Source organism: Mytilus californianus, unplaced genomic scaffold, assembly GCF_021869535.1.
Source record: "Mytilus californianus isolate M0D057914Y unplaced genomic scaffold, xbMytCali1.0.p SCAF_36, whole genome shotgun sequence".
Taxonomy (NCBI): Eukaryota; Metazoa; Mollusca; class Bivalvia; order Mytilida; family Mytilidae; genus Mytilus; species Mytilus californianus.
Window position 1 is genome coordinate 28,563 of NW_026262686.1, and position 144,179 is coordinate 172,741.

Consider the following 144,179-nt stretch of genomic DNA (forward strand, 5'->3'; position numbering starts at 1 on the left):
TACGCTCATCAATGATCACACTATACGGACTTCGTTAACTGGGTTGTGCTCCTAAAAAAACTGCTCCAAATGGTCATGAGTATCGGTCAACATCACGAATTGGCTGATCGATACGATGTGTCTGTGTCTCAACTCACGCGACATGTCTTTGCGGTCTAAGAATTTAAGATACCAGTATAATAGTCTGGTATCTAATTTTTTCGATTGTTTTATTCGCGATTGTGACATTTTTACTGAATGCGGATTCACATGGCGGTTGGTGCATGCATAGCATGAGACGCTAACCGTGACGACGTATCCGGTCTGGCTCTTTCGGGGGTTCCTGCGATTCCATAAGTCTTTGTTTGTTACCTTGATTTGAATCTGTATTCATAAGAACTTCAATTTGACCCTTAACTGGAGATGGGTTAAGCACGCCATAAACGTGTTTAGTTATTTTTAAGATAAGAATGTCAAAATTGAAAAGTGAAACAAAGCAGCCACCGGGATCCAGCCCACAAAAATCATTCTTAAACAGGCGAAACGATAATTTACATTTTTTTTTAATCTATAACATGAAATCAAACAGACCTAAAAAAAATCGTCATTATGCGGTTGCATGCTTGTGCTTGTTTGTGCATGTATTTATATCTATGTTTGTGTTGACGTCAGGTATTCATGACCATCGGAAGTCTTTGGAGATAATCTCGATGGTTAGAATTAGATGGGTCCAGCCTAAAATACACACGAAATGCTGATACATTATGAATAGCGAGTCCATGAATTGTTAATTGTTTCTTTACACAAGTGGTCTTTGTGTGACCTACCGAATTAGACTTATCACCGAGTTTGTACTAATATGAGCAACACGACGGGTGCCACATATGGAGCAGGATCTTACCCTCCCGGAGCACCTGAGATCACCCCCTGTTTTTGGTGGGGTTCGTGTTGCTCAGTCTTTAGTTTTCTGATCTTTTCTAAATTGTGTTTTTTGTACTGTTGTTTGTCTGTTTGTCTTTTTCTTTTTTAGCCATGGCGTTGTCAGTTTATTTTCGACTATGAGTTTGAATGTCCCTTTGGTATCTTTCGCCTCTCTTTTAGGACTTATTGTGATTTGGATAGACGTTTTTGTATATTATAAATAAAATATGAGAATTTGTAGGTGCATTGCAGGTCACTTTCGGGGAAAAGAGGACGGGGTTGTAGTTACGACAATTGGAACATATCCGTCGTCATCTGTGAAACAGATATTCCTTAATGGTCAACCAACTCATGATGGTGTCGGTAAAATTTTCGAAGGCATGATTTCAACTTCACCACTTGGAACTCTTGGTTTAATAGCTTCCAGATGTGTCAATAACTTAAATACAACTTATATCGTGACACTGGAACAAACAAACCGAAGAGAGATATCTGTTGATTAAGCTCTAGGTTAAAGTCGGGGGCCACTGTGACCTACCTAGGCCCCAAAAGTAGTAAAAACTATAATATGATGCTCACATTTACCCACGAAATTCACGAAATTAGTGTCAAACGAATAATAACAAATACCCAGATCTTATTGACCTCCGATTGTTTTTGCGTTGGTTTGCTGTCTCGTTGACACATACCCCATCTTCTTTTATTTATTATAATTGTTCCTACACTTCAGACTAATGAGATTAGGACAACCCAATTTTTTTTTTATTAATTTTACATTTCATTTAACTTATTTGATCATAGTATGACATTAACAAAAATGTTATAGTTGTCAAACATTGCCCAGCGGAGTGATTGTTAGAATATCAATATCTGATACACAAAGGGGCTATGGCAGTGACACGGTCTGTGTAGGTAGAAGACAAAGGGGCTATGGCAGTGACACGGTCTGTGTAGGTAGAAGACAAAGGGGCTATGGCAGTGACACGGTCTGTGTAGGTAGAAGACAAAGGGGCTATGGCAGTGACACGGTCTGTGTAGGTAGAAGACAAAGGGGCTATGGCAGTGACATGGTCTGTGTGGGTAGAAGACAAAGGGGCTATGGCAGTGACATGGTATATGTCATCATAGCCCCTTTGTCTGCTACCTACATAGACCATGCTGACCCTATAGCTCCTTTGTCTACTACCTACACAGACCATGTCACAGCCATAGCCCCTTTCTATACTACCTGCACAGACCATACCGCCACCTTAGACCCTTTCTATACTACCTAAACAGACCATGCCACCGCCATAGCCCCTTTCTATACTACCTGCACAGACCATGCCACCACAATAGACCCTTTGTCAGACCAGGCTGACACCATAGCCCCGTTGTCTACTACCTACACAGACCATACCGACACCATAACCCATTTGTCTACCACCTACACAGAACATGCTGTCCCCGTAGCCCATGATCTACTATCTACAAAGACCATGCTGACACCATATCCCCTTTGCCTTCTTCCTTCAGATCATACTGATACCATAGCCCCTTTTGTCTACTATTTAGTAATAACAGACCATGCTGACACCATAGCCCCTTTGTCTACTACCTACATAGACCATGCTGTCACCATAACACCTTTGTCTACTACCTACATAGACCATGCTGTCACCGTAGCCCATGGTCTACTACCTACATAGACCATGCTGACACCATAACCCCTTTGTCTACCACCTACACAGAACATGCTGTCCCCGTAGCCCATGATCTACTATCTACAAAGACCATGCTGACACCATATCCCCTTTGTCTTCTTCCTTCAGATCATACTGATACCATAGCCCCTTTTGTCTACTATTTAGTAATAACAGACCATGCTGACACCATAGCCCCTTTGCCTACTACATACATAGACCATGCTGACACCATAACCCCTTTGTCTACTACCTACACAGACCATGATGTCATCATAACCCCTTTGTCTACTACCTATATAGACCATGCTGTCATCATAGCCCCTTTGTCTACTACCTACATAGACCATGCTGTCACCATAGCCCCTTTGTCTACTACCTACATAGACCATGCTGACACCATAGCCCCTGTGTCTACAACCTACATAGACCATGCTGACACCATAGCCCCTTTGTCTACAACCTACATAGACCATGCTGACACCAAAGCCCCTGTGTCTACAACCTACATAGACCATGCTGACACCATAACCCCTTTGTCTTCTACCTACATAGACCATGCTGACACCATAGCCCCTTTGTCTACTACCTACATAGACCATGCTGACACCATAGCCCCTTTGTCTACTACCTACATAGACCATGCTGACACCATAGCCCCTTTGTCTACAACCTACATAGACCATGCTGACACCATAGCCCCTTTGTCTACAACCTACATAGACCATACTGACACCATAGCCCCTTTGTCTTCTACCTACATAGACCATGCTGACACCACCCCCTTTGTCTACTACCTACATAGACCATGCTGACACCATAGCCCCTTTGTCTACTACCTACATAGACCATGCTGACACCATAGCCCCTTTGTCTACTACCTACATAGACCATGCTGACACCATAGCCCCTTTGTCTACAACCTACATAGACCATGCTGTCATCATAGCCCCTTTGTCTACTACCTACATAGACCATGCTGACACCATAGCCCCTTTGTCTACAACCTACATAGACCATGCTGTCATCATAGCCCCTTTGTCTACAACCTACATAGACCATACTGACACCATAACCCCTTTGTATACAAGCTACGGAGACCATGATGCCATCATACCACCTTTGTCTACAACCTACATAGACCATGCTGTCATCATAGCCCCTTTGTCTACTACCTACATAGACCATGCTGTCATCATAGCCCCTTTGTCTACAACCTACATAGACCATGCTGTCATCATAGCCCCTTTGTCTACAACCTACATAGACCATGCTGACACCATAGCCCCTTTGTCTACAACCTACATAGACCATACTGACACCATAGCCCCTTTGTCTACTACCTACATAGACCATGCTGTCATCATAGCCCCTTTGTCTACAACCTACATAGACCATGCTGACACCATAGCCCCTTTGTCTACAACCTACATAGACCATACTGACACCATATCCCCTTTGTCTACAAGCTACGGGGACCATGATGCCATCATACCACCTTTGTCTACAACCTACATAGACCATGCTGTCATCATAGCCCCTTTGTCTACTACCTACATAGACCATGCTGTCATCATAGCCCCTTTGTCTACAACCTACATAGACCATGCTGACACCATAGCCCCTTTGTCTACTACCTACATAGACCATGCTGTCATCATAGCCCTTTGTCTACAACCTACATAGACCATGCTGTCACCATAGCCCCTTTGTCTACAACCTACATAGACCATGCTGACACCATACCACCTTTGTCTACAACCTACATAGACCATACTGACACCATAGCCCCTTTGTCTACTACCTACATAGACCATGCTGTCATCATAGCCCCTTTGTCTACAACCTACATAGACCATGCTGTCATCATAGCCCCTTTGTCTACTACCTACATAGACCACACTGACACCATAGCCCCTTTGTCTACAACCTACATAGACCACACTGACACCATAACCCCTTTGTCTACAACCTACATAGACCATGCTGACACCATAGCCCCTTTGTCTATAACCTACATAGACCATGCTGTCATCATAGCCCCTTTGTCTACTACCTACATAGACCATACTGACACCATAACCCCTTTGTCTACAACCTACATAGACCATGCTGACACCATAGCCCCTTTGTCTACAAGCTACGGAGACCATGATGCCATCATACCACCTTTGTCTACAACCTACATAGACCATGCTGACACCATAGCCCCTTTGTCTACAACCTACATAGACCATACTGACACCATAGCCCCTTTGTCTACAAGCTACGGAGACCATGCTGACACCATAGCCCCTTTGTTTACTACCTACATAGACCATGCTGTCATCATAGCCCCTTTGTCTACAACCTACATAGACCATACTGACACCATAGCCCCTTTGTCTACAAGCTACTGAGACCATGCTGACACCATAGCCCCTTTGTCTACTACCTACATAGACCATGCTGTCATCATAGCCTTTTTGTCTACTACCTACATAGACCATGCTGTCATCATAGCCCTTTTGTCTACAACCTACATAGACCATGCTGTCATCATAGCCCCTTTGTCTACAACCTACATAGACCATGCTGACACCATAGCCCCTTTGTCTACAACCTACATAGACCATGCTGTCATCATAGCCCCTTTGTCTACAACCTACATAGACCATGCTGACACCATAGCCCCTTTGTCTACAACCTACATAGACCATACTGACACCATAGCCCCTTTGTCTACAACCTACATAGACCATGCTGACACCATAGCCCCTTTGTCTACTACCTACATAGACCATGCTGTCATCATAGCCCCTTTGTCTACAACCTACATAGACCATGCTGTCATCATAGCCCCTTTGTCTACAACCTACATAGACCATGCTGACACCATAGCCCCTTTGTCTACAACCTACATAGACCATGCTGTCATCATAGCCCCTTTGTCTACAACCTACATAGACCATGCTGTCATCATAGCCTCTTTGTCTACTACCTACATAGACCATACTGACACCATAGCCCCTTTGTCTACAAGCTACGGGGACCATGATGCCATCATACCACCTTTGTCTACAACCTACATAGACCATGCTGTCATCATAGCCCCTTTGTCTACTACCTACATAGACCATGCTGTCATCATAGCCCCTTTGTCTACAACCTACATAGACCATGCTGACACCATAGCCCCTTTGTCTACTACCTACATAGACCATGCTGTCATCATAGCCCCTTTGTCTACAACCTACATAGACCATGCTGTCACCATAGCCCCTTTGTCTACAACCTACATAGACCATGCTGACACCATACCACCTTTGTCTACAACCTACATAGACCATACTGACACCATAGCCCCTTTGTCTACTACCTACATAGACCATGCTGTCATCATAGCCCCTTTGTCTACAACCTACATAGACCATGCTGTCATCATAGCCCCTTTGTCTACTACCTACATAGACCATACTGACACCATAGCCCCTTTGTCTACAACCTACATAGACCACACTGACACCATAACCCCTTTGTCTACAACCTACATAGACCATGCTGACACCATAGCCCCTTTGTCTACAACCTACATAGACCATGCTGTCATCATAGCCCCTTTGTCTACTACCTACATAGACCATACTGACACCATAACCCCTTTGTCTACAACCTACATAGACCATGCTGACACCATAGCCCCTTTGTCTACAAGCTACGGAGACCATGATGCCATCATACCACCTTTGTCTACAACCTACATAGACCATGCTGTCACCATAGCCCCTTTGTCTACAACCTACATAGACCATGCTGACACCATAGCCCCTTTGTCTACAACCTACATAGACCATACTGACACCATAGCCCCTTTGTCTACAAGCTACGGAGACCATGCTGACACCATAGCCCCTTTGTTCACTACCTACATAGACCATGCTGTCATCATAGCCCCTTTGTCTACAACCTACATAGACCATACTGACACCATAGCCCCTTTGTCTACAAGCTACTGAGACCATGCTGACACCATAGCCCCTTTGTCTACTACCTACATAGACCATGCTGTCATCATAGCCCCTTTGTCTACTACCTACATAGACCATGCTGTCATCATAGCCCCTTTGTCTACAACCTACATAGACCATGCTGTCATCATAGCCCCTTTGTCTACAACCTACATAGACCATACTGACACCATAGCCCCTTTGTCTACAACCTACATAGACCATACTGACACCATAGCCCCTTTGTCTACAATCTACATAGACCATGCTGACACCATAGCCCCTTTGTCTACTACCTACATAGACCATGCTGTCATCATAGCCCCTTTGTCTACAACCTACATAGACCATGCTGACACCATAGCCCCTTTGTCTACAACCTACATAGACCATGCTGTCATCATAGCCCCTTTGTCTACAACCTACATAGACCATGCTGTCATCATAGCCCCTGTGTCTACTACCTACATAGACCATACTGACACCATAGCCCCTTTGTCTACAACCTACATAGACCATGCTGACACCATAGCCCCTTTGTCTACTACCTACATAGACCATGCTGACACCATAGCCCCTTTGTCTACAACCTACATAGACCATGCTGACACCATAGCCCCTTTGTCTACAACCTACATAGACCATGCTGTCACCATAGCCCCTTTGTCTACTACCTACATAGACCATACTGACACCATAGCCCCTTTGTCTACAACCTACATAGACCATGCTGTCATCATAGCCCCTTTGTCTACAACCTACATAGACCATGCTGTCATCATAGCCCCTTTGTCTACAACCTACATAGACCATGATGTCATCATAGCCCCTTTGTCTACAACCTACATAGACCATGCTGTCATCATAGCCCCTTTGTCTACAACCTACATAGACCATACTGACATCATAGCCCCTTTGTCTACAACCAACATAGACCATGCTGTCATCATAGCCCCTTTGTCTACTACCTACATAGACCATGCTGTCATCATAGCCCCTTTGTCTACAACCTACATAGACCATGCTGACACCATAGCCCCTTTGTCTACAACCTACATAGACCATGCTGACACCATAACCTCTTTGTCTACAAGCTACATAGACCATGCTGTCATCATAGCCCCTTAGTCTACTACCTACATAGACCATGCTGACACCATAGCCCCTTTGTCTACAACCTACATAGACCATGCTGACACCATAGCCCCTTTGTCTACAACCTACATAGACCATGCTGTCATCATAGCCCCTTTGTCTACAACCTACATAGACCATGCTGACACCATAGCCCCTTTGTCTACAACCTACATAGACCATGCTGACACCATAGTCCCTTTGTCTACAACCTACATAGACCATGCTGTCATCATAGCCCCTTTGTCTACTACCTACATAGACCATGCTGACACCATAGCCCCTTTGTCTACAACCTACATAGACCATGCTGTCATCATAGCCCCTTTGTCTTCTACCTACATAGACCATGCTGACACCATAGCCCCTTTGTCTACAACCTACATAGACCATACTGTCACCATAGCCCCTTTGTCTACAACCTACATAGACCATGCTGACACCATAGCCCCTTTGTCTACAACCTACGGAGACCATGATGCCATCATACCACCTTTGTCTACTACATACACAGACCATGCCAGTACCATACCATGCTACCAATGTAATCCCCTAGTCTACTACCAGAACAACATGTGCTGCCTATGAAGCTGATGTCTATTACCTAACCAGACCATGCAGCCAATGTAACTCCTTTGTCTACTACCCAACTAGACCATTGTAAAAGATTACATTACGATTACTTGTAATCAGAAAATGCATTATTACTGATTACATGTGATTTCATTGAAAAATGTAATCAATTACAGCTGATTAAGATTACCCCATGCCTGACAGCACCATAGTACACACAAGTACATATACAAAACATTCACAAATATTTACAGAGGTCAGTCACTATAGTTTATGGAATCACTCGCGGTATGAAACAAGTCCTGAAAGATCACTAATGAAGGTCGTCTGCTTTGCATTCAAACATTGTAAGTTTGTAATAATTGTCTTAATCCTTTTGATTATTGTACTTAAGGTGGTACCAAACACCTTGACTAAAATTAATTTGGCTAGTTTAATTTTCATAAAATTTTGACCAAATATTTACTTTGACTCTTTGACAAAAATATAAAAATTTCAAAAAACTTGAACCACACACTTTATAGAAAAAATTTCATTGGATATATAGCAGTTTGACAAACACTAATTTTGATCATTGAGAAGCTTAATATGTCCCTAACAATAGAATGTGATTAAAACGTTCAGCTGATTTTTACAGACTTATCTCCCTGTAGTGTTATGTACCACCTTAATGAATTCTAATTCAAATAATTCATTTAATCTCGGCTTGGGTCAATTCAATTCATTTCGTTTTTATATCAGGTGAAATATGTCCATCACACTATAGTTCTGCTTGGACGATCAACAAAGGTGTTAATTACCGATCACCATAAACATGTCCTTTTAACTGTTATACAAACAAGTTTGATTACACAGCCTTAATCACTTTTATTAAAAATTATCAAATTATTAGGTTACATAAGAAATACATCAGATTTGAAGTTTTATCTTTAAGTCTGCATTTTTCGACACTTCTTAACTTTCAAACTTCCAGACATTGGGTCAATTTACATTAATTTTCCATCAACAGGTCTATAAAATTTATTCATTTTAACCATGAATTTGAAACAGCTGAGTTCAACTCATCAAAGGTTAAAATGCATTGATTAAACGGAAATTTTGCTGGGACCAAGCAATTACTTCAACACAACCACGTTTGAATGTTTCTTTCTTATTAATGTATACCCCACATCTTATTAATGTATACCCAACATCTCATTAATGTATACCCCACATCTCATTTGATTTATACATAAAACTAAACCAATTAGTGAAACAGAATTTTATTCTATATACATTGTACATACAGAAAATATCTATTTCAAAAACATGATACGATTAGGGTTAGGAATCCAAAATATGACAATTTATATGAATGACAAAATGTTAATGAATTAAATTAAAAAAATTCGTAAGGGTTCCGCGGAACCTAGTGTCTCGCCTACTTCTGCTGTTTATCACAGGCTCAACAGAAAGGAGGAAAAAAATTAATAAAAATATTCCTCTCTATACTATCTTTTGATTGTAAGTAGCTTCTGTCCAAGTTAGGTAAAAATCCAGGATAGTTTATGAATCTAATAAAATTAAATGTTTTAAATAAAAACTTAAACTGTTATGTAATGTTAACTGGAAGAAAAACTAAGTCCATTTATAAGTAAAATACGGAAAAAATGGAAAAATATTTTAACAAAATTTCCTTTTAGATACTAGCTTTTAATCATAAACAAGCTTCTGTCCAAGTTTGGTACAAATCCAGGATAGTTTAAGAAAGTTGTTAAAATTTTAAAAACTTTAACCACAGAGTGAATGTAATGTTAACTGGCAGAAAAACTAAGTCCATTTATAAGTAAAATACGGAAAAAATGGATTTTTTTTTTTACAAAATTTACTTCTGGATACTATCTTATGATCACAAACAAGCTTCTGTCCAAGTTTGGTACAAATCCAGGATAGTTTAAGAAAGTTATTAAAATTTCAAAAACTTTAACCACAGAGTGAATGTAATGTTTCCTGGCAGAAAAACTAAGTCCATTTATAAGTAAAATACTGAAAAAATGGAATTTTTTTTTTACAAAATTTACTTTTGAATATTATCTTATGATCATAAACAAGCTTCTGTCCAAGTTTGGTAGAAATCCAGGATAGTTTAAGAAAGTTATTAAAATTTCAAAAACTTTAACCACAGAGTGAATATTTGTGGACGCCGCCGACGACGACGCCGCCGACGGAATGTAGGATCGCTATGTCTCGCTTTTTCGACAAAAGTCGAAGGCTCGACAAAAATCATGTATTAACAATATAAACCAGTATTTAATATTCAACATGATAAAACTGTACTGATCTCTCATTACTATATGTTAGTCGTTTCAAAAAGTATAAATATATGTTCTTCATAAAATTCATAAATTTACAATCTTTTTGAAAAATGCCTTCATTTCAACAGAATCAGTGACTTACGACACAAAATCAGTGATGTTTTAATCATAACCATTCCTAATTAACATATTTAATGATTATTTCTGTCGTGTTTGATAAAGGTCAAGGATGAAAAGACAGCAGTCTTAAATGATTTTAATCAGAAAATATAACATCATCACATAGTCCAGCAAACTTTGATAGATTTATGTAAATGCCAACTTTAAAAGAAATTATGCAAATCAAAATGAAGATAAAAAATCCACTTATATTTCTAATCAAGGTAAACATGGTAAACAAAGAAATAAGGATTTTTTCAGAGGACATTTTGTCATTTGTGATTCTTCCACCTTTTCCACAGACAATTTGTCCAGCTACCTGACAAACACTTTATGTATTTAATACAAGAATTGTTCAACAAAATACTTTCAAATATTCTTTATATATTTTCATACATTTCCAATGGAGGCAATATTTTCCTGCCAAACATTTTTTTTCTTAAATTTTCCATAAAATCAAGCTCATGGACCTATTTTTCTTTACCATTATTTAAATTTATTATCTGTTATCTATTTTAAAGTATATATTTTTTAAATTGTTGTTATTTTACAGTAGCAAACAGCTCTAATACAGAGATAAATTGTTAATGCATCAGTACAACATACACAAATTAAGACTTTTTTAAATAAAGCTTTCTTTATAAAGTCAAATAACAATAAGCATGGGAGCATAAAATCTGCCATGAAAAACTGATAGACCTAGATGTACAATGTACTGTGTCATTCTCAAAGTCTGCATTGAACATTATAGTTCTTATTTTATAGGGGATAGCCTTTTCACGAGCTTTAGAAAAGATTTTATGTTAAGAAAAATCATGTTTGAAAGTTTACAGTTAAACACAGTTAACACATTTAAATTAAATATTTACAATGTGTATTTCTATTAATATTCATCAAATATCATTAAATACATTTAAAAATAAATCATTACTATTCACACTTGTTTCTTCTTTATCATATTTTACATCTGATATCTTATTTTTCAAAAGCACTAAAATGATAATGATCAAGTTATTTTCTTTTCACATTACTCCCTACATTCAGCAGTCCAGATCTCCTAAAAAAAATCAGCAAGTCTATTTAGACTCATGTTTTTAAGATCATTCATGTCTGCACCAATCCATTTAATATGATGGTCCTTGTTAAAAAAATGTACATCTAATTAAACATGTCTTCTCTATCTGCCCCGATCAATTCCGACTCCTCCATTGAACTGAAGTTAAGGAAATGAGATGGTCGATGTATTTCATGGTAGAATTCCTTGGGGTTTGCCAGCTGTAATTCATACTTCATGTTAGCGTCATGACGAACACCTGAAAAGGATAAAAGAATGATTTTTTACACAATATCATAAAATGAACTCAATATTAAGATATTTTATCTTTATTTACCTGTGAGCTTTCCCAAGAAGACATGTTTTGCCTGCTGTCTCAAAAAAATAAATAAAGCAGAAATGGTTAATTAAGTCCATGTTTTGGCATGGGAAACCCTAAAAAATCAGCTCAATCAAATATCAAAATAACAAAGTGTGGCATGGATGATGATGCAAGAAAAGATTCTTGTGTGTTATATATAGACACAGTCTGGTAACACTAATTTTGTCTCATACCAATTCTCCTCATTTTATATAATCATATCCTGTGATCAACTCTGTTATCAGTAATACATACCCATAAAGTTGTAATTCCAGGACCACTGAGCAGGAGTCATGAAGAATCCAAGGAAACGATCTGACAATAACATCTGTACACGTTCATAATGTGAGGGGAGATAACCTTTAGGATTGTTACCAGTGTCCGTGTTCTGTCTGCCCCATTCGTATCCCGTAGGGGTCAACTTGTAGGCTGTCAGTGAGCAGGATCCTGGTGTAAAACTAGAAAAGAAAAATAAAATCACATTAATATATAACTTTGTTGTAATTCTCCAGTGGCTAAAACTCTCAAAGGGGCATTAGCTGTCAAATTTATGTTTACTGAATTCATTCAAATTCTCGAATTTCATTTAATGCATACTAAAACGAAATTCAGAACTACAAAAGTTCCATAGAAATACAAAAAAAGATTCTGGAATCAATATAAAGTATCAACATTTCATCTGTATCCCTGATTGCATGACATCTAATTAACTATCGACATGACCCACAAAAACTCTCAATGGGCACGTTACCCCATTGTTATCAATATAAACATAAACAGACAGGTAAACATAAATAACAGAAATACAGGTAGGCACCTGCAACAGCATCAGGTTGATTTTCTTGGTTCAGTTTGATCATTTACTAATAACCTGTACAAGACTGATTTTGTTTGCAGTTTCAATCAATCAATGAAATTCTGGGGAGACATAAACACACTGTCAAGATCTTACCTGCATGTAATTACGACAGTCTTTTCTCCATCCCAGGAAGGATTGTCAGCCATGACTTTAGCGTGAGTAGTAATGTCCTGAGGAGACAGCTGTGGTAATTCATTAGGTTGTGTATGAATCCATCCCAATGGCTCCATCTCCTACAAAAAAACCATCACAAATCACATCATTATACCAGATTTAAATTTAAAGCTTTTACTTCTTTTGAGTTATACAAATAATTCTTCTACTTAAATACAGCAGGATGCTTATTGTTTACTTTTCATAAATAAAAATACAATCTCAGGCAAATAAGACAAACAGTAAATTTATTCTTTTTTCAGATCATGTTTTGAGAAGTGTTTATATTGCTCAAGTTGAAAAAGGGCACACATCTAAACTTATGTAAAAGTGTGTTTTCTAAACCAAGTATTCTATAAAAAAAGTTTTTTTTCTCCACAAAACAAGAGGATTCCCATCTGAAAGTTTTATCAAGGGAAATAACTACACACTTTATTTTAGTATAATTTTCATGCTCCAATTGACATTTTTAATTTTTTGTTAAAAAATTTAGTTTTTCACCAAAATGTGGGATTTTCCTGATCTTTTCTGAGGATTATTATTATCCATACTTACTTTAAGACATTCATGTTCAGGGAGAATGTTTGGTAGATGGACGGTCTGATGAGTTCCCCACTGTGGTGGTAAGACTATACATCTGATCTCCTTGACCTGTGGGTTATCGGGGGGGCTAACTCCATATAAAAATCCAGCAATCTAAAAAGCAGAAGATACATTCTTTTTAAACACACATATAATTCATATTCTAAAATACTCGGAATTGAATATTAAAAGGAGGATTAAATTCATGAAAAATCAAACCAGAAGGCCAAAAAAATGTGTATTAAAGAAATCATCATTGAAAACTCCAGACCTTCCTGTCATACTCAGACTCAGAATTCAACCAATCAAAATACTGGATTTGGTGTTTTGAGCACAAATGTTGTACTCAAGAGTAATGAGTAAAGTTTTATGACCAATAGCCAGATTTACAATAGTGGAAATATGCTTGAATGCTGAATAGAATCATCATTGTACTATTCAAAGGTGCTTTTTATTTGCTGTTTTGGAATAAACAGCATATTATACACAAGGTGTTGAAAAGACAGTACAAAACCTGAACCCACTGATTCATATGAATGCTTTTATTGGTGAAAGTGCAAAATGTACCAAAATTTACATATCATATGAAGGATTATACAAGACAAAACATGTCAAAATCCACAAATCTGGCAAATTCTTAAAAACATTCATGCAAGAAATTTATTAAGCCCAATTAATTAGTTAAAGATTGATTGATTGTTGGTTGCTTAATGTCCAGTTGCATATTATTAGTTAAAGAAGATGTTAATTTAGATGTCTCACCTGTGCTCTTAGATCAGAGATAATAATAAACTTCTTTAGAACATTCTTTGGTAAAATATAAGTATATCCTGTCTCTTTGATATCGTCTGAGGAGACATAAATATGATTAGTTCTCAGATGGAGGTTGGTTGCAGAGATTGCCCTAACACGCCACTCAGTTTTAGACGAGAATGTTGATGTCTCGTAGTTACTGGTTGTGGACGTAATAATTTCATCTCCATGTTTGTTAACAGTTCGTGTTGTTGTTGCTGTAAGTTGTGATTGTTCCTTTGTCTGTTTTTCAATTTCGGCAATTTGTACACGCTGAGCTGATGGTGCTGATATCTCCATACCAAGGATAATGTCCCTTATTTCTGATTGGGTCAAAGAAACCACGTTCACACTGAAAAAAGAATTAATTTATGTCATCTCTCCATCTTAGAATCTAAAGGACTGTATGTTATTTTGATAGAATTTTCAATGTTTTGAACAATGTTAACCAATCGAATGTTTTCTTTATAAATTACCCAGAATTCTTCTGATTCTGAAATGTTAAATGGCAAAATTGCATTTTTTTACAACCTGTTAATATTTGAATTTTTGTAGAAACCATTTATTTAAACTGTATTTTGAGAAGTTTTCATGTAAACTTTTGTTCGCATTTTGCTCAACGAAAGGTAAAGTTAAATTTCCACTTGGTCTAATTTTTGCTGTTTTTAAGTATTTTCATGATTCTTATTATATAAGACATATTTTTGCAGTGAGAAACTGTATTCATTTATTGCATAATAAACATCTTCTATATTTTAAACTTATGAGTTTGACTGTCCCTTTGGTATCTTTTGCCTCTCGTTTGTACAATATACGTTTTAATTCAAACTCCCTCATGGCAAGTTGACCTTTGATAAATTTGGCTTTTCTTTATAGGTTCCTTCTAGCTCCTTACATATTTGGGTATTTATATATCCTTGGCTTACAAGTTTTGGGTTTTGAGTGTTCCTGATGTAGGTTGTTAACAAAGTGTTATTTTCATACTTTAAGGGAACCGTTCTTACTTGTTTTTCTTTCCATAATCAGCCAGAATGAGGTCTTTAAGCTGCATTTCAATCTTCATCCATTCCTCGTCAGACAGAGTGGGCCAGATGTGATGTTGTTCAGTAATCGTCGTCTTGTCTGGCTTCAATACTATCTTGGTGCGGTCATTGTTGACGTGTAAGGCTCGGAGAATTAGAATTAATCGGGAGAAAGCCTACAAATTAAAGAGTAAGAGTAAATTTGTTAGGTCAGATTAAGGAAATAGCCGAAGGATTCAAACAGTCTTGAGTGTGATGCTTGGTAGTTGAAAACATTTTTAAATCAGAAATTCAATAAAACATTCAGAAGCTTAGTTTTAATTCTACTCACTGTGATTAAGTATTGAAATTTTATTGAAAATTGATCTTGGTTGATTTTGACTTGTCTACCTAGATCAATTTTAAGATTCACGTTTAGTCGAAACTTTTGACCTGAAGCTGTGAAGGTTAATGATTGCAAATCATGTTACAAATTTACAAATACTTACCGTATAAGATGAAATAGTTTTCAGCCAATCATCATACAGATTAAATAGTACCATCTGTGGTTCTTTAGCTTCTAGAATCAGATCACCAAACTTTTCTACCTGTAAAAACATAAAAATTTCAAACATTATAATATAAGAAGAATATTTCTTTTGTTCCTCTTCCATCATTCTGACTTTATTTTGTAATTCCGTTCAAAAACTCATAATTGATTGTCTCTAGTCTATGTAGAAATTTTGTTATTTGGAAATTTTAATATAATATATTTATAATATACCTTTGATTGTCTCAGTTATTTCTTCAAAATTTTTTAAATCTCAGTGCAATTTAGAGATAGGCATATTGTTGACTCTCGTTTACTCCTGCAAACTGTTTGTTGACCTTGAGATGTGTTTTTGTTTGTTTAAATGGATTGATGTCTCATTGATGTATACCCAATATCTACTTTTACTCGTATCTAATGATTGCATAGTTATCATTATGCCTTTAACATTTATGAAAACAAGAATTGACATAGAGTAATAAAATGTTGAATCACCAGACTGGTACTAAATAACTTACCTTGAGACAGGCTTGGAAAGGAAGTTGGAGTTCACTCCCCTTGATGACAATATTAGGGAAATCTAACAAATGTACTTCTAATGGATCCAACATGCCTTTCCTTGTGACAATGATCTGTTTAGGTTGTTCCTCTACAGGAAGAGATCTAATTAAGGCAGCTACTTCTTCTGCAGTCTTCCATTTGGCCAACTACAATAGGAAATGGACAGGGATAAAATCATTGTAGATAATGATGGACAGAAATACTTTGAAATATAGATCTTTTTAATACTATAAAATAAAAACAGTAATTTCAGAAGTTTTGCAAGCATGACTTATTGTGGTTGTTTAACGAGGGACCACAAATGTAAAGATTTATTATGGAATTTCATAAAATGAAACATACAAATAATGCTATTAAAATTTCAGATGTGAATTCTTATTTTTTGCAAATCCTATGTTATCGCATTTTCATATTATTAAAATGCCACAAAAATTTCTGAATATACAGCACATTAATCGACATAGAATTCTAGGTATGAGCCCTTTTTTCTAGACTCTGGACTATTTAGAGATTTGTTAAACTATGAAGACAGTATGTGGACTTCTAAATGTCCCAATTTTTTATCTTACCTGTCCGAGACGTTTCTGTCCAGCCCATACTGATGTATGAATGATCTTTAAGAACAACTGTCCTGTTCGTGGATTGAATATAAAAATAGCTCCATTAATTGGCTTGGTCGTTAAATTGCCTTCAAATGTCTGAAAAGAAAAAAAAAGAGTACATCATAAAATGTTAAATAAAACTGAATAAAAAATGTTATTAACGGTCATTAAAACCTTACAGTATAATTGTCCTAATGGACTCAAAAATCAACCAATCACATACTGGATTTGGTGTTTCGAGCACATTTTTTTTTACTCCAAGTACTGAGATCAGTTTATGAATGAAAGGCCTGGCAATGCAGAAATAATAAAATGCTCCGCAGGGCGCAGCTTGATACGACCCCAGAGGTCGAACCCTGAACAGTTGGGGCAAGTATGGACACAACATTCAAGCTTGATACAGCTCTGAATTTGGATTGTGATTAAATATTTGACACAGCATAGGTTTCTGACAAAGAATGAATGTGGTCTAAGAACTTAAAAATTTTAAATTGGACATTCACCTATTATGGTCCAATATCCAAAATCTAAATACATGGTTAGATTCAGCATATCAAAGAACCCCAAGAATTCAATTTTTGATGAAATCATACAAAGTTTAATTTTGGACCCTTTTGACTTCAATGTGGACAAAGTTGATAACGGGGCCCAAAAATCTAAATACATGGTTAGATTCAGCATATCAAAGAACCCCATATATTCAATTTTTGTTGAAATCAAACAAAGTTTAATTTTGGACCCCGATTTGGACCAACTTGAAAACTGGGCCCATAATAAAAAATCTAAATACATGTTTAGATTCAGCATATCAAAGAACACTAAAAAATTCAATTTTTGTTAAAATCAAACTAAGTTTAATTTTGGACCCTTTGGACCTTAATGTAGACCAATTTGAAAACGGAACCAAAAAATAAGAATCTAAATACACGGTTAGATTCGGCATATCAAAGAACCCCAATAATTCAATTTTTGATGAAATCAAACAAAGTTAAATTTTGGACCCTTTGGACCTCAATGTGGACCAATTTGAAAACAGGGCCAAAAATCCAAAAACTTAATACACGGTTATATTCAGCATATTAAAGAACCCCAAGAATTCAAGAATTGAAATTGATCAAGAAATAAGCAATTTATAAGAAGTATCTTCTTTTGCACAATACTGTGCAATTGAATATTTCTTGCTATTGCACAATACTGTACAATTGACAATTTCTTGCTATTGCGCAATATTGTGCTATTGGATATTTCTTGCTATTGCGCAATACTGTGCAATTGAAGATTTCTTGCTATTGCGCAATACTGTGCAATTGAAGATTTCTTGCTATTGTGCAATACTGTGCAATTGAAAATTTCTTGCTATTGCACAATACTTATTATATAAAAATTTACACATCCTGTTTGGTGTGTATCTCCTACCATATCATTATTATTTGCTTTTAAATATAAATCAGAAATAACCAACTTAAAATGGAAAATTTTAAAAGAAAAAAAAAGGAAAAAAAAAAAAAAATCACCCCCCCCCAAAATTTTTTGAACCCCCTTATGATTCATCACCCCCAAACTCAATTCCAGCCTTCCCTTTGTGGTATGGTACCTTGCAGTATAATTTCAGAGAGATCCATACACTTGAACACAAGTTATTGTCTGGAAACTAGAAAAATGCTTATTTTTGGCCCCTTATTCCTAAACGTTTTGGGCAATTACCCCCAAACTCAATTCCAGCTTTCCCTTTGTGATATGGAACCTTGTAGTACAATTTCAGAAAGATCCATACACTTACACACAAGTTATTATCATGAAACTAGAAAAATGCTTGTTTTTTGCCCCTTTTTTTGCCCCTAATTCCTAATATTTTGAGGCAATTACCCCCAAAATCTATCCCAGCATTCCCTGTGTGATATGGAACCTTGTGGTACAATTTCAGAGAGATCCATACACTTGAACACAAGTTATTGTCTGGAAACTAGAAAAATGCTTATTTTTGGCCCCTTTTTGGCCCCTTATTCCTAAAAGTTTTGGACAATTACCATCAAACTCAATTCCAGCTTTCCCTTTGTGATATGGAACGTTGTAGTACAATTTCAGAAAGATCTATACACTTACACACAAGTTATTGTCATGAAACTAGAAAAATGCTTGTTTTTTGCCCCTTTTTTGGCCCCTAATTCCTAATATTTTGAGGCAATTACCCCCAAAATCAATCCCAGCATTCCCTGTGTGATATGAAACCTTGTGGTACAATGTCAGAGAGATCCATACACTAACACACAAGTTATATCTGGAAGTTACAAAAATGCTTATTTTTGGCCCCTTTTTGGCCCCTAATTCCTTAACTGTTGGTACCATAACCCCCAAAATCAATCCCAACCTTCCTTTTGTGGTATTGAACCTTATGGTAAAATTTCATAGAGATCCATTCACTTAAACTAAAGTTAGAGTGCGAAAACCAATGTGTCTTCTGACGACGCCGACGCCAACGTCATACCAATATACGACCGCAAAAATTTTTTGCGGTCGTATAAAAATAGTATTCATGATGAGTAAAACATAAAATAACTGTAAAATTACAAATATCTATTAGACTGATACTGAAAAAGCTTTTTTTTCATACAACCTTCAAAATGAATTTCTTTATATTTCATGTATAAAATAGAAAGGAGGTGAAAGTACATGGAAAAACAAATTTGGGTCATGAATTTAAAGTAGAAGTAGTGACTTAATTCAGTTAAAATTAATATGTCAGAGGCTGCCAAACTGAACTATAGACTGTCGATATATTTTAAGATAAAGCTGGTAGACTTTTCTATAATTTTGTTACAACTTGTACCAAAATTAGTACACTACTCTGTAAAAATCTTATTGAAAAAGAGCACTTGCAACTTTTTAATTTGTATTTGTCTAAAAGAAATGCACTATGAAATAGCTGTGGTCTAGGGTCATCTGATGCCCTATATATATATATATTTAATACGACATACCTTGTGTATAGTAACTCTGTATACATTAGTATCATCCACAAACCAAATGATCTGGTTGGAGAACAGTTCTCCGTAATTCTGTGATGACAGGTACGGTTCTGTAGGTTCGGATGAGTACAATTGTAGACCTTTACGTATTCTCTCCCTCAGTACATACAGGGCTGGATTAGCCTTCATGATCTTGGCCATAGCCTGCTGGATCAGTGGTTTGGCACCTGGGAACCAGTTACCGTAGGCACTGTGTAAATTGTAGGCTAGGTCAATGGCAACCAGAGCTCCTGTAGGTGAAGGATAGATACTCATGTTGTCTGTGGTGTAGTCGAGGAACTTAGCACGTGCGTAACGTTCCACATCATGAGAGTCGTAATCACCCCATCTTAGTTGTATATCAATCCAGTATTTCTGGGTAGTTGTGTTATCCATTACATCTCTATAAAAGTCAAAATATCAAGTTAGTTTAAATAAACTGCTTCGCTGAGCGCAGCTGGATACGCCCGCAGAGGTCTAAGCCTGAACAGTTGGGGCAAAAATGGACACAATATTCAAGCTTGATACAGGTCTGAATTTGGATTGTAATTAAATATTTGACATACATCTATTATAGGTTTCTGAATAAATGTAGTCAAAGAACTTGAAGTTGGTTATATGAATTGAATTTATATTCAATTAAAGATTTCTTGCTGTTGTGCAATACACTGTGCTGTTGCCCAATACTTAGTAAATCTGTTGTCAGACTAAAAACAAAAAAAATTATAAAATTCTAAAGGGAGCTTACATCAATAGATATAAACAGTTCACCAAAGTTTCATACGAATTGCTGAAAGCATTTTTGAGTTTTTGTCTGAAAACTGGAAAATCCCCCCTTTTTTAATGAATAAACCCCATAATTCGGAAATGTAAAATCTAAAATTTATAAATTTCTAAAGGGAGCTTACATCAATAGATATCAACAATTCATCAAAGTTTCATGAGAACTGCTGAAAGCATTTTTGAGTTATTGTCCGAAAACTGGAAAATCCCCCTTTTTTTCATGAATAAAACCCCATAACTCGGAAACGTAAAATCTAAAATTTATAAAAATCCTAAGGGAGCTCATGTCAATAGATATAAACAATTAACCAAAATTTCTTGCAAGTTGGTGAAAGCATTCTTGAGTTATTGTCCGAAAACTGGAAAATCCCCCTTTTTTTAATGAATAAAACCCCATAACTTGGAAACGTAATATCTAAAATTTATAAAAAACGAAAGGGAGCTCATGTCAATAGATATAAACAATTAACCAAAATTTCTTGCAAGTTGGTGAAAGCATTCTTGAGTTATTGTCCGAAAACTGGAAAATCCCCCTTTTTTTAATGAATAAAACCCCATAACTCGGAAACGTAATATCTAAAATTTATAAAAAACGAAAGGGAGCTCACGTCAATAGATGTAAACAATTCACCAAATTTTTAAGCAAATTGGTTAAAGCATTTTTGAGTTAATGTCCGACATGTTGACGACGGACAGACGGACGTACAACGGTATACCATAATACGTCCCGTAAACGGGCGTATAAAAACAAGTTAAGTTCCTACCTTTACAGACCTCCCCTATAAAAATAAAGGTCAAAACAAATGCTTTTATCATACAAAGTTTCAAACAATATCAACACTACATCTAGTTCTTCTAGTTCTTCTGGGGGGCCTCGGTGGCCAAGTTGTCTAAGTAGTTACTACTGTAATCACTAGCCAGTCAACACTGAGGTTGTGAGTTCGAACCCCGCTCGTGCAGGTGCACTCGACTCCAATTTTAACTGACTAGGATTGTCAGTTTTCCTATCGAAGGTCGGTGGTTTTCTCCGGGCACTCCGGCTTCCTCCACCAATAAAAACTGGCTGCCACGAAATAGCCCAAAAGCGGTGCTTAAAATTGGTGTTAAAACACCAAAAATAAAAAAAAATCAAATCTAGTTCTTCTGATCCATCCCCCCCTCCCCCATTGGGACACCACATTTGTATAGTTTTGTTGATACTTACTTAGAATTGCTAACACTGATGGTTTTGAGACGTTCCACTTTTACATTTATACTTACTTAGAATTGCTAACACTGATGGTTTTGAGATGTTCCACTTTTACATTTATACTTACTTAGAATTGCTAACACTGATGGTTTTGAGATGTTCCACTTTTACATTTATACTTACTTAGAATCTGCTAACAGTGATGGTCTTGAGACGTTCCACTTTTACATTTATACTTACTTAGAATCTGCTAACAGTGAGGGTTTTGAGATGTTCCACCTTTATGTTTATACTTACTTAGAATCTGCTAACAGTGATGGTTTTGAGACGTTCCACTTTTACATTTATACTTACTTAGAATCTGCTAACAGTGATGGTTTTGAGATGTTCCACTTTTACATTTATACTTACTTAGAATCTGCTAACAGTGATGGTTTTGAGACGTTCCACTTTTACATTTATACTTACTTAGAATCTGCTAACAGTGATGGTTTTGAGACGTTCCCCCTTTATGTTTATACTTACTTAGAATCTGCTAACAGTGATGGTTTTGAGACGTTCCACTTTTACATTTATACTTACTTAGAATCTGCTAACACTGATGGTTTTGAGACGTTCCCCCTTTATGTTTATACTTACTTAGAATCTGCTAACAGTGATGGTTTTGAGACATTCCACTTTTACATTTATACTTACTTAGAATCTGCTAACAGTGATGGTTTTGAGACGTTCCACTTTTACATTTATACTTACTTAGAATCTGCTAACAGTGATGGTTTTGAGATGTTCCACTTTTACATTTATACTTACTTAGAATCTGCTAACAGTGATGGTTTTGAGACGTTCAATTTTACATTTCTTACTTACTTAGAATCTGCTAACAGTGATGGTTTTGAGATGTTCCACTTTTACATTTATACTTACTTAGAATCTGCTAACACTGATGGTTTTGAGACGTTCCACTTTTACATTTATACTTACTTAGAATCTGCTAACAGTGATGGTTTTGAGACGTTCCACTTATAAGCAGCAAACAGGAGTATATCAGCACATGAACTGTTCATTTTGTACGACTTCCTGGGATGGATTGTTTCTTTCTGTACTGTTTCTATCTCTAAAGCATCCAATTCTTGATCAAATACCTGTCATAAAACAGAGAGCTAGTGAAACAAAAATAGTCATTTATAAAAACAAGACAAACCACCTCAATACACCTTATCGCTATTTATCCGCCATTACTGGACATCACACAAGTTCCCGTAAAATTTTGACGTCATAATAGAAAATATCTGACGCCACAATGGAAAAGTGATTGTTGTATGACGTCAAAAGTTCGAGCGGGACAGATTCTCGGGTCAAGCGGGAATAGCGATAAGGTGTATAGACAAAAATATGAGGAAAAAAGCCAGGGGTTAAATAAAACCATGATATATCTAGTCAAGCCCGATATAAAGGTCATCCTGGAACAAGAGAAACTAACCTTAATAATTTGAGGTCATCTTTAAATTGAAATTTGACATTTGCATTTTTCAATGATAAAAAAAAATCTACCTTTTATTCATACAGAGGGCATTGCAAACAAATATTTAAACAATCATAATGTTGTGGATACTCAAATTCAATAAAGTGATAACAAACCTGACACAAATCCATGACAACACTTTCATGAATTTTCTGCCACAAATGAGCCCTGAATATTTGGATCAGTGAAATCTTTAGAGTAGGGATTTTACCGTGCATAAAAATACCAGTCAAGTCGAGTTGTACCTGGAAACCTACGTACACCTGAAATCATAATGTTATACACATTTAATAGTGAAATCTTCAGCGTAGGGTTTTTACCATGCTGGAAACCTACGTACACCTGAAATAATGTTATACATCTGTCAATGATCTCCAGTGTAGGCATTTTACAATGCAGAAAAGAACTATGCCTTTTCGTTGTGATATATATATTTCTCAGATAGAAACTATAAAAGAGTGCAATCATTGAGAGAATATTTATTTATTGCCTCACTGTGAGAAAACATAATCAGGGGAAAAGGTTGATATTCATACTTTGAATTTTGACCGATATTTCAATGAATATAAATAATAAACCAGCCTTGTATGAGACACTTAACCCTATATATTTAATTTTTCCTTTTAGTACCTTCATACTCAGTAGAATACATAATAGAGTGTAGTAACCAATAGTAAATTGATTTGGATTACCTCCCTTACACTGCTTTTAAATTGTCTCAATTGTCCTTTAACCAGAAAAACCCTTCTTTTCCCCTTTTTTTGCCCCTAATTACTAATTGGTTTGAGCCATAACCCCCCAAAGACAATCCTAACCATCCCTTTGTAGTACGGAAACTTTTGGTATAATTTCAGAGAGATTCATACACTTTAACACAAGTTATTGTCTGGAAACTACAAAAATGCTTATTTGGGCACCTTTTTGGCCCCTAATTCCTAACATTTATATATATATATATATATTTACATATTTTGTAGTGGTTTGAAATTTGATGAGTTATGTAGCTCATTTTTGGCATCATTATTGACAATAAAAACTTATTGTATTGTATAAGTATAAAAATACTTATTTCAACTTTTCCCCAAAAAAACAAAGTTGTTCCTATCTTGTATAAAATCTTACATTAGCTCTGTTTATCGTTGGTGACCACCACAACGTAAATCGTCGGTTTGGAATTTGATTCAGCCCAGATCTCTGTGCATTTGTCAATTTTTTGTATTTCATAGACTCCTCAAATCCACTGGCTTTCTCCCAGAACAGACCTTCCCACGTAGGAAAGTATGTCCCTTTAAACAGGGTGTGTTCAAGGATTCCCTCGACACCTCCTAACGCTTGGATCATGTCAGTTCTATAGTTGTTTAAGTTCCACAATTTCCCGTCGTGACGCTGGTGAGTCCACCAGAATGGATTCTGTTTCAATACCTGTATCACAAAAAAATGTCAATTTAATATAACATATGATGAAAGCAAGCCTTATAAATCATTAGGTTTTTATTTGTATCAGATATTTTTTTCTTTAATTTACAAAGATGTATTTCTACTGTGCATCATTGGCTAATAACATATCTTTTGGACTCGCTGTGTAATCATGATAATCAAAGGACTTAAGAAATTTTGCATTGTTTTCAATTAAAAGGAAGTTCAATAGTGCATACTCAAATTATGTAAGAAGGAAATCACCAATCAAAATATTTTGCCCAATGTCCTAATCTTGATGAAAAATCAAAATTCCATCTATAATCTAGAAGTCATTGTTTAAAAGGAAAATCTGAGAAATTGTTTTAATACCAGTAATGTATTTTAATAATTATTTTACACGCTCCTAGAAATACTTGCTTCAGGACATAACTATTTCAAACGCAGCACACTTTTCTCACACAAATTTGACCTTATATTAAAGTACCTGGAATGCTTTAAATTCTGTTCGGACTCTCCACCCTTTATCATAGGCCAGTGTATGTCTGTCCTTCTGGAAAAGTGTGTTGATTCTCGGAATACCTCTATCCCAACTGTCCTCTAAATCTTCTAACGTCAGACGCCTACAAAATTAATTGAAAATATTGTTCACACTTCAAATAAAACTGTAACGGAAACACATAAAATACTCTCACTCGCAATTAATTTCATCCATTACGAATTAAAGGATATGTGGGGTATACATCAATGAGAAAACAACCAAATCACACAAGCAACTAATGATTATTTAGTGTTTAACTGCCTTTTTTCCTTGATTACTTTACATGGTTTTCGTATACTATATCTTTACTTTATTTCTGAACAGGATCTAAGATTAATTAAAACACAAGAAGTGATGACAAACTAACCTGTTCTGTGCATTAGCTTCCTGTCTTTTCAATGCATACTCAGCCCATACTCTCTGTGAGTCTATAAACTCACTTTCCCATGGCATTATGTATCTACAATATACAAAGATATAACTTTAATTTCTCTCAATAAATACAAAGTTTGCTATATTTGTTTTTTGAGGGGGAGGGGGGTTCTTACTAAAAAGAAGTTTGCTTGCTTCTCTCTTTCAATGAATATATCTTGGCACTGTTTTTTTTCCTTCAATGATTAATATATAATCATACATTGTACTTTATTGCATTCTATTAAAACACAATCAATATGTTAATCTAAACAATAACTTAAGAAAGGTAGAAATAAGCTGGTTGATAAATACAAACATTAAAGAAATTCTCTTTAAATTACAGGTTTAATAGATATATGCAGGCTGTTGTACCGAAACTTTTGAGAATCTCTCATTCCGATGACAAGGACTAACCTCTTGCATTAAGGGCCCAAACTGCCACAATATAAAAGATTAACGTAAGCACAATGGACATTTTCTTCTAAAATCTAAGGACCTAGCCTACAATTAAGTAGCCTTGGCTTCTAGGCATTTGCTAATGTTTTTCCATGCCATACCTGTATAAGTTAGGAATCAACTGATCTTCGTCATGACTCATTCCTGATCTGAAATGTGTGATCCCCACATCAGTCTGTTTGGACCATCGTAAATCTGACTGTGGTATCAAAACATGACCCATTGACAGCATTCCCAATCCTCCTAACTCTTTAGGTGTGTAAAACACAACTGGGGGAAATCTGCTAGGCATTTTGGAATTAAGTCCAATTTTAATACGAGTTTGGATTTTGTTTTCACATTTGACTAGCAAGTCCAGTAACTCTTGCGTATTGACAACAGCTTCTCGGAAATAGGTCATTAATCCAATCAATGCAGTGTTCCACTTGTTGACAATCTATAATGATGAAAGTAATAATGAATAATAGTCATTACCATACCTTGCAGTCATAAAAGTTTTGAACGAGATTATTGTACTCAAGACTCAGAAATCAACCAATCAAAAGACTGTTTGCTGTTTCAAGCAAGTACTGAGTAAAGTTTTATGACCAAGAGCCAAGAGGTCTGAAAATACTAAGTGACAGAAATGTAAACAAGTAATAAATGTGACAGCAAACCAACACCAAAATGACATAGACAGGTTTATTCAACTGTTACTTGTATTTCTTCATATAAATAAGAAGATGTGGTATTCTATTTCATTGCTTGTTTTTTTATAACAATTCCTTTTAGAATCTGATAATCACGCAAATTTGTGTGTTTCAATTTGAACATATGAGGTTTTGGAATACAGTGGATTAATTTTGACAGGAGTTCCAATTTATGTCTAGTAATGAAAAACTGTTCATTGCATCGATCTTTCTTTATTACGTGATTTTGACAAATTTGGCATATAAGCCTCTTGGAAATTTCTACATGTATTTTGTTGGATATTTAAATTCATGGTTCACAAATACCTTAAAAAACAGAACCAAATGCATAGTAAAGAATATCACAGTATTGTGAAAATCTCCAATGGCGTAGTATTGATTCTTAGGAAAGTCTTAACTTTGAAGTTTGCATATATTTTTGTTGTTTTTTTTTAATTCACACTATTTGGACGTGTAATATATAACACTAGATGTGATGGGAGTCAACTAGGCGGTTAGTTTTATCGTTTGAATTGTTTAACATTTCTCATTTTGGGGCCTTTTATAGCTTACTATGCGGTATGGGCTTTGCTCATTGCTGAAGGCCATATGGTGACCTATAGTTGTTAATTTCTGTGTCATTTGGTCTCTTGTGAAGAGTTTCTCGTTGGCAATCATACCACATCTTCTTTTTTATATTTAAAGCTACATGTGTACATAATCACTAAATTGATAAACGATGTGTAATATATAACACTAGATGTGATAGGAGTCAACTAGGCTGTTAGTTTTCTCATTTGAATTGTTTTACATTTGTCATTTTGGGGCCTTTTATAGCTGACTATGCGGTATGGGCTTTGCTCGTTGTTGAAGGCCGTACGGTGACCTATAGTTGTTAATTTCTGTGTCATTTGGTCTCTTGTGAAGAGTTGTCTTGTTGACAATCATACCACATCTTCTTTTTTATATTTAAAGCTACAAGTGTACATAATCACTAAATTGATAAACAACTGGTAGTTTTTTCTACACATTCTGTAATTTGTTGCCAGATTATGAACATTTGTCTCACCTTCGTAAAAGTAGTAGATCCTGATGCCATGAGAATTTGTCTGACTCTGTTATGGAATCGTGACATGGACTCGTCGTCCACGCGTAGGAAACACTGAGCCGTTCTCTCTTTTGTGACCTCATTCTGTAGATTCCAGATACCATCTTTTTGTTTATTTTCACCAGCTGTTGTACGACATTTGGGCAAGATACGACATTCAAAACCACTCATGTTAAATAATAAATTAGGATTGTCTTTACTGTAAACAGACACAAAGCTTCCATCCCATTGGATGGTTGTCACTGATCTGGGTAACCTGTTCTTAATATCCCAAAACACAGCACGACCCCTGAAACAAAAGAAAGTTGATATGTAGACACAAACAGTATCTTTTCAAATTGCAAAGTTGACAAACTATTCTTCAAAAACACAGCATGTTCCTTGCAATGTATATACTGACCACATTACCAGGAATTAAAATTAAAGACATAAGTGTATTCGAAGAATGTGTGTCGCTTGTCGTCTCCAAATAAAATTAGCAAAAATTAGAATCTGTGAATTGCTACCATGGATTATGGAAACATTGCATTTTTGTGGATGTTTAATTTTGTGGTTTTACCAGATATAATTTGTACTTAGTTGAACGTTCACCTATACCTATGGTCTCAACTAAAATTAGTATCCTAAGAATGATCATAAATTGAAGAATCTGTGAATTTTGTTGGAATCTGCTAATCTGTTTTCAAGGATGGCAAATGATGCTGTCAGGCAACACAAACATCAGATGGAGAAAAAGTTCAAGTGGAGCATTTGAACAATTCTGGTTCAATTCCATTTAGTGACTTCACAGTTATTAACAAACTTTTCACAATTGTCACAATGAAAACAGAAGAAATAAATGCGGAATGTGTCCATGGGACACAGATGATGCCCCCGATTGCATATCATATAAAGTTATAAAGGGACATAACTGAAGAACAGTAAAAGTGATGCTACCCAAATTTGTACTTTATCTGAGTTTTGTGGTAATAAGCATTGTGTATAAGTTTCATAAAATTTGGTTGAGGCAAACTCGAGTTAGAGAACAGAAACAAAAAATTCAGCAATTTTTCCATTTGTAAAGGGGCATAATTCTAGAACGGTTGAAGTGACGCCACCAAAATTCAAACTTGATCTGTATTTTGTGGTAATAAGCATTGTGTATAAGTTTGATAGCATTTGGTTGAGGCAAACTAAAGTTGGAAAACGGAAACAAAAAATTCAGCAATTTTTCCATTTGTAAAGGGGCATAACTCTAGAACCGTTAAAGTGACACCACCAAAATTCAAACTTGATCTGTGTTTTGTGGTATTCAGCATTGTGTACAAGTTTCATAACATTTGATTGAGGCAAACTTAAGTTAGAGAATGGAAACGAAAAATTCAGCAATTTTTCCATTTGTAAAGGAGCATAACTCTAGAACAGTAGAAGTGACCCCACCAAATTTCAAATTTTATCTGTGTATTGTCCAACTTTTGGACGTACGTACAGACGGACAAGGGTAAAATTAAATGACCCCTCCGCTACGGCGGGGGCATAAAAATGTAGATCACAAAAAAAAGAAAGTTATTCTAATATATTAAATAGTTTGCCACTTTAAAGATATCCAAGAGTATTACCAGGTACACTTACAGATTGACATCGTGTTTCATCAGCCTCATTCTGGAATCTCTGGGCCAACATTTCTTGTTGTTATACCCCACAATGTTCTCATTGTTAGGATCAGGATGTTCTGTAAGATATCTCTGGATCAAGTCTCTAGCGTCATCAGCTGAAAATCTATAATGAGAAAGACGTTTATTTAAATCTGAATCATGTTTGAGTACAACTATATATAACTTTTTTTTCATTGAGAATCTTGTAAATATAGTCAAAATCAATTAAAGAGAATTTTGGTATGGGTCAATAAGACAGCAACCCAACAACAAAAACTTTCAAACCATCTAGAGGTCAACATAGTCTTAGTCAATAGACCCAGTTATAATTATATTACAGAGTACAAGGCAGATTATTGAACTTCTTACAACCATGTGACTAACATGTTATATGCATGTAAACGATACTGTACCCCTCTCCCATTTCTTTTTACATTGAATATTCACCTGCAGAAAAGGTTCTTCTTAAATAAGATCCCCCCTTTCTTTTTACATTGAATATTCACATGAACAGATTCATTTAAAATAAGACTAATGCACAGCTCATAGATACTGCCCTTCCCCTTTTATTAATTTAGTATTTACCTGAAGAAGAGATGAATCTTGTCTACATATCTTGAATATAATCTAATTGGATGGCTGCTTTCTGTTCCAACATCCTATAATTACAAAAGTAAATATAACTACATAAATAAATTAATTTCTTTATTTTGTTGTAATAATATTTTCACCCGCCTGGAGTTGATCGGTTTTCATATAAATCTTTCAATTTCAGGCCATTCTTTTCTCAAAGAAAATTCACTGATAAGATTAAAACTGTATGATTCCTCATTCCATGTTGCATTTTGTTTATTAATACAATTTTTATGTTCGTATGTGTATAGCAAAGAAGAGCATAAATGTGTATAAATTCCTTTATCAGAGATGATTTTACAAAAATAAAAGAGGAATGGTTGTACCAGGTGCCATTTACTGTGTATCATAAGAAATTGTAATGAGAAAATCCAGATTAACAACAGGGGAAATGTGTTATAAATTTATAATGATCTCTGATTTCCATTGTATATATATATATATATATACAGAATATTTGTAAAATTTGTTGTAGTAATTGAAATCCCGGTTTTCTTTGTTTATCTACATCACACCAAGAAAGATAATATTTTTTTCTACTTTAAAATATATCCCGTTTCGGTAAAGGTGTCAGGAAAGTGACCATAAACACCAGATTTTTTTCTCATTTTGGTTGATGTTGAAATACAGTCATAGAAAATCAATATGAAGATAAAATATCTGTAACTCAATGTTAGACAGAAATTATTTTTTAATCCAAATTATTTAGGTCAAAATAATTGAACACAAATTTTTAACTTTCTATAAATGTGTAGTTTTACCTGAAATGTTAAAAAGTCATTGGGCATCTGTGGTGGACCAGCCATCTCACTGGCCCTGTGAAGACCAAGTACCAACAGATCTAACACCAGACCATAATACTGGACAATGAAGGAAGCAAACTGTAGACCTCTGATGATACCATAGGAATTGGTATGGTTCATATCCTGTAAAATAAGTCATTATTTGTTCAGCTAGATAATTTATTAAAATAGATAATTTTTAAGCAAGATAATTTTTTTTAGATAAATAACTTCTTTAGAAAGACAATTTGTCAATAGACCAATAGCCACAATAGTCAATGTGCCCCTCCACTATAATGGAATATTCCATATCACTAAACTTTCCAAGGATTAAAGCTCCCCAAAAAATATATGCCCAGATTTTTGGAAGATTTTGCTAATGTATATGTCTGACATACTGTTAATTTAGAAATTATTGCATGGTTTTTATTAATGCGATAATGCAACTTGGTGAGTATTGCAACAATAAGAACTGACATTCTGATATATGATAGATATATCTGCATGCAGCATTTCTAGAAAGCGCAATAATTTCTGAATTAACAGTAATTAAACTCTAATGACAAATGCTGACAATAGAGCACTTACAAAGCAGGTTTTCCAGTAATTTACATTTCAAAGGGGCAAAAGTCCCCAATGCATAAATTATCATGCCTTACTCTACAATATTGCTGAAGTAAGCTTTCCTTTGTGGTGATAGAAATTAAAAGAAATAAGTGGATAGATCAATTTGAAACATAGACAATATTTACCTTATAATTAATGACAACGTTGTTCTTAGCTGTCATGTAATCAGCGATGTTATGATCAACAATTAAACGTAACAATCTGTTGAGTAAAGTCAAATCTATCTTTTCGTACATCTTTTCAAACGATGATTCCATCATAACATTACACTCCCCTTCACCAGTGTCCCACACATCTTGTAGATTGTTAATACCTGTTAAATAAACAAATAATGTTTATTTCTGGTCATTACATACTAATTCTGTAGTTTACATTTTCCCTAAATCTAAAACAAAAAAATTATTGATACTGGTATAGCAGATGGATGGATTGATGGAGAATTAACCCAAAATACCCTGTATAGCAAATGCATTTAGGGTTTTTAATGAAAGATAAAAGTCAATTCTTAATACTGTCAGATCAAAGGTTGAACTGATAAGTCCCTCCTTCAAACTGGTATTTGTATTAAGGTTAGGCAATTTTTTCAAAATTTCCGTTTTATACACCATTTAGTAAGCATGGTAAGAATCACACACTTTTGCACTTGATATGGTGGAAACCTTATTCTAAGTATAATAACAAGGAGATGTGGTATGATTGCCAATGAGACGATTTATCATCATCTAGAAGGATGGGGATGTAAACATCTACCAACCTATCCTCCTCTTCCGCGGTGGGACATAAGCAAACAACTATAGCTGTATTAATCACTTACCTTGACACCATTTATATACTAGTAATGGTGGAGGTTCAGAATCAGCTGGTTTTATCCACGGTGGGAACAAACGTCTTTTGTCAGCCTCGTACCAAAGATATTGATCGAGATAAGCATCAGTGATTTTCTCTAGCGGTTCCACATCGTATACAGGAATCAAATGACTATACAAGTCCATAAACTCTATACCCACTTCCTTGAATGCTCTCTGAGTGAGAAGATGACGTTTAATACGTGACAGAGCTTCGTGAGGATTGTCATAGGCCTGTTCTATAAGTCCTAATTCTTCTCTCTGGGACTGATTCAGTCGACTTTTAACACTGCAAAATAACATATAGTACAAAAGAATCAGTAATGTTACTTCATTTTAAAAGATCTATGAACAATAAATTATTATACAGTACAAACAATATTATATATAAGAATAGTTCTACTGTTCAAAAGTAATGAGGATGGGCCCTGAATGGAAAAGTATATATACAAATGGTTAGGTACAATTTTGCTTTTGCAGCTGTTAGAAAATAACTTCTCTTTTCTTTCAATCAAAAGGAATGGGATCCAAAAACTAGAGGCTCTAAAGAGCCTGTGTCGCTCACCTTGGTCTATGTGCATATTAAACAAAGGACACAGATGGATTCATGACAAAATTGTGTTTTGGTGATGGTGATGTGTTTTGGTGATGGTGATGTGTTTTGGTGATGGTGATGTGTTTGTGGATCTTACTTTACTGAACATTCTTGCTCCTTACTATTATCTCTATCTCTAATGAACTTGGCCCGGTAGATACAGTGGAAAATACTTTGTAAAAATTTACAAAAATTTACAAAATTTATGAAAATTGTAAAAAATTGACTATAAAGGGCAATAACTCCTTAAGGGGTCAATTGACAATTTTGGTCATGTTGCCTTGTTTGTAGATCTAACTTTGCTGTACATTATTGCTGTTTACAGTTTATCTCTATCTATAATAATATTCAAGATAATAACCAAAAGCTGCAAAATTTTCTTAAAATTACCAATTCAGGGGCAGCAACCCAACAATGTGTTGCCTGATTGGTCTGAAAATTTCAGGGCAGATAGATCTTGACCTAATGAACAATTTTACCCCCATGTCAGATTTGCTCTAAATGCTTTGGTTTCAGAGATATGAGCCAAAAACTGCATTTTACCCTATGTACTATTTTTTAGCCATGTCGGCCATCTTGGTTCGCGGGCGGGGTCATCGGACACATTTTTTAAACAAGATACCCTAATGATGATTGTGGACAAGTTTGGTTAAATTTGTCTTAGTAGTTTCAGAGGAGAAGATTTTTGTAAAAGATTACAAAAATTTACGAAAAATGGTTAAAAATTGACTATAAAGGGCAATAACTCCTTAAGGGGTCAACTGACCATTTTGGTCAAGTTGACTTATTTGTAGATCTTACTTTGCTGAACATTATTGCTGTTTACAGTTTATCTCTATCTATAATAATATTCAAGATGATAACCAAAAACGGCAAAATTTCCTTAAAATTACCAATTCAGGGGCAGCAACCCAACAACAGGTTGTCCGATTCATCTGAAAATTTCAGGGCCGATAGATCTTGACCTAATAAACAATTTTACCCCATGTCAGATTTGCTCTAAATGCTTTGGTTTCAGAGATATAACCCAAAATCTACATTTTACCCCTATGTTCTATTTTTAGCCATGGCGGCCATTTTGGTTGGTTGGCCGGGTCACCGGACACATTTTTTAAACTAGATACCCCAATGATGATTGTGGTTAAGTTTGGTCAAATTTGGCCCAGTAGTTTCAGAGGAGAAGATTTTTGTAAAAGTTTACGGACGACGGACGACGGACGCAAAGTGATGAGAAAAGCTCACTTGACCTTTCAGGTCAGGTGAGCTAAAAATATGACACTGGTAATAAGAATTTGACAGAGATGACACATATAGACAGCTGCTAAACTAGCCTTTTTATGAGTAAATCATATAGACCTTACCTGTAAGCCTCTTTTAGTCTCTCCAAAGCAAGAATGAGCAGTTTAGTGTCGTGTTTGTATGACAATGGAGGGAAGGGAATTGGTGAGAATCTCCTAGACTCCAGCCAATGTACAGTTGTAGTGTAGATAGCCACAGCTTCCTCTGCTGTGATGTATGGTCCATCCTTTAGATAGTTGTGTTGTCTCTCCTGCTCAGCCTTCAGATATAGACGTGTCAGTCGACCCAGATTTTTCTTACATACAGTCTTATCAACCTAAAATAACCAATATTTTATAATTAGGGGAAATTGGATTTATGTTAATGAGACAGCTACCAGACACTAAAACTTAAAGTAATTGTCATTTTAATCCTTTGAAGCAACTTATTGATGGTATTGTGAAGTATAGTTTTATATTAAGCTTGTTTTTCTTGTCTGCAATATGGCTTAAACTCTTTGTTTTTCTTGTCTGCTATATGACTTAAACACTTTGTTTTTAAGTTGGTTTATATTATTTGTTCATTCAACTATGAGTTCTATTGATTTCTGACCTGTTCTCAATGATTAAAAAACACTGATTCAAACCTTATAAATATTACATCACTACTAAAGCAATCATTTTTCTTCAATACATAACTTCAAAATCTTTAAATCAAAATGGATTAATGGGCTATTCTATTGCTTTTTTTCTTTATATAATTTTTTTATAAAAAAATAAAATAGAGAATGTGTCCACAGGACACAGATGATGCCCCCACTTGCATATAACGTTTTAATGGGGCATAACTGGAGAACTGTAAAAGTAATGTCATCCAAATTCGAACTTGATCTGTGTTTTGTGGTAATATAAAGCATTGTGTAAAAGTTTCATAACATTTGGTAGAGGCAAACTAAAGTTAGAGAACAGAAACCAATTTAGGGACGTACATACATACGGATGGACATGGGTAACACTTAATGCCCCTTCCGGTGACGGCTGGAGCATAAAAATTAAAGAATCATATTTTTCACCATATTCATTTCAATACTTTTATCTTTTCTACTAATATTAACATGCAATATTCCTTATCACTTATTTTAGGATTTGCGACACTTGAACTATTGATGGTCATACAACAACCAATTTTGCGTTGCTGCATTTGACATTTTCTCTTCTGAAGTCCACAATTGTACTGGGAACATCTGTGATGGCCAGCAGACAAATAGCAATAAGATGTATATCTGAACGTATAAATCATACCCTAAGTATTCTGGTTATTTAATTATTTTTTTTTATGGGGATTTGTTAATCATAATCTTATCTATGGAAGGGAGGTATTTTCAAAGTTTGTGTTTATATAACGTACTGTTGCTCCTCTTCTAATTCTCTCCCTGTTATAATGAGCTGTGTTTGTCCACCAGTCAGCCTTAGCTTTGACATATCTCAATATCATGTTCTCTATAGGGATAGGTAAACCAGGAACCTAAAATAATATGTATAATGTTAAAGATTAGTCCTCCAGTCAGCCTTAGCTTTGATATATCTCAATATCATGTTCTCTATAGGGATAGGTAAACCAGGAACCTAAAATAATATGTATAATGTTAAAGATTAGTCCTCAGTCAATCTTAGCTTTGACATATCTCAATATCATGTTCTCTATAGGGATAGGTAAACCAGGAACCTAAAATAATATGTATAATGTTAAAGATTAGTCCTCCACTCAATCTTAGCTTTGACATATCTCAATATCATGTTCTCTATAGGGATAGGTAAACCAGGAACCTAAAATAATATGTATAATGTTAAAGATTAGTCCTCCAGTCAGCCTTAGCTTTGATATATATCAATATCATGTTCTCTAGGGATAGGTAAACCAGGTACCTAAAATAATATGTATAATGTTAAAGATTAGTCCTCCAGTCAGTCTTAGCTTTGATATATCTCAATATCATATTCTCTATAGGGATAGGTAAACCAGGAACCTAAAATAATATGTATAATGTTAAAGATTAGTCCTCCAGTCAGCCTTAGCTTTGACATATCTCAATATCATGTTCTCTATAGGGATAGGTAAACCAGGAACCTAAAATAATATGTATAATGTTAAAGATTATTCCTCCAGTCAGCCTTAGCTTTGACATATCTCAATATCATATTCTCTATAGGGATAGGTAAACCAGGTACCTAAAATAATATTTATAATGTTAAAGATTAGTCCTCCAGTCAGCCTTAGCTTTGACATATCTCAATATCATGTTTTCTATAGGGATAGGTAAACCAGGTACCTAAAAATAATACATAACACTAAAGATAAATACCAACAGTTTTCAAAAGGTGTAAAAATTAAGTTTTTCACATGTGTAAAAATTGTGTATGCCATCAGTTTAAGGTGTATAGACTCGACAAAGTTTTAACCTTTTATCTAAGACTTTTAAAAAGCATGATCTATAATTAACATTTGTGAATATATATGGAAAAAAAAATACTAAGACTTTATTGACCTACCTTCCATGGAATGTTTGCTTTCCAGCATCTCCATGCCTCACTCAAATGCTGTAAGATAGTTCTTGCCTTGTTCTGTTTAATACCTTCTGGCATCATGTCCAGAATGTCATGCATTACCTAAAAAATATCCAATTTACTATGCAGGTAAAGGCAATATACATTGCATATACTATACAGCCACAAGTATATGTCGGATAGCACTTCTGTTAAAATATTATGGGTTTTAAAGAAAGATAAGCTAAACAACTATAGGAAATAATTGATTAAAATTTTATGCATGGCAGGGTAAAATATTCAAGTGTCAAGGTTACATTGCAGAATGAAAACAAGTCGTTTCTCAGGTAATATACAATCTATTTGTTCTTGCTACCAAAAAAAGAGAAAAGCATGGCGACCTCCTTCCTGTTTATATAAAAGCTCATACAAATAAATTTATATGTCTGTAAAGCTACATTAAACTTTGAATTGTACATTGTATTCAATTTCATGACATCCACTGAAAATATCCTTAATATATACTCACAGCTGCTCTCAACTCCAGATCAAAGTGACTCTCAACTCTCTGTTTTGTGACAGTCTTGGCAACACCTTTGGAGTGACGTCCCTCAAACTGTCTGGATAACAAGTTTCCTAACCATCTCTCCAGGAGAGGGGTAATCCCTCTCATAAAGAACAGCCAAACCCTCCAACCAGCGGCCCAGAACCCACATCCTGGTCCTTTACCAACAGCTCCCTGAAATATAACATCAGGTTACTGACCAAGCCATCATACAAGGGGAGGGGTAATCCCTCTCATAAAGAACAGCCAAACCCTCCAACCAGCGGCCCAGAACCCACATCCTGGTCCTTTACCAACAGCTCCCTGAAATATAACATTAGGTTACTGACCAAGCCATCATACAAGGGGAGGGGTGATCCCTCTCATAAAGAACAGCCAAACCCTCCAACCAGCGGCCCAGAACCCACATCCTGGTCCTTTACCAACAGCTCCCTGAAATATAACATTAGGTTACTGACCAAGCCATCATACAAGGGGAGGGGTGATCCCTCTCATAAAGAACAGCCAAACCCTCCAACCAGCGGCCCAGAACCCACATCCTGGTCCTTTACCAACAGCTCCCTGAAATATAACATCAGGTTACTGACCAAGCCATCATACAAGGAGAGGGGTGATCCCTCTCATAAAGAACAGCCAAACCCTCCAACCAGCGGCCCAGAACCCACATCCTGGTCCTTTACCAACAGCTCCCTGAAATATAACATCAGGTTACTGACAAACCATCATACAAGGGGAGGGGTGATCCCTCTCATAAAGAACAGCCAAACTCTCCAACCAGCGGCCCAGAACCCACATCCTGGTCCTTTACCAACAGCTCCCTGAAATATAACATTAGGTTACTGACCAAGCCATCATACAAGGGGAGGGGTGATCCCTCTCATAAAGAACAGCCAAACTCTCCAACCAGCGGCCCAGAACCCACATCCTGGTCCTTTACCAACAGCTCCCTGAAATATAACATCAGGTTACTGACCAAGCCATCATACAAGGGGAGGGGTGATCCCTCTCATAAAGAACAGCCAAACTCTCCAACCAGCGGCCCAGAACCCACATCCTGGTCCTTTACCAACAGCTCCCTGAAATATAACATCAGGTTACTGACCAAGCCATCATACAAGGGGAGGGGTGATCCCTCTCATAAAGAACAGCCAAACTCTCCAACCAGCGGCCCAGAACCCACATCCTGGTCCTTTACCAACAGCTCCCTGAAATATAACATTAGGTTACTGACCAAGCCATCATACAAGGGGAGGGGTGATCCCTCTCATTAAGAACAGCCAAACTCTCCAACCAGCGGCCCAGAACCCACATCCTGGTCCTTTACCAACAGCCCCCTGAAATATAACATTAGGTTACTGACCAAGCCATCATACAAGGGGAGGGGTGATCCCTCTCATAAAGAACAGCCAAACCCTCCAACCAGCGGCCCAGAACCCACATCCTGGTCCTTTACCAACAGCTCCCTGAAATATAACATTAGGTTACTGACAAACCATCATACAAGGGGAGGGGTGATCCCTCTCATAAAGAACAGCCAAACCCTCCAACCAGCGGCCCAGAACCCACATCCTGGTCCTTTACCAACAGCTCCCTGAAATATAACATTAGGTTACTGACCAAGCCATCATACAAGGGGAGGGGTGATCCCTCTCATAAAGAACAGCCAAACCCTCCAACCAGCGGCCCAGAACCCACATCCTGGTCCTTTACCAACAGCTCCCTGAAATATAACATTAGGTTACTGACCAAGCCATCATACAAGGGGAGGGGTGATCCCTCTCATAAAGAACAGCCAAACCCTCCAACCAGCGGCCCAGAACCCACATCCTGGTCCTTTACCAACAGCTCCCTGAAATATAACATTAGGTTACTGACAAACCATCATACAAGGGGAGGGGTGATCCCTCTCATAAAGAACAGCCAAACCCTCCAACCAGCGGCCCAGAACCCACATCCTGGTCCTTTACCAACAGCTCCCTGAAATATAACATTAGGTTACTGACCAAGCCATCATACAAGGGGAGGGGTGATCCCTCTCATAAAGAACAGCCAAACCCTCCAACCAGCGGCCCAGAACCCACATCCTGGTCCTTTACCAACAGCTCCCTGAAATATAACATTAGGTTACTGACCAAGCCATCATACAAGGGGAGGGGTGATCCCTCTCATAAAGAACAGCCAAACCCTCCAACCAGCGGCCCAGAACCCACATCCTGGTCCTTTACCAACAGCTCCCTGAAATATAACATCAGGTTACTGACCAAGCCATCATACAAGGAGAGGGGTGATCCCTCTCATAAAGAACAGCCAAACCCTCCAACCAGCGGCCCAGAACCCACATCCTGGTCCTTTACCAACAGCTCCCTGAAATATAACATCAGGTTACTGACAAACCATCATACAAGGGGAGGGGTGATCCCTCTCATAAAGAACAGCCAAACTCTCCAACCAGCGGCCCAGAACCCACATCCTGGTCCTTTACCAACAGCTCCCTGAAATATAACATTAGGTTACTGACCAAGCCATCATACAAGGGGAGGGGTGATCCCTCTCATAAAGAACAGCCAAACTCTCCAACCAGCGGCCCAGAACCCACATCCTGGTCCTTTACCAACAGCTCCCTGAAATATAACATCAGGTTACTGACCAAGCCATCATACAAGGGGAGGGGTGATCCCTCTCATAAAGAACAGCCAAACTCTCCAACCAGCGGCCCAGAACCCACATCCTGGTCCTTTACCAACAGCTCCCTGAAATATAACATCAGGTTACTGACCAAGCCATCATACAAGGGGAGGGGTGATCCCTCTCATAAAGAACAGCCAAACTCTCCAACCAGCGGCCCAGAACCCACATCCTGGTCCTTTACCAACAGCTCCCTGAAATATAACATTAGGTTACTGACCAAGCCATCATACAAGGGGAGGGGTGATCCCTCTCATTAAGAACAGCCAAACTCTCCAACCAGCGGCCCAGAACCCACATCCTGGTCCTTTACCAACAGCCCCCTGAAATATAACATTAGGTTACTGACCAAGCCATCATACAAGGGGAGGGGTGATCCCTCTCATAAAGAACAGCCAAACCCTCCAACCAGCGGCCCAGAACCCACATCCTGGTCCTTTACCAACAGCTCCCTGAAATATAACATTAGGTTACTGACAAACCATCATACAAGGGGAGGGGTGATCCCTCTCATAAAGAACAGCCAAACCCTCCAACCAGCGGCCCAGAACCCACATCCTGGTCCTTTACCAACAGCTCCCTGAAATATAACATCAGATTACTGACCAAGCCATCATACAAGGGGAGGGGTGATCCCTCTCATAAAGAACAGCCAAACTCTCCAACCAGCGGCCCAGAACCCACATCCTGGTCCTTTACCAACAGCTCCCTGAAATATAACATTAGGTTACTGACCAAGCCATCATACAAGGGGAGGGGTGATCCCTCTCATAAAGAACAGCCAAACCCTCCAACCAGCGGCCCAGAACCCACATCCTGGTCCTTTACCAACAGCTCCCTGAAATATAACATCAGGTTACTGACAAACCATCATACAAGGGGAGGGGTGATCCCTCTCATAAAGAACAGCCAAACTCTCCAACCAGCGGCCCAGAACCCACATCCTGGTCCTTTACCAACAGCTCCCTGAAATATAACATCAGATTACAGACCAAGCCATCATACAAGGGGAGGGGTAATCCCTCTCATAAAGAACAGCCAAACCCTCCAACCAGCGGCCCAGAACCCACATCCTGGTCCTTTACCAACAGCTCCCTGAAATATAACATCAGGTTACTGACCAAGCCATCATACAAGGGGAGGGGTGATCCCTCTCATAAAGAACAGCCAAACCCTCCAACCAGCGGCCCAGAACCCACATCCTGGTCCTTTACCAACAGCTCCCTGAAATATAACATTAGGTTACTGACCAAGCCATCATACAAGGGGAGGGGTGATCCCTCTCATAAAGAACAGCCAAACCCTCCAACCAGCGGCCCAGAACCCACATCCTGGTCCTTTATCAACAGCTCCCTGAAATATAACATTAGGTTACTGACCAAGCCATCATACAAGGGGAGGGGTGATCCCTCTCATAAAGAACAGCCAAACCCTCCAACCAGCGGCCCAGAACCCACATCCTGGTCCTTTACCAACAGCTCCCTGAAATATAACATTAGGTTACTGACCAAGCCATCATACAAGGGGAGGGGTGATCCCTCTCATAAAGAACAGCCAAACCCTCCAACCAGCGGCCCAGAACCCACATCCTGGTCCTTTACCAACAGCTCCCTGAAATATAACATTAGATTACTGACCAAGCCATCATACAAGGGGAGGGGTAATCCCTCTCATAAAGAACAGCCAAACCCTCCAACCAGCGGCCCAGAACCCACATCCTGGTCCTTTACCAACAGCTCCCTGAAATATAACATCAGATTACTGACAAACCATCCTTCAAGGGGAGAGGTTAATTCATCAATAATGTATATCTTGCTGATATTCATTCAATTAATTCAAATACAATAATAAAATGTCTTAAAGCCAATTCTGAACATTTATATACCTGAAAAGTTTGAAATTCATCTGTTATTTTGTAGTTTAGATTTGTACAAGGTTCACCTTCCTAATTTTTATTTTGTTAAAACAATATTTTATTTTTCAAAAGTGCACAAAATACAATTATACAATTGAAATACAGGGATTTGGAAACAAGAACTTATATAAATCTGTCTCCCTTAAAAAAATAAAGGACAAAATTGGGAACATACTAGTGTGAAGAAACAAGTTTTTATTTCATGGTCAATATGAAACCAGGTATCTTTAGAACCACTAATTTTTAGGCAAGATTTTTTTTCAATGTGTCTATATTGTAACTAAAATGAGTTGTAACATGGACAGAATTGCCAGTATGAAACAAGGTATCTTTAAAACGACTTATTTTTTTAAAAAAGAAAATTATTTGTATTGTGTCTATATTTTTACCTAAATGAGTTGTAACATGGACAGATATCATATGACAAACATTACACAATTTTATTCCAATCATGAAAAGGTACATATATGTGACCCTAATTTTTTCTTTCAAATGACTGCCTGATTTAATAACAACTTTGACCAAATATAACCTTAACTATGATGCTTGGGAAAATCTAATAACAAAATTTGCAAATGAATCATAAACATTGTCAGATTCTAATTAAAGGTAAGTTTAACTACACAGATTTTCATAATTTGCAAAATATCCATGATTTTTTAATGTTTCACGACATTACCTAGTTGCTACATTATCATTATGCTGGATTCTTTTTCTTAAAGGTCTGAGTTCTTCTTCCGACTCGTTTATAGGAGTGTAATTGACCCAGGAATATTATTGACTGGATTTGTTAGAAATACAAATATAATGATACATGTGATGTGATGATAAATCTATGTGGGTCAGATATTTACTGTAACAGCTAGTTTTACACATGTTTTTTTAATTATTACAGCCGATTTCATTGAGTGTGTAGGAATAGGTAAAATCTTTGGTTAGCTTGCTTGTAAGCTGAACCGTGAAGTCATTATTAGGTTAGGTAAACTACCCTCCTTTATGAGTAGACTAGTCCCACAGATAACCAATTCTATCTGTCTGTCGGACTAGTCTACTCATAAAGGAGGGTTGTTTACCTAACCTAATAATGACTTTACGCTTCAGCTAGCAAGCAAGCTAACCAAAGATTTTACCTTTTCCTACACACTCAATGAAATCGGCTGTAAATTGTTACAAATACATTTACTTTGAATTTATTACCATTTGTGGGATACAAATTTCCGTGGAGTTTCTGGGTATAGGGAAACCAATAATTTCAATGTTCGACGAAGCACAATCTTTTTAATAGGCTTGTATGCAGACTTTGGTCAAACCATTAAGTCTAATATCCAGGAAAATACAATATTTTTTTAATTCCACAAAAATTGGTACCCATGAAAGTAAAAGAATCCATATAGTAATTGATACATACTGTGTTAAATCTGTAGTAAATCAAATGTTTGATATCTTTACACATCCTGATCTGTCTCATCAACTTATACTTATATCTGTACATTCCTGTTAACTGTCCTACATGGGCAAAGATGTACTGTATACCATCAGCTAACTGTAAAACAAAATGTATATTAAAATATACTGTTAGCAAACTGTTAAATTAAACAATATTTGCTAATTGTTAATTAAAGATCCTTTGCAAACATGCTCATATACCCCATGCCCCCACTTTGTCACTGGGCAAACAAAATATCACTAGATTTCTAAGTTCAAAGACTCATAACTCCAAAAAATCAATTGATAAAATTTCTTGTGGATATGCACATCTACATGTCATGTCCTTATTATCTGTAAAGTTTCTTGAAATTCTGTTGTGTGGTGACAGAGGAGTTCAGATGACAAACTGTTTCAGTATTAATTTTCAGCCAAAATTCTAAGTTTAAAGGGTATAACTCCTTGAAAAAAAAATTGAATCATAATTTTAGTCGATATGTACATCTACATAGAATGTCTTTATTATCTACAAAGTTTCATTAAATTCGGTTGTGTTGTTTTAGAGGAGTTGAGATAACAAACAGTTGCAGTAGTATATTTAGGGAAAATTGGCATAACTCATTGAAAAAAAATTGAATCATAATTTCCTGTTGATTTGCACATCTGCATAGCATGTCCTTATTATCTACAAAGTTTCGTGAAATTCCGTTGTGCGGTTTCAAAGGAGTTGCAGTGACAAGAACAGGATTTACAGATGGAAGGGTCAAAAACATTATACCCCATGCAACAAATAATTATAAATATTGTCCTAAGACCACCACGTCACAATGAAAACTTTCATGTCCTAATCCTAAAATATAAACATATACTTCTGTTGGCAATGACCGAACAGTCAATGCTGAGAAACACTTACCCTCTCAGTATCTTTTCATGTGACACAATTTTGTAAGGCATAGGTCTCATTTAGACGACATTACACTAACCCCCTCTTAAAATAACTTTGTCCTTACTGTCTTTGACACCACTCTAAATGTTTTAATACAAACCCTGAGGAAGGTATCAAATTTTCTTACACAGAACATTAAACATAAAATAGTTATTTTCCCTCCTTTAAATTTGGTTTGTACCTAATTTCCTTGATATTTCTCTCAATTTATATCAATCTTGGAAGGCATCAACACTTTCTTGTTTATTGATTGGTGTTTAACGTCACTTCAACACTATTGTGCTATATCGTGGCGGTCAGTTTTTATTGGTGGAGGAAGCCGGAATGCCCGGAGAGAACCACCAAAATTGGGTAGGAAAACTTTCTTTATATTGTATATGTCTTATATAAATCAAGGTTACATTCTCCCTCTCCTCAATGTTTTGTCCTCAATCATTTGGCATTTATCTTTAGATTTTAAACAAACCTGAAAAGCATCAACATTTCCCAGTCTATACTGTACGTGACTGTCTATCACTAACTTGGATAATCTCAAGATTTCACGACACAAATGGAAAGCATTACCAAATCTGGATTTTTTTCTTTCCTGAAAAAATTAAAAATAAATAGAGATGAATAAATACAAGATCATGAAATTTACAGATTTTGTTTGTTTGTTCAATATAGAAATATATATATCTATAATTTTTCAATTCAGATTCAATTAAGTAAATTACCTTTGTTGTGAGTGTTTTGACTGGTTTCAAATTGAAGTTGTAATCCAAATGAAGGTAATTCAAGTTCTTTCTGTGAATCAACAGATTCAACATGTTGTAACCTTGACGACAGACTTGTAATCCAACCTCAACCCAATCTAACTGTGTCAACTGGAAAAACTTTGTTGCTTTAAAAGATCTAAAGAGGTATCTGGAAAATAATAATGAAATAATAAACAACTTGAATAGGGTCACATTCAGCATTTTTTCTGATTTTACAATATTTCATATCAGTTCATAATGAAGCAGAAAAACTTCTTAAATTATATTTTTTTTCAAGATGTACAAAGATTTAATTGTAATCCTGATAACTGAAGAAGTATTGAAACACTTTTATTTACATGGCCAATTTTTCACATTATAGCTTTTCCATAAACATCACAAACTTTATATCCTGTCTACATACAGAAGACTTTTAATCTACAGAAACCTCTAATGGTATAATGGACTTTGAACCTACCTTTTCTTCTGAGCTTTTGGTGGTCTACTTTTCAGAGCATTCAGTACATAATACTTTAGAAGCTTCTGATAGGACACTCTGACCTTGACCGGCATGTTGGCTGGACAGTGCTCTCTGTACCTGTATTACAAATGGAAAGAAACACAAAATTGTTATTTCTGCATTGGGTTTTGTTTAGTATTTTTTGGTCTCAGAAAGTGGAGTTTAAGCTTTGTCAAGTTTATTATTTGTACAATGCATCTAAATGAACAGTAAAACCATGGACAAAGTGAAAATAAGACCCATACAAAACTTTCTAGATATACAGTACATTATTGAACTAACAGCAGTTCTGACTGATTAAAAAAGAAAAAAATGGTTAACAGAGATAGGTCCAGTCTTTGTTACCTAATTACAAACTTTTACAATTGTTGATGCTCATGCCACTACATGACACAGCATGCTTGAATCTAGCTTCCTCTTCTTTCCTTACACCCCCTATTTGAACAAGCTATACATTGTCAGATGGTAATATGTCTAAATCAAAACAACATATTACATTAAAGAACAATAAAATGCTCTGCTGGGCGCAGCTTGATACGACCGCAGAGGTCGAACCCTGAACAGTTGGGGCAAGTATGGACACAACATTCAAGCTTGATACAGCACTGAATTTGGATTGTGATTAAATATTTGACACAGCATAGGTTTCTGACACAGAATGAATGTGGTCTCAGAACTTAAAAAATTTAATTTACCTATTCAAACCATATCATTATTATTTGCTTTTATATATAAATCAGAAATAACCAATTTAAAATGAAAAATTATAAAGAAAAAAAAATCCCCCCCCCCCAAATTTTTTGAACCCCCTTATGATTCATCACCCAAAACTCAATCCTAGCCTTCCCTTTGTGGTATGGTACTTTTCAGTTCAATTTCAGAGAGATCCATACACTTGAACACAAGTTATTGTCTGGAAACTAGAAAAATGCTTGTTTTTTTGCCCCTTTTTGGCCCCAAATTACTAAACGTTTAGGGCAATTACCCCCAAACTCAATTCCAGCTTTCCCATTGTGATATGGAACCTTGTAGTACAATTTCATAAAGATCCATACACTTACACACAAGTTATTATCCTGAAACTAGAAAAATGCTTGTGTTTTTTGCCCCTTTTTGGCCCCTAACTACTAAAATTTTGAGGCAATTACCCCCAAAATCAATCCCAGCCTTCCCTTTGTGGTATGGTACCTTTCAGTACAATTTCAGAGAGATCCATACACTTGAACACAAGTTATTGTCTGGAAACTAGAAAAATGCTTATTTTTGGCCCCTTTTTCCTTAACGTTTTGGGCAATTACCCCCAAACTCAATTCCAGCTTTCCCTTTGTGATATGGAACCTTGTAGTACAATTTCATAAAGATCCATACACTTACACACAAGTTATTGTCATGAAACTAGAAAAATGCTTGTTTTTTGCCCCTTTTTTGGCCCCTAATTCCTAAAATTTGGAGGCAATTACCCCCAAAATCAATCCCAGCATTCCCTTTGTGATATGGAACCTTGTGGTACAATGTCAGAGAGATCCATACACTAACACACAAGTTATGTCTGGAAGTTACAAAAATTCTTATTTTTGGCCCCTTTTTGGCCCCCAATCCCTTAACTGTTGGTACCATAACCCCCAACCTTCCTTTTGTGGTATTGAACCTTATGGTAAAATTTCATAGAGATCCATTCACTTAAACTAAAGTTAGAGTGCGAAAACAAATGTGTCTTTGGACGACGACGCCGAAGCTGTCATACCAATATACGACTGCAAAATTTTTTTGGGGTCGTATAAAAAGCACTGTCAAACTGAAACACTTTTTTTAAATCATAACACTTTCTCAGAATTCCAGCCAAGATGGACACATTGAAATTCAGCTTCCTACTAAATACAAATAAAAACTGGAAGATGCAATTCCCGGAAGTACCAACTGAGTTGTTCTCAGAAATTGTAAGGGGGCCCCCAAGTTGAAAGTTAGTTACTAATCTTGACACATGTATGACACAGTAATGTCTAAGGATGTAACATAGTATACAATCAAGATTAAAATCAAAATCAAAATGACTTTTTTTAAAAACTCACCATGTTTTGACTAGTGGAATATCTATGGCTCTGCGAGTGCGTCCTGATCTCATGTTGAATGGACGAGGGGCCCACAGCAGTGCTATACCGTTAGCTGTGTTATCTGTGTAAAGAGGTGTGTCCTTCATAAATGGCTGTACAAATTCTGGTAGCTCAAATTCCTCGTCATCCTCTGGTAATATCTCTCCTCCCTGTATAAAAAACACAGATGTAATAGTTAATGTGACATTCGAATTGCATTCAAATTTGTCCATCAAACTATAAAGGAGTACTGAACACATTATTTATGCTGATGATACAGTTATATAAAGGCTGACAGTGAATGATCAGTTGTCAAACCTTTTAATGAGTTTGCATCAATCCTGTATGCATGATAAGTCTTACTTTGTCTATCTTACCCTTCAGTAAGAGACTATGCTGTATACATGATAGTCCCTGTGTGTGTTTAATTTAATTATCTAGTGTAAAAATATGGGTCTATTTATATACACGGGTCTGCATGAAATCATATGATCAGGTGTGTAAGCGTCATCCACGCTGATTGACCAGGTATGGAACCGAATAAAACTGTATCGACCATGTGTCTTTTCCTATTGTATGTGTATGTATTTCTATTATCACGTCAGTGAGTTTATGGATCAGGTTTCTTTGTCTGTGTAATTGAATTCATCAGTTAAGTATGCCTGTTTTGTCTTGTTCAAGCATCACTATTGATCTCTCCTAGTTTGTGTGACTGTATGTCTTTTGAATGTTCAGGTGTGTGTTATTATCTTACCTTGTTCGTGTGTCTGTGTGAGATTGGATTGATCAGGTGTGTTTGTCATTGTCTTACCTTGTTTGTGTGTCTGTGTGAGATTGGATTGATCAGATGTGTGTTTAATTGTCTTACCTTGTTTGTGTGTCTGTGTGAGATTGGATTGATCAGAGGATCAAAGTAGAAGGCCGGTAGATCAGGATCTTCTGTCTTGATGTAAACCACGTTAGGTGTGTGATACCTAGATGTTAAACAGACAAAATAAATAGATGTAATATGATTACCAGCAAGACAACTCTCCACCAGAGACTAAATGACATAGGAATTAACAACTACATGATGTATGTGTCACTGTAAAGCCTTCAACAACGAGAAAAACCTTTACTGCAGAGAAAGCTACAAAAGGTCCCAGATGACCAATGTAAAACAATCAAACAAGAAAACTAACAGCCTGATGTACAAAACAATACACCAATAAATTTTGATATTCAGCAACAAACAAAGTTTATTTAATTTACTCTTAATCTTTTCCTTTCATTTTAAACACACAAAAACTCAATAAATGTTCACATAATATCCTTGTATTTTAAAAACAATAATCAAAATAATTCAAGGGTAGCTTTTATGTCATGACAGTCTTAAAACAATTAAGATTTATGGAAGAAAACCTTATTAAATTTATATAGGGAGAAGTTTTGGATAAAAACACTGGGTGTCCTCCATCCAGATGGAATCAATAGAAAGAAATAATTAAATTTACAGTCTAATGTTTATATTATGATATTCAGGATTTTGGATTAAAATCAATCGACCAAAACTTACCTGTATTATTACTGATCTATGTTTACACCTTATACATTATATATCAGTATTGTTAAAACTTTTAACACTGAGGAAGACCATTTGTTGAGCCGAAATATTTGCAATTATTGCATAATTTATATCATCTGTTCAGTTTTTCCATCTTTGTGCGATGATATTCAACACTTTTTAGTGTTTTGTTTTCCATCTATTTATCCGTATTGTTACAATCTTTTAGACTCATATAATTTTCCCTGTTTGTGTAGTATTGTCAATTTTGATGATCCAATACCTATTAAGTTTACTGGTTGGTAGATTCTTATAGACTCTATATATATATATGAAATTTCAACTGTAATGAACATGTAAATAAATATATAAACTGTTATCACAGAGATATGTCTCGTCTTTTTGTAATTTTGATAATGCAAATGTTGAAATTAAAATAGCAATACTTTAACATATAAGTTATGCAAATATTCAAAGTCGATGAACCATGACTGAAGGTACATGGCTAAACAATCTCCATGGAATGAGATGTGCCAATGCTAATACAACTGCATACCAAATACCATTAACTTATCATAAGTCGTTCCCTTTAAACAAACCTAAACACAAACATTAACTTGTAAACTATGTTAAAGTTTCAAAGTCAATGAACCATGATCAGGGGTGGGGCTATATAACCTCCATGGAAACGATACTTGCAAATGCCAATAAATTTGCATACCAAATATCATTGACTTAACATGAGCAGTTCATCTTAAACTGATCTAATCACAAACTAATACATGTAAACTAAGCAAAAGTTTCAAAGTAAATAGACCATGACTGAGGGGGCGGGGCCAAATATTCTCCTTGGAAATGAGATGTACTAATGCTTATACAACTGAACACCAATTAACATTGGCCTAACACTAATGGTTCCCCTTGAACTGACCTAATCACAAACTAATACATGTTAACTTAGCAAAATTTTCAAAGTCTATAGACCATGACTAAGGGGGCGGAGCCAAATAATCTCCATGGAAATGAGATATGCCAATGCTAATACAACTGCATACCAAATATCATTAACCTACCACTAGTGGTTCACCATAAACTAGACTTAATCACAAACTAATACATTGTTGACGCCATCGCCGTCGCTGACGCTGGAAACAGCATACCTATGTCTCGCTTTTTGACTCCGTCAAGGTGAGACAAAAATCTGCTTGGTACATTACAGACAATTAAAAACATCCCACATCCCACATAGTAAGTTATTTGCCTCAACTACAGGATGTGGCTTGACTAGCTAAGAAGATGCAAATTTTTTAAATATTTGCTTTGCCGGACCCTGTGATCCAACTTCTTACTTCCAGCGCTCAAGTTGAACATTCATCTACAAGATAACTAAAGCAGTTTTCATAAAGGATAAATCTTACAAAAAAAAAACTAACAAAGACTATATATGTACATACCATGATAACTGAACCTTAAAAGGCATACTGTTATACAAGTATGGGAAGGCAATCCTATACTCTGTTCTGATTGGCTGACGTATAATTATCTTATTGATATCATTAAACTCATTCCAGTCTTCATCCCTGGAAAATAGAAATGGCTCCTGTTACATACTTACAAAACCCTTATAGTTAGCAAGGATTTTGATTTCAAGATTGATTTTTCTTTTCAGCTGTTGAATACACATAAAAATTTAAAGAATATATTGTGAATAAGATCTTCTCACTCCAAGAAGTGTGTATAGCTCATCTGGCTTTTATGCATCACACAGAAATTAAATAAATGTTTCACAGAAATCAGGTTGTCATACAACACACATTGGTTGTGTAAAGTATGGAAATAATTCAAGTCATGGTTGATATCATTCAGTTAACACTTATATTTTGCAACCTTGGTTTGTATGATAGAAAAGAAAATAGCATCACACATTCATCATTGAAAGTTGTAGTTGATCTATTTGTCTTCATGCCATTTACATTTTCACTGTTCCATAATCAGTCGTGTCGCTACCAACTGAAAACTTTTCAAGAAACTTCGACCAATAATTTTTTGGAAATCTATGACAAAAAGTAAATTGTAAGTTTGTATTGTAAAAAAAATATTCATGAGGAAGAAATTGCAAAGATTAATACCCCATAAAACTAATTATTCTGTGACATATGTAATAATTTAATTCCTACTGTAATTCTTTGTCTTTGACAAGTGGTTCAAACTTGGGTCCTCCTGGTATTGCCATATTCAGAGCTTTGGCTGTGAAGAAGGACTTCAAATCAAACAGATAAAAATAGTTTTCATCTACTAAATCTGTAATCAGCTGATTAGCCATTCTGTACAGGACTGACATCATCGGCAAGGAGAGGTTCCATTTCCTGTATGTTTGACCATTAACATATCTATAATGATAAAACACATTTAATGTAATCTGTACAGGACTGACATCATCGGCAGGGAAAGGTTCCATTTCCTGTACGTTTGACCATTAACATATCTACAATGATAATACACATTTATTTTATCTATTCACTAAACATGAGAGTTACAATCGGCAAAGTCAAATTTTATTCTTTAATCCCTGAAAGGTAATTTGTAATCATATACCAAAGTCTATTTTTGCCGCGGAAATGACAAATGCCAAAAGCTAGCTACTATGTAGAAATTGCTGCAATGAACAATTTAGATAATCAATATCTTAAATCTGCTAAAAGCAAAATAAAATAAAATCACCCGTGCAAACAGTTGTATGATTATCAGTATTTCAATTGGTATATTTCTCATTTTGTGCTAACCTTAAATTAACTTCTTTACTTCAAAATCTTATTTCTGTCAGTCAGCAGTTTGTGAGCATCAACCTCCTTCTCTATATACTTTGTGTCAACCATTATTAATTTATCATTTGCTCCTCCCCCTTTTCTACTTACTTTGTGTCAGCCAGTATAAATTTATCATTTGCTCCTCCCCCTTTTTCTACTTATTTTGTGTCAGCCAGTATTAATTTATCATTGGCTCCTCCCCCTTTTCTACTTACTTTGTGTCAGCCAGTATTAATTTATCATTGGCTCCTCCCCCTTTTCTACTTACTTTGTGTCAGCCAATGGTTTGTGATCATACAGCCATCCATAAACAGCTTTGTCTTCTTCAATGTCAACTTCCATCTGTATGGGCTCCAGGGGTTCAACATCTAGGATGTTGTCAGCGTAATCAAGTGGAGGCTCTTCATCATCAAAGGGAGGGAACCTCATTCTCTTGAAGTGACGTCGATCTCTCTTTTCTCTTCTCATCATGATCCACATGGTTCTTTAAAATATAAAAGGGAACATATCAAAAATGATAATCTTTCGCTTGTTTAAACCTTACACTTTTGCTTTTTTTTTTTATTCTATTTAAGGTGCATTTTGTATATTTATAAATGTAACCAGAAGACAAATGAAAAAGCTGCATGATAATAAAGTCAAAGTAAAATGTTCAAGGCTTGAATCAAAGTAAAAGTGATTGACAAACTACATACCCCCACTGTGCTACATATATGGGTTCTACAACCCATGGGATTTCATTAATGAATGTAATGGCTCCTGTGATGTGATACAGTACTTTGACATCTCTGATCTGCTCCCATGGCATTGGCATGTTTTCTAGTAGTTTAAGAACAGCATGAGGCATGTACTTCAAAGCTCTGTAAAATAAAAATATTAGATTATTCTAATGGCATCAACAAACATCAAGCCAGATTAGAGTTCTGCAAGGCAATCCATCATAGCTACAATGGTTAACTAGAAATATTTGACACTTTAATTTTTGCTTCTTTCACAGCAAGGTTTCATCACTGAGACTTGTAACTTGTCATAGTATAATTGTTGTTTTTTTTTACTTCAAACTAAAAAAGACTTTATTTCAAATTACTTCAAAGTCTTTTGGAGTAGACAGGACTTTAGTAACATTGCTCAAAATCAATAATTTAGCTTCAAAATTTTGTATCTAAGCAAATCATGTATAGAAGTCTTTTGGAGTAGATAGGGTTCCAGTTATATTGTTCAGGATCAATAAGATTGATAATTGGGTGTCAGATTTTAGTAATTTAGCAAATCATGTTTCTAAGACTTTTGGAGCAGACTTGGTTCCAGTTACACTGGTAAAGATGGATAAATAAGTCAGATTCAAGTCTATACCATAGGAATTGTGTATCTGAGCAGATGTTTAAGGTAAATGTTTCAAAGAATAAACCACACGAAATTCTACCAGAAAGTAATTAGTACTCCAGAAGATCTTTGAATGGTGTTTTCACTCAATCTATGCATTATTATTCTAGTTTGATTTATTTTGGCGACCCATGTTCTAGATAGAAAAAGGGGACGGTGTATGTGCAAGTAAAACTAGTTTAACCCACCATATTTTGAGCCTGTACCAAGTCAGGTTATATAGACTATGTGTCTTTTGTTGTATGTATTTAGAGGAGTGTTGGATGTTTGTCTATTTAGAGGAGTGTTGTATGTTTGTCTATTTAGAGGAGTGTTGTATGTTTTATCTATTTAGAGGAGTGTTGTATGTTTTATCTATTTAGAGGAGTGTTGGATGTTTGTCTATTTAGAGGAGTGTTGGATGTTTGTCTATTTAGAGGAGTGTTGGATGTTTGTCTATTTAGAGGAGTGTTGGATGTTTGTCTATTTAGAGGAGTGTTGGATGTTTGTCTATTTAGAGGAGTGTTGGATGTTTGTCTATTTAGAGGAGTGTTGGATGTTTGTCTATTTAGAGGAGTGTTGGATGTTTGTCTATTTAGAGGAGTGTTGTATGTTTATCTATTTAGAGGAGTGTTGGATGTTTGTCTATTTAGAGGAGTGTTGGACGTTTATCTATTTAGAGGAGTGTTGGATGTTTATCTATTTAGAGGAGTTGGATGTTTATCTATTTAGAGGAGTGTTGGATGTTTATCTATTTAGAGGAGTGTTGTATGTTTATCTATTTAGAGGAGTGTTGTATGTTTGTCTATTTAGAGGAGTGTTGGATGTTTATCTATTTAGAGGAGCATTGTATGTTTATCTATTTAGAGGAGCGTTGTATGTTTGTCTATCTAGAGGAGCGTTGGATGTTTATCTATTTAGAGGAGTGTTGGATGTTTATCTATTTAGAGGAGTGTTGGATGTTTATCTATTTAGAGGAGTGTTGTTTGTTTATCTATCTAGAGGAGTGTTGTATGTTTATCTATTTAGAGGAGAGGAGTGTTGTATGTTTGTCTATTTAGAGGAGTGTTGGATGTTTATCTATCTAGAGGAGTGTTGTATGTTTGTCTATCTAGAGGAGTGTTGTATGTTTGTCTATTTAGAGGAGTGTTGGATGTTTATCTATCTAGAGGAGTGTTGTATGTTTGTCTATTTAGAGGAGTGTTGTATGTTTATCTATCTAGAGGAGTGTTGGATGTTTATCTATCTAGAGGAGTGTTGTATGTTTATCTATCTAGAGGAGTGTTGGATGTTTATCTATCTAGAGTAGTGCTATTTAGAGGAGTGTTGTATGTTTGTCTATTTAGAGGAGTGTTGGATGTTTATCTATCTAGAGGAGTGTTGGATGTTTATCTATTTAGAGGAGTGTTGGATGTTTATCTATTTAGAGGAGTGTTGTATGTTTATCTATCTAGAGGAGTGTTGTATGTTTATCTATCTAGAGGAGTGTTGGATGTTTATCTATTTAGAGGAGTGTTGGATGTTTATCTATCTAGAGGAGTGTTGGATGTTTATCTATTTAGAGGAGTGTTGTATGTTTATCTATTTAGAGGAGTGTTGGATGTTTATCTATCTAGAGGAGTGTTGGATGTTTATCTATCTAGAGGAGTGTTGGATGTTTATCTATTTAGAGGAGTGTTGTATGTTTATCTATTTAGAGGAGTGTTGTATGTTTATCTATCTAGAGGAGTGTTGTATGTTTATCTATCTAGAGGAGTGTTGGATGTTTATCTATTTAGAGGAGTGTTGTATGTTTATCTATTTAGAGGAGTGGGCTGTTGTATTGTGGTTTTGTATTTTCGGTAATTCAAGTTAGTGATGTTCTTCTTTTTTGGAATTTTTATGGTTTTATTAAACATTCTGTCTCTAATACTTCTATTTCCCTAAACATACCCTAGATAAACTCGCTTGTCATGTCTGAACTTCCTGTTTGTCATATCTCCATGGTCGCGAACAATTTTTCGTACATGACTTGCAGGTGTCTCCTCTTTCTGTGCATCAATAAATCCAAACTTTCTCTTCTCACTATATCTTTTTGACTGTAATTGCTGCCATTTTCTTGCTAAATTCATAAAAAGAGATGTACTAATTAGACAAAATCTATTGCCTTACTCTTGCTACTTTTATCAAGGAAAAATTCCCATACAAATATGTAAATAAAATGTAAATAATTGCCAGCTTGGCAAGATTGTCACAACATCTTATTTCTCTCCCTATATGTGTGTTTGTATAGAAATTTACTTTTGTCTTGCAATAATTTTTTGACATCTTTTCAGGCATGTCAGTTTACTAATGAATTCATAATGCAGCATTCACAGTATGTATGTTTATATAGTTACCCTTATCCTGTACACAGAGTGAGAGATGTACATGTATGTATGTTTATATAGTTACCCTTATCCTGTACACATGGTATACAGAGTGGGAGATGTACATGTATGTATGTGTATAAATAGTTATCCTTATCCTGTACACAGAGTGAGAGATGTACATGTATGTATGTTTATATAGTTACCCAAATCCTGTACACAGAGTGGGAGATGTACATGTATGTATGTTTATATAGTTACCTTTATCCTGTACACAGAGTGGGAGATGTACATGTATGTATGTTTATATAGTTACCCTTATCCTGTACACAGAGTGAGAGATGTACATGTATGTATGTGTATAAATAGTTACCCTTATCCTGTACACAGAGTGAGAGATGTACATGTATGTATGTGTATAAATAGTTACCCTTATCCTGTACACAGAGTGAGAGATGTACATGTATGTATGTTTATATAGTTACCCAAATCCTGTACACAGAGTGGGAGATGTACATGTATGTATGTTTATATAGTTACCTTTATCCTGTACACAGAGTGGGAGATGTACATGTATGTATGTTTATATAGTTACCCTTATCCTGTACACAGAGTGAGAGATGTACATGTATGTATGTTTATATAGTTACCCTTATCCTGTACACAGAGTGGGAGATGTACATGTATGTATGTGTATAAATAGTTACCCTTATCCTGTACACAGAGTGAGAGATGTACATGTATGTATGTTTATATAGTTACCCTTATCCTGTACACAGAGTGGGAGATGTACATGTATGTATGTCTATATAGTTACCTTTATCCTGTACACAGAGTGGGAGATGTACATGTATGTATGTTTATATAGTTACCCTTATCCTGTACACAGACAATGACAGAGTGAGAGATGTACATGTATGTATGTTTATATAGTTACCTTTATCCTGTAATCTTTCTTCAGACATATAATCCGGTAACTTCTGAGGTTGGGCTACTGGAGGCTGCTGCTGCTGTTGTTGTTGTTGTATGGGGACTTGCTGTATCAATGGCTGTGGCATCAACGGGACTTGTTGTATTATAAATGGCTGCCCACCAGGACCTATCATGTATGGGAATGCCATCTTGCCAAACTTTTATCAACAGCACCTGCAAGGAAATGATTGTAAAAAAAATATAATATTTTAATGGTATAACACACAAAAAGTATATGTAGGTCTTCTTTAAAAACTTATATATAACTCATTATAAGCAAAGCATACATATCAAAATTGATATTCTAATAAAAAATATCTCAGTTTTGAAAAATGAAAGTTACTTAATATACTTGTAAGAAAAATATGTCTTTTGTTAAAATACAATATTTAAGAGCCATGACACAGCAGTACTTTATTGTACCAGACTAGATTGTCATTAAAGGTTTGATTGATCCTCAAGTTTCATAAATTCTATAGTCCTTGAATCACGTTTCCACAGTTGCACATAGTTGTCCTTTTCAAAGTGCTCCAATTCCTGTTTATTTCACGTTTTTTTAGGCAACCAAGTGTTGTCTTCCACTTATACTTCTACCATTATCATGATTATTTTGCCACTTTGGATGCGCATGTAAATATTTTATAGAAAAATAATGTGAAGATTTGTGCTATTGCTATACATTCTATATACAATAAAGTTAAATTCCTCCCGGACGGTGGTCTAGATCGTCTCATGTATGAATCTTGAAACATTCAAGACTACCTGTACTGGTGGCGGTAAGTGGTAGTGCTTTCCAGTCCCTTATCGTTCTTGGTACTTGGAAACAGTTGTTTAAGTTACTGGATAGTCTGTCTGATGGAGTGAGAAAAACATGTTCGCTCCCATTCACATTCGCACCCTTTTTATTGGTTTTGTGTTAAATAATTCTTCAACGATTTTTTAGTTAGTGTATTGCTATAAATACTTTTTTTGTTCATTGTTTCAAAATGAAGTGACTTTCTAAAATCGATTTTTATGTTTTTAAAATATTTTTTAATCGTGTTATGTTATTGTATTGCTATAAACATGATAAATAAGGTTTTTTTTCATTGTTTCAAAATAAAGTGACGTTTTTTGTGTTAATAATTTTTTAATCATGTTTTGGTTAGTGTATTGTTATAAATAAGTTTTTTTTCCACTGTTTCAAAATAAAGTGACGTTTTTTGTGTTAATATTTTTTTAATCGTGTTTTCGTTGTGTATTGCTATAAATAAGTTTTTTTCCACTGTTTCAAAATAAAGTGACTTTTTTGTGTTGAATATTTTTCTAATCATGTTTTGGTTAGTGTTGCTACAGGGTTCGACATTAACTTTTATACCTACTTGTCCAGTTGGGCAAGTGCCCTATTACTTTTACTTGTCTGAAAGTGAAATCTACAGGCCCAAACTTTTACATGCCAGGGTTGATTGTTGTGCCATGATGGCAGCAACTAGACTTGACCACTGAGATACTATGAGGCATATATGAGCCGAGGAGGGAGGGAAAAGATCGACGAATATACGGGAATTGGATCATTTACATAGAGATACTTATTTCATAATAATTTATCTAAGAAATGCCATTTCAAAAAACCCTTCTTAATAAACTGACAACAACTGACAAATTTGTTAAAGTTTAATTTCATTTTCTCTTTCAAGCTTTTATGTTTTCCATCTTCATGATCTTAGGGAAATACACATCCGATGTCAAATTCTAAAGTTAGAACAACGAAAATAGACCTCCGCTTTCCATTGATCGGTGGGAATAACACGTGCGTCGGAAACGCCAGAGTGGTGTCCCGATTGATAACGATAATGACGAAGCAAAGCCGCGGCCGCCTGATTGGCCAATATTTTTAAACGTGATCTATTTTTGGTAAAATGGGGAATTCAGTGCAAACAAATGACGAAATATACGCGTTGAAGGGGGATTAAGACCGCTTTACTCTACGGTGAGGTGTTATCACTGAGTAATCTGTGGACAAAACAACAGACACTATTGATTTTGTGAAATTTTAATCATATAACAGTTTTTTTTTCACTTGCCCGATCGGACAACAAAGATGATATTTTTACTTGTCCGAATACGGCATTGCCTTGCCCTGGGCAATCGGACAACTGTAAGTGTCGGACTCTGTGCTATAAAAAAAAAATTTCATTGTTTCAAAATAAAGTGACTTTCTAAAAAGGTTTTTTGTGTTGAATATTATTTTAATGTTAAGATACCAAACCGCTATTAAACTCAACAACAATAACATTTTGAATCTTCATTGTTTTTACTCATACCAAGCTAAATACATGCTAACTACATGCAGAATTCATATCAAAGCTAGTTAAAACAACAATTACGATTTTCAAACACATAACAATAACACCAAGTTTAGCTGTGTAACCCCATATTAACAGTAATCATACATAATTAACATATAATATGATAATTAATCATCAAATCAATATTTTTTTTAAATCCCGAAATTTTATTTATGAAAAATATTTTGATATAATTATCTAAAAAGCATCTAACAATTCATCAGGTTTTTGAATAAAAAAAAAGAAGGTGCGAACGGACCCGATACCTTGAGCGAATACCTTCTGTCATGTCGTTTATGAAATTATGTAGACAATGGTAGAAGAGCAACAAACTGGGTCGAGTACTGAACCTTGTACCAGTTGTGGGATGCACAATACTACCATGATTGTTTCGTATTCCCCCCCTTTTTTAACTACAACTTGTTTCCTGTTAGAAACGAAATTTTGTATCCATTTGTTGGTTTTACCTCTGATGCCAAACGGCCAAAAGTCTGCCATAGACTCGGCATAGTGAACCAGTTTGTGTGTTACTATTAGTAGACTGTGACTTCCATTTTCGAACGTCAATGATTTCATTAAAAATATTTATTTCATTTAGACAGAAAAAAAATCGGAAATAAGACCGGCGAAATAGCAAAACTACATAAATCGCTATTTTGACGGAGCCGGCAAAAATAGCCACTGACAAACCAAATCAACACCAAAGTAATGCTTGCAGTTACAGCTCACAAGCCAGAGGCAGACAACATGGACAAGGTTCTTAATAAGTGCAAATGTAGAATTCGATTTAATAATTCAGCGTTAAAACTTAATGCACATATCTAAACTTTAAGCTTGCAATGAAACGTACCTCAACGTGCTGAATGTTCGGCAAATGGCGGATTTCGTAAATACTGCGTCGGTCACGTGTTTTTACATAAAGGTGACGAAAATGCTTGAGATGTTCCTAATGAAAATAGATGCATTCCTTTTAGTATAAAGCAATATATAAGCACGTTTTAAGGAAAAATAATTTTTGGAAGACATTGATATGAAAAACATTATTTTATTTTGTTAAAAGAATAGACACTAACTGTATTTTAGTATAAAAATTCCAAGTTCGGGAAAAAACCTTACCTATTTTAGACTGTGGAGAGTTGTGTACCTTTGTATGTAATTAGCCAAAAAGCATTAATATAATCATACATATATATGTGAAAAATCAGAGCACACACATCTCAAGACATGTCAATATGGAAAAGGGTTTACACGTGGTGGTCATATAGTAACATAGTCTAGAGCATATTGAACAGGTAAAGTTTATAGGGGAAATATATATGCATACATGGCATGTCAGTAACTGCTAGTAGTCCTTTGTTAATTTATGTATCATTGTCATTTTGCTTAGTTTCATCTGTTACCTATTCTGACATCGGACTCAGACTTCTTTTAAGCTGTGTTTTACTGTGCGTATTGCAGTGTGTTTGTTTATTCTACATTGGCTAGAGGTATAGGGGGAGGGTTGAGATCTCACAAAACATGTTTAACCCAGCTGCATTTTTGCGCCTGTCCCTAGTCAGACTTCTCTGGCCTTTGTTAGTCTTGTATGTTTTTTTAATTTTAGTTCATTTATATTTTTCGGAGTTTAGTGTGACGTCCATTTTCACTGAACTAGTACACATGTTTGTTTAGGGGCCAGCTGAAGCCCGCCTCCGGGTGTGGGATTTTCTCGCTGTGTTGAAGACCCATTGGTGGCCTTGGGCTGTTTTCTGCTCTTTGGTCGGGTTGTTGTCTCTTAGACACATTCCCCATTTCCATTTTTAATTTTATGATATATAGAATAGAATATAGAATATTTTTAGAATAGAATATAATTCACAATATATACCAAAATACACTAGTCAGGCATACAAATAATTCCTGAGGTTCTGCCAACATGCATGAAATTAGGGTAGGAAGAAAGGCAGTTTTGTTTTTCAATAGGATAGGTAGGAAAACAAAAAGTTTCTGTATGGGTTAGTCATGGGGAAACAATCATCATGATCATTAACAAACTAATAGTGCTTGTCTAAAATTTATAAAAAAATCTTAGGGCCAATGCAATTAATATAGAAACTATACCAGGTATGTTTTTAAGTGGGATATCAGCAAGTCTGTTTTTAGTAGATGTGTCAATGAACCTGTCTGTCTTTGAGTGGAGGTGTCAGTAACTTTGTCTTCGATTGAATATGTCATTAAGTCTGTCTTTGAGTGAACATGTCAGTAAGTCAGCCTTTGATTGAATGTGTTAGTCTGTCTTTTATTAAATGTGTCAGTAAGTCTTTCTTTGAGTGAACATGTCAGTAAGTCAGCCTTTGATTGAATGTGTAAGTCTGTCTTTTATTGAATGTGTCAGTAAGTCTGTCTTTGAGTGGATTTATCAGTAAGTAAGTCTTTGGTTAAATTTTCAGTAACCATGTCTTTGTGTAGATGTGTCAGTAAGTCTGTCTTTGAGTGGATTTGTCATTAAGTAAGTCTTTGGTTAAATTTTCAGTGAGCATATCTTTGTGTGGATGTGTTAGTAGGTCAGTATTTGATTGAAAGTGTAAAAAAGTCCATCTTTGAGTGGATATGTCAGTGAGTCTGTCTTTGAGTGGATGTATCAGTAAGTCTGTTCTGTCTGAGTGGATGTGTCAGTAAGTCTGTCTTTGAATGGATGTGTCTGTAAGTCTAAATGATTGAATGTGTCAGAAAGCCAGCCTTTGATTGTATGTATAAGTCTGTCTTTGATTGAATGTGTCAGTAAGTCTGTTTTTGAGTGAATGTGTCAGCAAGTCTGTCATTGACTGTGAAAAAAGTCTCGTCTTTGAGTTGATATATGATAAAGTGTACATGTCATTAAATCTCTGTCTTTGAGTGGATGTGTCAGAAAGTCTCTGTCTTGGAGTGGATGTGTCAGTAAGTCTCTGTCTTTGAGTGGATGTGTCAGTAAGTCTGTTTTTAATTGGATGTGTCAGTAAATCTGTCTTTGAATGGATGTGTCTGTAAGTCTGACATTGATTGAATGTGTCAGTAAGTCTGTTTGAGCTAATGTGTCAATTGGTAAGTATTTGGTTAAATTATCAGTAAGCATATCTTTGATTGAATTTTCAGTAACTATGTTTTTGATTGGATGTGTCAGTAAGTCAGTATTTGAGAAGACATTTCAGTAAGTCTGTTTGTGAGTGAATGTGTCAACAAGTCTGTCATTGAGTGAATGTGTAAAAAGCATGGTCTTTGAGTTGGTATATGATATGTCAGTTAGTCAGTCTTTGAGTGGACATGTCAGTAAGTCTCTGTCTTTGAGTTGATGTGTCAGTGAGTCTGTTTTTAAGTGGATGTGTCAGTAAGTCTGTCTTTGAATGGATGGCTGTAAGTATGACTTAGATTGTATATGTCAGTAAGTCTGCCTTTGTTTGAATGTGTCAGTAAGTATGTATTTGAGTGGATATGTCAGTAAGTCTGTCTTTGAATGAATTAGTAAGTCAGTCTTTGAGTTGATGAATCAATAAGTATATTTAAGTGGATGTGTCAGTAAGTCTGTTTTTGAGTGGATGTGTCAGTAAGTCTGTTTTTAAGTGGATGTGTCAGTAAGTCTGTTATTCATGTTATTCCTTATGGGTTGGCAAATTAACCCGAGGTGTAGTGAAAATCAAATGAACAACTGGTTGACATTGTCATGACAGTTGTAAGTATTTTTTCTATGTTGGCTTTAGCATAAATACAAAAATAGACAAACACTTGCAAGTTTTGGTCTCTGGACTTCAGTGACAAAAATAGACAAACTGGCAACTTGCAGTCTCTGCACTTCAGTTGATACAATAAGATGATGCACTTACTTATATCAATGAAACATTTGCCACTGGTAGTTAAGCAGACAACATTGAATCAATAAACGCAATAAGGTGCCAAAATTTTGATAGTGGTAAACATGGTAAAGGAGGTTAGAAAATAAGTTATAGTGGTCAAGCCCAAAATAACAAAGCTACAATACCTACTATATTTATGCTTCAAAATGCAGCCCTGAAGTTTTGATTGACATATTCTGTAGTGAATCATGACAAAAAAGCACGTCTTAACATATAATCATGGGAAAACATGAGTAAAACAAAAAGAATTCATACCAACCAACTTACCTTTTTATTAAGGTGGTACATTACACTACAGGGAGATAACTATGTAAAAATCAGCTGAACATTTTAATCATGTTCTATTGTTAAGGAAATATTAATCTTCTCAATGATCAAAATTAGTGTTTGTCACACTGCTATATATACCCAATGAAATTTTTATATTTTTGTCAAAGGGTCAAAGTAAGTATTTTGTCAAAATTTTATGAAAATTAAACAAGCCAAAAGTTAAATCACAAAAATACTGAACTCCTAGGAAATTAAAAACGGAAAGTCCCTAATCAAATGGCAAAATCAAAAGCACAAACACATCAAACGAATGGACAACAACTGTCATATTCCTGACTTGGTACAGGCATTTTCTTATGTAGAAAATGGTGGATTGAACCTGGTTTTATTAATTTTAGTCAATGTGTTTAATTTGGTACCACCTTGAGGAGGAAACGTTAAAAAGTTTTAACACATATACTTGTTTTTATTGGTCCTTTTAGAAAAGTTACATTTAGTTTTAAAACAGATTGATTGGTATTTCTATTTATAAGTAAACAATTGATATTTCTTTTTTGAAAGCAAACATCAAAGACCCACATTTCAAAGGCAAATGACACTTAAAGAATTAAAGAATATTTAACTGTGGAAAGATATCTTAAAAATCTGAAAATAAAAATATGTTGCAGCTGTGAAAATATATTTCTGATTAAATCAAAAGATAAAAAAATTACATTTTTTTGGTGTTAAACATTTACATGTTGGAGATTTGATTTTGAAAAATGATGCAGTACATAAGGAGAATCTTGAAACAGATGTATACCTTGCAACCGTTTGGAGCTACAAGGTAAGAGATCTCCCTCTTTCTAAGGACAGAGATTGTGTGTTATTAGATCTATACCTTTCCAAAGTAAAAATCTGGTTATCAATTTGGTGAAGTACAGCAATAACTTATGAACCGTAAAACCAATGCTTTTCAAATTTAAATATGTTGTTACGGATGACAAAATTGAGGTCGAGTTCGATATTAACGATTTTCATCTTTACTGGTCAGGAGTTATGGTCCTTGATAGATTGGAAAATGGCACTTTATGTTGTTTCCATGCAATAATTTAGGAACTGTTCAACATATGCTTTTCAAATTTTAATATGTTGTTACTGATGAAAAAATGGAGGTTTGATATTGACGATTTTTGTCATTACCAATGAGGAGTAATTGTCCTTGATAAATTAGAAAATGGCACCTTTACATTTGTATATAGTTTCTGTGCATTAATTAACTTATAAAATGTTCATCTTATGCATTTCAAATGTTATGATATATATTGTGACTGATGACAAAATGGAGGTTATTTTGATATTGATGATTTTCACTTCTGCTGTTCAGGAGTTATTGTCCTTAATAGATTGGAAAATAGGCAGAGAACGTAGCATGTCAAGCAAACCTAATAGCCCCTTCAAAATACAGAAAAACTGGTTGGCTGTCAATTTCTGAATTTGACAGCTCATTTCTTGTATTTAACTAAGTTAATTTTCTTCGTGACCTAGGATGTCTTGTTTCTATTCAAATAATCATTGGTTATTTTTGCAATACAGTGAAAATAAAACATAGAAAATACTGTTCACAAATCTAATGATGAAAGAGGGTGAAAATACGGTTATTTTTGTTAAAGGATTTTTTTTTTTTATCTCACTCACTGGGGACAGGTCCTAAGGGGGAGAATTAAAGTTTTGTCGAGCCTGCAACATTTAAGTTGCAAAAGCAAGACATAGCGATCCTAGATTCCATTGTCGGCATCATCAGCTTCAACATTTGGGTTCAGCCTGTGGTTAGAGTTTTTTTAGACATCAATAACTTTGTCAAATCTTCATGGAATTTTATGATATTTAGACAGAAGCTTGTTTATGACCAATATACAGTACCCACAGCTAAATTTTGAAAATATTTATTTTCATTTTTCCATATTTTACTGATAAATGGACTTAGTTTTTTTTTCACAGTTAACATTCAGATTTAGTCTGATGTTGAAGTTTTTCAGTTATCAATAACTTTGTCAAACCTTCATTGAATTTTATGAAATTTGGACAGAAGCTTGTTAATGACAGTATCCAGAGCAAAATTTGGAAAAATCTTTATTTTCATTTTTGATTCAGCCATGCTGGATCTATGCGATCACTCTGGTTTTGGAGATGGTGCAGAATACTAAGTTGAAGACATATCATGAAACTAATTATGTGTTTTTATGACTTGCAGAAACTTTCTACACCATTTTAATCATCAACTGCCAACTTTTGACATGTTATTTGCCCTTAAATTAAGAAAAGATTGGTCGAATAACCCTTTTATTTTAGATATACACTTGCATATAGTTCCTTTGTAAATCAAAATTTATTATGATTTACTATTTATGAATTAATTTGACAAAGTATTTTTTACATCAATTGAATCAGTTGATAAGAATTTTGAAAGTATTAGATTAGTATCTTATGCTTGTGTAAGTGATTGTTCAATGAAATTTGGGTCAACATGTGTATTAATATATCTAAGTTGATTCCCACACTTGTTTGAAATGGTATTACTCCAATTCTTTCCATAGGCAAGTAAGAGACAGTACAATTATCAACTGTCAAGATTTTCAAATAATTACACTCAAAGGTGTAAGTATTAATTGGAAACAACCCCAGTCTAAATTCACCAAAGTTAATATCTCATGACCTGTTATATAATTAAATAGACACAATTTATTACACACCTAACTGAATGCACACTTTCTTGACCTCAATAGTATACCTACAAATGTATTATTTATTTTGATCTACACAACATTAAAATATTCTGTTAATTTGCTAGCTAGCTGAATGATTAATCAGATGTGGGTTTTTTTCAATGAAAAGATGAAAAAATTAAAAAATGAAAAAAATATGTATACAAAATGCAAGCAAATTTTATTTCACTTGTAAAACAGTGTCATTATCATCTGTCACATAAGTCAATAATCAATTTCTAATTAATTAGTTACAATTATCAGAAATTTGGTAGAAACAATAAACAAAATTGCATAACTCTTATCTGAGCATTTTCGGCCATAAAATTTATTTGTTTGTTCTACATTCATTTTGACATTTATATCCCATTATATTGCTATTTAACAGTAATTAGAAATATCTCAGCATTAGGTATTTGTTCATTTAATTTGAACACAGGAAATGTATTTTTTCTTATTGAAGAATGAACACCAATTTAGATAAAAAATAGTTATTATTTTTTTTTAATTTTTGTTGTTGAGAAATTGGATTTTTAATGCCTCTTTCTGGAATTTATTAAGCCAGTTATTATTAATGGCATATAAAAAGATATGAGCTGCGTGGGATAGAAATCGACCTTATGCACATTAATATCAATATATCTGTTAACCTATCTCGGGATGAAAAATCTCTACGGAAAGTCTGTTACTGTTTGAAAATTGAGTTGTTATAAGAACCCTACAAAACAGACTGACATTTCTCTTTTATTTCGTATTTAAATGTTACATAATTAATCAAAGTCGTATACATGTACACGTATATGTGTACTTGCATAAGGTCGATTTCTATCCGACGCAGCTCATATATTACTTGTTTGACGATTTCCCTGTGCATTCTTCGTCGTACACAAGCATTGCACAAGTTGGCACTCCGAGGCGGGAGTGGAGCAAGAAGGTGAACTGTGTGGTTTATTTTTATCAATAGTACCGCTTAAGTCGACGCTAGGGGCCGTCTTAACCTTGTTGTAGGGTATGAATGATTCGTTCATTGTTGAAGACCCTACATCAACTGTCAAGATGAAGAACAGGAATAAAAGCCCTGTTCATTGATAATTTTCTATGTTTTCTATGTATTGTGTGCGACTTTGTCTCATGTACATTTACTCCATATCCTTTCATTTTCTATTGATTCTAGAGTTTGTCTCTATTGCTGTTTGGAGGCAGTAGAACGTTTCCCCGTGCTTGAGGTGTATGCTCTTACAATATTTACAGTTATGGTGTGCTTGTTCATGTGAGAATTTCTCATATTAATACACCGTCAAAATTTCATGTTTGGTTAAATTTCTTCAAAATGCTGGTCTGGTCATCTGTTTTGTATATTGCCCTTTCATACTATTTTAAACTGCTAGGTTTTCTTACATATATTTCTATGTGCACCGTGCTGTCTATCATGTTGTTTAGTTTTATATGTATTGTCTATCATTTGTTGTTTCGAAATTATTGGTCTTTTGTTGGGCAAAATATGACAAATATATGTTGAAAAACCTCGCCCATAATTATAAATTATGTAATTCATTGACCGCTCCCGACATGTGTAACTTCAAGGCATATTTTAGCGGTGATCGATGTCTTTCAAAACTACTGCACTTTTCTTGTATTCCTGGTGCTTTCGACTGGAGAACCGTCATACACAAGCATCGCACAAGTTGACACTCTGAGGTGGGTGGGGAGCAAGAAGGTGAACTGTGGTTTATTTTTATCAATAGTACTGCTTAAGTCGACGCTAGGGGCCGTCTTGACCTTGTTGTAGGGTATGAATGATTCGTTCATTGTTGAAGACCCTACATCAACTGTCAAGATGAAGAACAGGAATAAAAGCCCTGTTCATTGATAATTTTCTATGTTTTCTATGTATTGTGTGCGACTTTGTCTCATGTACATTTACTCCATATCCTTTCATTTTCTATTGTCAATACCATTAAATTGCAAATATTTATAAAAACAAAATCTGACAGAGTCTAAAATTGAAATATCAATATTTATACCAATATTTGCATCAATATTGCGAAATTCCCTACCTTTGGACAATAACATAGAAATTTTACAGTAAGATTGGAAATGAAAAGAGAAAAATATTGAAAAAAGTATGGTCAGAAAGAATATCAGACTATAGCTATGAATATGGCTGGATCACAACATCGACGATGCTTTGATTTTGTATTTTACTGATAAATGGAGTTAATATGTGGGCTATTTTTCCATGTCAATATGTAAAACAAAATTTGCAAAAATCTTAAGTTAAGGGCAATAATTCCCTTAAGGAGTTAAATGTCAAAATGGTTCCCAGCACCCATCCTATATGGTGGACTTTTTTACTCTCATTGTCATTTTTATAAGAATACATTTGTGTGTGGAGAAAAAGAATGTTCACAACTTCACAGTAGGCAGGTGTAATGAATATCAGAGCAACAGTGCAGTGATTGTCATGACAGTTGGTAGTGTTTTGTATTGTTGGCTTTCTTCATCGCTAAACAATAGCAACCGGTAATCTCTTGACTTCAGTGTATCCATCTTCTGGATGTTAAAGCTGCACCAATCAATCGGTACATTTAGATGGCAAAGTCTTGATAATTGTATGGGTTGGAAGAACCTCAAAATTCCCCTTTTGTGGCTTAGGCCGAAATAAAATTTTGTTTTGAGGAATTTCCCTACCCATACCATAATTATGCCTCATAATGTCTACCCTTTTTATTGGCTCTTTTCATATTGAAATGTGACAAAATTGCAGGTCTCCTCATAGACTAAAGGGTGAAAAAATGCTACAAAAAATTTTACCTTTTTTTTTTAAAGGAGGAAACCATTAATACGAATACCTATTTTAATTGTCATTTTAAAAAGTTACGTTAAGTTTACAGCAGTGGATTTTTCCATTTAGTACATGTATTAGCAATCAATCGATTTTCCCTTTAAAAAGCAAACATCAAAGAATCAGATTACAAAAGACAACATACATTTAATGAGTTCTAAACAGTGAAAGTTTTCTTTTTGAACTATTGGAAAATTACAATTTGTTGCAGCTGTGAAATATACTTTGATTAAATCAAAAGATAAAAAAAATACATTTACTATGTGTTATACAGTTTGAAGATCTTGGTTTTGAAAATCCTGAGATTTTAAGTGAAATCAATATGTAATAGATGGATTGAATTATTTAACCATATTCAGAAATAAAACATGTTCTAATTATGTAATGAAACCTGAAATATAGTAGTAGTTATTGCCCTTATATAATACAACCCGCCTAAAACTTATGTTAGTAATACCTTTATATAAATAAAAGGAGTTATTGCCCATCAAGATGATTTTTTACCCATTTTCGCAGAAACCATAATAGAAGAAGAAAAACTGTAAATATTAAAAATGTTCAGCACAATAGTATTTTCAAATAATTCAAAATTGCTGAAATTGTCAGTTGACCCCTTATAAGATTATTGCCCTTGAGAGATGTTTTTTTACCCATTTGTGCACTTTTTGGCAGAACCATAATGGCTGGAGTGAAATTTTAGATATCAAAAGTATTCAGCACAATAAGAACTACAAATAAGTCAACATTGCGAAAAATGTCAACTGACTCCTTTTAGGAGTTATTGCCTCTGAATAACTATTTTTTTTTTTTTTTTTGTAGAAACTGAAATAGAGAGCAATAATATAGCAAAAATGTTCTGCAAAATAATATCTACAAACTTGTCAACATATTCAAAATTGTCATTTGACCCCTTAGAGGAGTTATTGCCATTGAAAGATAATTTGACCCATTTTAATACGACCGCAAAAAGTTTTGCGGTCGTATATTGGTATCACGTCTGCGTCGTCCGATGACATTTGGTTTCAGGACAATAACTTTAGTATATGTAAATAGAAATCTATGAAATTTAAACACAAGGTTTATAACCACAAAAGGAAGGTTGGGATTGATTTTGGGGGTTATGGTCCTAACAGTTTAGGAATTAGGGGCCAAAAAGGGGCCTAAATAAGCATTTTTCTAGTTTCCAAACAATAACTTGTGGAAGGTGTATTGATCTCTCTGAAATTAGAACACAAGTTTCCATACCACAAAGGGATGGTTAGGATTGGCTTTGGGGGATTATGGCTCAAACCGTTTAGGAATAAGAGGCAAAAAAGGGGAAAAAAACAAGGGTTTCCTGGTTAATGGACAATTACTTAAAAGTACAATGTTATGTTTGGATTACCTCCCTTACACTGCTTTTAAATTATGTATAAAGAAATGTTGTATTGTCTTGAGGTGATTAGCTATCAATTTATTTTTAGAAGTTACTATTAAAAATGCTGATTAAGAAATATTAATTTTAGCAATGATTATGTATTTTTTCTTTCATTTCAGAGTTCAGAAATTAAAAAGAAAATTTCTTCAATTTTTTTTTTTTTTTTTTTGCAAAAAAAGGGGGGGGTCAATTCGCAACAGCATAGTGTATTGCACAAAAGCTAAAAATTGAATATAAATTCAAATCATCATGATCATATAACCAATTCTAGGTTCTTTGACTACAGTTATTCTGTGTCAGAAACCTATTATGTCATGTATGTGTCAAATATTTAATTACAATCCAAATTCAGACCTGTATCAAGCGGAAAAATTGTGTCCATTTTTGCCACAACTGTTCAGGGTTGGACCTCTGCGGTTGTATCCAGCTGTGCTTGACGAAGCAATTTATTTTAAAAGAGTTATGCTCCTTGGAAATATTAAATTTATGGAAAATGGCCTCGTTAGCGCTCTCAAGGGTACGATTCTTGCCAGATTTTTATAAAACTTATACTATAGATTAATATCAGCAATACCTCAGACAATTTCCATAATGCTGGACGATCGATTTTTTTTAAAAAAGTTATGACCCTTGGAAATATTAAATTTATGGAAAATGGCCTTGTTAGTGCTCTCAAGGGTACGATTCTTGCCAGATTTTTATAAAACTTATACTATAGATTAATATCAGCAATGTCTCAGACAAGTTCTATAATGGTGGACGATCGATTTTTTTTTTAAAGAGTTATGACCCTTGGAAATATTAAATTTATGGAAAATGGCCTCGTTAGCACTCTCACGGGTACAATTTTTTATAAAACTTATAGTATACTATAAGTAATGCCCTTGAAGGTCTGTTTGAAATATTTATAATACAATAAAGAAAAACTTTATTGTCTCCCGTGCACGCTTTTTATTTATAAATTGTTTTAATGAACAACAAAACAAAGTGGGTTTTTTTGGTTATTGCCCCTGGATATATAAAATATGTGCAACGCAGGGGACATTGGAACTCTGTTCTTTTATCAATGTTAAGTTTTCTGCATAAGTTAGTTTGATAGGTTCTACTTGTGATAGATCAATGATATTTTGTTTGATGTTGCATTACTATCTGTAGATATCAGTTTGTTGATTATTTTGAGGCCCTGCCCCCAACATCATGGTCCAGTACCTTTGAATTGATTAGCAATTTTCAATGTTAAGTTTACTGCTTAAGTTAGTTTGATAGGATGTACTTGTGATAGATCAAAGATTTTTCCTATAAAGTTGCATTACTTATCAGTACAAATCAGTTTGACGACTTTTTCGACTCCCTGCCCAAATAGGTCATGGTCCAGTGACTTTCAATTAATTACCCATTTTCAATGTTAAGTTTTCTGCTTAAGTTAGTTTGATAAAAACTACTTACAATAGACAACAATATTTTCTATAAAGTTACATTACTGTCTGTACATCTTAGTTTGTTGACCATTTCGAGGCCCTGCCCACTAATTCATGGTCCAGCAACTTTGAATTAATTAGCAATGTTGCTGTCCATCAGATTGTCTTTTTCTGAATATTATGCGGATAGGCGAGACATATCTCTGTGTCAACAGTTTATTATTCACTACCATAGCTAGGTGTTTTTTGGCTCTGTTTCAATGTAATATAACAGTATCCCAAATTTCCTTAAATCAGAGAGAAAAAAAAACATGTTCAAACAGAGGTTGAAACATTCATGAAGTAAAATGTTTTTTGGTGTTTTAATGAAAGCAATTTGTCAAATTTTTTTGTCTTTAATTATTGAAATTTAATCTTTAACATAAACATTTAAATCAAATGATACACCAGAACTTTTAAAATGGTTATTGTATTGATACAGATTTAGTTCTCTTCCCCTCCTTTATTCTCCATTCTGTAAAACAAATCTGACCCTCATATATTACATGTACATAAAATGTTATATGTAAAATCATTGAATTATTATTAATGGTAATTAGTCTAATTATAACATGTATTATTAATATAGCCTGAAGTTAAGAACTTTTTTTCCCTATTGAATAATTCAATAGCAGTTAAAATTAAAATTCTTAATTCCGGCCAAATTAAAATAAGTTGACTAATTGCCATTGCTACTTATTCAATATTTTTTACATTATTTTTACATTATATTTTACACATTTTATGTACTTGTAATATAATTAATGTGATGGAGGTCAAATTGATATTATAATTAATGTGATGGAGGTCAAATTGATATTATAGAAAAGAGAATAATAGGTTATAAATAAATAAGAAAGGGCAAAAAATGGAGAAAAAAATAGAGAAAAATGGGGTGCATCAATATTAAAATGTATAGAATAGTGTTTATAAACTAAACAAATATCAAACTTTCCTAATCTTACTTTCTGTATATATAGGATTTTATGGCTTCAAATTTAGTGTAAATGATAAAAAGTTGATCACTCAATGTCCCATGCATTAAAATCATTTATAAGATGTGTATAAACTTTGACTTTACATTTCAGGTAAAAAGCATGTGGAAAAAAGTATTGACAGCAATATGAAGTAACAGTAACAGTGTGTTTACAGATATTGATTTGTTCAGCAGTGTCAAATTTGATAGGTATAACAATATCTGTGTGAAACAGTTAGTATTGATTGGATACAGATGATACACTATGTAATAATCTCTGTAAATGATAGATCTATAATCCTAATGGTTGCAATAGTGATGGGATAAGCTGTTATTAACCTTCTATTTCAAAAATGGATATTTATTTGTTTATTTTCTTGTAAGTATAATTTTTTTTCTTATTTTACTTTGGTCATTTAAAATCACTTGTTGTTATCTATTTTCCGTACCTGTACAAGAGTTCTCTCCCATTTGTACATGCTACTTGTTCTCAGAATATTGTAAAGGCTTTGCTTAATCTCCAAGATGAGTTTCAGATTTATTTGTTTTGTCAAAAGATAGACATTTTTCAATAGTGATTTTCTTTTATTCATAAAAATGTTAAAATATCTCGGCTAAGAATTTAGCTTTATGACAAAAGAGATGACTTCATTTCCCTATTGTGAACTGTCCATTGTGATGTAGCAACACTCCATCAGCACTAGCATATGGCTATATCTCCAAGTTTATACAAGATTTTGGGAATTTTGTTTCCTATCACAGCTCTTGACAAAGTATTGCTGCTAACAAGGAATCCCATGTTCTTAAAAAAGAGTTTGGATGTAAGGGAGCTACCATTTGATTTTTATGGGGGGGGCTAGGATGAAAAATTTTGTCCTGCATTTTTTTTTAGTTGTAATCTCTGTCCTGCCTTTTTATTTTTCACTCTATTCGGTCCTGCCTTTTTTTTTTTAGTTTACCCTTACTTTCTTTTTACCTAAATTGTCATCCTGCCTTTTTCTTTTGCAAAGTGTCTCATCCTGCCTTTTTTTTTAATCAGAACTCCTGTCCTGCCTCCCCCCCCCCCCATAAAAATCAAATGGTAGCTCCCTAAATGTATAAACTAGTTTAACCCTGTCATATGTTTGTGTGGTTTTCCCCAGTTGGGAACCACTTTAGACTGTCTTTAGTGTTTGTCTTTTTGTCGTATCTTTTAGATGTTTGCTCCTCAGTTTCAAAATTATAAGCTTTTTCAAAGACTTTTATGAATTGATTGTATATAAATAATGGAACATAACAAATAGAAAAAAAAATGAGTTCCGTGTCCTTGTTTTTTGAGATATAATCAATTAAAAATTTAGCAGGCAATGATTCTCTTTAGATTTTTCTTAAATTTAACATAGGCACCCTTTTTCTTTCAAAAACAATGAAAAAGATAAGGATTTTATCAGATTTTCAAAACTATATGTAATAAATAATGAAAAGAAAAGAAGGGCTTTAAGCGGGCAAAATATTTATTGGCACTTCATGGATAAAACTAGAGTTAAAAAATGTCAAAACAAGAATAGCGAACATCTTTAATGTTTTTGTTATTTGTAGAATTTGAAGTTGATATATTAGGTCTTTGATAGAGTGTTTCAAATTTATTTTTTTACCCATGCCTCAAAGAGGGGGTATATTGTGATGGACATGTCTGTCTTTTCATATGTCCAATCGCCTGTCCTCCATCCAACCATCACACTTTTTGTTTCTGGATGATAATGAAAGTACCGCTTGATGAAATATTTTGAAATTTGAACACAATCTCACTGACCATAAAATAGATCAGTTTTAATTTTGAAAGTTCTGATGTTTTATATAACCCTTTTTTCAGCATATAATTATCTTACTACTTCACAAATGTTTTATTAAGATTTTTAACACATTGTCATAATCAATATAAGTATTATTGATTTTTATACCATTTAAGAGTTATGTCCCTTGCTTATTGATCTTTAAAATTAAGATTTTGTTTTATTCCCAGATGAAACTTAAGTACCACTTGTCAGAATCCCTTCAGATTTAAACACATTTTCATCATCAATAAAATGCAGATCAAGTTTGATCATTGATCATTTTAGAATAGCTATTTAAAAAAAAGGTTTTTTGTTTTTGTTGCTGGATGATAATTGAAACATTTTAAAATAGACAGAATCTTTTAAAACTACAACAAAAATGTATAAAATGATTTCATAAACCACAAAATACAACATTTACAAGGAAACATTGACTGTGACAAACACTACATTACTAATTATGTTTTATGCCTTAATTATCTTTAAAACATATTTTATTATTCAGTTATTATTTTTTTGGTTTCTGGATATATGTAAATATATTCCACTTAATACAAATTTTTTACAAAGTGCACATTTTCTGTTTAATTTTTACATACAGTGACATTGGCCTTTCCCCAACGCACCTTATATCGATTGGTCTCTATTAGGTGTTGTGATATAAAACTTGGTAAGTTTCATCAAAATATATCAAGAAAAGTTGAAATCATGCTTAGAAAGCTATGAGCTGATTGACGAATAAAAAGGGTGTATGGAAACCGAATCTAAGATTTAAGCTGAAGGTGGGGGTATCTGTTGACCACTAGATGTCTTTTTTGTCATTGGGTTACTGTCTGGTTGACATGTACCCAGCCCACATCTACTTTTATCCATATTTATTTTAATTAGTTGTGACATATTACCTACATTAGTTATAAATGAACACTACAACAAAATTAGAGCCATGTAAGTATATCATATTTTTTAACACTTTTGAGAAATATGAGTTTAAAGTTTCAAATTGTGATTAGAAATCAGAGTGTCAACCTAGAACAAAAATGATTATGTTAACATGGTTACACATGTGAAAGATTCTAAGGTCAAACAAACATATATGGCAGTAGGTAAGTCAATGTTTTAATTTTTATGCCCCCTGCACAGCGGAGGGGACATTAAGTGTTACCCTTGTCCGGCTGTACCTCCATCCGTCCGTTCGTACTTCCCAAAATTGGTTTCTGTTTTCTGACTTTAGTTTGCCTCAACCAAATGTTATGAAACTTATACATAATGCTTATTACCACAAAACACAGATCAAGCTCGGATTTGAGTTGCGTCACTTTTACAATTCTTGAGTTATGTCCCTTTATAACGTTATATGTAAGGGGGGGCATCATCAGTGTCCCATGGGCACATTCTCCATTAATTTTTAAATATTTTCCATAGAATTCAAAGGGAACTAATCTGGACATTTTCAAAAAACTTAAAATAAATTTTATAGGAACACAGTGACTCATTTAATATATTCCATTGTACAGTATAAATAAGAAGATGTGGTATGAGTGCCAATGAGACAACTCTCCATCCAAGTCACAATGTATAAAAAGTTAACAATTATAGGTCAAAGTACAGCCTTCAACACAGAGCCTTGGCTCACACCAAAAAGCAAGCTATAAAGGGCCCCAAAATGACTAGTGTTAAACAATTCAAACAGGAAAACCAACGGTCTAATCTATATAAAAAACAAGAAACGAGAAACACCTATGAACCACACCAACAAACAACAACCACTAAACAACAGGCTCCTGACTTATGACAGGTGCATAAAAATGCAGTGGGTTTAAACATTTTAACAGGCGCCAACCTTCACCCTTACCTGAGACAGTAGTGTAACATTACAACATAAAAAGACACACTATAAAATATCAATTGAAATGGCTTAACTCAATCAAAAAGACATTTAAACAAAAACAAGTAAACATACACTGAACGAATAAGTTTGATCTATGACACAATATAAATCAATTAAAACACATCCCAGGGATTTAGTGTTTTAACGCCATGGACAGTCAAAGAAGACATGATTTGTGCAATGCAAAGTTTTTCTCCTCGAGGGTATCACCAGCCCAGTAGTCAGCACTTCTGTGTTGACATGAATTATCATTGATATGGTCATAATTATAAATTAACTGTTTACAAAACTTTGAATTTTTCTAAATACTCTGTAAACAGGAATAGATTACCTTAGCTGTATTTGGCAAAACTTTTAGGAATTTTGGGTTTCAGTGCTCTTCAACTACATATTTTATTTGGCCTTTTAAACTTTTTTGATTTGAGCGTCACTGATGAATCTTTTGTAGACGAAACGCACGTCTGGAGTACAAAATTTCAATCCTGGTATCTATGATTTTTTTTTAATAAATTCCATTGTACACAGGTTCATTTAATAAATTCCATTGTATGCAGGCTCATTTACTTAATTTCATTGTACTGTTTAAAATAAGGAGATGTGGTATGATTGTCAATGAGACAACTATCTACCAAAGTTCAAATTAAGTGGCAGGGGTTTAAATAATGAAAAGTCCAGGACCATTTGAAATTTTAAGTGAAAGGTCTTCCATAAGAAATCAGCGGTCATGTATAAAGCATCAGTGTAAAGAATGGTATGTCCTTGATTTTTATACGACCGCAAAAATTTTTTTTGCGGCCCTATATTGGTATGACGTTGGCGTCGTCGTCGTCCAAAGACACATTAGTTTTCGCACTCTAACTTTAGTTTAAGTGAAATGACCTCAATGAAATTTTACCATAAGGTTCAATACCACAAAAGGAAGGTTGGAATTGATTTTGGGGGTTATGGTACCAACAGTTAAGGAATTAGGGACCAAAAAGGGGCCAAAAATAAGCATTTTTCTAGTTTCCAGACAATAACTTGTGTTCAATTGTATGGATCTCTCTGAAATTGTACTGCAAGGTACCATACCACAAAGGGAAGGCTGGGATTGATTTTGGGGGTAATTGCCTCAAAATTTTAGTAGTTAGGGGCCAAAAAGGGGCAAAAAACAAGCATTTTTATACAACCGTTCTAGTTTCAGGACATTAACTTGTGTGTAAGTGTATGGATCTCTCTGAAATTGTACTACAAGGTTCCATATCACAAAGGGAAAGCTGGGTTTGAGTTTGGGGATAATTGCCCTAAACGTTTAGGAATTTGGGGCCAAAAAGGGGCCTAAAAACAAACATTTTTACAGTTTCCAGACAATAACCTGTGTTCAAGTGTATGGATCTCTCTGAAATTGTACTGCAAGGTACCATACCACAAAAGGGAAGGCTGGGATTGAGTTTGGGGGTGATGAATCATAAGGGGGTTCAAAAAATTTGGGGGAGGGATATTTTTTTCCTTCTTTTCCTTTAAAATTTTCCATTTTAAATTGGTTATTTCTGATTTATATATAAAAGCAAATAATAATGATATGGTTTGAATAGGTAAATTAAAATTTTTTAAGCTCTTAGACCACATTCATTCTGTGTCAGAAACCTATGCTGTGTCAAATATTTAATCACAATCCAAATTCAGTGCTGTATCAAGCTTGTATGTTGTGTCCATACTTGCCTCAACTGTTCAGGGTTCAACCTCTGCGGTCGTATCAAGCTGCGCCCAACGGAGCATTTTATTGTAATTTGAAAATGAAAAGTCCTCTCATAGAAAAGGTACCGGACCTCGTACACACACTAATCTAAACCCCTTAGTGGATGTAAGCAATAAAGGCAACTGTACAGCCTTTAACAATGAGAAAAACTCATACTGTATAGTCAGCTATAAAAGGCCCTTTTTTTTAACTCAACTTCTATAAATATTAAAATATTCTGCTGATTTTGACGAATCACAAAATAATAACAAAAATAAAGGTAGCCGTTAAATTTTGAGACCTTTAACATGTCTAACAAATTGTGATTGGCCAAAAGATATTTTTACAAATCATTGTAAAAATTTAATCAATATGACGCTAGCAATAGCCAAAAACAACTATTTGAAGAATTCCTACCGTAGTGTGATAAAGAATCACTTTTCATAAATTACAGCAGACACTTTTGAGCATTTTTAAAATATGGAGATGATTTGGAGTTATAAAAAGCACATGTTTTGGCATCCTATACAGGTTGCACTTTGTAAATACAGCTGTTTCTCAAACCACGCCTCTTTTGGGGAGATATAGAATATTCATAGATAATTAATTTTGTTTACATACTGGTTCCCAGTTATGATCTCTATGTTTCATCTCATAGAGACATAACTTGGGAATGTTACCAGTAAATATACATATGCATATTGTTTATATTGAAATCTGTGGTAATCCTACAGTTAAGGTAGGGGTAGTTAAGAAATTTAGTGTTAGTTTAAACTCTTAGAAGTTTGGGGCATAAAAAAGTTGAAAATATGCCGCACAGCCCTATATTTTGACCTTTAAAAAAAAAAGTAGTGCATATGAACTTCCCATTCTAGGATATGATTTTTTTCAAAACTTCATAGTAAAAGTGGTACAGTTTTAGCCGTAAAAGGAGTTCCTATGGGAAATTGCATTGTCAATATTTACAGAAATGCAACCTACAAGCTAGACATGTTTTGGCATCCTACACAAGGGAGACATGTTTTGGCGTACAGCGACATCATATAGGCACCTTTTGAGGAGGACACTTTTCAGAGTGTTACATGTTTAATTATTATTTCTATTGCATGTTTGTTAACTAAGTTGTCAATGAAAAACACTTTCTACTATACTGTCAAAATAACAAACATTTACAATAAATTTTTTAATGACATCCCAAATCTCACAGATACTGACAAACTAGTGGCCTTGCTAGATCCCTTAAATCTGCTCTAAGTGATAGAAGAGGTTCCTTTATGAAACAGTCTTGAGAGCTGAGGACAGGGACTATTTTTTCAAATCTGTTTTGTGTTGGTTTTTTTATTTATATTTTTGGCAAGCCTATGTTTGCCTATCATGCTTACTGTGGATTCATTAATTTTCATGGGTACCAATTTTCATAAATACGAAAAAAATGTATTTTTGGTCGAAATTTGATTTCATGGTTTTGCTAAAGTCTGCATACAAACCTATGTAAAAATTGCGCTTCACCTAAACCAATGAAATTTCAGGAAAATTGGTATCATCCCACGAATAATAATAGTTCAACAGTATATTTTTCATAAGCAAATGTTTGCCTTTAATGTTACTATGACAATACTGATTATCTGTGTGCCTTCCTTAAGATCTTCAGTATATATACAATTACATACAATTCCTTAAGATCTTCAGTATATATACAATAACATACAATTCCTTAAGATCTTCAGTATACATACAATTACATACAATTCCTTAAGATCTTCAGTATATATACAATTACATACAATTCCTTAAGATCTTCAGTATACATACAATTACATACAATTCCTTAAGATCTTTAGTATACATACAATTACATACAATTCCTTAAGATCTTCAGTATACATACAATTACATACAATTCCTTAAGATCTTCAGTATACATACAATTACATATAATTCCTTAAGATCTTCAGTATATTTACAATTACATACAATTCCTTAAGATCTTCAGTATACATACAATTACATACAATTCCTTAACATCTTCAGTATACATACAATTACATATAATTCCTTAAGATCTTCAGTATATATACAATTACATACAATTCCTTAAGATCTTCAGTATACATACAATTACATACAATTCCTTAAGATCTTCAGTATATATACAATTACATACAATTCCTTAAGATCTTCAGTATACATACAATTACATACAATTCCTTAAGATCTTCAGTATACATACAATTACATACAATTCCTTAAGATCTTCAGTATATATACAATTACATACAATTCCTTAAGATCTTCAGTATACATACAATTACATACAATTCCTTAAGATCTTCAGTATACATACAATTACATACAATTCCTTAAGATCTTCAGTATATATACAATTACATACAATTCCTTAAGATCTTCAGTATACATACAATTACATACAATTCCTTAAGATCTTCAGTATACATACAATTACATACAATTCCTTAAGATCTTCAGTATACATACAATTACATACAATTCCTGAAGATCTTCAGTATATATACAATTACATACAATTCCTTGCAAAGATCTTCAGTATACATACAATTACATACAATTCCTTAAGATCTTCAGTATACATACAATTACATACAATTCCTTAAGATCTTCAGTATACATACAATTACATACAATTCCTTAAGATCTTCAGTATACATACAATTACATACAATTCCTTAAGATCTTCAGTATACATACAATCACATACAATTCCTTAAGATCTTCAGTATATATACAATTACATACAATTCCTTAACATCTTCAGTATACATACAATTACATACAATTCCTTAAGATCTTCAGTATATATACAATAACATACAATTCCTTAAGATCTTCAGTATACATACAATTACATACAATTCCTTAACATCTTCAGTATACATACAATTACATACAATTCCTTAAGATCTTCAGTATACATACAATTACATATAATTCCTTAAGATCTTCAGTATACAAAATGGTTTACTTTTATAAATTTTGACTTGGATGGAGAGTTGTCTCATTGGCACTCATACCACATCTTCTTATATCTATATACAATAACATACAATTCCTTAAGATCTTCAGTATACATACAATTACATACAATTCCTTAAGATCTTCAATATACATACAATTACATACAATTCCTTAAGATCTTCAGTATATATACAATTACATACAATTCCTTAAGATCTTCAGTATACATACAATTACATACAATTCCTTAAGATCTTCAGTATACATACAATTACATACAATTCCTTAAGATCTTCAGTATATATACAATTACATATACAAGAATAGGCCAATTTACAATTTAGATTGGAAAAAAATGTAATTGTGAATTTTTTTCTCCAAATGTTTGAGGAACATGAATAAATTTGCATATGACAGATGTAAAATACAGGTTAATGTAACCCTTAGGTAAAAAGGAAAGTTTAATTAAAACATGTAATCAACTTATCTGAATGTAATGAACAGGTACACCTATTGTCCTAAAGGTAAATGTATCCTATTTATCATGCATGGTTCAACTACACAAAAATAATGACCATTTAAACTCATTTTAGAATTGAATGAAAACCATAAGTGGAGTACAGTGTGGAACAGATGGTACACTCCATCGTTACAAATTTAGGTAAGCTTTATATCAACAGGTCACATTGTTGAACAGATGGTACACTCCATCGATACAAATGCAGGTAAGCTTTATATCAACAGGTCACATTGTGGAATAAATGGTACACTCCATGGATACAAATTCAGGTGAGGTTCATATCAGCAGGACACATTGTGGATGGTACACTCAATCGATACAAATTCAGGTAAGGTTCATATCAGCAGGTCACATTGTGGAATAAATGGTACACTCAATCGATACAAATTCAGGTAAGGTTCATATCAGCAGGACACATTGTGGAATAAATGGTACACTCCATCGATACAAATTCAGGTGAGGTTCATATCAGCAGGACACATTGTGGAATAAATGGTACACTCCATGGATACAAATTCAGGTAAGGTTCATATCAGTGGGACACATTGTGGAATAAATGGTACACTCCATCGATACAAATTCAGGTAAGGTTCATATCAGTGGGACACATTTTGGAATAAATTTAAAACTCCATCAATACAAATTCAGATAAGGTTTATATCAGCAGGACACATTGTGGAATAACTCCATCTGTAAAAGTTTAGATCAGTAGGACACAGCTGAAGGTCATATCAGATAAAAAACTCCATTGATACAAATTCATGTGAGGTTTATATCAGAAGGACACTTTATGAAACAGATTTGAAACTTCATTGACACATATTCATGTAAGGTTGATATCAGTAGTAATTTTAAAATCAGATGGACACAGCTTGAGATAGGAACAGATAAAAACTCCCTTGATACAAATTCAGAAAAGCTTGATCTCAGTAGGACACATTTTGGAACCCATGGAAAACTGCATCGATATAAATTGTGGGACCAATTTAAAATTTGTGGATACAACTTTTGGGCAAGTTTTATTTCAGTAGGACATATTGTGGAACACAAGGAAAGCTCCTTTGATACAATTTCTGGTAAGGTTAATATCATTAGGAGTGTAGGACATATTGTGGAACACAAGGAAAAACTTTGTCTATACAAATTCATGTAAGGTTGATATCAGTAGTAATTTTAAAATCAGATGGACACAGCTTGAGATCGGAACAGATAAAAACTCCCTTGATACAAATTCAGAAAAGCTTGATATCAGTAGGACACATTTTGGAACGCATTGAAAACTGCATCGATATAAATTGTGGGACCAATTTAAAATTTGTGGATACAACTTTTTGGCTAGGTTTATTTCAGTAGGACATATTGTGGAACACAAGGAAAGCTCCTTTGATACAATTTCTGGTAAGGTTAATATCATTAGGAGTAAAGGACATATTGTGGAACACAAGGAAAAACTTTGTCTATACAAATTCTGGTAAGGTTAATATCATTAGGAGTGTAGGACATATTGTGGAACACTAGGAAAGCTCCATCAATAGTGAATACAAATTTTAGTAAGGTTACTATCTGTGGGTCACATTGTGGTACACAAGGAACATTTCACGGATACAACTTCTGGTAAGGTTCATATCAGCAGGACACATTGTGGAATAAATGGTACACTCCATTGATACAAATTCAGGTGAGGTTCATATCAGCAGGTCACATTGTGGAATAAATGGTACACTCCATTGATACAAATTCAGGTGAGGTTCATATCAGCAGGTCACATTGTGGAATAAATGGTACACTCCATTGATACAAATTCAGGTGAGGTTCATATCAGCAGGACACATTGTGGAATAAATGGTACACTCCATTGATACAAATTCAGGTGAGGTTCATATCAGCAGGTCACATTGTGGAATAAATGGTACACTCCATTGATACAAATTCAGGTGAGGTTCATATCAGTGGGACACATTGTGGAATAAATGGTACACTCCATCGATACAAATTCAGGTGAGGTTCATATCAGCAGGACACATTGTGGAATAAATGGTACACTCCATTGATACAAATTCAGGTAAGGTTCATATCAGTGGGACACATTGTGGAATAAATGGTACACTCCATGGATACAAATTCAGGTGAGGTTCATATCAGCAGGACACATTGTGGAATAAATGGTACACTCCATGGATACAAATTCAGGTAAGGTTCATATCAGTGGGACACATTGTGGAATAAATGGTACACTCCATCGATACAAATTCAGGTAAGGTTCATATCAGTGGGACACATTGTGGAATAAATTTAAAACTCCATCAATACAAATTCAGGTAAGGTTTATATCAGCAGGACACATTGTGGAATAACTCCATCTGTAAAAGTTTAGATCAGTAGGACAGCTGAAGGTCATATCAGATAGAAAACTCCATTGATACAAATTCATGTGAGGTTTATATCAGAAGGACACTTTATGGAACAGATTTGAAACTCCATTGACACATATTCATGTAAGGTTGATATCAGTAGTAATTTTAAAATCAGATGGACACAGCTTGAGATCGGAACAGATAAAAACTCCCTTGATACAAATTCAGAAAAGCTTGATATCAGTAGGACACATTTTGGAACGCAATGGAAAACTGCATCAATATAAATTGTGGGACCAATTTAAAATTTGTGGATACAACTTTTGGGCTAGGTTTATTTCAGTAGGACATATTGTGGAACACAAGGAAAGCTCCTTTGATACTATTTCTGGTAAGGTTAATATCATTAGGAGTGTAGGACATATTGTGGAACACAAGGAAAAACTTCTTCTATACAAATTCTGGTACGGTTAATATCATTAGGAGTATAGGACATATTGTGGAACACAAGGAAAAACTATGTCTATACAAATTCTGGTAAGGTTAATATCATTAGGAGTGTAGGACATATTGTGGAACACTAGGAAAGCTCCATCAATAGTGAATACAAATTTTAGTAAGGTTACTTACTATCTGTGGGTCACATTGTGGTACACAAGGAACATTTCACGGATACAACTTCTGGTAAGGTTGATACCAGTTGGACACATTGTGGAAAAGATTTTACACTCCATCTATACAAATTTAGGTTTGGTTAATTTCAGTAGGACACACTTAATAATTTATTGTATTGATTACTTATTTACAGTTGTTTTATGGGAACTATTTTTGTTGAGCCTGCTACATTTATGTCCCGAAAGCATAACATAGCCATTCTAGTTTCTGTCGTCTGCATCCTTATTATTTAGGTTCAGTCTCTGATTAAACTTTTTTCAGACATCAATAACTTTGTCAAACCTTAATGGAGTTTTATGAAATTTGTACAGAAGCTTGTTTTTTACAGTTAACATTTACAGACAGTCTAAGATTATATTTTTGATCTGATAAATTTGTTAATCTTCATGGATTGTTCTGAAACTTGGACAGAAGCTAATTTTCAAGACCTTTATTTTTAATTAGAGATCAACCTTCATTCTACTGGAATAGATGATCAGTAACATCACAAGGACTTCAAAAATTGCTCCCTGGAGGCTTGTTAATAAAGTAAAAGTATATTTGTATCACGTCGTCGTCATTGTCCGAAGACATTTGGTTTCCAGACAATAACTTTAGTATTAGTAAATAGAAATCTATGAAATTTAAACACAAAGTTTATAACCTCAAAAGGAAGGTTAGGATTGATTATGGGGGTTATGGTCCCAACAATTTAGGAATTAGGGGCCAAAAAGGGTCCCAAATAAGCATTTATCTAGTTTCATGACAATAACTTGTGAAACGGTGTATGGATCTCTCTGAAATTATACCACAAGTTTCAATTCCATAAAGGGATGGTTAGGATTGGCTTTGGGGAGTTATGGCTCAAACCGTTTAGGAATTAGGGGCAAAAAAGTGAGAAAAAACAAGGGTGTCCTGGTTAATGGACAATTACTTAAGTACAATGTTGTGTTTGAATTACCTCCCTTACACTGCTTTTAAATTATGTATAAAGAAATGTTGTATTGTCTTGAGGTGATTAGCTGTCAATTTATTTTTAGAAGTTACTATTTTAATAATTTTAAAAATGCTGATTAAGGTATATTAATTTTAGCCATGATTATGTATGTCATTTTCTATTTTAAGACTTTTATGATGTATTTAAATGGGTTATTATGGTTGCAAACTCCATTGGAAATTTGAATTGAGATTATGACCATATCTTGAGGGAAAGAATTTTTTGGAAAAAGGGGGGGGGGGCAGTCTTCACGATGAACTGCTAAATCTACAGGCCCGGAGCTCAATTTTTGAAAATTTTTAGTTAGATTCTGTTGGCTTGTAGATATGATTTTTACAGGCCCGAGAGCAATATTACAAGCCTGGGCTGCCTGGGCTGCCACTCAGCGTGAAGACTGGGGGGGGGGGGGGTAAAAAAAGATTGATGGTGGGGGATGGGGACAATTTTTTCTCCTCAAGATTTCAGAAATCAAAAAGAAAATGTCTTCAAATATTTTTTTTTGGGGGGGGAGGTCAATTCGCAACAGCATAGTGTATTGCACAAAAGCAAAAAAAAAGGGGGTTAAATTTTATTTTGGGGGGGGGGGGGGGGTCAATTCGCAACAGCATAGTGTATTGCACATATAAATTCAAATCATATAACCAATTCTAAGTTCTTTGACTACGGTTATTCTGTGTCAGAAACCTATTATGTGTCAAATATTGAATTACAATCCAAATTCAGACCTGTATCAAGCGCGAATATTGTGTCCATTTTTGCCCTAACTGTTCAGGGTTGGACCTCTGCGGTCGTATCCAGCTGCGCTCGGCGAAGCAATTTATTATGAATATTGAAAACAGACAATTAAACACTCTATTAAGGATGTACTTAGGTCAGGTTAAGGAATTTTTGTCAGATTTTCCAACTCCTTGGTTTTTATACGACCTCAAAAAAATTGCGTTGGTATATTGCTGTCGTTGTCATTGTCCAAAGCATTTAGTTTCCAGACAAATACTTTAGTTAAAGTGTATGGATCTCTATAAAATTTAATCAAAAGGTTCAATACCACAAAAGGAAGGTTTGGATTGTTTTTGTGGATGATGGTCCCAACCGTTTAGGAACTAGGGGCCAAAAAGGGGCCCAAAACAAGTGTTTTTATAGTTTCAGGACAATAACTTGTGTATAAGTATTTGGTTGCTCTGAAATTGTACCACAAGGTTCAATACCACAAGTAGAAGTTAGGGATTCATTTTGGGGGTAATTGCCCAAACCGTTCAGGAATTTGGGGCCAAAACAAGCATTTTTCTAGTTTTCAGACAATATCTTGTGTTTAAGTGTATAAATTCAAATCATATAACCAATTTCAAGTTCTTAAACTACATTTATTCTGTGTCAGAAACCTATAATGTGTCAAATATTTAATTACAATCCAAATTCAGACCTGTATCAAGCTTGAATATTGTGTCCATTTTTGCCCCAACTGTTCAGGGTTGGACCTCTGCGGTCGTATCCAGCTGAGCTCGGTGAAGCACATTTTTTTCATTCTATACAGAGTAAAATATTTTGCCCCATAACACCCATTTTTCTTTTCATATAAAACTTCAATAGCTCATAAAAGGTCATTTACCAAAATTTAAGCAAATTCTTGATTTCTTTTCTTTCGATTTGAGACCCAAATGATACCAATGCTAAATATAAGGTGAAAGTCCAAGTTAGGCTTTCCCCGCCATTTTTAAAAAATTTTAAATCTTGAAAAGGAGCTTCATAACCTATCAATATTTTTAGCTTATATTGTTCCTTAACTAATGTTCTTCCGACTTATAGTATCAATTTTAAATTCTAGATTTTTTTAATTTCACCTAAGTACATCGTTAAACTATCATGACTATTCAGGCAAGAGAAATTAAAAGGGAGAAAAAAATATGACTTTTTATTTTTATTTATACAAGTAGAAAAAATCTGAATGTCTAAGGGATATAACTCTACCTCCAAAATGATTTACCTATACCAGTACCGGTAAGAAAAAAAACACTAGCATAAGTATCAACCATGATTGTTAAGATATATATTATACATTAACTAAGTAAAAAAAGTTTAGCAGCATACATTTTGATTTTAAAACTTTCAATTATAAATTTTCAAGTTGCAGAAATAATTTTTGAATTGTTTTGTCGAGTAAAAAAGTGTTTCTCATGGTTTAGTTTCTTTGTTACAATTATTGATGTATTGATATGTTTAGACATATAATTTAGTTTGGAAATATTAAATTGATAATATTTGTTGTTAAACTATTTTACTCAGTTTATATACAAATATATTTTTAAAAAAATAAGGATGATTCTGGTTATGAATTATTTGCAGTATGTTAGAATGTACAAAATGTAAATGGAACTCAAACTAATAAATATGTCTTTCTCTTGACCTATTAAGGATGTACTTAGGTGAAATTAAGAAAATCTAGAATTTAAAATTGATACTATTAATCAGAAGAGCATCAGTTAAGGAACAAAATAAGCTAAAAATATTGATAGGTTATGGAACTCCTTTTCGAGATATTTTATTTTTTTAAAATGGCAGGAAAAGGCTGACTCAGACTTTTACCTTATATTTAGCATTGTCATTATTTTGGTCTCAAATCATAAGTAAAGAAATCTAGAATCTGCTTAAATTTTGGTAAATGATGTTTTATGAGCTATTGAAGTCTTATATGAAAAGAAAAGTGGGTGATGTGGGGCAAAATATTTTACCCTGTATCGTAAAAAAACCAAGGAGTCCGAACATCTGACAAAAATTCCTAAACCTGACCTAAGTACATCCTTAAGAAATCAAATATTCACCACGCCTTTCGAAACCTCGCCATTGATAAACCAAATTTATAAAACATTTTTTTTTTAAATACTTGACGTTTGATGTTCATTTATTTAAGGGAAGAAACACACCAATATCAAATATAATGTAGAGTAGATAAACGACATCACTAATTGTTTATGTTGACATTTATGACAGGGCAGTTCACATTGTTACATTTGTTGTGACATAGTTAATGTAATTAATATTTCAGTAAATATATTTTTATTCTAAAAGTTAAGAACAAGAAAATAAAAAGATACATTATAAAATGACACCAAAATAGTGGTAGGTCACAGAGGCCTTGTCAACAAACATCAATCATGTTTTTACTAATTTAACAAACATTTAAAGCTTTTATGGTATGCTTTCTGCCCATTTTAACATTGGTAGGCATTGTATTTGTCAATATCTTTATACTGAGCATTAGCGAGGTGTAAAATATTGACAAATATAATGCCTACCCATGTTAAAATTAGCATAAAGCATGGCATGATAGAATTATTTCAATTCTGATAGGAATATTAAGAACTTTTGTACTTCGAAGCGGACCTATAATACACATCCAAAAGGCAGCCATTTTGATTTTGATGAACCAAAAACGCTATAGAATATCAACAGTTGAACGATCAAAAAATTAATATATAAACGTAAACTTACTTTTAGAATGATTTTATTTAATTTCCTAGCAAGCAACACCGACAAAACTATACATTTCGACCTCCGGCATTGTTCAAAATACAACTGATGTTGCAATTTCAATTTTGACGTCATTCACGTGCAGCCCATGTTTTATTGTAATTAGAACATGGCTTTGTTTCCAAAGCGAAAGAAGGACGTCATATTAGAATTAACGATATATTTTTCTTAAACTTCTGTAAAAGACTTCTAGGTCAATGTACTTTCAAATTTAAATGTAAAAACTGGGGTTCACGGACCTAAAAATGTGTTTTTGTTAAAATACATTGAAATTAACGAAATCACAGTTATTTTATGAGGGTTATATAGGGGAATCTTAATTTTGCCTTATTGAGGAAACATTATATGATAGAATTGGTTAAAACTGAATGAGAGAATTGCGTTTTATACAACCACAAAATTTTTTGCGTTCATATTATGTTATGGTGATGTCTGATCGGTGTCCGAAGACATTTTGGTTCTCAGACAAAAACTTAAGTAAAAGTGTATGGATCTCTTTGAAGTTTTAGCACAAGGTTCCATGCCACAATAGGAAGGTTGGGATTTATTTTGGGGGTTATTGTCTTAGCGGTTTAATAATAAGGGGCCAAAAACAAGCATTTTTCTTGTTTCAGGACAATAACTTGTGAATAAGAGTATGGGTCTCTTTGAAATTGTGCCACAAGGTTCCATACTTCAAAAGGAAGGTTGGGATTGATTTTGGGGGTCATGGTCCAAACCGTTCAGGAATTAAGGGCCGAAAAGGGGCCAAAAACTAGGATTTTCTGGTTTCCAGACAATAACTTGAGTATAAGTCTATGGATTGCTATTTAATTGTGCCACAAGGTGTTACACCATGAAAGGAAGGTTGGGATTGATTTTAGGGGTTATAACCCTAACGGTTTTAAAGAAAAAGGGACCAAATTTTTTTTGTAAAAAATACTTGAATATATGGCTTATTTCATGACTAATTTCAATGGGGTTTAATTCAAAGTCTTGAATTCTTGGGGTTCTTGAATATGCTGAATCTGACAGGGTATTTAGAATTTGGATTTTGGGCCCTGTTTTTGAATTGATTCATATTAAAGTGCAAAAGGTCCAAAATTAAACTTTGTTTGATTTCATCAAAAATTGAATTATTGGTGTTCTTTGATATGCTGAATTTAAACATGTATTTAGATTTTTAATTTTGGGGCCTGTCTTCAAATTGGTCCACATTAAGGTCCAAACGGTCCAAAATTAAACTTTGTTTGATTTCATCAAAAATTGAATTATTGGTGTTCTTTGTTATGCCAATCAAACAGTGTTTTAGATTTTTGATTTTGGGTCTGGTTTTCAAAGTTGGTCCAAATTGGGGTCCAAAATTAAACTTAGTTTGATTTCATCAAAATTTGAATTATTGGTGTTCTTTGATGTGCCCAATCTGACAGTGTTTTTAGGTTTTTGATTTTGGGCATGTTTTTCAAACTGGTCCACATTAAGGTTCAAAGTATCCAAAATTAAACTTAGTTTGATTTTAACAAAAATTGAATTCTTGGGGTACTTCTTTATGCTGAAAATAGGCATATAATTAGATTTTTGGTTTTCAAGTTGGTTCAAATTGGGTCCAAAATTGAACTTTGTTTGATTTTAACAAAAATTGTATGTATGGGGTTCTTTGATATGCTGAATTTAAGTATGCATTTAGATTTTTGATTATGGGTCCTGTTTTCAAATTGGTCCACATTGAGGTCCAAAGGGTCCAAAATTAAACTTTGTTGGATTTCTTAAAAAAATGAATTCTTGGGGTTCTTTTATATGCTGATTCCAACCATGTATTTTTAATTTGAATAGTGGACCATAATTGGTAAATGTCCAATTTTGAATGTATAAGGACTTAGACCACATTCATTCTGTGTCAGAAACTATGCTATATCAAGTATTTAAATTAAGAGCTGTTTTGCACAATTAATAGAAATTTTAAGCTGAGTCATAGTTAAAAATAGATATAGCATCATATGATTGTCTAATTTTAGAGAAGAACTTATGTATATAATTTGAAGTTTAATGTTCATTATTAGATATTTTGTAAATAGGTAACTTTTAGACACTGTATTAATGATGAATGATATTTTGGAAATTGTTTTCTTTGTTTTATTTGTGTGAATTTAATGAAGAACTTCGTGTTAGGTTTGTTTGTTATTCTGTATGAATTAATTTTAAGAATGTTATATATATAAAAGTATATATATAATTTTTATGCCCCCGCCGTAGCGGAGTGGGCATTAAGTTTTACCCTTGTCCGTCTGTACGTACGTACGAACATACGTACGTACGTCCCAAAATTGGTTTCCGTTCTCTAACTTTAGTTTGCCTCAACCAAATGTTATGAAACTTATACACAATGGTTATTACCACAAAACACAGATCAAGTTTGAATTTTGGTGGCGTCACTTTTACCGTTATAGAGTTATGCCCCTTTACAAATGGAAAAATTGCTAAATTTATCGTTTCCGTTCTCTAACTTTAATTTGCCTCAACCAAATGTTATGAAACTTATACACAATGCTTATTACCACAAAACACAGATCAAGATTGAATTTAGGTGGCCTCACTTTCACCGTTCTAGAGTTATGCCCCTTTACAAATGGAAAAATTGCTGAATTTTTCGTTTCTGTTCTCTAACTTTAGTTTGCCTCAACCAAATGTTATGAAACTTATACACAATGTTTATTACCACAAAACACAGATCAATTTTGAATTTTGGTGGCGTCACTTTTACCATTCTAGAGTTATGCCCCTTTATAAATGGAAAAATTGCAAAATTTTTATTTTCTTCTAAATATCAAGTAATTTTTAAAATTGGAGTTATCTTCCTTTGTCCTTATTACAGTTGAATCAACTACAATCAATGCTATATACAATGCAATGTTTAATTTTGACTTCCACTGATAAAACACAGATCAAGTTGAATTTGGGTAGTATCACTTTAACCATTATTGAGTTATGCCCCTTTATAAATTGAAAGATTGCAAAATTTTTAGTTTCCATTCTGTAACTTAAGTTTGCCCCAACCAAACATTATGAAACCTATACACAATATTCATTACCACAAAACTAAGATCAAGTACAAATTTTTTGTTTCCTTTTTCTAACTTTAGTTTGCCTCAACCAAATGTTATGAAACTTATACCTTTGATAACTATTTATACACAATGCTTATTACTACATTATACAGATTAAGGTGGCAACACTTTTACCATTCTTGAGTTATGTCCCTTTATAAACATAGAAATTGCTGAATTTTTCGTTTCCGTTCTCTAACTTTAGTTTGTCTCAACCAAATGTTATAAAACTTATACACAACCGTTCTAGAGTTATGCGTGTTTACAAATAGAAAAATTGCTGAATTTTTAGTTTCTGTTCTCTACTTAAGTTAGCCTCAACCAAATGTTATGAGACTTACACACAATGCTTATTACCACAAAACTCAGATCAAGTTCAAATTTGGGTAGCGTCACTTTTACCGTTCTTCAGTTATGTCCCTTTATAACTATATGATATGCAAGCGGGGGCATCATCTGTGTCCACATGTGGACACTATCCACATTTATTTTTTATAAAGCAAACCCCCTTAAAAACTTATCTAATATTGTCCATTACCATATAAATAAATTGGACCATAATAGGTAAAATCCAATTTCAAATTTTTCAGTTCTTTGACCACATTCGTTTTGTGACAGAAACCTATGATGTGTCAAATATTCAATCACAATCCAAATTCAGAGCTGTATCAAGCTTGAATGCAGTGTTCATACTTGCCCCAACTGTTCAGGGTTCCGACCTCTGAGATCGTACCAGGCTGTGCACAACGGAGCATTTTATTATAAATACTTCTGAAATATCAGAAAAATAGGGAGTCACAGGCCTTATTTTCTTGAAAATTCAAAAAAAATACAAATTGTCCTATCAAATTCAGTATAATTATCTGCCCTTGATTTCAAATGATTTTTTATGCCCCACCTAGGAGCATTATGTTTTTCCGTCTGTGTGTCCATTGGTTCGTTCGTCCGTCCATTCGTCTGTCCGTTCGTCTGTCCATCTGCCCTGCTTCAGGTTAAAGTTTTTGGTTCAAGTTTTTTGGTAAGGTAGTTTTTGATGAAGTTGAAGTCAATCAACTTGAAACTTAGTACACATGATCCCTATGATATGATCTTTCGAATTTTAATGCCAAATTGGAGTTTTGACCCTAATTTCACGGTCCACTGAACATAGAAAATGATAGTGTGAGTGGGACATCCGTGTACTATGGGCACATTCTTGTTTCTGTAAATTTTAAAAACTCTTACTTACACTGATTGTAATTTTTTATACTTTAATCTTAAATTTCAAATTTTAGATTTTTTCGTCGTACAGTGTATATTGAATGATACTTGGTAAAATATTTTTGAACCTAAAAAGTATTTTTGCAACATGCCCAGAAGGGGTGCTCAGAAAAAGATCATCCTTAAATAAGTTCCCATATTATTTTGAACTAGTCTAAAATGTTTGAGATGAGCAGACATGTTGTGACTGAACAGTATATGGGGATGTATAGAAGATATTTCTATGTGTCCACATTTATGTTGTAGGTTCAATACAGACAGTTGAGCAGACATGTTGTGACTTAAAGTATTTCTATGTGTCCACATTTATGTTGTAGGTACAATATAGACAGGTGAGCAGACATGTTGTACCTGTAGGTATTTCTATGTGTCCACATTTATGTTGTAGGTACAATACAGACCCAGGTGAGCAGACATGTTGTTATTGAAGGTATTTCTATGTGTCCACATTTATGTTGTAGGAACAATACAGAGATTAGCAGACATGTTGTGACCGAAGGCATTTCTATGTGTCCACATTTATATTGTATGTACAATACAGAGATGAGCAGACATGTTGTACCTGTAGGTATTTCTATGTGTCCACATTTATGTTATAGGTACAATACAGACAGTTGAGCAGACATGTTGTGACTTAAAGTATTTCTATGTGTCCACATTTATGTTGTAGGTACAATATAGACAGGTGAGCAGACATGTTGTACCTGTAGGTATTTCTATGTGTCCACATTTATGTTGTAGGTACAATACAGACCCAGGTGAGCAGACATGTTGTTATTGAAGGTATTTCTATGTGTCCACATTTATGTTGTAGGTACAATACAGACCCAGGTGAGCAGACATGTTGTTATTGAAGGTATTTCTATGTGTCCACATTTATGTTATAGGTACAATACAGACAGTTGAGCAGACATGTTGTGACTGAAGGTATTTCTATGTGTCCATATTTATGTTGTAGGTACAATACATAGATGAGCAGACATGTTGTACCTGTAGGTATTTCTATGTGTCCACATTTATGATGTAGGTACAGTACAGACAGAGATGAGCAGACATGTTGTGACTGAAGGTATTTCTATGTGTCCACATTTATGTTTTAGGTACAATACAGAGATAAGCAGACATGTTGTTATTGAAGGTATTTCTATGTGTCCACATTTATATTGTAGGTACAATACAGAGATAAGCAGACATGTTGTGACTGAAGGTATTTCTATGTGTCCACATTTATGTTGTAGGTACAAAATGTACAATACAGAGATGAGCAGACATGTTGGGACTGAAGGTATTTCTATGTGTCCACATTTATTTTGTAGGTACAATACAGACCCAGGTGAGCAGACATGTTGTGACTGTATGATGGGGATGAAGTTGAAGAAATCCATGTGTTATGTTGTTATTTGTTTTATCAGTGTTATTTTGATTTGTTATAATTTTCTACAATGTGATAAAAAACCAAACATGATCATGGTCCCGTCAGAACGAGAGAAATTTGTCTATACGCGACAGGGAAAGGCAATCGAATATGGCAGAGAAAGTCCTTTGGTTTTTATTGGTGGGATGCCAAGAAGTGGTACAACTCTAATGAGAGCAATGATAGACGCACATCCAGATGTACGCTGTGGAGAAGAAACACGCATTGTTCCAAGGATACTCGGAATGCGAGCTCAGTGGTATAAATCAGAAACAGAAAAAAGACGATTACAAGAAGCAGGAATTTCTGATTTTGTAATTGACTCTGCTATTTCAGCTTTTGTGTTAGAAGTGATAGCTAAGCATGGCGAAGCAGCACCACGGCTGTGTAATAAAGATCCATTTACTCTGAAATCCAGTGTCTACTTGAAAAAATTATTCCCAAATTCCAAGTTCTTGTTTATGATTCGTGATGGACGGGCAACAGTACATTCTATCATTTCACGTAAGGTGACCATTACAGGTTTTGATTTAACAAGTTACAGAAATTGTCTGTCGAAATGGAACCATGCCATGGAGTCAATGTATGCTCAGTGTTTACATGTTGGTGCTAGACACTGTTTACCTGTGTATTATGAACAGTTGACATTGCACCCTGAATTGTGGATGAAAAGAATTCTAAGATTTCTAGAAATTCCATGGAATGATACAGTACTACATCATGAAGATTATATTGGAAAAGAGATCTCTCTGTCTAAGTATGTATAATTATATTGGAAAAGAGATCTCCCTGTCTCAGTATGTATAATTATATTGGAAAAGAGATCTCCATGTCTTAGTATATATAATTATATTGGAAAAGAGATCTCCCTGTCTAAGTATGTATCATTATATTTGAAAAGAGATCTTCCTGTCTAAGTATGTATAATTATATTGGAAAAGAGATCTCCATATAATTATATTAGAAAAGAGATCTCCCTGTGTAAGACATAAAGTCTGTATAATTATATCGGAAAAGAGATCTCCCTGTCTAAGTATGTATAATTATATCGGAAAAGAGATATCCCTGTCTAAGTATGTATAATTATATCGGAAAAGAGATCTTCCTGTCTAAGTATGTATAATTATATTGGAAAAGAGATCTCCCTGTCTCAGTATGTATAATTATATTGGAAAAGAGATCTCCATGTCTAAGTATGTATAATTATATTGGAAAAGAGATCTCCCTGTCTAAGTATGTATCATTATATTTGAAAAGAGATCTCCCTGTCTAAGTGTGTATAATTATATTGGAAAAGAGATCTCCCTGTCTAAGTATGTATAATTATATTGGAAAAGAGATCTCCCTGTCTCAGTATGTATAATTATATTGGAAAAGAGATCTCCATGTCTAAGTATGTATAATTATATTGGAAAAGAGATCTCCCTGTCTAAGTATGTATAATTATATTTGAAAAGAGATCTCCCTGTCTAAGTATGTATAATTATATTGGAAAAGAGATCTCCATATAATTATATTAGAAAAGAGATCTCCCTGTGTAAGACATAAAGTATGTATAATTATATCAGAAAAGAGATCTCCCTGTCTAAATTTGTATAATTATATCGGAAAAGAGATCTCCCTGTCTAAGTATGTATAATTATATCGGAAAAGAGATCTTCCTGTCTAAGTATGTATAATTATATTGGAAAAGAGATCTCCCTGTCTAAGTATGTATAATTATATTGGAAAAGAGATCTTCCTGTCTAAGTATGTATAATTATATTGGAAAAAAGATCTCCCTGTCTAAGTATGTATAATTGTATTGGAAAAGAGATCTCCCTGTCTAAGTATGTATAATTATATTGGAAAAGAGATCCCCCTGTCTAAGTATGTGCATGTGTAATTATAGTTTGTTTTGTAGGTCACTTAGAATTATTGAATGCAAAATCAATGCTTTCTATTACATAAAAACTTTCTTCATGAATCTTATTCTTTTATACATTTGAACAGTTATTAATTTTTGTTATTCAACAGAGGGAGACACCTTTTTAGTAGTTATTTTTTTTTTGTAAGAGATATGAATAAACATGATAAAAGGATAAACGTCAACAAGACAGCTACTTAATCATTAATGTTATAAATAACCAATCTGGGTCAACAGGACTGTTCAATACAATTTTACTATTCTTAAAAGAGTTATGACCCTTGGAAATATTGTAAGCGCTCTGAAGACTACATTTCTTTAATATACCAGGTATTTGTAAAAAGTTGATAAAAAAATAAAATAATTTTGCCATTGTACAGATAAAATATGTGGAACGCGGGGATATTAAAACTCTGTTCTTTTATTAATCTTAGATTTATTAATGGTAGAATTATTTGTAAAATAAGCTTTATTAATGGTAGAATTACTTGTAAAAATATTTTATTTTCAGGACAGAGAAGTCTTCTGACCAGGTTATACGTCCAGTAAATATTGATGCCATGTCCAAGTGGGTTGGACATTTACCAGCAGACGTTATCAGGGACATGGCTACCATTGCTCCAATGTTAAGAATTCTGGGCTATGATCCGGAGTCCAATCCACCAAACTATGGAGCTCCAGACCCCAGAGTTGCTGATAATACGATGCACATGCATCAAAATGAGGCTTTTTGGAGGAAAAAAGAGGAAGAATTATTAAAATCGGAACAAAGACAAAGAAAAAGACATACAGAAAAAAGTTGATGAAAATTAGTAGAAATGTTGTTTCATATGTTAAACCTATATTGTATTTCTGATTGTAAGTGATTTGGTAAGAAAACAGCCTCGGCATGGAGATTTGGTTACATGAGAGGAGTGTGGTAAATCTTTTGTTTAAATTATGTATTACAATAAAAACCAATATTTTTTACAATCAAAGGAGACATACACTACTTTGCCACCAAAAATCCACAAGAAATGGAAGTGTATTTGAAATGTATGTTTTATGACCAAAGAAAATGTTATTACTAGGCTTAGGTATATTTTACAAGGAACTCCTACTTAGGAATCCTGAAATGTACCTTCTAGATCATGATCACACTATGAAAAGAAATACTTGGAACTTAAGATCTATAAACTGTAAGAGGAGCAATATAATCAAAAAAGGACCTTAATAGAAAAAATTCTTGAAGTAGTCAAATCCTTTGTAAAACTTGATAATGCATGTACATGTACATGTGACGTGGCTGTCTGAATTACACATTTAATGTAGTCATATACCTGTACAAAATAAATATATACCTGGAACTTGTTTTAAAGAGATTACTTTTATAAGATCTGTATTTTGATTGGCAGACAACAATCACAAGGAATTCCAAATTTAAGTTTTATTTCCCAATAAAATGCAATATTTATGACTGCATGTGCTTTCCATGACAACTTTGCCACAATGTGTTATCGTCTTGAACATGCATGAAATATTTGCCACTGGACATTAAACAACCCAACAATAAATAATAGAAAAACAAGCAAACCGCTTGATTTAACTTGTATAACAATAAGGTGACGTGGTATGATTGCCAATGAGACACCTAACCACCAAAGTTCAAATGAAGTGAATGTAAGCAATTATAGGCAACCATACGGCCTTCAACAATGAGAAAAATCCATACTGTATAGTCAGCTATAAAAAATAACTTGTAAATAGAATGACTGAATTATTTGTGTTAATCTCTAAACACAGATTACACAACAGGAGAAAATGGTTATGTTAGACCAACATGTCCGTTAAAACCAGTATACTGATTGCTGAATAACAAAATTGTATTGTGTTTTAATATGTTTGCAAGCTGTCATTGTCTTTAATAGATCTATAATAGATACAAAAACAAGACTTTTTCTAAGGTTGAGCTCAAGAACAAACTGTTGTTTTTGTATCACTGATAAATAAATATTTTTGTATTTAAACACGACTGTTTCTATAAAGGTTGAGCTGAAGAACAAAATGTTGTTTTTTGAGTTTGGTATCACTGATAAATAAATATTTTTGTATTTAAACACAAATTTTTCTATGAAGATTGAGCTGAGGAACAAAATGTTGTTTTTTGTGTTTTGTATCGCTGACAAATAAATAAATATTGTTTGTATTTGTAAAACTTATTGAATGGACTGTAATAAACTATAATATGTGAGGGTAATTTACAGGTGGCCTATTCGCTTAATATCTTCAACTTATTTAAATCTAGTGGCTTGATGGATTTCACTGTATCATTTAGAGGATATTTTGTATCTAAAGGCATGGGCATCTCATATTTTGTTTTTGTTTTTTCATCCAAAGGATATTGGGGTTTTCCTATAGCTGATTTATATCTACATAAATTAGGAACCAAAGGGTATAAATGTGTAAGCCCTTATCAGGGATTTTCTACATTTTTTTAGATTTAAAATTTAAAAAAAAATAAAACTATGAATGTTATTTTACTTAGTGTTGCGTTCACCTTTAAATAGTAGATCTTAAAATGCATGAATGTTATTGTTTACAGCAATATAAACTGTGAAAAAGTCTACAATTTTAGTTAATATTTCATAAATTCATAAAAGACCAACTCTATGTTTGAAAAAAATTATCAAAATATTTCAGTTTGACTTGGAACATATAGAAACTTTGGTTCCAGTAGATCTGTTATCTAAAAATTTAACTGAAGCAACAGAAAAAAAAACAAAAAAAATTAGAATGTTGGAATAGATACATTCAATGATTTATTTCAATGAAATAGTAGCACCACATTTATAATACTTTTTAATATAAAATCTATTCAGATAGCACAGTAAAAAAAATATCAGCATGATACCATGGTGCAATAAGGCCCTGGGGAGAACACTAAATACATGTAGTGAGATAGTTAAAACTGATTAACTACTTGACCATTGACAACTTAGTTATTTTCATTGATTTAATCATTAGATCATCGTTTAACTCTGTGACATGTGGTCAATTACAATTATTCTTAATATGAGCTGCATCTGATAGAAATTGACCGTATACAATTGAATATCAATACATCTGTTAAGTTAAACCTATTTCCGGTTGAAAAAAATCTGTACTGAAAGTCTGTAACTGTTTGAAAATTGAGTTAGTACAAGAACCCTACAAAACAGTCCAAAATCAATCAAAGTCTTATACATATACATGTATACTTGCACTTGCATAAAGTCGATTTCTATCCGACACAGCTCATATATAAAGCATTCATTGTTTTAATGTTCATGGTTTTATTATATTATAATTCTCAGTTGTATTGACGTTATATATTGTTTTGTTGTACGCAATCCTGCCATTGTTATTACTTTATTTATAATATTACTTACATTAGAATACTTACTACAATTTTTACTTTTCATTTAAAAAAAAATTGTTTACCAAAACTTCGCAAACATTTATTATCACTTTCATCATACAACATCAACATTTTTTGATAGTCATGGATAAGTCCAGAGAGTTTACAAAATGCATGTACCAAGATAAAGTTGACCAAAAAGAAATTAAACATCCTTAATATCTATTGCAATTATATATTAACCCTTTATTTTCATAACAAATCTTTAATTAAACTTTTTTTCAAACTTTATATTTTCAATCATTTTGTTATCATTTTTATTATCTTTTATATTTTGAATTATGATTTAATTGCATATAAAAAATGAACAAACAGATGTATATTTGGGAAACATCATTCTCTCAGGTTCAAATTTTTGTAGTACGTAATCAATAAAAGCTATTTTTGAAATATACAAATTTAAAAACATAAGTTTGATTTGCAATTCAATGTAGAAATCATTTTTCATCACAGCAAATGTGAAAATTTCATAGGTTCATCGTTTCATTTTCTTATAAAACAAGATCTGGTATATAATTGGCTGTATTTAACTATTAGAGAAAGGGATGACATGTGATAATTTCGTTGATTCATCATTTCATTTTCTTATAAAACAAGATCTGGTATAGTGATGGTTGTATTACACTTTACGAGAAATGGATGACAGCTTAGGTTTGCTCTAGACAATTTTCTTATTTTTGTATTATTTGTAGTTTTATAGGATGAAGATATAAAGTACCAACCTTCATGGATTGAGTTAGAATTCTATTTTGGTGGATACTTAGTTTTGACAAATTATGTTTACTCTATAGCAAATTTGTATTTCGTGTAATTTCTGAAGTTGGTGGTATATAATCCACTAAATACATGAAAATTAGTACCCTGAATATAAATAGTATAAATACTTATTATGAATCCACAAGAGTTTAGAAATTGCTTTAAGATATTTCAAGCTTTGTGCCAAAGAGAGATCTAGTCAGAATTTTTGTCTCATGTGGTATCAAAGTTATATAAGGAGAGAGTTTTAAGGTATTCTGATCCGAGTGTGCAGTGATGGTGGTGTAAAAATATCCAAACTTTTGTCATCCAAATATATTTAATGCCTCGTTCACACGTACATTTAATTCAAATCGAATGCGAATAGAATTCGCTAATCGAGTTCACACACTCATCTTTTTTTAATTTGAATAGAATTCGAATTTGCTAATTCGCATTATCCAATTCGCATTAGAAATGCGTTTTCGTTAATGCGAATTAGTTAATTCGTTTTAATTCAAATTTAACTGTTGTGTGGACACTTTTTAAATTGTAATTCGAATTAGATTATTGCTGCGTTCACACGTAATTCGAATTCGATTCGCATTAACTAATTCAAATTAGTTTAATTCGCATTCGAAACGTTTTATATCCAAACGTAAATTCTAATTCAAATTGCAATGCGCGTCAAATTAGCTTTACTGTCCGAACGACGTTAACTTTTAATTCGTATTATCAAAAACGCATTTCTAATCCGAATTGGATAATGCGATTTAGCCAATAAGAATCAATTCGAATTAAAAAAGAAGAGTGTGTGAATGCGATTAGCGAATTCGATTCGCATTTAATTCGAATTCAATTTGAATTAAATGTACGTGTGAACGAGGCATAATAAGATGTGGTGTGATTGTCAATTAGACAACTCTTCACCAGATATTTAGTATGCTAATGGCTATTGCATTAAAATGCATGCATTACATGAGATTAAAGTCATCATCCCCTTAAATTAAGTCATGCATTATTTACTTTTCAATAACAGTATTGTGTTCATTTAAGTGTTAAGATTAATTATCAAAATGGTAGTCCAATATTGTAATGTAATATTCCTGAGAAGGAGAGTCCTTAAAATTATCTAGATTGAAGTCATTAGCTTTGCATGACACAGTATGTGTAGTAATAAACTGGTTAACAAGTACCTAGGAACAGTTTATAGTTTAGTATTTTGTACAAGCTTTAAGTCTTAAAAATGTATGTCACCTGGTATCAAAGTTTTTTTTTTCTATGACATGAAATTTATAGGATAAAATGATAAAATATTTGTTTGAATGGGTTATTGTATATTGTGAAATTTATAAACACATGTGAATGCATAATCGGCTATTTTGTGTTCTTTGGTCGGGTTGTTGTCTCTTTGACACATTCCCCACTTCCATTCTCAATTTTATGTAAACACCTTTTTTATGATACTTGTGTGGATGCGCTCAGAAAAATTCTGAATATAGCAGAGAATAACAGATTTTTTGAAAGTGGAAAAAACTTTTCTAATGGACAAATTGGTTCCTGCCTATTCAAAGCAAGTCACATGAGCATGAGTAAGTTTTGCATGGACTGGAAACAATCTGACTCCTACTCCAAAGTTGTCTCCCATTGATGAAAATTCTAATTTGAAATAATTTTGTGCTTGAAATAAACTATTTTATCAACCTTTGTATATTACTATCTTGCTGATCTCAAATCATATGAAGGATAAAATCTATGGCATGCTTAATTTGTATTTATTCAACTTATAAGAAATTTCCTTTCCTTAAAAAGGAATTTTCAATGATATCTTATATCTTTTATATATATCTAATGAAAATAGTAGATGTCTTATAAACCTTGCTTTTAATTATATGAGTACAATGTATATGAGATATCTTGAATGTTAAATGAAAAAGAATATGGTGTGCCATGAAAGCCATTTTATTTTTTTCTACAGTATAAATCTTGTTATCTCCTCTTGACTACAATGTTTTCTTTAGTACTGTACACACGTAATGGTATTGTGGGGCCAATTGTTTTATAAAAACTATAAGGGGAATAACTCTACATATACTTTATTCACATTTTACCCTTTCTTGTTCACTTCGTGGCTATTTAATTTCCTGATTTTCTAATTTACTTGACGTAGTTTAATAAGGAAAGATCCAAGATATTTTCAACGATTTATATTCGCGTTATCTTTCTATTTTTATTTTGCCAAAGTCGCGAAAATAAGTTGATTTACAGTATGACATAATAGAAAGGTATTTATAATCCTTGTACTCTGATATATATTGTTATATACAATTTAATTGTGATCAAAAAATAAATTATATATTTCTTGATGTTGAAATTTTACTGCACTGATGTCATAGAAAATGATAATGCATAAAAAAGAAAATTGGAATAACCAACAACATCAAACAGTACAACACACCATAGATCACCATAACAACCACAAACTCCTCCTAAAACCGACATACAAACAAGGACAAACAGTAATGAAAAAAAACAAAAACACATGGTCCATTTAGCCTGATTTTGAACATACACAGCATGTGGTAAGGGAGCTACCATTTGATTTTTATCGGGGGGGGTCTAGGATGAAAAAATTTGTCCTGCATTTTTTTTTAGTTGTAATCTCTGTCCTGCCTTTTTATTTTTCACCCTATTCGGTCCTGCCTTTTTTTTTTAAAGTTTATCCTGACTTTTTTTTACGTAAATTGTCATCCTGACTTTTTTTTTTGCAAGTGTCTCATCCTGCCTTTTTTTTTTACTCAAAACTCTTGTCCTGCCTATTTTTTTCAAATTTCATCCTAGCCCCCCCCCCCCCCCCCCCCCCCATAAAAATCAAATGGTAGCTCCCTAAGCTGAAATTTGAGGTAACCGTAGTTTACCAATGTTTGAATCGTACAGGAATAGAACAAATACTGAGAGAATCGCATGAGCTCCAATAAAAGGGAAGCTGGCTGTGTCGGCAGAGTAAACACAAAACTGCTCTTTTCCCCATCTAAACTATAAGCTAAGATTCATCATTCTCAAAGACTAACAAACTAGAGGCTATAAGGAGCTTGTATTGCTCATATCACATTTTTGACCAAAAACTTAATACAATGCAACAACATATAATTATATGGAGACGTGATAATGATTTGCCAATGAGACAAATATCCACCAAAGTTCAAATAAAGTGGATGTAAGCAATTTAAAGCAACCGTACAGTCTTCAACAATGAGAATATTTATGTTGAGTAGATAAAATTGAGAATGGAAACTGCTTGTCAAAATCTATCTCTTTGATCATTTTTTCCGCTCATTGTTGGCTGCTGTGTCAGTCAGACCTTGCAAGTACCTGAAGTTTTTAACCATTCCAGGAAACAGCACATTAGGTGCCCTTTTTATTAGTTCACCTGGCCGGAATGGCCAAGTGAGCTTTTCTCATCACTTGGGTTCTGTTGTCCGTGTTGTCCATTGTAGTCAATAACTTTTTCTAAAATCTTGTTCTCTGGAACTACTGATCAAAATAACCAAACTTAGCCACAATCTTATTTTAAAAATGTGCCAGCCAACCAAGATGACGGACATGGTTAAAATAGAACCTAGGAGTAAAATGCAAGTTTTGTCTATTATCTTGAAAACCACTATAAATAGAGAAAATCTGACAAGGCAGAAATGTTTGTAATGATGAGATCTACCTATAGTCCATTTAATATCAAACTGTCAAACGACTTTTATATGAGTTATTGCCCTTAAACGACAAATTTTACCAACTTTTTATTTTTTTCTCTATTATTGAAAATTATAATAGATATAAAATATATATAGCAAATATGATTAGCAAAATAATTAATAATTTTGACCAATATTTTGCATTTTTGCCTTATATTTGACAAACTTTAATAGATAAATAGAAACTTAGATCAGCAAAAATTATCAGCAAGACAAAATATACAAATAGGTCAACATAGTCTAAATCGTCTGATGACTCCTTATTGGATTTGTTCTCTTTAATAACAAATTTTATCACGTTTTACACCATGCACTTGCACTGCACTATCATTAGAATAAAAGAATAGAATGATATACAAATGGATGACCATTTTATATAAGTGTTATACAAATATAAATATAACATATAACAACAAACCAGAGTGTACTGATAACAAATAATTATATAACTACAATATAATAGTTATTACGGTGAGGTTGAGTTCCCTGTTATTTATTCATCATTCACACACGAACTTGTCTCAGAAAAAATATGTCTATGTACCTTAAACTAACTTTCAGGTATAGAGATGTAATTTTTTCTGGGACAAGTGCTTGTGACCATCCACCAGAACTTGCGGTCATCCGATGTTCAGTACTTCAGTACTTTGATTTGCATTGTTGCCTACTATCTGAAAAACTATTAGAAACTTAAATAAGCAAAAATGATCAGCAAGATTAGATCAACGAAGGAGAGATCTTTGTCATGAGTTCTATTCCACAAAAATGAAGGGCATCCATTGTTGAAGATGCATATATAATAAGTGAGCAACACATGCATTTCTAAATTATTGTCAAAATGATATATTCCAATATCCGCAATAATCATACATTTATTAAAAGAAATCAAGAGATGCCTCATGTGTTGAGGTCCACTGTAATGCCATGGTCATATGGGTCATACCTAAATTCCGATGTTTGACAGTCTCGTGTTGAAGGATCATTATTTTCTATACTGACGCCTGATGTTACCCACATTAAAGAGAAAATTAAATTTTTACTGGTGTTTGGTATGTAGTTCCACGATTTTGTCATTAAGGCTGACGGGAATCTTTAAATTGTTTATTTGAATGCCCTTGATGAGTCTGGACGGTTTTAAACTCAGGAGCTTTGGACAAAAAGGAAAATTATCGAACAAAATGCTAAACTTTAAAACAACAAGAGGCTCATGAGAGCCTGATAACAATCGCCTGTAATTTCAGTTTCAGGCATTCGACTTATTTGTAGATCTTACTTTGCTGAACAATTTTATCATTTACACTTTCTCTCTTTTTCTGTAACAATATTTAAGATAATACATAACCCCAAACTGTAAAATCTCCTAAAAATTAACGTTCAATTAAAGTTTTTAAGTTTTTGGCCATGTAGTTTTTCAGAGAAGATTATTTTTTAAAAAGTAATTAGACTTTCACAAGAAATGTAAAAAAAAACGTTTTAAGGGCAATAACTCCTTAAGGAGTCAATTGACTATTTTGATCATGCTGACTTATTTGTAGATCTTACTTAGCTGAACATTTATCGCCATTTATACTTCTCTATCTGTTATAATATTAACGAAAATAACAAAAAAACAGTAAAAATGAACAAAAAATAAACCATTTCAAACAGTAACCCAACAATGGGTTGTCAAACTTGTCTGAAAATTTCATAACAGTTAGATCATGACCAATTTGTCACTTTAACTCACTTTCACTTTTTGCCCTTTAAACTGCTGTACTTTTTGAGATATAAGCCAAAAACTGTTTTTGTCCCCTATGTTCTATTTTTAGCCATGGCGGCCATGGTTGTTGATGGATCAAAACTTCAGATACATTTTATAAAAAAGATATCATAAGGAACATTCAGTTAAAGTTTGGAAGTATTTGGCCCATTAGTTTCAGAGAAGAAGATTTTTGAAAAAAGAAATAGACTTGCACGATAAAATGTAAAAAATAAACGTTTCAAAGGAAATAACTCCTTAAGTAGTCAATTGACTATTTTGATTATTTGAATTATTTGTAGATCCTACTTAGCTGAACATTTTTGCCATTTACACGTTCTCTTTATCTTTTATAATATTAAAGATAATAATTAAGCAAAAACAGTTAAATTTCATAAAAATAAACTATTTCGGACAGTTACCCTACAATGGGTGGTCCAATTGGTCTGAGCATTTGATAACAGATAGATTTTACTCATTCATCACTTTAACTCCTGTCACTTTTGCTCTAACTGCTATAGTTTTTGAGATAAAAGCCAAAAAATGTTCTTATTTTAGCCATGGTGGCCATGTTTGTTAATGGATCAAATTTTCGGACACAATTAACAAACCAGTTATCCTAAGGAACATTCAATTAAAGTTTAGCAGAATTAGGCGCAGTAGTGTCAGAGGAGAAGATTTTAAAATGTATTTTGACCTTTAATGGTTTACTTTTACAAATTGTGACTTGGATGGAGAGTTGTCTCATTGACACTCATACCACATCTTCTTATATCCATGATGAACACATTGTGTAAAATTGTCTTTAAAGGGCAAACACTCCATTAGAGGTCAATTGACAATTTTTGTCATATTAACTTTTTTGTAGATCTTACTTTTCTGAACGTTTTTATTGTTTACAGTTTATCTTTATCTTCAATAATATTCAAGATAATAACCAAAAACTTCAAAATTTGCTTAAAATTACCAATTTAGTGGCAGCAACCCAACAATGGATAGTTCGGTTCGTCTGAAAATTTCATGGCTAGCTGATAGATCTTCACCTGTTGAACATGTTTACCCCTTGTCAGATTTGCTCTAAATGCTTTAGTTTTTGAGATATAAGCCAAAAGCTACATTTAGCCCATAGGTTCTATTTTTAGCCATGGCGGCCATGTTTGTAGATGGATCAAAACTTCGCAAACAGTTTATAAACTAGATACCCTAGGGATCATTCGGTTAGAGTTTGAAGGTATTTTTCTCAGTAGTTTCAGAGGAGAAGATTCTTAAAATAGTTTACGACGACGACAGACGAAGAAGACGATAAGGACGACAGACGATGACAGCCAACGGACGACGACGGACGTCAAGTGATGGCATAAGCTTAAATGGCCAGGATTTGACGCCGCCGCCTGCCGTATTAAATATGACAGTTAACGTTATGAACTGTATTCTTTCCTCCGCTATAAACTGTAAATGTCCTGCTTTCAACAAAATAAAATAATGCACATCATACAAAGAATGCACACCTATAATACCATCAAAATAAACTGAGTAAGAATAACAAACCGTAGTCTTTTTTCTTTGCATTCAGTACCCCGAAAATATTTTAAAAGTATCAAATTTGCTTTTTATCCCCTTTTAGTACAAAAAAACACTGCCTGTTTATTTAGATTTCGAATAAAAATCATATTTGATTGGCCTCACGCGGCTTTTATAATTTTGTGCAATACTTTGCATTAACCCAACAAGGAAAATAGGAAAATGGTGCGCGTTTTCGAAAAGACGTTCCGATTAATTTAACGCAATTTTTCTGTTACACTTAATAGTAGCAATATCTGACATGTTGCGGACACGGCCCGGTATTGTTTACAAAGCGAAGGAAGCAAGTCGTATTAGAATGTTGGATAACGAAGCACACTATATTAGAATGTTTGATAACGATGCACTTCATATTGGTACACATTTATTAAAGTTTGATAACATGATCAAGTCAACAAGATATTAACGATAAAAAAAAGTCCACCAACCGACCTCTGTCATTCATATTTATCAACAAGAGTGTTAGGAAGGCTTATTCGCACAAAGGTTACTTCCTAAATAACGAAATAGACTCGTACATAATTAAGGATTAAGAAAGATTGAAACTTCCTCAAAGCTTTACTGTTACCGACATCATCATCATCAGTATATTAACTTCTTCATCTCGAACAGGTAATTCTATGTACGATATACTGGAAACTAAATGAGCCTATTTATCAATCTTTTTTTTTACTTTTATTAATGCATGTATTTTACATGATGAAATTGATAAATGTAAGTTATGCTAGTTTTCTTTTGAATCAAAAATTAAAATAAAAAAACCGTGTTTTCTGTTTTCGAATTGAATGATTATTTTGAAAATAATGATATTTTAAACAAGAACCGATTAACATTTGTCACTGTTATTTTTTTTAACTTCTCAATACATCTGGTTCTGGTTTATTTCTTTCAAAGAAATTTGTATTTGTTTCTTTTTTTTTTATTTAAACTTTAACAATGTCATTGTTGATTTAATCAATTTTATTATAATTATTGAAATACTTTTTCTTTTTTTTTTTTTAATTATTTATCATAATTATTTTAATCTTGAATTAATTTATACAGTACTATTTGTAAATGTGCATTTCATTTTATAGAGGGAAAACATACATGGACTGCCTGTCTGTCGTAACTTTGATTGCCTGTTTTGTATCTATTAGTATAGTCATTCAAGGTAGGATATTGTTCTTAGATATAAGAAGATGTGGTATGAGTGCCAATGAGACAATTCTCCATCCAAGTCAAAATTTATAAAAGTAAACCATTATAGGTCACAGTACGGTCTTCAACACGGAGCTTTGGCTCACACCGAACAGTAAGCTATAAAGGGTCCCAAAAATTACTTGTGTAAAACCATTCAAACGGGAAAACCAACGGTCTAATCTATATAAAAAACGAGAAACACTTATGAACCACATCAACAAACGACAACTACTGAACATCAGATTCCTGACTTAGGACAGATGCAAACAAATGCAGCGGGTTTAAACGTTTTAATGGTATCAAACCTTCACCATTTTTCTGAAACAATAGTGTAACATCACAACATAGAAAGACACACTATAAAATATCAACTGAAATAGCTTAACTCAATCAAAGGACATATTAACACCATTGAACATACACTGAACAAATACATTTGACCTATGATACAATGTAAATACAAAATTGCATCTTTATTTTTGGAGACACTTTCAAACTGTACGGAAGCTTGCTTTATTATACTACATGAATTTTTCTTTTCCTAGTTTCCTTATGTTTTTTTTTTTTTTCGCACTTTATTGAAAATCCATTTCATAGCCAATAGCCAGTTCTCATTTGTTTTTGAAATCACTGAATATGACTTATCACCGGGTGTTTACAAGGCAAACACATAAAGCGTCAATATAGGCATAGAAACTGATAACCATTCCAGAGCACGTAAAGCGTCAATATAGGCGCAGAAGCTGATAACCATTCCGGAGCATCTAATGCGTCCATATAGGCACAGAAACTGATGACCCTTCCAGAGCACGTAAAGCGTCAATATATGAGAAGAAACTGACAACCCTTCCAGAGCACGTAACGCGTCAATATAGGCGTAGAAGCTCATAACCCTTCCAGAGCATTTTATGCGTTGATATAGACTGATAGAGTGATAACCCTTCTAGAGCACGTAACGCTTCAATATAGGAGCAGAAACTGACAACCCTTCCAGAGCACGTAACGCGTCAATATAGGCGCCGAAATTGATAACCTTTCCAGAGCGTCTTATGCGTTCATATAGACTGATAAAGTGATAACCCTTCCAGAGCACGTAACGCGTCAATATAGGAGCAGAAACTGACAACCCTTCCAGAGCACGTAAAGCGTCAATATAGGCGCCGAAGCTGATAGCCATTCCGGAGCATCTAATGCTTCCATATAGGCACAGAAACTGATGACCCTTCTAGAGCACGTAACGCGTCAATATAGGAGCAGAAACTGATCACGTAAAGCGTCAATATAGGCGTAGAAGCTGATAACCACTCCGGAGCATCTAATGCGTTCATATAGGCACAGAAACTGATGACCCTTCTAGAGCACGTAACGCGTCAATATAGGAGCAGAAACTGATAACCCTTCCAGAGCACATAAAGCGTCAATATAGGCGTAGAAGCTCATAACCCTTCCAGAGCATCTTATGCGTTCATATAGACTGATAAAGTGATAACCCTTCTAGAGCACGTAACGCGTCAATATAGGAGCAGAAACTGACAACCCTTCCATGGCACGTAAAGCGTCAATATAGGCGCCGAAGCTCATAACCCTTCCACAGCATCTTATGCGTTCATATAGGCTGATAAAGTGATAACCCTTCCAGAGCATGTAACGCGTCAATATAGGAGAAGAAACTGACAACCCTTCCAGAGCGCGTAAAGCGTCTATATAGGCGCAGGAGCTGATAACCACTCCGGAGCATCTAATGCGTTCATATAGGCTGATAAAGTGATAACCCTTCCAGAGCACGTAACGCGTCAATTTAGGAGAAGAAACTGACAACCATTCTAGAGCACGTAACGCGTTAATATAGGCGCAGAAGCTGATAACCATTCCGGAGCATCTAATGCGTTCATATAGGCTGATAAAGTGATAACCCTTCCAGAGCACGTGACGCTTCAATATAGGAGAAGAAACTGACAACCCTTCCAGAGCACTTAAAGCGTCAATATAGGCGCAGAAGCTGATAGCCATTCCGGAGCATCTAATGCGTCCATATAGGCACAGAAACTGATGACCCTTCCAGAGCACGTAAAGCGTCAATATAGGCGCAGAAGCTGATAGCCATTCTAGAGCATCTAATGCGTCCATATAAGCACAAAAACTGATGACCATTCCAGAGCACGTAAAGCGTCAATATAGGCGCAGAAGCTGATACCCATTCCGGAGCATCTAATGCGTCCATATAGGCACAGAAACTGATAACCCTTCCAGAGCACGTAAAGCGTAAATATAGGCGCAGAAGCTGATAGCCATTCCAGAGCATCTTATGCTTTCATATAGACTGATAGACTGATAAAATGATAACCCTACCAGAGCACGTAACGCGTCAATATAGGAGCAGAGACTGACAACCCTTCCAGAGCACGTAAAGCGTCAATATGGGTGCAGAAGCTCATAACCCTTCCAGAGCATCCTATGCGTTCATATAGGCTGATAAAGTGGTAACCCTACCAGAGCACGTAACGCGTCAATATAGGAGCAGAAACTGACAACCCTTCCAGAGCACGTAAAGCGTCAATATAGGCGCAGAAGCTCATAACCCTTCCAGAGCATCTTATGCGTTCATATAGGCTGATAAAGTGATAACCCTTCCAGAGCACGTAACGCGTCAATATAGGAGCAGAAACTGACAACCCTTCCAGAGCACGTAAAACGATAATATAGGCGCCGAAGCTGATTACCCTTACAAAGCATCTAATGCATCCATATAGGCACAGGACCAGGTTATCCTTCTAGAGTACGTAAAGCGTCAATATAAGCGCAAAAGCTGATAATCCTTTCAGAGCATCTTATGCATTCATGTAGGCACAGAAACGGATAACCCTTCCAGAGCACGTAAAGCGCCAATATAAGTGCATGAGCTGATTACCCTTTCAGAGCACGGGAGATCATCTCCGTTTCTAAATAAGGTTGTGTTGCTTTTGCTTTAGATTAGTTTGATGTGTTGTCTTCTAATATATGAATAATGTTTCAACTGTTTTATTTCTTTCGGTAGCAACTCGAAAAGAATTGTTTTCATTTAAAACTTTAGCATTTAGTTTTCTCTAAGGCGAAACTTTATAAGTACCGATGTTTTGTTTTATATTTGCTAATGTCTAACAGCTGACCCCCTAATTACTTCCTTACTTTTTGTATAAGCGTTGGCCTAAACAAATTCATTCTTATATTCAAAAATGCAACTTTTTTAAAACGAATAATGTTTTTAGGATTACAACATTGTTTTTCTGATGCATATAGATGATAGCTTTGAAAATTATCTTATTCAAATTCATTGCACGAGTCATATTTTCTTTGACTGTCCATGGCGTCAAAATACTAAATCCGTTGGATGTGTTTTAATTGATTTTAGTCTCTGATGCGTGATTTTTTGTGAATTGTTTTTAGCTTTCAGTAACTGCGAGTATTCTCAAATCGTACTTTCGTGTTGAGGTGACCTGTTGACGCAATTTGTTGTGCATTTCTTTAATTTAATGCTAACTTATTTTGTGTTATATCTCGTCTTACTATTTTTTATATGTACATGTATTACCTTTGATAAGTATTTAGTATGACGATAAATTTTCACATCTACTCGTTCTCTGAACAACAAATTCATTAATTTTGTGAATGTTTACCTGTGTCATAGTTCGTTCAGTGTACGTTTACTTGTCATTGTTTAAATGTCTTTTTGATCGAGTAATGTCTTTTTATGTTGTAGTGTTATACTATTTCTCATGTTAGGATGAAGGTTGGCAACCGTTAAAACTTTAAAACCCGCTGCATTTTCATGCACCTGTCCTAAGCAGGAGCCTGTAATTGTGAACTTTTTATACATTGTGACTTGGATGGAGAGTTGTCTCATTGGCACTTATACCACATCTTCTTGTTTAAATTTTATTTTTAGTACTAAGTTTAATATATCAAAAACTGCTCTCTTCCTAGACGAGCCAGTGGGATGGGAGCAAATAAACGATTTTATTCATAGACAAAGGTTGTCTTATTTTGCTAGGAATCAAGGCCTTGACTCAAGTAAATTATTTCGAATTGTATTTGAAGAGCTTAAGTCCTTAAAGCTTTAAAGGGGGTGGGATTATCCACAATATATGATCAATTTATTTAATATATGGTTGGTCTGGATCACTTTTACAACTCGAATATCAACTCTAATAATATATTTAAACAGTTTGTTGGAAGGTTTGTTCGTAGAAGGGAATATCAAGAAATAAATGATAAAAGCAGTCTAGATATTTTCTCCAAATTTAATTTTTTTACAAGGAAGGCAACCATATCTGTCGAACTTGCTGGACTTTAAGTCTGCAAGACTAAAATTGTTAATACGTACTAATTATTGTTTACCTATGAACAAAGTCTTGTGTAGGATGAATCTCAGCGAGAGTCCCACTTGCCAAATGTGTTTATGTAATTCTGACGAGTCTATTGAACATTTCCTACTAGAGCGTTCTGGCTTTTCTTCAATCAAAAATAAATACGTAACTGATATAAATGAATATCTAAGTTTTACTTTCCCGAGCCTCTGCTTCACAGAGTTATCGTCCTACGATAAAATACAAATACTGATTGGTGATTGTTTTTATCAGTTTGATACCTATATCAGTAAAACTTTGGACAGATTAAGTAAAAAAAATGTTGAGTGGAATGTACTCTAAGAGATCATTGGTTTTGGAACTTAAACTTTAAATGTTTTTTGTTTATGTAATATGTTTTACGTAACTCTTAGTTTAATTCATATTTTTATATTGTACATAATGTTTATTTATTTCTCTTATATAAGATGTCTTATTTAACAATGTACCATTTTTTTAACTCTGAAAATGTTATATGAATATTTTTACTTGTCTGTATTCATTGCATATGCTGTTAGACGCATCTGTGGATACCCCGTCCGCATGTGCCCCCGTTGTAAAGGGGTAGTTTCTAAATAAATATAATCCGTTCATCCTATTTCGACTATTTAAAATTCAAGAGTCTAACCTAAATTGAGGTAAATCATATGGCCTTCCAAATACTGTTTCGACCCCTAACATCACTGAAGACATTAATTGTCGAAATTCGGATATGGTGTACAAATGTTTGCACACCATGTTTGCGGTATACCATCTTCTTCGCAAGTTTATTGTTTTCTGTTTGGTATTAAATTGACAATTAAGATCCATGTTACATCTCGTGATCAATTTATTTGGCAATTGTTAATGGCAGTCAGCAGGGTTTACGAACATCAGTTGTTCGACCTGTTAGTCAAATGCGTTTTGTTAAAATATACTTTTCACTTTTTTGGTCTTTTGGAAAATGTTGTTTGTGCTGTATTTAGACCCTCTACTAAGAAATTTGTTTTACATGCACACGTTTAAAAATTGCGGTTTTTATCCAACGCAACGTTGAACGTTGAACGTTGTTTATAATTTAGACTTGTATAGACTTATATATATATATATATTTAAATCAAAATCAAAATCAGTTTCGAATCTATTGTTGTAAGAATTTTCTGGGGGTACAGCTTCAAAAAAACTTTGTTAAATAAAGCTGAATGACGGACCAAGTAACAGAGCACCTTAATCAGATCTGATCATAAACGGTAAGCACCACACATATTGTTCTTAATTAAAAAACAATTATCACAAGTCTGGTCGGCGATTGAATTTGAAATTGTAAGACAATGCAACCAAATAAATACTTATATTCGATAACTTTCCCATTATAAGAAAATGCAATAAAAGTATGAGCATTTTAAGTAATCAATTTACATCATTATATAAAAAAGAAGATGTGGTGTGATTGCCAATGAGACAACTATTCACAATGACACAGAAATTAACAACTATAGGTCACCGTACGATCTTTAACAATGAGCAAAGCCCACACCGCATAGTCAGCTATAAAAGGCCCCGAAATGACAAATGTAAAACAGTTCAGACGAGAAAACTAACGGCCTAGTTTGTGAACGAAAGAATGAACGAAAAATAAATATGTAACACAACAAACAACAACCACTGAATTACTGGATCCTGACTTGGGACAGGCACATAGCACAGAATGTGGCGGGGTTAAACATGTTAGTGGGATCTCAACCCCTTCCCAATCTGGGACTGTGGTGTAACAATACAATCTTAGAACGAACCATAAAAATAAGTTTAAAAAGGATTTACTCATCAGATGGATACAAATAGAAATACATCTAACAAAACACAGAATGGACGTGACCGAGTACTTGTACATCACAACAACAAAAAATTAATACACTAAGTACAGATCTGAGAGTACTCGAAGTTACTGACAGCTAGTTCAAAGTGCCAAGAACTTTGACTGATGGATTCGTTTTACGTTGGATGATTGCTTCTCTTCGTTTGCTTTCCTAAATGAAGGTGTTGTCTAACAGAACACCTCTCATTGGTCATCTAACAGACATGAATATGTCGCGTCAATTTTGTGGGACCATAAACTCATTTATACTCAACATAAAAACCTGAAAAATGTACTAATAATTCCTTATTTAGGAGCTGACGCCCAGGATTGTGCTTCTACAGGAATAATGTCATGCCGAATGAGTTACGACGGCGCGGTAGCAATCGCAGAAAAAGATAAAAAGATGATATGCAGGTCAGACCATTTTTATGTACTATTTTTTTATTTTTTGTTTAATTTATTTGTGTTTAACTTATTTTATATTGCTGTGAAATAATTTGATGGCCGTTCCTATGCATCACTATTAAGTATTGCCTTACGCCAATAAATGCATTAATTCCTCCATATAGCATCCAACCAAATAGATTTAGGAATATCTTAATATATGATCATATATATATTCCGATATACAATTGAGAATGGAAATGGGGAATTTGTCAAAGAGACAACATTCTCGATATAGCATGCTCCCAAATATTTTTTTAAAGATATATTCCGATGTTTAGCAAGCTGCCAAATGAAAATAAAGTGATAATAGATGCATTGAAGACCCATTGGTGGCCTTCGGCTGTTGTCTGCTCTATGGTCGGGTTGTTGTCTCTTTGACACATTCCCCATTTCCATTCTCAATTTTATGTATTCCTCTTTCACTCAAATGAAATAGGCACTGGCTAAGATCACGTTGAAATGTAACAATAAAACAAACTATTGTTGGACACTATATATATCTGCTGGATGATTTATTGGGTAAGGTACCGATTAATTACGAACGTGCAAAAGCATTTGTGTCTACGGTTACATTACGTTATTGTTACGTTAGATTTATTTAAACTTCTTCGATTATATATTATTTCCTGATTTGATATGGGTGAAAAATTTGAATGTCAAATTTTATACAGTAAATACAAACGAAGTTCGCGAAAAATTGATAATAAAAAGCAAAATTTGACAGCAATGAACTAAAATACTGCGAATTACTGTATGGTTGATTCCAATAGACGTAATGGAGAGAGATGAAATAATATTAAAAGACAACATAGAATACCTCACATGTTTCCAACAAATATTTTTGACGAAAATATAAACATTTTTAGAATGGAAAAAATATTTTTCACCTGTAGCATGGCACACATTGAAAGTTGCTATATCTTCAAAAAGGGATATTGCAGAGTGGAACTGCTTATCAAAATGAGAGGATATGGAAGCTTGCCAATGAGGCAACTCTCCATAAGAAACCAAATGACACTGATACTTGGCTGAAAAACAGACGTGCACATTGCTGCATCACTCGTTTGTGATGGCTATCTAGGGTGGTTTCACCAAACATGCGTCGGACTCGTACGCGCGCCCACAAATATACATATATATATATATAAAAGCACAAATATATACTGGATGTGTAGGCAATAGAAAATAAAATTTAAAAAAAAAAGCGTGACCGTAGACACAAATATTATTTTGACTTTCGTAATTAACTTGTTCCTGACACAACCTACCAAGCCGGCAATTAGTGTTCAATGTAACAATAACTTTTTTTATTATTGTTACATTTTAACGTAATCGTAGCCAGTGCCTAATTAAATTGGTAAACGAAAATTAATGGGAAATAATAACAACTGTGCACACGCTGAAATGTTTCGCCTTCTTTACTAACCATTGATTGTATGTTGATTGTCCTAAATATAAAGCTTTACTTCAAGTATCACATAAACTCAACGGTGATAAGAAAATGAGGTCAAAGTCATATAAACCAAATGAGAAATACATGTATACCTTACAACATTGCAGTACACCAAATATAGCTGACCTATTGCTTATAGTTCCTAAGAAACAGACTTAACCAAGAAAACAAATCATTGACCAATGAAATATGAAATGAGGTCAAGGTCAGATGAACCATGTCAGATAGACATGTACACCTTACAATCAATATATGCATTAAATATGGTGACCTATCGCTTATCGAGTTAAAGAAACAGATCAAAACACAAAATACTTAACACTGAGCAATGAACCATGAAAATGAGGTCATTCTCAAGGTCAAATAAAACATGCGAGACTGACATATACATTATGAAATATTTCCGTACACCAAATATAGTTGAACTATTGCATATAGTTTTAGAAAAAAAGACCAAAACACAAAAACATAACTTTAACCACTGAACCATAAAAATGAGGTCAAGGTCAGATGACACTTGCCAGTTGGACATGTACACTTTACAATCATTCCATAAACCAAATATAGTAGACCTATTGCTTATAGTATCTGATATATGGACTACCCCGCCGAACAATTAACTTTGTTCATTGATCCATGAAATGAGGCCGAGGTCAAATGAAAACGAGGACCTTGCAAGGTACGAACATACTAAATAAAGTGGCTGTTACCTTATTGCTCATAATAAGAAAGCAATTTAACATTACAAAAAATCTTTCAAGTAGTCACTGAACCATGAAAATGAGATCAAGGTCAATGGACATATGACAGACAGAAACTTCATAACATAGGGCATCTATATACAAAGTATGAAGTACCAGGTCTTCCGCCTTCTGAAATATAAAGCTTTTAAGAAGTTAGCTAACGCCGCCGCCACCGCCGCCAGATCACTATCACTATATCGAGCTTTCTGCGACAGAAGTCGCAGGCTCGATAAAAACCTCAATGCTATATCCAGAATACTTATAAAACAAAGTATATACGTGTATATTAATAATACATGTAGTGATTGAGTTTTTTATTACATGATTTTATTTGAAGCACAGTGCAGCAAAATCCTTTCTGGATTGTTTGAACCAAGTTGTCACTGACTGCAAATTGGACCCTTCTGTTGTAAGCAAAACAATTGCTCCTGGCAAACAGGCCCTTTCTGATAATGGATGTGAAAGTGGTATGTATGCCAAACCTTAATTATCTTTTATATCACTGGTATCCAATGATCAGTTTATAATTGAGTTTATACAATATTATGTGTTTTAAAGGAGATGTGGTATGATTGCCAAGGACAACTATTCTATATAGAGTCAAAACGATATGCTAAAGATTTATTTTTTTCCCTCTTGCAAATTATTTAAACCTTTGATTTATCTTCCATTTACACAAGGGTCCATATAATTCCAAAACTTACAATCATATTGAGAGAAGTAATCCAACTTTTCCTGAAATCATGCAAAACTAGCTACTACCTCGTGTCGGTACCACGCGCGCAGCTCAATTTTCGTACACTGCCAATTCCCGATATCATTCTTCCAGTATCAAGTGCTAATGTATTGCGATATGCTGAATTTGGATTTTAATTATAAGTACATGATTTATTTCTTATAGATCAACATGATAGGAAATTAAAGGTTCGAACACTTTTTAGAGCATGGTGTTCTTCTTCCACCTTTTTGTAACACTAGTTGTCATTCAAAAAGCCGCCAAATATTATTTTTCAATAACATGTCGGATGTTTCAAGATTTAAAACTTTGTATTTATAACAAAACAAATTTTCTTTGCAGGAAATAGTGCCGGAAGTCTTGTTTTCAACTTGGTTGCAATGGTTTCAGGACTTATATTTTATAAGCTGTTTTAGATAAAACACTTTTATTTATTTCTATGAACAAAGTTACATGTAAAAATATTTATAAAACATAATTCGAACAAATATACGAACAAAATCCTATTTGGACACTACATATATTGTTTATTGTCAATATTAACTTCTGAAATAAATGAATTGTACAGTTTTTGATAGTTCTCTTATCTTCTTTTTTTAATGATTCGTTGCTGCCAATTTTTCTGCTTGACAATATTTATGCACGTTTTGGCAGTTAGTTTATCGACAGGGTTTATGCATTTTTAAGGGCAACAATTGTGCCTCTTTTATATCAGACTTGTTCCTGCATTGTCATGGATCACAGTCTATTTTGCGTTGCTTTGATGATATGTTTGCTTTAGATAATCCTGAATTTGTTTATGTACTGTTGAAATTAACCAAAGGGAGCTTGCTATTAATTTTATTACGGACAACAGTACTTGTCCTATTCTATATTTTGATATTTTAGCTTCACATTGGAAACTATATACAAGAATTTACGTTAAAAAAAAGAGGATTTTTCGTTCCCTATTATGGTCGGGGATATTCCTTTCTTACGGTGCGTATATTTCACAACTTGTTCGCTATTCACGTGTCTGTAAATGCGTTTTAGATGTCGATGGTCAACAATAATTTATATATAACCGACGAATTATTAAATCGGGGATGTTGTTACCACAAATTGATGAAAGTGTTACTAAATTCCTTCATAAATACAATGACTTTTAAGAAGGTTTGGTTGTACATGTAGAAGAGAAGCGAAAGATACCAAAGAACATTCAAACTCAAAAGTCGAAAACAAACTAACAATGTCATGGCAAAAAGACAACGGAACACGACGATAAGACAACCAACAGTACACAAAACATAACTTTGATTGGTTTTGTTATAAATAGGCCGTAAGTTTTCTTAACTGAATTGTTTCATATGTCTCATGTCGGGCCTTTTATAGCCGACTATACGGTATGGAGTTTTCTCATTGTTGATGGCCGTACGGCTACCTATAATTGCTTACACCGATCACCTTCATTTGAACGTTGGTGGATAGTTGTCTCATTGGCAATCATACCACATATCCTTAATTTATATAAGCGTTGTATGAATATGGAATCAAGTATGAGTCATTCGTGAAAAATTTATTGTTCAAGCGACCGAACAAGAAGTATAGATTGACTTTAGTTTGGAATTGTTAAATATAATACATTGAAAGACATTCTTACAATAATCTGATTTTTTTATTAGTATGGTAATGTCACGATACCTAAAATACACATAGTTTGCAAAAAAAAGTTTTTCTGAGAGACCAAAAATAATCGTATTTTTATAAATGTAAATGTAAGGATATTTTGTATGATTGCCGATAAAAAAAAAACTATACACCACAGTTCAAATGATATGAATATAAGAAATTATAGGTAACTGTACGGCATTCCTAAATGAGAAAAAAACATATCGTATCATGTCATTATAAAAGACTCTGACATGAAAAATATTATGGAACAATTCAAAGAAGAAAACATCTTGATTTATTACAATACAATTTACGAAAAAAAACATAACAGACATGATCCATGACAACCTATGAATTACAGACTCTTGATTTGGGACAGGCGCATAAATAATTTTGCGGGATTAAATCATTACAGTTGGAAGTCCAAAATCAAATACGAAGTTGAAAAGCATTGAATACCAAAAGTCCGAAAAGTTAACCTTTGAACCAAATACTGCTACGATTACCTATGCCTGAGGGTATAAATAGATTACTCATTATAAAGTTTTTAATTCTATATATACAGTAAATTTTCAGAAATTTCAAAAAAAGTGATATGGAAAAATAAATGAATAATATGAAGTTATCACAGTTTTTTTCTTCTAATGTACATCTTGATTGTTAGAAATAAACAGAATGACTTTAAAACTTTTCGCCACTGTGTATCTCTTGCATATACTTTATAACATGTTCTCGGGTTTTGCAATGATGTGTTGTGATGGTCTTTGAGTCTTCTCTTAAACTATATTGTTTAAAAGATTTAATGACAAAAATGTCTTCACGTTCAGGAATGACATACACTGGGAACGTACATTTTTCATTAAAAGACTGCAAACATGATAGAATATCATCAACTAATTCAATTGCAGCTACCTCACTATTTTCGGGTGTCAAGGGTTTTTCTTCCATTTTGTAATTTTCGTACACATAGAAGAGACAATTTTTGAACATATAGCTTGTTAACAAATTATTTTTTATGCAATTCTGAATGTGTATATTCGAACTATGGTTATTTACAAGCCATAGATAAATTAACTTGCAATGACGATAACCTTCTAGAAAATACAGCGGCAAAACATTTTTTAGCAACTCGGTCTCAACAGGTGAACAAGAAATTCTCATAAGTGTTTCCGACTGTACAAAATATTTTGTTTGAAAAAGTAATAAGCAGCCTTTGTTTTTGATTCTGTCATTTTGATTCAGTAATTCACATCTACCACCTTTAGTAGGCCACCATTCCGTTTTTCTAATAGCAGGCACGAGATCAATACTTATAATTTCATCTTTGTAAGCGCACCCAAACAAACGAATTTCCAATGTCACCACCGGTTTGTCAGATTCCTCAGAATTTTTCAACTTCCATAAAATTATGTCTTTTGATTTCCAAATATGTTCATCCAAAACAATTGTTTTCACTGCTCTAGAAAATGCCAATCGAACCTCTGATATTTTACACCGACCTTCGCTGTTAAAAAATACTGTAAATGTCTGGGGTATGTCTTTGTTTGCATTGAGTGTAACAAATTCTTCTTCAATGTTCACATCATCAACTGTACACAATTTCTGGATTTCGCCCATACAAAATATAAAATCAAACTCATTTAGGTCGCCAATTTTTGTCCCCTCTTCTGAACTTCCTGATCTTTGAAGTGTACATATTAATCTTTTATCCTTTTCACCAATAGCTTTGCACAGTTCCTCAGCAAAATTTATTACAGTTCGTTTAATTAGTTCACTTTCTTTGTCGTCCCATGGAGCCCCTACTCCTCTCTGTTTTAAAAGTGAGTGTTTGAATTTTTTATTGATTTCAGATTGTAACTTAAATCTTGAAACTTCATAAGGTGTTTTTCCGTTTCTATCTTTACATTCCAAGTAATCACATTTGACAAATTTGCCTTCCACGTAATCACATTTGACAAATTTGCCTTCCAAGTAATCAAATATGTCCAATTCTCTCTGCAATATCGCCACGTAGTGAAATACTGTTGATTGACATTCATCAGGTTTTAGAAATTTCATGGTTTTGATATAATACTGGGTAAGCTGTTTATGATTTTCCATTGATACAGCAGCAAGCAATACGGATCTTCCAAATTTATCAGTAATGTTCAAGTCTGCTCCCTCCTTGATGAGAAGCTTAACTGAACTAATTGCATTTGCAAAAAACACCGGTGTACGGTCGAAAATATCTTTTTGGTTAACGTTTGCACCAGCCTTGAGTAACATTTCAGCAATTTTATTTCTTTTTTTGTTGTAAGTATCCAACAGCTTTTGGTCACTGGTGGAAGAAATATCGTGATAAATATTGGACACAAATTCTTTTGACATTATCATATGCAGTGGACCTAATTTCATTTTGTTCGAAGTGTTAACATCATATTCATAGACTTTGTGTAAAAGAATTTTGAGTGCTTCTCCTCTGTTACAACAATCCATATCTTCACGTCTTATTAGCTCAAGCAAAGGTGTATTTCCTAGAACATTTTTATGCCCGAATGCTCTTTTAAAGAAATCTATGTCTTTCGTGGATTGCAGATTACGCACATGACTACCAAATTTGTAGAATTCAAAAGTATTTCCAATTTTAAAATATTTATGAAAAACGTTATTACCGTCTTCGTCTATTGAATCTGTGTCTTTCAAAAAATCATCTATATAAAACAGTACATCAAATAGATTTTACATAGTAAACAATTTGCTATTTTCAATAGGGAAATATCAATAATTGCGGTTGCCGCTAGTGAAACTTTTATGATGCATGCCATTGGTTGAGTAACACTAATGGATAGGATCAGCTTACCCTCTCGGAACACATGAGATAACCTTCAGTATTTGATAAGGTTCATGTTATGTTTCTCAGTCTAATGGGTTCTTTTTTTTTAAATTGTTTGTGTTTTCGTCGTCTTCATTTATTAGCTATGGCTTTGTCAGGGTTTTTTTTCGACTTATGAGGTTCCACTTCCTTTTTCTACCGATTGAATTAAAACAAATGCTGTTTAGCCATTAAGAAGATATATATTAATACAATGTTATCAAAACGAAAAATTAAAATGAGGTTTTATGTATATAGACTACCGCATCATACGATCATGCGCCATATGCCACCATTAATGTTTAAAAGTTGAAATAAATAAATTTTAATAAATAAAAAAAAGTATCAATACATAAAGTTTTTAATGTTTTACCATCGAACCCTCTAGTAGTTCTTGATTTGTTCATTTCACAGGATACATTATCAATGTCTTCTTCTGCAGATTCCGCGTTCTGTAAAGACGATTCTAAAAAATAAATTAGATATCTGGCTGAAGGTAGATCGAGTGTCTTTTTCTGATCATCACTTCTTGGCATGTTGCAAAAATACTTTTTATCATTAGAATATTTCATCAAGTATCATTCAATATTATATATAGCAGAAAGATCGAAAACTTGAAATTGATAAAGATTCAACTATAAAAAAAAATAATTGTTAGGTGTATTTTAAATTTTTTGAAAAAATCCTATTCAAATAAAGGGCAGCTAACTGTTTTGAAAATGAATGGACAATTTGTTGGTTTTTTTCCGTCATCCCTATTTTTAATTGATATTTCTGAAGCCTTTATAAAAAGCAAATATCTCGTTTAATCTAAACCAATTCTTTAGTTTAATGTTTCCTCCATAAGGAAAAAATAAGTCTCCTCTATATAACCCATATAGAATAAGTGTGATTTCGTTAATTTCAACGAAAAAAATGCCCAGTTTTTATATTGAAATTTGAAAGCACACATTGACTCAGAGATCTTTTACAGAAGTTTGAGAACAATCTATCGTCGAACATTGAAACACCCAGCTACTTTAAATGTAGACATAATCTTTGCTTTTATTAGTCGAGTCTTTATAAAGTTTATTGAATAATGCACAGTTATATCCCAATTGGGTTGAAGGCAGACATAAATCAACAAAATAAGTTTACAATACATCATAAAAAACAATAAAAGAACAAAACATCATGTAGTTATTGAGTCCACCCGCCTCTGAGTGACCATGCCTTTTTAAAAAAAGGACGGACACGAAAAACATAAATCCAATTTATTAAAATTATCTATATTATCTATATTAGAATAGGTATTTTTAACTTTCTGTAAAAATTCAAGTCTCAAATTCTTTTTTTGTACATATGAATAAAAAAATGTTCTTCATCATCTATTTTATTTAGACAACAATGTTGACATAAACGTTCTTCTCTTTTTATATTTTTGTATCTGCTTAGTTCAATTTCCAAAATATGGTCACTTACCCTTTATTTAGTAAATCTTATACAAGTAACGTGTGTGACAAGACTACACTGTATATTGTTTATTCAAACACGATTTTATTATTCTTATACCATTTCATTGAAGTGAGAATGGTGTTTTTAAAAAAAGAAATATGACAGTTGTTATCTATTCGTTTGATATGTTTGAGCTTTTGAATTTGCCATTCGATTAGGGACTTTCCTCGGAGTTCAGTATTTTTGTGATTTTACTTTTTTTTTTATCACAAAATGTTTTAACATAATTCAATGAAATGACGTTGACACAATTACCGCGACACAAATGTGAAATCTATATACAATTCAGATGTTTGAATACCCCTTCAACAACAAACAATATTTCAGTATAAAAATAGAAGTTTAAACATTTTAAGTTTAAACAACAAACCATCGAACTGTCGGTTGACGAAGGAAGCCTATACATAATACACATAAATAATACATTATTGTTTGGTTAAATGAGGCTGAGACACTTTATTTTGGAATAAAATATGAAATTTTTTCGCCAGATGTTTTACAATTCGTACTCAAGCCATACAAATACCCAACGCGTAACTTATCCGAATTTAATAACCTCACACCACATTTTTCTACAATAATTAAAAAAAAAGGTTAGTATAATCCCGTCATTTTGCTATTGTGATATAGTGTTATGGTAATATTTCATTATTATTGTCTTTCATTTTTGCTTATGTGCATTGTCTAAATGCCATTTTGTTTTAGTTTTAATATAGTGATAGAAATTATAATACGAGGTTGACTGCTGTACCCCTATTTTTGACATTTTTACCTAGTATGTCTATGTTTTGTTAACATTGTTGTCAATATAATGAAATTTTCTGCGACTGTAATACAAGTGAGAGGTCTAGCTAGCTATAAAACCAGGTAAAATCTACAATTTTCAACATAAGGAAATGCTGTTCCAAATCCGGAATATGACAGTTGTTTTTTCATTCGTTTGATTGTTTAAACTTTTCATTTTGCCATTTGATGAGGGACTTTCCATTTTGAATTTTCCTTAGAGTTTTGAATTTCATATTTTGCTTTTTAATATGTTTGCCAAAGGCATTGAACCCTCCGGCAGCTCTAAATTGGTCAAATTTATGACGTATATTAACATTTTCTTCGTCTGAAGATTCCTCGTTTCTTGAATAATCATCTGTAAAAACAGAAAAAAAAACAATGAATACAGTATAATCATTAACAAAACTGTCAAAGAAGTATCCAAAAAAAACGTGAATCAGGTTGGCTGTTTGGTTTGAAAGATCTGAGAAATGATACGAACATGTACACGATTTAACCACATTTGTATATGTGATAAAGAATCTTCATGTAATTGTTGTTTGATGAGTTTATAAATGACTATCATTAATGGTTTATTCAAAAACGTTTGTTCGAGAAATTATTTCCGAAATAGTGACAGGCAAATTGGGAGTCAACCACTGGATGTTCCATTTTTAAGTGCTATTTTGGAAATTGTAGGGTAGCTTCTGGCAAAAGTCGATTGACATTGTTAATTTAAATACAATTTTCGTTTTCAAGAAGTTCATGAAATATTTATATATATATTATATGCGAGATAAAATAAAGTTAAAAGCTAAAACATATAACACGATACGAAATATATAAAAATAAGGAGATGTAGTATGATTGCCAATGATACAACTATCAACCGAATTTCAAATAAAATGTATGTAAGCAATTATATGCAACCGTTCGGCCTTCAACAATGAAACAATATATCGTATAGTCGGGTTCGAAAGGCCCCGCCATGAAAGCGTTTCTATTTTATGATGGCACCATCAACGTTATGGCACCCTCAACGGAATTGGGGACATATTGTTTTTCTACGTTTCTTTTTTCCTTATTTGTATTCTTCTTCAACACATGTTGTCCGCGCTAGTTATCGGAATTGAATGGACCATTGTTGATGGAACTATGCTATAATGTTGACTACCATATGAAGTTGTGCACCTGACTTTGGAATGTGCAAGATGGCTGCGGTTACCATGGACACTGCAAAATTTGATTTTCTATTCAAAATTCTAAATCTTTCATTATAAGACATAACTGGATGAACCATTGTTCAAATGATACCTGATATGCCAAGATGTGCAGACAGTATTTAGAAATTCCAAAATGGCCGCCATTGTCATGGAAACAGGGCAAATGTTTACATAACATTAACCCTATAATGGGAAAATACAACAAATCTGTTTTTTTTCGGAATTTTGGAAATGGTCACGGTTACCATGGCAACAGCAAAAACTTTCTGAACATAAACAGAAATATTACCTGGCGTTTCAGGAGTTGATTTTCGACTTCGGAATTTTCAAAATGGCTGCCGTTACCATGAAAAATGCAAAAATGTCAAAAATATTTCAAAATGCACCAAACTTTATGAAACTTTACAAAAATGTTATTTGCATTGTAGATGCGCTTTTTGATATTAGAATTTGCAAAATGGCTGCCGTTTACTTAGCAATTTGGGTGGGGGGGGACGAGGGTGCCTTCCGTTATTGCTAGCAATTGAAAATCTAGTTTTTTGTGTTTGTTTTTTTCTCGTCAATACGAGTCATAATATGAGGCAGGCGTAACCTGTGAAAGGGGACGAAGTCTGTATGCATTATATTTTAAATTCAAGCATATTTTAACTTCAGAATCTGTTAAAAAAGAAACGGAAATACGGAAACGTTTCCGACGTTGGTCCTGTTGTTAGGGACTTTAGTTGTGACGTCATTTTCAATGTAAACAAAGAAACGCTATGATTTCATTAGTATGTTGATTCTTATATTGATTTTTAGTTTTTTTTGATATGCTTAATGTTATAAGGCACGTCCCCATAATATGTTACTCAAATCCCGAGATAAACGATACCGGAAAAGATTTCTGCGCAGATGCGGGAAATTAAAAAAAGTCTGAAAAAAAATTTAACGATTTTGAGTTCATTAGTAGATTAATTTTTTTCTTTTCTCTTTTTTTCTTTTTTTTTCTTTTTTTTTAATTTTTCTACCGTAATTAGGAACTTCGTTCTCATTTTAATAGATTCTCAGATATACAGAGCGAAGTATATCCCATCATCGGCCCAGTTAGAAATTCTAAAATCTTTTTTTATTGGTTTTACGTTAACTACGGTGCTAAATTTAAGAGAAATGATTTGTTACTAAGTATTTTGCAAGAAATTGAAATCGAAATTATTGTTCTCCTTTGTTTTTTGTTTTGTTAATATTTGCGTCACTGATGGGTCTTATGTAGACGAAACGCGCGTCTGGCGTATTAAATTATAAGCCTGGTACCTTTTGATAGCTATTATTTGTGTGTGTCTCTGTCCTGTATGTTCTTCCATTTATTTTTATTGTAGTCCTGTCATGTAATCTTGTCATTTTAATGTTACTAGTCAGAGCACACCCGCGAAATCGCGGGCATCTATTTTTTTGTTTTCTGTTAATTTCAATTATTTTCGCGTTTTTCTATATACTATGAACATACATATACTATACATAAAGTGTATTTGCTATTTACTATCAATTCCAAGTTTACTATCCACGGCGGTCCTTGATATATTATATAGAGACTCTATTTACTGTCAACTCCAAGGTTAATACTATCCACGGCGGTCACTTGATATATTATATAGAGACTCTCTATATAATATATCAGTGACCGGCGTGGATAGTAAACTTGGAATTGATAGTAAATAGCAAATACACTTTATTTATAGTATATGTATGATCATGTATACAGAAAACGCAAAAATAATTGACCTGTCCCAAAGTACTTATGAAAATTATGAGTAATTTTAAAACAGTCCTAAACGGAAGTCTTGTCTATGACTTAAAAGTCCGTCCGATGACGGAAACAATATCCGGACGCCTTTATTTTCGTTTTCCTCCCAAAATAACTCAAACTGAATAATTATAGGCGAGGATGACAAATGCGACTATGCATGGTACCTATAGGACACAGAGGCATGATGATTAATTTAAAGTGGAAGGAAGAGAAGTGACACACAAAATGAGGTCTTCTCATTTAATAGTATAGATATTTAACATTGCCATAAAAGCGGGAGGTTTGACTAGCCACAAAACCAGGCTCAACCCACCATTTTTTCCTAAAAAGTCCTGTACCCAGTCAGGAAAATGGCCATTGTTATATTATAGTTCGTTTCTGTGTGTGTTGCATTTTAGTGTTGTGTTTCTGTTGTGTCGTTGTTCTCCTCTTATATTTGATGTGTTTCCCTCAGTTTTAGTTTGTAACCCGGATTTGGTCTTTTCTCAATCGATTTATGAATTTCGAATAGCGGTATACTACTGTTGCCTTTCTTTCATATCAAATTGATAAAACGAAAGCGAATAGACGCAATATCGTCCGCAGTATATGTTTGGCCTTTCACTGGTTTGTACTCAAGCGCCAACGATGAGTAAACGAAAGACGCGTCTGGTATAGCAAATTATGAGCCTGAAATCGTTTAAACAATCACTGGTGCTGATTAGAAGATTCGGCGTGAGCGTATGATTAGTCCAGTAGTCAGCACTTCTGTGTTAAAATGAAAACGCAATGAAACAGTCACTTCTTTTGACTATTTTGTTCATGAGATTTTAAATAATTCGAAACATTAAGTTTTTGCTGCATACTAAGGCTTAAATAGTCTCAGCCGTATCTGGAACAACTTTCAGAATTTTTTATTTTCAATGCCCTAAGACTTTGTATTTGATTTAGATCTCAAAGCGTTTGATTTGAGCTCTACTGATGAGTCTTGTATGAGCGAAAAGTTAATTTTCTATTTTGTTTAGTCGATATAAGGGGATTTTTGTAAAGGGTCAAAGCAGGAACTGATCCGATGGTGTTGGCTTATTTTCGATGCTTTCGTCAGTACTCTGTTCACTGTTGTTTCTAGCACCACATTTGAAGTCAAATATAAATTGCTTTCCTGTTATGATTGTTTATATTATTCAAATCAAAATTTACACTCATTGATATTTTTTTAGCTTTTATTCATTGACTGTATATTGTATGTTTATTTACTTCCCATCATTTATTCTTAAACTTTTAAGCATTTTCTTACTTTGATTTTTTTGTAAACAAACAATTAGGAATCGAAAGATCCCAATTTCTTCATAATCTACTACTTAAAACAAATTCAAGTTTAAGCTGATTTATATCAATTTGTATATAATGCAATATGTTTGATCGCCACTTTTAACAACATTTCAGTATATTAATTGAATTCCAAATAATTTCACTTTAAACAGCAAGCCATCTACCTAAAAGAGGGACGAAAGATACCAGAGGGACAGTCAAACTCATAGATCGAAAACAAACTGACAACGCCATGGCCAAAAATAAAAAGACAAATAGACAATTAATAGTACAGATGACAGAACATAGAAAACTAAAGACTAAGCAACACGAACCCCACCAAAAACTGGGGGTGATCTCAGGTGTTCCGAAAGTGTAAGCAGATCCTGCTCCACATGTGGCACCCGTCGTGTGCCATTGGAAAAAGTATAACACAAATACAGAACTCCAAGGCAAATTCAAAAAGGTGAAGTCCATAAAAATGGACAAAAGCAAACGCTATCAACCAACAAAACAAGTTGTACGTCTTTGTTTACAGTCATTCTAAGTATCAAAAAATAAAATCAACAAATTTTGATTAAAAAGAATCAATAAATGAAGCTTATAAATGTTTTACCTGAGTCGTCGATCTCTTCAGCAGCTTCAAAGAGGCCATATTTTTCAGGTATACTAACATCGTCTTTTTTTTTATAGATGCTGCCCTCATCAAAGAACCTGTAGAAAAGATATCATATAATTTTTCGATCTGTAAATAGTTAAATATTTCCAAAACAAAATCTTTAAAAAAATACTTGGCAAGACAAATAAAACAAATCAAAACAATATAATCAACAATAGAGCTGCAAAAAGAGGTATCTAATGGCAAACATGACATAACAACGATTTTATAATTCTGATTCTGTTCGATGCAACTAATAGGGGTGTTTGAGGACCATGACTACGCATGAGAGTCTCGCACGGTCTTGCAAATCATTTTATTCGTTATTGCAAAATATTTGTTCCTCACATTACATATCATACGACATGCACCAAACGTAAAAACAGAATTCAATGTTCGGAAATAAGAAAAACACCGTGTCCATTGTGAAGTGTGTTTAGGAGCTTTTTATACCAGGCGACGTCCGAGCAAGTATTCTGTTTGATCTTTGTAATTTCATGCATAGCATGTTACTTGGTAGATGATACTCCTTAACAATATGATAGTACAATAGACATGATAGTAGAAGTTTTAATAACGTTTTATTTTAATAAATCATCGACCTGGTTTTGGACTTTGGAAACCGACATAATACAAATACCTCAAAATCTGATATTGCCTTGCAAGACAAAGTCAACATTTAAATTTGTATCAAATATACTATATATCTTTCATAAACGATTTTTTTCATTCTTTTCTCTATGTTCTAATGTTACACTTCTATATCATGTTAGGGTGAAAGTTTGCGCCTGTTAAAACGTTTAAACCCGCTTCATTTGTTTGCAACTGTCCTAAGTCAGGAACCTGTTGTTCAGTGGTCGTCGTTTGTTGATGTGGTTCACAAGTGTTTCTCGTTTCTCGTTTTTTTACATAGATTAGACCGTTGGTTTGATTTGTTTTACACTAGTCATTTTTGGGTCCTTTATAGCTTGCTGTTCGGTGTGAGCCAACGCTCCGTGTTGAAGGCCGTACTTTGACCTGTAATTGTTTACTTTTTACACATTGTGACTTGGATGGAGAATTGTCTCATTTGCACTCATACGACTTCTTCTTATTTCTATTGTATTATTAAACTTAAGTAAGGATGCTGTTTTTCATTAAGAAGTTATAAAATCATTTCTACACAAAAATATCATACAACATACACCTAACGTGAAACCAAAACTATTGACTTGAAATAAGTGTCAATACAATGTGAAATATTACTTAATTCCCGAATGTGACCTACCGAATTAGACTAATTACCAGGTATGTACTAACATGAGCAACTGTGTACTTTTGTTTGTCTGTTGGTATCCTTTTTTTAGCCATGGCGTTGTCAGTTTATTTTCCACTTATAAGTTTGAATGTCCCTCTGGTATCTTTCGCCTCTATTGTCACAGCATAAGTTCAATAATTGAAAGCAATAAATTTAAAATAAAAAATAAAAATAAATTTCCTTTTTTGAATACTTAAAAATGTCGGCATTCACCTCTAAAGCTAACAAAACCTTTAAACAGACTTATTAAGAAGGGATATAGTTACAATACTGTTGTCAGGACATAAAAGATGGCATATTTTGGCTTTAATATTGATTCACTTATAGGGTCTTTGCATCGGAAATAAACACATTTATTCAAAAGCCAGTTGTTGGCATGATACGGGTTATGTTCTTTTCATATATTTTATGATGGTATGATACTAAACCCCTAACGGGAGGGATTGTACTTGATATTCATATGATGAAGACATAATCTTTCAATCAGTTTAATTGAGGTCTGGATTTAGCATCACTAGTAAACAAATGTTAGTCTGAAACGGTCATTTTGATCTGAACAGCTCTTAAAAGATTGAACAAAAAATAAGTATGCCAATTCCAGTTTTTCAGTCCATTTTCAGACTTATCCACTGAGGTTAATTTAGAACTGTTCAGACAATTAAGATCAGTTCAGTCTTTCAGTAGTTGTTATTTACCCGTACAGATCAACTTAATACTGAATAGTCTGAAAAGCTACTGAACAGTACTGAATTGACTACAAGCGAATTGTCTGAACAGTACTGAATTGACTACAAGCAAATCATCTGAGCAGTGCTGAATTTACCAGAGTCAATTAATCTGAAAATTAACCGAAAGACTGAACATTACTTAATAATCTTTTGTGCAGACTTTTCAGATGATGTCAAGATCAAATTGACCGTTTCAGACTAAAATTCGTTTACTAGTGCATGCCAGTAACTGCTAGTAGTTCTTTGTAAATTTATGTATCATCGTCATTTTGTTTAGTTTCTTTGGTTACCTATTCTGACATCGGACTCGGACTTCTTTTAAACCGAGTTTAACTGTGCGTATTGCTGTGTGTTTGTTTTTTTTATATTGCATAGAGGTGTAGGGGGATGGTTGAGATCTCAAAAAATATGTTTAACCCCGCCGCATTTTGCGCCTGTCCCAAGTCAAGAGCCTCTGGCCTTTGTTAGTCTTGCATGATTTTTAATTTTAGTTCTTTTATATATTTCGGAGTTTAGTATGACGTCCATTATCACTGAACTAGTACACATTTTTGTTTAGGGTCCAGCTGAAGCACGCCTCCGGGTGCGGGATTTTCTCGCTGTATTGAAGACCCATTGGTGGCCTTCGGCTGTTTTCTACTCTTTGGTAATTGTTGTCTCTTTGACACATTCCCCATTTCCATTCTCAATTTTATTACCAAAAATATTGGACCTTCCAGCAGCTTTAGTGTGTTCATGACACACAACGACACAGTCTTCATCTGAGGAATCTTCGTTTGTTGAATAATCATCTAGAAAATACATAAATAAAAGTTTTGAATAATTTTTACCAAAAAGTGTTTCATGTTCGCCATCACGAGTTGGTTGACCGTTATGAAATATCCGTTTCACAGATGACAACGAATATGTTCCAATTGTCGTAACTACAATCCCGTCCACTTTTTCCCGAATTTGACCTACCGAATTAGACTTATTACAGGGTTTGTACTAACACGAGCAACACGACAGGGCCACATATGGATTAGGATTACCCTTTCGGAGCATCTGAGATCAACCCCATTTTTTGGTGGGGTTCGTGTTGCTCAGTCTTTAGTTTTCTATGTTGTGTTTTGTGGACTGTTATTTGTCTGGTTTTTTTTGGTTTTTTTTTATAGCCATGTCATTGTCAGTTTATTTTCGCCTTATGAGTTTGAATGTCCCTTTGGTATCTTTCGCCTCTCTTTTTCGAAAAACCGTCTAATCATAAAACATCTTACTCAGAAATTTGAAATATAAACCATTGAATACAATATAATCAGCATCAAATCTGTGCAAAAGATAATCAATTGAAATGAAAGATATAATCGAATACAATATCATTAGATTAAACAATATCTTGTATGACTTCACCTTTTTGTATTTTTGATTTGTCGGAAGATACCAACTAGACATTGAAACTCAAAGTCGAGGACAAACTGACATATCTATGCAAAAAAAATCTATGAAAAGATATACAACAGTAAAACACTATTAAGAAAACTAAAAACCTTACAACACGAAACCTAAAAAACCGGAATGATATCAGGTGCTTCAGAGACTGAATTATATGCAGACGAAAAGCACGGATGGCGTACAAATTAATAATTAAAAAAGAGTTTGCTAAAATGTCCTGTAACAAGTTAGGAATATGGCAGTTGTTATCAGAAAGTTCGTTTCCATGTGTTGACGTTTGTTTTTGTTGCACTTCAGTGTTCCTCTTGTTCCTTTGTTTTCCTCTTATTGTTGATGTGTTTCCCTCGGCTTTAGTTCGTAACCCGGGTTTGTTTCCTTCTATCGATTTATTACTTTCGAACAGCGGTATACTATTTTGCTTTTATTTTTTACATATGTAAGTATCAAAGGAAATTATAAAAACTGAAATATAAAGGAATTTTCATTTGGGGTTCATCTTGGTAATAAAGCTGCCTGCACGTCGAAAGTTTGATACGAAACACTATCGCATACAAAAGTCGTTGCAGAAAATACAACGGACACAGACACATTATGTCAGAACTAGTATTGAAATTAATGAGTATAATGTTGGTACAGTGTCAATAATAGTTTTGACAAATATATCAAATTTAAATTAATTAAGGCCAGATGTGTAAACACAGGCAAAGTTGATCTAAGATGAATTATGCTATTATTTGTAAGTCCTTTTCGGTCATATAGCTATAAAACTGTTTCGGATCTAATGCATACATGGTTTTCAAATATTCTGCTTTGAGCGTTCCTGATGAAGGTAAAAACCATAAAACTCATTTATTCAGACATGCCTTTCATAGTTCTTAAATTATTACTATCTCATTGTAATGTTTGAATTCTTAAGTAAATATTTTTGAAATTCTAAATACTTTTTATTTGTACAGTCTCATTACTTTAATCTATTTTAACATGCCCATTTTTAGAATGTTGTTATTCATTAGTAAATGTAAGAGCATAGTTTTATACACAATATGATTTATATCGAATTGTTATCAATTTTACCATGGTCTCTTTTTCATCCTTTTAGATGTATTAGTGCGCGTTTCTCATTTGCTAACTTTCATGGGTTTTCATATTTTGTTGTGAATACTTGTATATGTAATTGGCATTATGATGTAAATAAAGGCAACATTAGTATACCGCTGTTCAAAAGTCAAAAATCGATTGAGAGAAAACAAATCCGGGTTACAAACTAAAACCGAGGGAAACACATCAACTGTAAGAGGAAAACAACGAAACAACAGAACACTGAAGTGCAACAAAACATAGATAGAAACATGAGAAACGAACTATTAAAGCGCTCAGGGTTAATTTCATATTATAAAATGCACTGTTAAAAATACTGTTTAATAAAGGAAAATTAAGAAAAGCGCTTCGGACTTTTCATTTTTAGACATATTGCAGAATGAAATTAAATTAATTACAACTTAGTTGTTAAGGGTACACTATCTTCTTTTTGCTTGTCACTGTAAGCCGGCATAATATTAAAACGGCAAAATCTTATCATACCTTTCTGAGGAGATGAATTTAACGCTTTCTCGATATATCTTATGATTGAATAAGGAAACTATCTGCACAGTTATACCGAAAAATCCTCATTCTGATTTTCAATCGATTCATGACCTTTGAACACCTGTATACTACTGTTGGCTTTATCGAACACACTTTTCAAGTAGTACTGCGTGGTTGAAAGCCACAACCTCAGTGTGTACAGGCTAGTGATACTGTAGATGAATAACTAAGACTGTACGGTCAAAGAGATGCATAAAGTGCGCATAATTTATGACGATGACATGCATTATGATTGTTTAATTGGTACATATTTTTTATATAATTCTTGTAAATATCTTATAAGCTATTAATCAGAATGAACAATTTGAGTAAATTCGATGGAAAGGAATTTCAGCTAATACACCCTTTTTATATAATACTATTTAGGACCTAAAAAGTTTAAAACTATTAGTTATAAATATGCCCACTTGAATGAATAAAGTAAACAGATTGAAGTGCATTATTGAATTAAACTGCAATTGTTGTAAAACATGAAAATGTCATAGGTATATAAACTTAACAATTTTCACCTTTTGATGATTCAAAATAGTTCAATAGCACAATTCCTTTTGATTGAAAAGTGAGAATATGTGTCAGTGGTTACAATGAACTCGACAATGTTCAAAACTATCTTTGTTGCAGTTGGAATTGTAACAAAAGTACCGAGCTCCAAAGCAAATTAAAAAAGGGGCGGTCCTTAAAACTAACAAATTCAAACGCTGTCAATCAATGGAACAAATGAAAACAAAAACTGTCAACAAACAAAGGCAAAACATATACATGTAAAATATCAAATACCTGAAGAAAAAAGATGGAAACACAAATATCTTTGTTATGCCATTTAAGCCAACGTAATGAGATAATAGCATGTCAAAACATATTACGTAACCTATCTCGGACATGATGTCGACGCGTAGATTAACCCTCAAATTTCAAAGTTAATCTTGCTCAGTTGTACGAAATTACTAATAAGGATACCTATAAATCTTTGTAAATTGATGTCCAAAACATATATTACTTGCTAACCCTTCAAAATCTACTGAGATCCCCATCGGTTTTTGGTGGGGTTCGTGTTGCTCAGTCTTTAGTTTTCTTTGTTATGTTTTGTATATTCTTAAAATTGAGAATGGAAATTGGGAATTTGTCTAAGAGACAATAATCCGATCAAAGAGCAGATAACAGCCGAAGGACACCAATGGGTCTTCAACGCAGCGAGAAAATCCCGCATCCGGATGTGTACTAGTTCAGTGAAAATGGACGTCATACTAAACTCCAAAACATATAAATGAACTCAAATTAAAAACATACAAGACTAACAAAGGCCAGAGGCTCCTGACTTGGGACATGAGCATAAATGCGGCGGGGTTAAAATGTTTTGTGAGATCTCAACCCTCCCCCTATACCTCTAGCCAATGTATAATAAAGAAACACACAGCAGTATCCACTTTGCAAAATATTCACTTAGATAAAAAATATGACTGATTGACTAATCGATTGATTTTTGTTTGCTTAACGTATGATAATTTCACGATTGACTTTATGGTATGGATTCCCAAATCTTGTCTTGATACATTAACTATCTGCAGATATCAATTTATACATTTGCCTCAAATTTACAGCTAACATAACTATGCATAAGGAAGTAGTATAGGTTATCAGTTTTTAACTCTGAATTCTAAATTATTTATTGCTATTACCGGAATTAATGGGGGGAGGGGGAAATCACCTGCGTTTTTCTGTTCCTCTTTTCCTTCCATATTGTTCTTTTTTCAATTTCTAAGATAATTAAATCCAATCAACCTTCAAAAAGTCAAATGATGCATATTATAATAAGTTGTTTGTTTGATTTGTTAAACATGATTCGGTTGAGTTGTATACTCCACAAAAAAGGTAAAAATTGTATACAAGAACAGAATTCATGTCAAAAACACAAAAAAGTGTTTAAATAGCGATAATCACTAATATGATGAGTGTACTAATTCGGCTTCATTTGACTTATTTGTAAATTTTGTCTTTCTGACCATTTTTGCTATTTAATGTGTTCACCTATCTTTTATAGTTTTCAAGATCATAGGTAGATCGCAAAAAAAATATGTAAACATACTTATAGAAGAACTAGAACGCCAATAATGAGTCGACTGGCGATTTAAGCCATGTTGACCTATTTGTAGGTCTTTTCTTACTGATAATTTTTGCTATAAATAGTGTCTACCTATCAACAAGCAAAATCTATACGTGGGGTATTAGAACTTTTACCTTACGGCAATGTTGATATCTGGATGGTAAAAAGAACCAAACACCAAGGCTCCGTGTTGAAGATTGTACTTTGACCTATAATGGTTTACTTTTACAAATTGTGACTTGGATGGAGAGTTGTCTCATTGGCACTCATAACACATCTTTTTATATTTATCTACTAACTTGAAATTAGTCAATTTTCTGTTCCAAATCTTAGAAGTTCTAGGTAATATTTTCGAAGGCATATATAGCAAAACATTGAGGTTGTTAAAACAATTGCTAAGCAAGGAAATTGAGCCGATGACGGACGTTTCTTTTATTGTGGGTACACAAATGAAATTACCAATAAACCTTTTGATTCGGAAACGTTGAATTAACACTATTTGTGTGAAAAAAAAGCATAACAAAAATACTGAACTTCAAGGCAAATTCAAAAAAGGGGAAGTCCATAAAACTGATAACATCAAACGCTATCAATCAACCGAACAAGTGAAAAACAACTGCCATAAATCCTGATTTGGTACAGGCATTTTTCGAAGAAGTTTTATAGCTGACCTAACGTTTGCTTGAAATATTATTGAATTTTGTGGAGTTTTTCATGGTTGAAAATAAAACATGTTAACATTAAAACAGAATAGTTACGACTTGGGAAATTTAAATTACACCAGACATAGGTAGGAAAATATAAGTATGAACAAGAGTACACACGCTGAAATGTATCGCCTTCTTTTCTAATCATTGATATTATGTTGATAGTCCTAAATATAAAGCTTTATTACAATTGTCACATAAACTTAACATTAACAAAGTAAACTAAACATTGACCAATGAACCATGAAAATGAGGTCAATGTCAGATGAACCATGCTAGGCAGGCATGTACAGCTAACAATTCTTCCATACAACAAATATAGTTGACCTATTGCTTATAGTTTAAGAAAAACAGACCAAAACACAAAAACTTAACACTGAGCAATGAACCTTGAAAATGAGGTCAAGGTCAAATAAAACCTGCGTGACTGACATATAGATCATAACATATTTCTATACACCAAATATAGTTGAACTATTGCATATAGTATGAGAAAAAAAGACAAAAACTCAAAAACTTAACTTTGACCAATGAACCAAGAAAATGAGGTCAAGGTCAGATGACACCTGCCAGCTAGACATGTACACCTTACAATCATTCCATACACCAAATATAGTAGACCTATTTCATACAGTATAAGAAAAACAGACCAAAACACAAAAACTTAACTATAACCACGTGCACTGAACCATGAAAATAAGGTCAAGGTCAGATGACACCTGCCAGTTGGACATGTACACCTTACAGTCCTTCCATACACCGAATATACTAGACCTATTGATTATAGTATCTGAGATATGGACTTGACCACCAAAACTTAACCTTGTTCACTGATCCATGAAATGAGGTCGAGGTCAAGTGAAAACTGTCTGACGGGCATGAGGACCTTGCAAGGTACGCACATACCAAATATAGTTATCCTATTACTTATAATAAGAGAGAATTTAACATTACAAAAAATCTTAACTTTTTTTTCAAGTAGTCACTGAACCATGAAAATGAGGTCAAGGACATTGGACATGTGACTGACGGAAACTTTGTAACATGAGGCATCCATATACAAAGTATGAAGCATCCACCTTCTAAAATATAAAGCTTTTAAGAAGTTAGATAACGCCGCCGCCGCTGCCGCCGCCGCCGGATCACTATCCCTATGTCGAGCTTCCTGAGACAAAAGTTGCTGGCTCGACAAAAACCATTTGGAAAAAGGAAAAACATCATTTGATTATCCCACTTTCGAACCGCTATTCCGTGTTTACTTTCACCCAGAACGACCATAAAAAGGGAAATCTAAGGATATATAATGACCTAATGGAGAAATGTTAATCCTAAACATTTTGAGAAAATTATTGAATAAAGTTATAAAAGTTACAGATTCTTCAACTTTTATAACTTTATTTAATAATTTACTAAATCAATTCAGAAATGATTTTTTGGATTTAAGTGGTAAATGCCATTTAAAATAAGAATGATAAATGAGTTGTCCCATGTTCTTGGATAAAGGGTAGTGTAAAGAATAAAATAAAAAAATCTAGTGCACGAATGCTATCAATATATTAGGACTGCTTTCTTGATTACTTCATAGCATTAAAGATCTTCTCCACTATATAGAGCTACTTTTGACTTTAAAATTCCATTATATTGACAACGATGTGTGAACTAAACAAACAGACATAATAGGTAAAAATGTCATAAACAGGGGTACAGCAGTCAACATTGTATTATAATCCCAATCACTATAAAAACAAAAAAACATTTTTTTTTTCTTTGGAAAAAAAATCTTTTTAATACAATCATGTTCACACTTCTTGATCTGAAATCGAACTTCAAGTAGGTAACCAACTGATAATGATCTGAAAAATGGGAATAATAGTTTAACTATAATTTATTTCACTTTGGAAAGCAGACTATCACCGGCTATTGCATAATCCACCACACTACGCCCTTTAAATCAAAAGATGTAATATTGTTTCAAATACCCCTTATCAATCTACCAATTCATAAGTTAGTTGCGCAGAAGCACACAAATCTAGATCTTTAGTTTTTGATAAAGCATTGGTTCTGATTTATCAATATAATCTTTATAACATTCTGTAACATTTGTATTCTCTAAACTTTGAAAAATCTGTATGTTTTTTTTATAACGACGTAATTTGATAATTTATTTATACAGTTCCCAAATAATTACTATGATTTTACTGATCCCCTCCATTAAAAAAATTATTTATCCCATTTATTTGAATAGTGTAATGAATCAAATTGAAATATTTCGTGAATGCTATCAACATTGCAGGACTGCTTCACTTGATATTTTCCACTATCATGACTATTTAGAGCTACTTTTGCCAGTTTTCAAAAGTTTTACTAGTAATGTCATCTCAGATACTTAAAAGTTCTAGTTAAATCTCTGCCGCTTCGTTTTCGATTTTGCCAACCAACTTATTTAATCTGAGCGCCACAGATGAGGATTATGTAGACGAAATCTATTAAAAAGCCTTTAACGTTGTTTGTAAGCATATTTTAAGAAAGCTTTCAATCCAGACCAAGCTTACAAAAAAGACGTTTACTATCATACGTGTTTTATACAAACTTCATACTTATAGGACTATTTATAGATTTAGTAACAGCTAGCATGATTCTGTTGTAGTCTGTGCCAAAAATACAGACTGGCAAACTTAGAAACCTTCTTTTTTTAAACTTTGAGATTATGTGTCAGTAGAAGTCCCTTATCAAATGGCAAAATCAAAAGCTTTAACACATCAATCACATGTTAAATCTGCATAACGATTGGCAGCGTTTAAACTGGCATAATTTGTACAAGATGTATCTAAAGACACTCTATTTTTTTTACATTTATTTGACTTACATTTTTCGCAAGATCCATGACAAACACATGTTAATAAATTGTCTACTATAATTATGTTAACCATGAAAATACGCACAATCATCATAACACATTTAACAATTTATACATGGTTGTTGTGTGTGTGTCGTTTATCTTGTTACACTATTTTACGATTCGTTGAACATAAATACTGAACAACCAAAAACACGTATTACCCTCGCTACATGTTAAAGAGTTAAATAATAATAAGTAATGTCGTTTAAAACGATTGATTTAATTTTAACTTTAACTCCAATATGGAATTTTTAAGTCCACAGAAAGATAGATATTCTGCAATTTCGCTGCTCAATCTTGCAAAATGCAGCATTTTGGTCCATATATCACAAACTTTGCCAAATGTGTGATAATTGACCCAACTTGTTTGAAATAAAACGAAAAAATTACTCTATTTGAAAAAAAAAATCATCATTCACGTTTTATTTTTCGGCATTTGTAGGTGAAAAACTCCATTTCCAGAAACCTTTTTTTTTTTTAAAGTTTTTGTCTCCTTTATGTGTCACACGTAACGTACACCTCTTCAGCCTTGAAAAGAAAAGTAACTGAAATAAAAAGAATGATTTCAAGGAAGAGAAGAAAATGTGCGTTTTTATAGTGCTAATTATATTTGGCTTTTAAACTAAATGGGTCACTCCTCCTGATATTGAAGTTATTAAATCATTCCCGCTTTAAATGAAACGTGGGAACTGAATAGACCAATTCGTAGATGTTATCTATTATACTTTATTATCATGACAAAGGATTAGCATAATATGTTTGAATTCACAAAGCATTTTGAGTCTTAAACAATCAGCTAGGCTGACTCAAATTAATAAACTGTTATCACAGAGATATGTCTCGCCTTTTTGTAATTTTGATAATGCAAATGTTGAAATTAAAATAGCAATACTTTAACATGTAAGTTATGCAAATATTCAAAGTCGACGAACCATGACTGAAGGTACATGGCTAAACAATCTCCGTGGAATGAGATGTGCCAATGCTAATACAACTGCATACCAAATACCATTGACTTATTATAAGTCGTTCCCTTTAAACAAACATAAACACAAACATTAACTTGTAAACTATGTAAAAGTTTCAAAGTCAATGTACCATGATCAGGGTTGGGGCTATATAATCTCCATGGAAACGATACTTGCAAATGCCAATAAATTTGCATACCAAATATCATTGACTTAACATTAGCAGTTCATCTTAAACTGATCTAATCACAAACCAATACATGTAAACTAAGCAAAAGTTTCAAAGTAAATAGATCAAGACTGAGGGTGCGGGGCCAAATATTCTCCATGGAAATGAGATGTGCTGATACTTATACAACTGAACCCCAATTAACATTGGCCTACCACTAATGGTTCCCCTTGAACTGACCTAATCACAAACTTATACATGTTAACTTAGAAAAATTTTCAAAGTCTATAGACCATGACTAAGGGGGCAGAGCCAAATAATCTCCATGGAAATGAGATATGCCAATGCTTATACAACTGCATACCAAATATCACTGACCTACCACTAGTGGTTCCCCATAAATTGACCAAGTCACAAACTAATACATGTAAACTATGAACAGTTTCAAAGTCAATAGACCTTGACTGAGGGGGCGGGGCCGATAAATCTCTTTTGTAATGAGATGTGCCAATGCTAATACAACTGCATACCACATATCATTGACCTACCACTAGTGGTTCACCATGAACTAGACCTAATCACAAACTAATACATTGTTGACGCCGCCGCCGACGCCGGAAACAGCATACCTATGTCTCGCTTTTTGACTCCGTCAAGGCGAGACAAAAAACTATAGTAGCATAATGGGAAATCTACGTGATAATTAAACATTGTTGCCATCGTATAATGAGGTGCACATGAGAGCATAGAAATCAGTCAATTTTAAAGTCGACTTATTCGTCAAATTTTCCAAATAACCGCGACAAAAGTTATTACAATAACTCGCCTTTGAACACAAAGTTTTGAAATGAATTAATAAAATAAAATTCTAAATTTAATAGAAAAACTATTCATAGACTGCGGATGTGCCTTTGAAAAGATTACTTAACAGACACTCTATGGTCGGGTTGTTGTCTCTTTGACACATTCCCCATTTCGATTCTCAATTTTACTTTAGACATGAACTAGTTAAAATTAAATCACCACATGTATACAATGTAAATGTTTTTGCATGAACACGTCCTGTCATACAGCTTCATTTAAAACGGATACAATAGACAATAAAGGTGTCTTATACCTAGCTGGTTTTATGCCTTAAACATTTTTCTAATATTTCTGATGTAAACTCTTTTTTCGATTAGTTTGGACCAGTTCAATTTGATTTTTATCAATAACATGGTAATTTCTTAAACTGTTCATATCTGAAATAAATCTATCAGAACATAACATATATCTTG

At 33.9% G+C, this 144,179-nt stretch overlaps 3 protein-coding genes and 1 long non-coding RNA gene across 5 annotated transcripts; 2 read left to right on the top strand and 2 right to left on the bottom strand.

Annotated features, from left to right (window-relative positions):
* Nucleotides 1–11,172: 11,172 nt before the first annotated feature.
* Nucleotides 11,173–60,426, bottom strand: LOC127736736 (pre-mRNA-processing-splicing factor 8). The gene is made up of 39 exons (XM_052247318.1): nt 60,375–60,426; nt 57,163–57,371; nt 55,810–55,978; nt 53,211–53,375; nt 52,784–52,999; nt 51,886–52,098; nt 51,163–51,288; nt 49,034–49,139; nt 48,145–48,335; nt 46,034–46,153; nt 45,535–45,724; nt 45,285–45,404; nt 43,856–43,990; nt 37,812–38,021; nt 37,289–37,405; nt 36,147–36,263; nt 34,823–35,076; nt 32,836–33,155; nt 32,147–32,334; nt 31,374–31,538; nt 30,565–30,638; nt 29,957–30,103; nt 28,307–28,634; nt 26,671–27,005; nt 26,067–26,159; nt 25,646–25,781; nt 24,865–25,164; nt 23,859–24,005; nt 23,202–23,362; nt 20,222–20,651; nt 17,211–17,339; nt 16,599–16,787; nt 16,040–16,138; nt 15,534–15,727; nt 14,500–14,881; nt 13,711–13,851; nt 13,096–13,235; nt 12,399–12,601; nt 11,173–12,041 (listed from the first exon to the last, which is right to left on the bottom strand). Exons 2-39 carry the CDS (start codon nt 57,344–57,346, stop codon nt 11,887–11,889), a joined length of 7,089 nt encoding a protein of 2,362 aa, XP_052103278.1. The 5' UTR covers nt 57,347–57,371; nt 60,375–60,426; the 3' UTR covers nt 11,173–11,886.
* A 230-nt stretch (nt 60,427–60,656) lies between these two features.
* LOC127736739 (protein-tyrosine sulfotransferase 1-like) lies at nt 60,657–103,762 on the top strand. 2 transcript variants are annotated; one of them, XM_052247320.1, is made up of 5 exons: nt 60,657–60,816; nt 73,212–73,478; nt 82,106–82,173; nt 95,222–96,076; nt 97,737–103,762. In XM_052247320.1, exons 3-5 carry the CDS (start codon nt 82,112–82,114, stop codon nt 98,026–98,028), a joined length of 1,209 nt encoding a protein of 402 aa, XP_052103280.1. In that variant the 5' UTR covers nt 60,657–60,816; nt 73,212–73,478; nt 82,106–82,111; the 3' UTR covers nt 98,029–103,762. The 2 variants fall into 2 exon arrangements, with proteins under 2 accessions (XP_052103280.1, XP_052103281.1); XM_052247321.1 differs by having other exon boundaries at nt 73,212–73,309.
* A 12,418-nt stretch (nt 103,763–116,180) lies between these two features.
* Nucleotides 116,181–120,963, top strand: LOC127736740 (uncharacterized). The gene is made up of 3 exons (XR_007999148.1): nt 116,181–116,279; nt 118,851–118,975; nt 119,587–120,963. It is a non-coding gene; the product is annotated as an uncharacterized LOC127736740 (long non-coding RNA).
* A 207-nt stretch (nt 120,964–121,170) lies between these two features.
* Nucleotides 121,171–123,344, bottom strand: LOC127736738 (uncharacterized). Its single transcript, XM_052247319.1, has 2 exons — nt 122,859–123,344; nt 121,171–122,828 (listed from the first exon to the last, which is right to left on the bottom strand). Exons 1-2 carry the CDS (start codon nt 123,286–123,288, stop codon nt 121,576–121,578), a joined length of 1,683 nt encoding a protein of 560 aa, XP_052103279.1. The 5' UTR covers nt 123,289–123,344; the 3' UTR covers nt 121,171–121,575.
* Between the last annotated feature and the right edge of the window lie 20,835 nt (nt 123,345–144,179).

Coding starts and splice junctions, on each gene's coding strand:
- LOC127736736 (XM_052247318.1), bottom strand. CDS start 57,346: ATGGCATTCCCATACATGATAGGTCCTGGTGGGCAGCCATTTATAATA. Junction 45,725..46,033: donor CCAAAAGCTCAGAAGAAAAG/GTAGGTTCAAAG, acceptor ATTATTTTCCAG/ATACCTCTTTAGATCTTTTA. Junction 35,077..36,146: donor GAATTAGAAGAGGAGCAACA/GTACGTTATATA, acceptor TGGTTATTTTAG/GTTGATAAGACTGTATGTAA.
- LOC127736738 (XM_052247319.1), bottom strand. CDS start 123,288: ATGAAATTAGGTCCACTGCATATGATAATGTCAAAAGAATTTGTGTCC. Junction 122,829..122,858: donor CATATTTGATTACTTGGAAG/GCAAATTTGTCA, acceptor ATTACGTGGAAG/GCAAATTTGTCAAATGTGAT.
- LOC127736739 (XM_052247320.1), top strand. CDS start 82,112: ATGAAAACCATAAGTGGAGTACAGTGTGGAACAGATGGTACACTCCAT. Junction 82,174..95,221: donor CTCCATCGTTACAAATTTAG/GTAAGCTTTATA, acceptor TTTATTTTGTAG/GTACAATACAGACCCAGGTG. Junction 96,077..97,736: donor AAAGAGATCTCTCTGTCTAA/GTATGTATAATT, acceptor TTTTATTTTCAG/GACAGAGAAGTCTTCTGACC.